This window comes from Megascapheus bottae, chromosome 13 (assembly GCF_031878675.1).
Source record: "Megascapheus bottae isolate mThoBot1 chromosome 13, mThoBot2.hap1, whole genome shotgun sequence".
Taxonomy (NCBI): Eukaryota; Metazoa; Chordata; class Mammalia; order Rodentia; family Geomyidae; genus Megascapheus; species Megascapheus bottae.
Genome location: NC_143521.1, coordinates 35,975,631 through 36,119,809, shown reverse-complemented (window position 1 = coordinate 36,119,809; position 144,179 = coordinate 35,975,631). Strand labels below are relative to the sequence as shown.

The 144,179-nt window shown below is 37.0% G+C and overlaps 1 protein-coding gene and 1 pseudogene across 1 annotated transcript; one reads left to right on the top strand and one right to left on the bottom strand.

Moving 5' to 3' along the window:
* Window positions 1-34,839: 34,839 nt before the first annotated feature.
* Grxcr1 (glutaredoxin and cysteine rich domain containing 1) lies at window positions 34,840-108,139 on the top strand. The gene is made up of 4 exons (XM_090344080.1): window positions 34,840-35,223; window positions 84,254-84,496; window positions 103,342-103,407; window positions 107,960-108,139. Exons 1-4 carry the CDS (start codon window positions 34,840-34,842, stop codon window positions 108,137-108,139), a joined length of 873 nt encoding a protein of 290 aa, XP_090200206.1.
* Window positions 108,140-111,258: 3,119 nt separating this feature from the next.
* Window positions 111,259-111,650, bottom strand: LOC150055816 (lamina-associated polypeptide 2 pseudogene; annotated as a pseudogene).
* Between the last annotated feature and the right edge of the window lie 32,529 nt (window positions 111,651-144,179).

The following is a 144,179-nucleotide window of genomic DNA, read 5'->3' as shown; positions in this document are numbered from 1 at the left end:
GCACTGTCCTGGGTTCGATCCCCAGTGCCTTAAAAAAAAAAAAAGTGCCTCCGCTCCCCATGAAAACAACATAACAAAATAGATTTATTTGGGAAGATATTGGAAAAATTCCCATGTTTAGGCCCTACATCACAGTATTTGTTTCTAATAGCAGGGGCTGTGACCTAGTTATTGGTCTTAAAAAATTCTCTGGATGATTCATCATGCAGGTGATTCTGAGAAACATTAGATTAGTAGGGCAATGTTTTAATCCACTGTGTGGTGTTATATCTGAATACCTGACACTGGGTTTTGAATAAAGAAAGCAGGTTTATTAAGCTCACTATTCTGGTTGCTAGATGGTTCAAACATGGCCCTCTGGCCATGTCATGGCATGACAGATGGCGTAATAGGCAGGCAGGAGTGCACACAAGAGTGGCACAAGATGGTAAGAGGGGAAGCCAGAGACTAGGTTGCTCTTTCATTATAATCCAATCACAGAAACTAGTACTTTCTTTAAAGACCCTAGCATTGTCTGGGCTCACGTTTTTGGAAAATCCGCCCTTGTTAATATTGATGTGCTCGGAGGAGATGAGAAGTAGTAGCAACTTTCCTCCCTTTCCTTTCCTCGAGTATTTAAGGAGCTATTCATATATGGGTCAGAGGCCCTGGGAAATGACACACACTGATCTGTAGGCAGTGAAAGAAGTTTTTAAGATGCTCCCATTACAGCGAAAATCCATCAGGGAGATGTGCAGTCTCTTTTGATTTGAAGTTCCGGATTAATGGGCCTGAAAATTGAATTAGCTCAGTGACTGCTCAAATAGCCATGGTGGAATGAAAACAAGTCAGAATAGTTATAATGTGTGACTAGTTGTTACAGAGGCTTTTTGGCTCAGTGTTTTCAACATTAGAGCAAATTTGAAATGTTAGTACAACATAAGTAAATTGAAGTTGGAGTTTTAGCTCAAATAGGGTACATGGTTTTAATGTGTCAAAATGCCAAAGAATGAACATCTCATCCATAGATACTTTTTTTTCTTCCACTTACATATTCTCTGTCCTTCTTTGATAAAATATTCCTCTAGTTTTTCAAAGCAAAGAGACTGCATGCTAAGGCGTTAACATTCTTTTAAATTCCTTGAGAATTCCAAGTGTATTCTCCCTCAGAAATAAAATAAAATCATCTGATTGAATTGGCTTCCTGACATTGCTATGGCATGAGTTTGTTCTTGACGTGAATGTTCTCTGAAACTGATAAAACTGACATTTCGGGGCTATTCACCTGTATTGGCCTTGAGAGCAGAGATCTAATCTGATATTTATTCCTTCCTTCCTTCCTTCCTTCCTTCCTTCCTTCCTTCCTTCCTTCTTCCCTTCCTTCCTTCCTCCCTCCTTCCTTCCTTTCTTTTTTTTTTGCTTGCTTGCTTTTTTTCTCTCTACATGTACAGTTTCAGTGAGTTCAATGTCAACAAAATCAGCTGCAATCCTGAAGACAAAGAAAACCAGAGATACATTTGCTAAGGAAGAACGAGCCGTTAATTAAACTTGAAAATGTATACTACTCATTTAATTGTATGATTCAAGTTGGGTTGAAATTCTGGAAGGTCTCTAAAAAAGAATTCTAAAGCAAACAAAAAACTAAGACCTATGAGGGGCTGGGAGTTTGGCCTAGTGGTAGAGTGTTTGCCTAGTATGCATGAAGACCCGGGTTCGATTCCTCGGTACCCCACATACATAGCAAAAAGCCGGAAGTGGTGATGAGGCTCAAGTGGTAGAGTGCTAGCCTTGAGAAAGTCCAAGGACAGTGCTCAAGTCCTGAGCTCAAGCCCAGGACTGGCAAAAAACCCCACAAAAAACAAAAAACAAAAAATAAAAAACTAAGACCTACGATTGGAATGGGGGTGAGTTATATGATAGGCATGTGTTTAAGATATTATTAAACTAGTTTTCTAAGTAATTGTCCTGGGGCGACCAGGAGCAGAATTAGGGGATTCCAGTTGCTTCATATCTGGTGTGGCTTGTGTCTTTAATTTTAGGCATTCTGGTAGGTATATAGTAGCATCATGTCCTAGTTTTTGTTTGCATTCCCCAAATGATGGATGGTAGGGAGCATGCTTCGTATGATTATTTGCTTACCATCAATAAATCCTCTCTGGCAAAATGTTTATTAGAATAATTTGTGTTATTTTAAATTGCTTTTTTTCTTAAGTTCTGGTAGGCTTTTATACATATTGGACAAAAGTTATCTTTAGATACAAGATTTTCATTTTTTTCTCTTAGGCTATGGTCTGTTTTCTTTCATCTTTTAAAATGTGCTCTTTGGAAGCAGTATTGTTCATTATGAAGAACTTCCATTGATTTATTCCCCCCCCCTCGTCATGGAAGTTCAACTGTGGGCTGGGCACTGTCCCTGAGCTCTTCAGCTGAAGGCTACCACCCTACCCCTTGAACCACAGGACCACTTCTGGTTTTCTGATGATTAATTGGAGATAAGAATCTCACAGACTTTTTAGTGCCTGGGTTGGCTTTGAGCTGACCCTCAGATCCTCAGATATCAGCCTCCTGAGTAGCTAGGATTACAGGTGTGAGCAACTGTGCCTGGCTTAAAGTTCATATTTTGTGTGTGTGTGTGTGTGTGTGTGTGTGTGTGTGTGTGTGTGTGTGTGTGTGTGTAAGTATTCAGTTGTTCCCATGTGTGCTACCAAGTCTAGACTTTTTGCTATGAATTGTGTTTGGAGCTTTGTGGAAATTCAATTTTCAACACATGGGTTGGTCTATTTTTGAATTCTATTATTTTCTATTGATCAGTTTGTCTACCTTGGAGCTAATGACTTTGACTTTATTACTGTAGTTTTATGATAAATTTTGAACTGAGATAGAATTTGGGTTTGCAGTGTTCTTTTGGTCATTTTAGGCTTTTTGTACTTCTAAGTGATTTTTTTATTTGCTTGTTACACTTGATAACAAAAAAATAGCTGGTAGGATTTTGATTGCAACCATATTACATCCATTTTGGAAGAGCAGCTCCTTAACTAAATGGAGCCTTCCGACCCACAGGCATCTTATACCACTCCTTTGCATTAGGTCTTCAATTCACCTTTATTTGTGCTTGGAAGTCTTTAGGATTAACATGTTTATCTCAAAATAGTTTATAATTTTATAGTATGATAAATTATATATATTACAGATCTGTACTTTATAACTTGCTAGTATATAGAAGTATAATTAATAACTTGAACATAGATCCTTATATTTTCAGTCTTGCGAACTCACTTATCCCTAATAACTGCATAGAATTCCAACACAGATTATCTGAACTCTGCATATAATTTTGTCTGTGGATTGTGGGGACTATAAGGGAAATTTGATATGATCCCCATATAGCCATGTTTGTGAATTGGATCACTGGAGTGATTGAGGTATCATTAGTAAAGATTAGAAGTATAAACTTGAAAGTATGTTTTCCAAAAAAAAATGTGATTAAATTCAATGCTTTCAATTCAGTATGTTAAATTCAGGGTGCCTGTGAGAGTATAATATTGGGAGTCATCACCATAAAGGATGGTCTACTTTGTAGGACTACATAAATGAAAAGAAAATGAAGATAAGAAAGAATAAAACTCCGGGGAGCAGCATGCTTAATTTAAGGTAAACAAAAAGTTGCATTTTTTTATGGACTGAGAGAAGAACCTGAACTGCCTCTTTCTAACACTTTGTTCAGAATTCCCAGTATCCACAGAATCTGAGAAGAGTGTACTGGTTCCCACTGGAGGTCATGCCTCTGTCTCTGGTTTCTACCTGAACACAGGAAAACATTTTTTTTCTTTATCCTGTCATTGCATATCTGAAATTGCAGATCCAAAGGACACTTTCTTTTATCTTTTTTTTTACATACCACCTTTTTTATTGTAATGTCTAGAGGGTTTACAGTTACATTCGCCTGGTACTAGGTGCATTACTTTTCACACATTTTCACTCCTCATGTTTTTGTCCCCACATCCTTCCTTCCAGCCCCCTCCCAATCATCTTCCCCCTTCCCTTTCCTATTTCAAATAAACAAATAAACATATATACAATATACTAGGTAACAAAGTCAGATACTGTAGCAATATGAGATTAACCAAAGGACAACAAAAGAGAAGAGACATAACATACTACATTAAGAACAACAATCATTCAAGATAAGGCTCTTGTTTCCATATCCTAGAGATCCTTTTATTTAGCCTCATCCTATATGGCATTATATATCTAGGTTTTGAGCTATTATAGTCCTCTTCTAGGAGAATCCTAGGTTTGTACTAATTTTGACAAATGAGTGAAACCATTGAGCCTATGTTCCTTTGGGTCTGGCTTACTTCACTTAATATGATTTTTTCCAAGTCTTCCCATTTCCTTACAAATGGGGCAATGCCATTCTTTCTGATGGCAGCATAGAATTCCATTGTGTATAAGTACCATATCTTGTTGATCCAATCATCTACTGAGGGGCATGCAGTCCCACTTATCAAACAGGATTCATCACAGGGAGCCAAAGCTGGTTCAACATAAGCAAATCAATTAATATAATTCAACACATCAACAGGAGTAAGGACAAAAATCACATGGTTGTATCAATAGATGCAGAAAAGGCATTTGACAAGATCCAATACCCCTTTATGTTAAAAACTCAGGAGAAACTAGGAATCCATGGAACATTTCTCAGTATAATAAAGGCTATATCACAAACCCACAGCTAATATTATACTTAATGGTGAAAAGCTAAAGCCATTCCCTCAAAAATCAGGAACGAGACATGGATGCCCACTCCCTCCACTCCTCTTTAACATAGTATTAGAATTCCTAGCCAGTGCAATAAGGCAAGAAGCAAGCATAAAGGGGATCCAAATAGGGAAGGAGGAAGTGAAACTTTCCCTCTTTGTAGATGACATGATCCTATATTTAAAGAATCCTATAGACTCCACTCCCAAGCTTTTTGAGCTGATTCAAAACTTTGGAAGGGTAGCAGGGTATAAAATTAACCCTCAAAAATCAACTGCCTTCCTCTATGCCAACAGTGAGAGGAATGAGGCAACAATCAGGAAAGCAACTCCTTTTGCAATAGCCCCAAAGAAAATAACGTACCTAGGAATTATCTTAACTAAGAATGTAAAGGACTTTTTTGATGAAAACTTTAAAACCCTGAAAAAGGAAATTAAAGCAGAATTGAGGAAATGGAAAAACCTCCTTTGCTCCTGGATTGGAAGAATCAACATCGTGAAAATGACAATCTTGCCAAGGGCTATCTACAAATTCAATGCAATACCCATCAATATCCCAATGTCATTCTTTAAAAAAATAGAAGAGGCAATCCAAAAGTTCATATGGAATAATAAAAGACTCCGTATAGCAAAAACACTTCTTAGCAGAAAGAACAGCGCAGGAGGAATTTCAATACCAAACTTTAGACTCTATTACAGAGCTATAATTCTCAAAACAGCTTGGTACTGGCACAAGAACAGGCCTGAAGACCAATGGAATAGAACTGAGGACCCAGATATTGAACCACAGACCTATGGCCACCTAATCTTTGACAAGGGAGCTAAAAAAATAGAATGGAAGAAAGACAGCCTCTTCAACAAGTGGTGCTGGCAGAACTGGTTAAGCAGCTGCAGAAAACTAAAGTTGCATCCTTCTCTATCACCCTGCACTAGAATTAACTCCAAATCTAACAAAGACCTTGAGGTAAAAGCTGACACACTGAAAACTTTACAAGAAGGAATAGGAGACACACTAGGCCACCTTGGCACAGGTCTAAACTTTCTCAATAAGGACCAAGAAACACAACAAATCAGAGAACGGCTGGATAAGTGGGACTGCATTAAACTGCAGAGCTTCTATTTTTTTTTTTTGGCTACCTGAGGATACTTTCTAAATGATTGTGTGTCCATTAATGCATCATAATTTTAAAAACTGATCATTTTAAGGTTGCTGAAACCATCAATATATATTATAGAAAAGAATATGAAACAATAAAAATTAATTTTTATCTCATCTTATATCCAGATAATGCACAAATTTCCACCATTAGCTAAAAAGAATGTTTGTTACAGTTGATTTATCTAAATTAAAGGTCACATATTGCATTGGGTGATTATGGTCTTGGGTTATTTTAATTGTTTACAATTGGTAGTTCCATCCTCATCAGTTTGGACAGTGGAAAACTCCATGTACCTATCACATCACGGAGGCTGTTCCTACAGTGATGGCTCAGACTGCTGAGCCAATCCCTTCCCCCAGCTCACCCTGACCTGATGCTGACAATGTCCTCTGTCTGGACCCTTTCAATGCTGCACTCCACCTGCTTCAACCTTCAGAGAATACATGTGCCATTTGAATGTCAGATTTGAATGTATTATACTTTTCTGAAAACCAATGACTTTTTGTTTTGTTTTTTTGCCAGTCTTTGGCTTGAGCTCAGGGTCTGAGCACTGTCGTTGGACTTTCTCAAGGCTAGAGCTCTACCACTTGAGCCTCAGCACCACTCCGGCTTTTTTTCTATGTATGTAGTACCGAGGAATCGAACCCGGGTATTCGTGCATGCTAGGCAAGCACTCTACCACTAGGCCAAACTCCCGGCTCCCCAATGACTTTTTAAAAGGTCTGTTTTCCCCAACTCTGATGCAGACTGCACCCCGTATGCATGCTTCTCTTTCCTTTCTCCTAATGAGACCAGCCCGGATATCTGACACTCTTTTGTGGTCTTGGATGATTTTCTAGGCCCTTATCAGGCTTATGTTCATTCTTGTCATTCTAAACAAAAAGCCCATAAAGGTTTTTGCATTGTAATTTGAGAGGGGAGAAAGATAAAATGCCTATGTAAATTGTAAAGGCAGGTGCTGTGAAGACCAGCAGATGTGAAACAGAGCAGAGAATAATGGAGAAGCAGGTGACCAGTATTTATCAGGAGAGAGGACAAAGAAAGCGAATCCTCAACAATAGTTACAGCCTCAGGAGTCCATAGATGCAACACTGTACAGAGCATTGTCATAAACAAAGACAATTTAAAACTTAAAGAGTGTAACTATGACCTCATGAGTATTGGAGATTGGGTGGTATGAAACTTTCAGAAAAGAAAAATGTCTCTGTTGAAAGCCAGTATTAATTTGGGTGATATCCCTAGCTAGCTATTCTAGAACTATTCTAGTTCTTTCATTTTGAATATTTTGAATATTACCCATGGCATATTCTCATGGTGAGGCATGCACATTATGGGTTCAGTCAACTGCCTTTTCAGGACTCTACAAAGATATGAAAATGTGCTAAATAAGCCTTTTATGGTTTTTTTTCTTTTTTTTTAGCGAAAAAAGTTGGAAGTTTGGTACTGGGAGTGTGGCTTAGCAGTGCTCACTTAGCATGCACAAAGCCCTGGTTTGATTCCTTTGTACCATATACAAAGAAAAAGCCTCAAGTGGTACTGTAGCTCAAGTGGTAGAGCTCTAGTCTTGAGAAAGGTCATGGGCAGTGCCCAGGCCCTGAGTTCAAGCCCCTAGACTTTCAAGAAAGAGAGAGAGAGAGAGAGAGAGAGAGAGAGAGAGAGAGAGAGAGAGAGAGAGAGAGAGAGAGAGAGAGAGAGAGAGAGAGAGGAAGGGAAAGAAAATTCAGAAGTTGATTTCAGCCAGAAATGTGGGAGAAAGGAAGATCCTCAGTGCCCATAGCATGGCATCTTTTAGCAAGATTCATCAGACTTGTATCTGAATTCTAATTCTGACTTAATGATATTAAATAACTCAGCACCTCAGTTTTCTTGCACATATAATGAAGCATATAATTGCATTTTAGATTTATTTTAAGTATTAAGATGTAACAAATACTTTCTGTCCTTGGTAAATGTCATTTATCTGTAATTTATTCTTTATGAAATATCCCAAAGGGAGCCTCTCCAATAGAAAGCACACCTGTGATCAGACAGAGTGAATTTCTCTCTCCATGTTACTTTCTAGTATCCAAGTTCTCAATTAAATTTTGTAAGTCAATATTATAAACTAGACTTGTGAAATATTAGGAAAAATAAAGCTTATATATTATGAACAACCTCATTTGGACATTTAAACCAGTAAACATTCAAACAGGTAACAAGGCCATGACAATGGGGCATACTTCTATACATTCCCAGTGTGAAAAGGCAACCTTTTAGTCACATAATGAATGATAGTATAGCTGGTATTATCTGTGAAATAACAACAACATCAAAGCTGGAGGAATATTTCTATTTAGAAAGCTTTTCATTTGACTTACTGTTTTTGTGAAATGAAAGCTAAAAGAAAAGGTTCAAACAAAACAAAACAGTATTTCTTTGGCCAAATAATATTTACCATTCATTTGCTCTAAACTTCAGTTGTAAAAATATATGTTCATTCTATAAGGAGAAGAGCAACCTAGGTGACATGAATTAAATAGTAATGATTCTTGAAACCAAAGTATGTTGGCAAATTTTCTAATCAAGATCTTTTTTGGGGAATAATGAAAAATGACACCCAAATGAGTGGATAAGTGGTAGTTGAATCTGTGTTTATATCTACTCTACCAAAGACATTATCTTTGTTTTGCTTTTACAGATGAGGTCTCCTTATGCAGCTAAAGCTGGCCTTGAACTTTATAGTACATTATGATCTTGCTTGTGATGCTACTGCCTCTTACTTCCCAAATGTTGATATTTACTTCCATATCTGGCTCTAAAAATCATGTTTTTGAGTGAATGGATGAAAGAAAGCAATCACTCATGTAAAGGATTTTTCTACTTACAATTTTTTTAAACTGGGTAATAGGATCTTTTCAATATTTTTGTGAACCATGACTTAGCTACCTCCATAGTCCTTTCTACTGCATTCCTGTCATAGCAAATCCAGTCACAGATGCAAGGCTGAGGCTGTAATTCCCTTGGAGATGAGATTTATGGCAAATGGAAGTATTTGAGGACCCGAAAGTATTAGAAATGGCTTGAGTTAGGATTTAGGCACAATTCAAACATTGGTAAGTTGATATATGGCTCAGGAGAAATGGAAGATAAATTAACTCAATGGTTTTCAGTAAGGAAAGCCCTGTTCCTGGGCAGGCAGGCATTCTGGAAACGGTGGGAATATTCTTTGGCTAAATAATTGGATAAGTGACTGAAGGAGGTGTCTGTCTCTGTTGTCATTCAATGGAGGTGGGTCCAGAGATTGGGTGACTTGCTATATTTAATAATTAGCACACATCTAGCATTCTCTTAGCAAAGGACTACAATAGCTCAAAAGCTATACACAAAATCAAAACAACTCTAAGATTCCACTTCACTCCAGTTAGAATGGCCAGGATCAAAAAAATCTAATAATAACAGATGCTGGAGGAGATTTGGCCAGGAGGGATCACTACTACACTGTTGGTGGGAGTGCAAACTTGTTCAACTACTATGGAAAGCAGTATGGCAGTTCCTCAAAAGACTAAACATAGAGCTCCCCTATGACCCAGCAATTCCACTACTTGGCATTTACCCAATCATCCAGAAACAAGGGCATACTAAATCCACTAGCACAATGATATTCACTGCAGCACTATTTACCATAGCAAAGATAAGGAACCAACCTAGATGTCCCTCAGTTGATGAGTAGAAAGATGTGGTATTTATACACAATGGAATTCTATGCTGCTGTCAGAAAGACTGACATCGCCCCATTTGTAAGGAAATGGAAAGACTTTGAAAAAATCATATTAAGTGAAGTAAGCCAGACTCAAAGAAACATAGGCTCAATGGTTTCCTTCATTTGTCATAATCAGTAGAAACCTTGGGCTCTCCTAGCAGAGATTTACAATAGAACAAAACCTAGATACATAAGGCCAAATAGAATGATGCTAAATGAAAGGACTTCCAGAATATAGAAACAAAAGCCATATAATGAGTGATTGTTGTCCTTAATGTACTATGTTATCTCTCATCTCTTTTTGCTGTCCCTTGGTTATCTCATATTGTTACAGTATTTCACTTTGTTTTAGGATATATTGGATAAATGCATGTTTGGTTATTTGAAATTGGATTGGAAGGGGAGAAAACAAGATGAGGGGTGGGGGTCGGGGGAGGGGAATGGGGACCAGGACATGAGAAAGGGTATCAATGTATGTGAAGTAATGCACCTTCTATCTGGTGTATATAATGTAACCCTTCTATTAATTACAATAAAAATATATGAAAAAAAAGAAGGAAAGAAAGAAAGCTGGAAGGTAGGAGGAAGGAGGGAGGGAGGAAGGAAGGAAGGAAATAGTAATGATTTAAAAATACATTATGGTATACATGTTTGCTTATAGTCATGAAAAATAAGCTGTAACACTGCAGGTAATAAACTAAACTTCCTTTTGTGTTTCCTTCTTCATCTCAAAAAAAAGGTATGCACATATGGTCATATAGGATGATACTAAACAAAATGAACTCCAGGATATGGAAATAAGAGGTTCATCTTTGTGATTGTTGTTCTTAATGTGCTATGTGAAGTTATTTATTTTCTCTTTTTTTCCACCTATGGTTAATCTCATGTGGTTACTGTATCTGACTTTGTTACCTGGTATATTGTATATACACTTATTTGTTTATTTTAAGTAGGGAAGGAAACAGGGAAAACCAAGATGATTCGGAGAGGGTGGGGGAAGGAAAGGGAGACAAAATCATGAGAAGCGGTATCAAGGTTCGAGAAGAAATGCACCCATTACCTGATGAATGTAACTGTAACCTCTCTATGCATTATCCTGATAATAAAATACAATTAAAAAAACCCACATGGATATCCTATATCCCACACAACTTTTTTGGTATCTTCGCCTAGAGGTGATCCCTCTGATACAGAGGCATATTTTTTTCTTCTTTTATTGTAATGTATAGGGGGTCACAGTTACATTTGCCAGACAGAGGGTACATCACTTCTCCCATATTGATACCCCCTCTCATGTTTTTGTCCCCATTTCCTTCCCCCTACCTCCTCCCAATCATCTTGTCCCCCCCTTCCCTTTCCTATTTCAAATAAACAAATAAATGTATATACAATATACCAGGTAACAAAGTCAGATACTGTAACAGTATGAGATTGACCAAAGGGCAGCACAAGAGAAGAAAAAAAACATAGTACATTAAGAACAACAATCACAAATACAAACCTCTCATTTCCATATCCTGGTGGTCCTTTTCATTTAGTCTCATCCTGTATGGCCTTATGTATCTAGGTTTTGAGCTATTGTAGTCCTCTGCTGGAAGAGTCCTAGGTGTGTACTAATTATTACCAATGAGGGAAACCATTGAGCACATAGTATATTTTCTATGAAATAGAAAGACAGGCTAGTTGAGAGAACTGTGCTGGGTTTGATTTTGTTCAGGAATGTATTGAATTAATCATTTCAGAAAAATCCTGTCACTGACGGCCATGTTGGTATGGCAGGACACATCCATGTCAATCTCCATGGGTGAGAATGCATAAACAGGACAGTTTGCTTGTCAGCCCTGACGGGGGGAGTTCTGTGTGCTGATGCATAGGCCACATCATTACATCTGCCGTTGTGAGTCAGCTTCCATTGCTTACATATAAATGGCATAATAGTTAGCTAGAGCTGCCACAACACAATGCTGTGCTGGATGGCATAGACCACTGTCATATATTTTCTCACTGTTTTGGAGGCTGGATGTTCAAGATCAAGGGGCTGGTAGGGTTTGTTTCTCAAAAGGCTTGTCGCTTCAGTTGTGGCCAGCCACTTTCTTACTCTGTTTTCACATGGTTATTGGTGTAACTCTGACAAAAACACTATGCATATTGGATTAGGTCCCATCCTAAAGACTACATTTGTGACTCTTTAAAGGGCCTATCTATAAAGGCAGCAGAATTTTGCTGTACTGAATACAGCACATAATTTATGCTAACGTGTTATTGCTCTTTTATTTTTTCTTCACGGCAGAATTATATTATTATGTTGTGTTTGAGTGTGAAGGTGGGTTGTATAGTTTCAAAATTGCTTTCTTGTCTAGAAATGTTTCTAATCTCTTTTATGTTTTAGAAAGACAATGGAATACATACGTACACCTAATATGATAGGAGTTTTCAGTACCTCATGCTACCATCTTTCTCTGAAAGAACCAAACACATTGATTTTGCTGCAGGAAATATTCACAAGAAGGTGGAATAAATGAAATAAACTTCCGTTATTGGTCTAGGTCAAGAGAATGCTGTCACATTTTGGTATCATAGGTTAAAAAGTTTACAGAACTTTTTGGTCTTAGAATGGTGCAAAAGGAAACTATGGAATAAATGGTTTATCTTGGTGTCATTAAACTACAGTGCCCATTCATTGCATTTCACAATAGTAAAAGGGGAGAAAATATTTGGCATAAAAGGGACTTTTGGCTGTGATCCTTGTTGCCATTGAAGAAAGTCAGACTTTTAAATTTCCATGTTTAGGAAATCACTGACTGAGTTATGACTGAGAGTGTCTGAAATGGTTCTCTGAGTCCATGCATAAAAAATTGAAATATGTAGGCTAGGTTATTCTTTTCCACCTGCTTTTACAACAAGGGATTGCTCCTAGGACCATTGGTACTTTGTGGATATGAGGATGTTAGTTAGTTCTTTAAAATATGAAACATAAAGAGTCAAAAAGGCCAGATGAGCTCCCCAGATTGTTAGAAAGAGATTTTTTTCCTTTTCCACTTCTCACAAAAGCCCAGCTGTGCCACCTTTCAAAACTGGAACATATTCATGCACTCACCAGGTGCCAGGGTATAAAAAAATCAGAAGTGGAGAGAGATGAAATGGGATATTCCACAAACAGAGGATATGGGAATAGGGAAAGAGGTAAGCAAAAAGGTAGAAAGGAAAGAAAAAAATCGCCATATGGAAACACTTGGACAGAGTAAAGGGCAAGCAGGATTTTATCAAGCAGAGTGAATTTATTGGGTACAAAATGATCATTAATCCACCAAATGGCTTTAGTTTGGCTCATTGAGTTTGCTCTTGGTCCATCTTTATAAATTATTTGGCTTACAATTTTGCATTTACAAACATGAAATTCAAAGTCAGTGTGTGATTTGAAATGAACTCCAAAATGTACCAATTCTCAGTTTGATTTTCTTGCCATACCAAGAGACTTGGCTGAAGTGGAGAGTCAGAATAGAAACACGACTAAGATAGGCTAATAAAGAGGCATGTAGGCTACAGCTGTGGTGGTGGCTTAGTGGTAGGGTGCTTGTCTAACATTTATGAAGCCCTGGGGTCAATTCTTCAGCACCACGTAAGCAACAGTAAAAGCTGGAAGTGATGCTGCAGCTCAAGTGGTAGAGTGCTAACCATGAGCATAGAGAAGCTCAGGGACAGTGCTTGGGTCCTGTATTCAAGCCTCACTACCCGCAAAATATAAAACAAAACAAAAAAGATAGATGTGTTCATCATGTAGATAAAGACTAAGGATGAAGAAAAAGTAATCAGTTAATGGCACTTGCAAGTTCTGGTCTCCATGTGCCCTCTACGGTTCTTTAGGAACACAATGTATCAGGAAACAACTTAGAAGGGTTTATTTTGTCTCAATGGTTCAGAGATTTTACTTCATGGCCCAACATCTTCATTATGTTGGGATTGAAGGCTTGTGGCGTGGCATCACTGTTCATAGAATGGCAAGGGAGAAAGAGAGAAAGGAGAGAGAGAGAGAGAGGGAGGGAGGGAGGGAGGGAGGGAGGGAGGGAGGGAGGGAGAGAGAGGGAGAGAGAGAGGGAGAGAGAGAGAGAGAGGGAGAGGGAGGGAGGGAGGGAGAGAGAGGGAGAGAGAGGGAGATATTTGGGGATGGGAGAAGAGATAACATGACTTCGGGGACAAAACATATCTTCATACCCTTCAAAGGCTCTCTCCTATGTTTTCCAACTAGGCCCACCCCCTAATGGCCCATTCCATTATGAACTCTCAATGCCTTAACCCATTGATGAGGTCTGAGTGTTTGTACCCAATTACCACTAGCAGGGAACAGAGACTTTTGGGAGAGGATATGTCAAAACTATAATAGGAGTAGAGACTATGCCTTCTTTCTTTCCCTTCATTCCTGAATCATGAAATAGCCATGGGCACAAAGATAATGGTGCTGGATAAAGCAATAATGCTTCTTGGAGATCACCAGTCATACTCCCTGGGGTCTACTTTCACTAGATACTTAGAAACATTACTCTTGTTCCCATTCCTCTGTGAAACAGGTAGGGTGATCTATGTGGATTTGTTTAAGCTTTATCACTTTGGGTCTGTAGCAATGGCAGATTTTACATGGTGATATACAAGGGCAGAATGGGACACTCTGGGAAAACTTGTCTAAGTGACAGATTTGAATTAAGGCTAGTATTTGAATGCAAAAGCAGGTGACTTCTGGTCTATGGTACTCCTGTTATGTCTCACTTTTGGCTGCTATTAAAGTAGATTAATTGGGTTTAAAGTAGATTAGCTGGAGAGTTTTCAGATTAGTGTACACAGATGCAGAGGTATTTATAGAGCCTATGATATCTTATAATCCTACAAAGCATTGGCCTACTGCTGGACTATTTGGAAAAGAGGATAAGACCCTAACACTGAAGCTCATGAAGACTAAGAAGGCACTATGAAGTCTGTATTGACTAAAGGAAATGTATGAAGGAGTCAACTGCAAGGAATATGGTTGAAAAGATCTGTGAGGCCATCCTTGATGGCCTGGATGTAAATCAGGAGCTGGCTGGGAGCAGGGCATCATTCCTTTTCTGGGTAGCGGGGTTCCTGAAAATCTCTTACGATGTCTAAGACCATCTAGGCCAGGAATCTACATTCTCATTCAATGGAATGGGAATACGTAGAGACCAGGAAGCGAGGGATATTTTTTGTCTTACTATAACTCCCTCAGACTCTTCTCAGTTTTCCTCTGAATGTCATGATCCCCTTTTATCCCCTTTACAGCTTTCTCACTTTCTCTAGGGGTATAGTAGAAAATCACTAAGACAATGGAGTCATTGTCCAAAAAGACTGAAAACAAATAGAGTGACTGTTAGAAATTTCCCCAAGAGACCAGCCAATGGATAAGGACTTAAAATAGGTTCCTTGAAGCAATGGTAGAATCTGTGACCAGTGGTTATGTCAGGTGAAATGCATCCCCTCTGAAGAGGGGCCATGGTAAAGTGATAACAAAGCAAGTTGACATGTTTGCTATTGTTGGTATCAAGCCAGACTGGAAGATTAGAGACTTCTCTTTCTTATGCTTCTCTTCTCTCCTGCTGTGTCTGTGCTCTTCAAAAATCTTCAGAGCATTATCATTATCATGATGAGGTTTCTTTTCCATCACTCAAGTTGTCCCCTGCCACAGGAGCTATAGTAGAAACCTTGACATGCTCCCTTTAGTTATTGGTATCCTGGTCTATCTAATAGGCGTATCCAAGACCTACTTGGTCTTAGGAAATGTAAGGAATGATTACAACATCTAAGATTTCCAAGGAGTTTGTGGGTAAGCATGAAAAGAAATCTTTGAGGATTTGAGAGACAAAATAAACCTTGGGAGAGGCATCATGGAGTTAACATACTGTGACTGTTCTTGTTTTTAGTACTAAAACTCTTGCTTCCAGGAAATCCCTCTATCTAGGGTAAACTGGGATTGTTAGTTACCCTTAAAGTCCTATGAATGCCTTGTTTTGCTCTCTAGAATAATAATAGTTGGGAACTGGGTGGCCTAATTTCTTTCTCATCATCATAGAGTGACTAGTTAATCCACATTATCTCCTAAAGTCTGTATTATCTTAACATTGTGTATTTCTTTGCACTGAATGTTCAATGGCAGATGTGAATTTTCTCCATAATGTATACATAAATATCCCACTGCTATACGCACTTCCCAACTTTCATGTGCCTAAGACCACCCCCCCCCTCACCGGGAATCCTGTTAAAAGTCAGATTCTGTCTCAGTAGGTCTGGGGGTGGGAGAGGTGCTTAAGACTCAAAATGGCCATGATGCTGTTAATCTGGGCATTATGACAAGAAGCATTTAAAATTATTAAACTTGTTGCCTAAATATTTCCTATCTGATTGAAAACTTCTATTGGAGTATTTTTTCAAGGTGTGTCTCTCTCAGATTATGGGCTCAATTTTGGTATATGAAAAGTGGAGGGGAAGGTCTTGGTACCATTTCCCAGAGCAGTAGAAACAAAAGGGGGATTGATATCTTTGTAGGTTTGCTTACAACACAAATATATCTTTCAGGACACCAAATATAAACTGATTTCCAACTGGTTTTAATTTTTCTAGCTTATATTTGCTCTGTGCTACACAGAGAACCAGCTGTGTTTCAGGTAACAGATGGCTGAGTTTGCAAATAATTACTGATGGAATATGAAATCTATTTGACTGCCAACATTATCACCTGATGGAGAATTAAATTTGTATCTCACTAAGAAGCTCTTTTGGGTGATCATTTTGCAAAATCAACTTCTTTAAATCCCATTTTTATCACCTCATGTATAAGACAAAGGATGTAAGAGCTGTTTGGAATTAAATCAGAGAAAATATACAAAATCATACTATAATAACTTGGAAATGAGCTGATCACCATCTGGATAGCTTTGTGAAAAAAAGTATGTCTCAAGTATGGCTTCAACTGTTTCCGGTCATCTTCAAGATTACAGAACTTCCCTTGATGATTTCCAAGAGGAGAAAAAAACCCAATGCAGAAGTAAACTTAAGGCACTAGTCTATTTTCTGAGACCTCTGGTTGGGACTCCTTTTGAGGACAGCTAATGTCTCCTCAGTCTGCAGAATGTTATTAAGGCTTGATTGCAATCTCCTGACATGATAGAAGAGAATTAAAGATCAGGAACTGCCAGCTTGGCAGCTCTGAGGCGCCACTGGAAAGCTCTGAGCAGACTCAAGCATTAGGAGAGAAAAATAATGCTGACAGAAGTTGGGCAAGCAGACAGGACTGCTTAATTCAAAGGGGGTGGGTGTTAATTAATTTATTTTGGGTGAGGGAGATCTGATTTCAAAGCTAGACTACAAGCTGTTGCCAGTGTAGTCAAGGGCAATGTCTTAGCAGCTGCAGGAATATCATTCATTGTCTGGGTGAATAACCTCATATCAAATCCATCTTCCTGTGTCCTGACTAACCATGCCATGTCATTTGGACAGCAGCAGCTCATTTTTCTTACCCTCCCTTGTTACTTTTATTGTACGTGTCTGTCTACTTGTGTGTCTCTGCTCTCAGCATTTTAAAAATCTCTCCTGAAGTCCTGGAACTATCTTTGGCAACTGGCTAGAAGGGTATAATTTTAAATATATGAAGTCTTAGCTTCCTGTACTTTTAGAATAGGCCAAATGTTATCAATAGACAGAAAAGAAGAGCTAGATATTAAAATTCCAGCAAAGAAAATGTCAGGTTGATGGTGTCTTGATTTCCTGACTGGTTTTCTGCTCTTTTCTGCTAGGAATAATTTTCCCTCAATGTAATTGTTTTACATAACAAAGAGCTTGTCTAATGATGTCCTCCCACTTATAGTTTTATGGAGATATTTATTATAGTAATTAATTTTTAATGCAGAAACATGGGTTGCTACATATAAAAGCTACAATTAAAAATGAATGTCACATTTTGAATTACCTTTAAAAGTTTGATGTAATAGAAAAAGTTATCACTGGATTCTTATACAGGAGATCTAATTGAAAGCAAGTTAGTTAAAAATGTAAAGAATCCTGAACATTTTGTTAAAACTCATCAATCTGTACAATACAAAGGGCAAATTGTTATGTTTCAAAAGTACATAGAATGTTGGTAATATGTATAAATAATGTCTGTATATTTGTAGACTGAAAAACCGAAGGAAACACTATGTGAAAATAATTATGTTCATCTAAAAATAAAAACCTCTTGCAAAGGAAAAGCTAGCCATAGCACCTCAATAATGAGTTAATCACATTTATTTTCTGGGTAGAGTGAAGTGAGATCATTTTATTTTTCTGTTCAATAAGTTCTGTTATCAGACTCTCTATGAAGCTTCCTTGCCATTTTTAATCCCCAAACCCACTCCCATTTCCTTCCTCTGGCTCGTATATATATGCATACATATGCGTACATATATAATATGTATATCTATTTTATATTTTAATTTTTATGCATCATATAAATATATAAGTATATAATACATACATATTTTATATTTTTAATTTATGTATTTTTAATTTGTAAAATATGGAGAGCTATTTTGTGCTTTTATTCCATATAAGTCTTGTGTTATTGCTTATAGAAGCTCTTCTAATTCTAAGTTATTTTATCCAATACCAATACTATTATTCAAAATATATCTAGGACATGTATACATAGTTCACAGTTTCCAGTTTCTATATATTATGTGGCAAAGCTGTTTCTCTATTTTTCTATGACCCTCTGAAACTTATTTATTAAAATAGGCATCCTCGTAATGTCCCCTCAGGAATCTGTAAGAAAACTTCTCTGGGTTATATACTCACTGATGACCTTGCTAAGTTATGACACATACAGACTATCTACAAAAAGGTACATGTCTACCAGGATTTTTAGGAGGTTCTATACTTCCTATATAACTTCTAATATTTATGCAGTTAATTAGCTCTCTTTCTAGTTTTTTTCCTCTAGATTTGAAATAGCAATTCTAAAGTTTTTAAAACTTTTGTGGTAAGCATTCCTCCATGTATTAAAATAGCAGTCTAATGTTTATGGTTAAGTATAGTGAATAATTATTCATTAATAGACTGCCATCATTTTCATCATTATTACACTGCTACCCCGGCATAATATTTAGGTAAAATATCTTCTAGATAGAATAGAACATAAGCAAGCCTCAGATGAAGTAGGATAATTATCAAGTTAGCAAATTAAGTGTTCACTGATGTTTGGTTATAGAGAAGCATGTAATTCTCAATTTTTAGTCTTCCTGAGAATAGCCCTTTGATTAGAAAAACCTAACAAAACTCAGAATGAAGAAAGGATTGAATAAATAAAAGGTTAAACCTTAAATAAAGGAGAAATGACTTCTAGCACAGTGACATGATACTCCAACAGCCGTGTTTCTGTGCATGCATTTGTATATGAGATAAATCATGCTTCATGAAGAGGGAGACAAAATGCAAATATCCACATTCATTGACCAGAATAACCTTAGGAAAGAATATTATTTTAAAAATTCTATGCCGGTGCTTGTTTTCAGTCATCTTAGCTACCAAGGAGTTTGGGACTCAGAACTGCAGTTTCGAAGCCAATCTGTGCCAGAGTTTATGAGACTGTTATATTCAACTAATCTCAAAAATGTCAGAAGGGGAACTATGGCTTGACACACACACACATACACACACACACCCCTTGGTTACAGGTTTCCTTAAGAAATTTATATAAATTACAATAATGAGTCAATATTTTTTTTATGGGTCATGAGGCTTGAAGTAGGCCTGGGTGCTGTCCCTGAGCTCTTCAGTTCAAGGCTAACGCCCTACCTTTGAGCCAAGCCCCACTTCCTGTTTTCTATTGGTTGATTGGAGGTAAGAGTTTCAGGTTCTTTTGTGCCTGCGTTGGCTTTGAACCTTGATCCTCAGATCTCAGCCTCCTGAGTAGCTAGGATTACAGGCACGAGCCACCGCGTCCAGTATAACTCAATATTTTTGCTGTTTGATGCATACATTGATTTTTCCCCACTCTCATTTTATCTCACATACAAGTCTTGCAGATATGATTTGCTAAAATTTTACTTTGGAGAATTTAATATTGCTGTATTATGTATCTGGTAAGGATTTATTTCAGTATACAAAAATTAAACACACACATAGAGTAATAAGAGAGTAAAAATCATAGGCTAGAAGAGTGACAGACTCTTTAACAAATGGTGTTAGCAAAACTAGATATCTATATTCAGAAAACTGAAACTAGATTCGAATGTATCACCCTGCACCAGAATCAATTCAAAATGTATCAAAGACCTCAGTGTAAGAGCTGAAACCATTCAACTATTCCCAGGAGGAGGAGGAGAAACATTAGGACTCCTTGGCATAGATAGGAACTTTCTAAATAAAATTCCAGAAGCACGACAAATCAAAGACTTGGTAAATGGGATTGCATCAAACTAAACATGGCCAAGGACATAACTAATAAGCTAAAAAGGCAGAGTTCAGGATAGAAGATTTATTTTTTTTTACCAGCTATGCATCAGACAGGGACTAAACATCCAGAATATATAGAGAGCTTAAAAAATTAAAATCTCAAGGAACCAATAACCCGATTAATAAATGGACTAATGAACTAAGGAGAGATTTCTCAGAAAAGGTAAGGGCCAATAAACACATGAACATCTTTGGTCATAAAGGAAACCAGATCTAAACACATTCAGATTCCATCTCACCCCAGTTAGAATAGCCCATTATCAGGAAAACAAATGGTAATAGATGCTGCTGAGAATTTGGCCAGAAGGGAACCCTAATACACTGTTGGTGGGAATGTAAACTTGTTCGACCACTCTGGGAAGCAGTATGGAGGTTCCTCAAAAAACTAAGTATAGAACTACCCTATCATGTGACTCTGAAATTCCATTCCTGGGCATTTATCCAAAAGGTGATAAGATACAGTAAAGTCACCAGCACAACCATGTTCATTGTAGCACTATTCACATAGCCAAGGTATAGAATCAGCTCAGATATCTCTCAATGGACCAATGGATCAAGAATATGTGGTTTATATAAATGTAAATTTGCTCACTGATTAGAATTATGTTGTAGCATTTTTAAAGAAATGGGAATAAAATTGGAAGTAATTGTATACCATGGAAATTAGGAATGATAGTATACAGTGAATTCAGGCCCTGAGAGACAAAATTATGCATGTTTTCATTATTTGTGGACCCTTGGATAAGTTTATAGACCTTTATAAGTAAACACCTTGGATGGTATGCAAGTGTTTACACAAGTATGAACTAAAATATAATAAATTCAAGGGAGAACTCAAATAGTATAATTCCTTAAAAAGCTAAGGCAAAAGTTCACCAAAATAAACATCAGGAAAATGACACTTGCAAGGGGTGAAGGGGTAAGACTAAGGAGAAAGGAGTAAGCCAAATGAAGAGGAGAAATGATGGAGAATTCAATCAAGAATTCCATTTAAAAAAGTAAGAGAAGAGGTGGGTTGGGAGGGATGAGTGAGAATGTGGAAAGGGTGACATTGACAAGATACAATGCATTCATAAATGGCTTTGTTAAATGGCAAGTCCTCTGTCTACTTACAGATGAAACAAGAATATGCTTTGCAAGAGTCTTGAACCTTTGTCAGTGTTTTTTCAAAGTTATGTATAAGAAGGATTTCAGAAACCCAATGTCATTAGAGGAAAAATGAACTACTGATTATGCTTCTTTTCTGAAATACAATTATTCTTTTGTCTGAAACAGACTTTTATAGAGAGTGGAAACTTCTAAAGGCCAAAATTACTTTCCTTGAAAATATTCTTTTGACACATTGGATATTATTTGCTATGCGTTATGGTTTACATCCAGATAGTGTAATTAAAATTGGTTATGAAGGACAAATCCATTCCTTAATAAGGAAGCTCAAGCAGGCTATATGCTAAAAAAACAAACAACTCAGTCTTTATCTGTGTATTTGCTTGGAACAAAAAAATTATCTTCTATGAAGAAGCATTATTTTTAAAGTATTACCATTTTAAATACAAATGACTGCAAGCTTTTGGTATGTAAAATATTCATGTTCTAATGATTCTGTGTTGGGATTTGAATTGGATGAAGACTTGAAGACTTGAAGAGGAAGAAGTAATGAAGCATTGACCTTGCTCATATTTATATGGACTGGGCTAAAGAGCCATGCTAGATTCAGTCTATGTACTTAAAAAGTGTCTACTGAATAAACTAATGAGCTGAGAAATTATGCAATGTGTTCCTGGCAGGACAAAGGAAAGAAAAAATGGTGATTAAGTTTGACTTTTTTAAAATTGTATTTTATTGACAGGTAATGTATAGAGGGGTTACAGTTACATTCTTCGGGTATTGGGTACATTACTTTTCAAACCTTAATTATTCTTTTCATGTTTTTGTCCCCTTTTCCCTCCCCCTCCTCCTCCTCATCTTGTTTTCCCCTTCTTTTCCATATTTAAATTAAACAAATAAGAAAATGTATATAGAATATACCAGGTATCAAAGTCAGGTACAGTAACCACATGAGATTAACCATAAGGGGAAAAAAAGAGAAAAGAACTAACTTCCCATAGTACATTAAGAAGAACAATCACAAAGATGAACCTCAAGTGTCTATATCCTAGAATTCATTTTGGTTAGTCTCATCTTATATGACCATATGTACATAGCTTTTGAGCTATTCTGATCCTCTATTAGGAGAATCCTAGATGTGCATTAATATTACAAATGAGGGAAACCATGGAGCCTATACTCCTTTGGGTCTGGCTAACTTCACTTAATATGAACTTTTCAAAGTCTTTCCATTTCCTTACAAATGGAGCGATGTCATTATTTCTGATGGCAGCATAGAATTCTATTGTATATAAGTACCACATTTTCTTGATCCATTCATCTACTGAGGGGCATCTGGGTTCGTTCCATATTTTTGCTATGGCAAATAATGCTGCAAAGAACATCATTGTACTAGTAAGTTAAGTATGTCCGTGTTTCTGGACATTTGGGTAAATATCAAGGAGCGGGATTGCTGGATCATAGGGGAGCTCTATGTTTAGTCTTCTGAGGAATCACCATACTGCTTTCCAGAGTGGCTTGACTTTTGAAAAGACAATTGGCATTCAACTTCAATTGAAATATTTCATTACATAAGACATAAAAGAGTACGATAAGCAAATAACAAAGAATAATTTTTACCTTATTGTTTCTCAGCTTTTTAAACTGGAAAATGAGTATATTATTTACCTTCTATTGTTTATAACATATAATTTATCTTCTGCTGCAAAATAAACTACTTGTAGCCTTCTTTAACCTTATCAAAATTATATATAGCTAATTATAGCTGCTAAGTTTTAAAATAGAGTAGATTCCCTATGAGTAAGCCTTCATAAACTTTATGAACATACATGAAGAGCTATGATCAACATTCATTCTGCTTATTACTTCTTTAAATGCAATATGAGATTGTTTCCATAGACAAAGCCATAGTCACTCTCACTGTTCCTCATTCTCCCTTCATGTTAGAATCAGTATATAACTCCATCAATTAGTCTGTTTCCCAATCTGTAAAATGAGTGTTTAATTATCTCTGATTCTCATGAATGTAAGGAAATGGAAAGAATCAATAGGAAATATCCTTTTCCTGTCCCATACATTTATTCCTTCCTATCTTTTGCTGGAGAAAAAAAAACCCTGCTTCCACATAACCTATTCCTTTTAAGCGATAGGATGAGATCAATATTGGTAAGAGGTGGTTTCAGAAATGCTTTACTGTGAAGTGTCTGAAAGACCAAATTTTTTTCCTATGGAGGAAAAAGGGAGACTCAGCAACATAGAATGACAACCAAATGGAGCTGGCCTCTGGAAAGAGTCCAGAGAGGCAGAGAGGAAAGAACGTAGTGGAAGACAGGCATGGCTAGAAGGAAATGCAAGATGCTTTTCTTAAGTTGACTTTATTGGAAAGAAAGGTGAGCCTATGGAGACAGAAAAGAAATGAATGGCCAGTCATTTTCTATCTCAGCATCTTCCTGACAGATCAATAGTACAAATACATTCTTTTTTTCATATATTGTTTATTGTAATTAATAAAAGGGTTACATGGTATTTGCCAGATAGATGGTGCATTAATTCCCATACATTGATACCCTTTCACATGTCTTGGTCCCCATTTCCCTCCCCCCACCCCTACCCCTCATCTTGTTTTCCCCCATTCTCTATCCAATTTCAAATAACCAAATACAAATATATCCGATATATCAGGTAACAAAGTGAGATACTGTAACAATATGAGATAACCAAGGGACAGCAAAAGAGATGAGAGATAACATAATACCTTAAGACCAACAATCATTCATTATATGGCTTTTATTTCTATATCCTAGAGATCCTTTCATTTAGTGTCATGTTATATGGCCTTTTGTATCAAGGTTTTGCTCTATTGCAAATCTCTGCTAGGAAAGCCCAAGGTTTCTACTGATTATGACAAATGAGGGAAACCATTGAGCCTAAGTTCCTTTGAGTCTGGCTTACTTCACTTAATATGATCTTTGCTAAGTCTTTCCATTTCCTAACAAATGGGGCAATGTCATTCTTTCTGACAGAGCATAGAATTCCATTGTGTACAAATACCACATCTTGTTGATCCACTCATCAACTGAGGGACATCTAGGTTGGTTCCATATCTTTGCTATGGTAAATAGTGCTGCAATGAACATTGTTGTGCTGGTGGATTTAGTATGTCCTTGTTTCTGGATGATTGGGTAAATGCCAAGTAGTGGAATTGCTGGGTCATAGGGGAGCTCTATGTTTAGCCTTTTGAGGCACTGCCATACTGCTTTCCATAGTGGTTGAATGAGTTTGCACTCCCACCAATAGTGTAGTAGGGATCCCTCCTGGCCATATCCCCTCCAGCATCTGTTATTATTCATTTTCCTGATCCTGGCCATTCTAACTGGAGTGAGGTGGAATCTTAGAGTTGTTTTGATTTGCATTTCTTTTATGACCAGAGATGTTGAGCATTTCTTCATGTGTCTATAGGCCATTTTTGTTTCTTCTTCAGAGAAGACTCTCTTTAAGTCTTTGGCCCATTTTTTAATGGGATGGTTGTTACTTTGGAGATTAGTTTTGGATTCAATTTTTTGAGCTGTTGATATATTTAGCTGTTGTATGGTTGGTGAAGATCTTCTCCCACTCTGTAGGCTTCCTAATTAGTTTACTAGCTATGTCCTTTGCCATACAAAAGCTCTGCAGTTTAATGCAGTCCTACTTATCCAGCCTTTCTCTGATTTGTTGAAACTTTCTTAATAAGGACCAAGAATCACAACAAATCAGAGAAAGGCTGGATAAGTGGGACATTCTTTTTTTTTTTTTGCCAGTCCTGGGCTTGAGCTCAGGGCTTGAGCACTGTCCTTGGACTTTCTCAAGGCTAGAGCTCTACCATTTGAGCCACAGCACCACTTCTGACTTTTTTCTATGTATGTGGTACCAAGGAATCGAACCCGGGTCTTCGTGCATGCTAGGCAGGCACTTTAACCACTAGGCCAAACTCCCGGCCCGACATTCTTTCTTTTTATGACGCTCTTTCCTGTCAGTTCTTCTGGATTTTGTGTAGTGATAAAGTCTGTGTGTATGTGAATATCGAGTCATATGCTCGTATTTTATTGAATCTCAGATGCCATCAGCTCAGAGATGATGCATCCTTATTCTTCAGTCACTAGGATAGGAAAAATAAAGCCCTGCCTATTTAACTGTGACATATTTTATTGTTCCTTCAAATGTTTATTTTCAACATATAGAAAAAAAGCTCTTTTAGATACATTTCTATATCAATTTTTCATGTATTCAAGCATCATTATAAAGTCTAGTAAATATAAAATAAACTTATTTAATGATCTTATTTGTGTTCACAGTCTTCTAAATAACTTCCGTGCTGGGCACCACTGATACGTGTTTTGTACACGATGAACTCAGGCCTGTCTGCAAGCCAGAACATTGATGAGGCAGTGTGTTGTTGTTGTTGTTGTTGTTTGTTTTCCTTTGTTAAATGTTCTTTCTGGGAAGTCAGTGATACTTCGGCCTGTGAGGTCTGATGCCTTAATGTGGTCCATGACAACTGCTGTGTGAGTGTACTGCTTAGCAGTCCCAACATCTCAAGACCCCTTCTTTATCTGAAAGACTAGTGTATAAATACATGCACTGGAAAGCAGAAGTTACAGGTTTTTAGGGTCTGAAGGAACAAGATGCCAAATTACCTCAATTCTGAGTCTTCAGCCAAGGATGGCAGGACCTCAGGCTTCCCAGCTCCAAAGTCTCAAGAATTATTTCAGGAAAGAAAAATGGGACGAACGTCATAGAAAAACAAAATAATAAAACCATCTTACAACCTCTGAGCCCAGCCCTATGTGGTAAGATTTCTCTTTTGGCTTGGTGGGCTTATCAAGACCCACCAGGACTGAGGTGGCCCAGATAATGCAGCTATTGATATCAGCTGTTTCAAACCTTTGTGAGGGTATAATGCCCAGTGATGTCATTCAGAGTTCTCAGAATCACTAATCCCCAAGTTATCAGAGATGTAGGAGTTTCAGTGTAGAGATAGGAGTAGTCATATTCTCAACTCCTTGCCTCATTTTAGTCTCTGAATTTCAACTCAGCAAAATGTCTCTCAAGAGTTCATGATAGGAATCCCCTGAGCTTTTGGCTGTCACCTCCATAGCCTTAGGGCTTCAAACCATTTCAAGTTACAAGAGGCAGATATCCTAAGCTATCATCTATGTTCCTTTTTAATCCCTTACCTAGACTCTCATGTTTCCTGAGCCTGAAGAACTATACAAAAATGCCTTCCCTTTACTGAAACTTCTTTTAAGCTACAAACAGGAGTGATCTTTGTGTATTATGCTATTTATTTATTTGTTTGTTTATTTGTTCAGTCCTGGGCTTAGACTCAGGGCATGAGCACTGTCCTTGGGTTTTTCTCAAGGCTAGAGCTCTACTACTTGAGCCATAGCACCACTTCTGGATTTTTTTCTATGAATATGGTATGGAGGAATCGAACCTCAGTCTTGGTGCATGCTAGGTAAGCACTCTACTACTATGCCAACCTCCCAGCCCCTATTACAATTTTTGTAGACAGGCAGTACAAACAAAATTACCCAAGGCCTTTTGTGTTAGTATTAGCTTAACAATAATAATTTTTCGCTTACTTTGTATGCATAACTCCTTCTTTTGTAATGAATTTAATTTAAGGAGATAAACTTGATGACAAGTATTTCCTCAAATGTTTGTATTTTCTAATGATGGGTAGTTGACATAATTGATATGTATATATATATATTATTGCTTCTAATATGACTGATAACATGATACTAGACAAAGGATCTATTTGGTAACATACAAGATGAAGAACAAATCATTCAGATCATATTAGAGTTTCAAGTTTATCTATTTTAAGCTTTGGAGATTTTATTAACTTGTTTTGCAAAAGATGCTCTTCAGAAGTCTCCTACTCAGTATAGAATTTTCATTTTGGGGAAGTTGACTGACCCCATTGTTTCTGCGGGTGATGAATACTTCTCAGCCAGAAAGCTCAGAATTTATATTTGCATCATTTCTGTTCAGGGCAATGCTATTCTCACTGGCTTTTTGAGAGTACTTCTTATTGGCCTCTTCTCTGTCCTCTTAAAAAATTATAGTTTATTCATGAACTCAAAACTGTAATCGTATCAGAAAAGGAAAAACATGTCTAGACCTCCAAATGAACACAGGTTTTCTCTGGCTTGCTGGCTTCCTGTGTTGCTTCTCTTTGCCAGTTTTAACCTGAATCTCTGACAGCAGAAACAACAGTCCTTTGTTACCTTGGTAACAGTGATAGGATAATAGAATTAGAATGTTCCAGGGAAGTGTTCTAGCAGCATCTTGCTCATGCAAGAAGGGAAAACAGCACAATGTGAAATACAGTCTGAAAGCCTTCAAAAGTACAATTTAAATTTGTGATACAACTTAAATTTGCGATATTTACTGGTAAAAAATCTGTCAAATTGTTAAATGTTATTTTATTTTAAAGTTCACCACTAATAAGACAAGAAATCTGTGATATGTTGACAATATTTCTAGTGTGTATATTTTCTGGCAGTTTTGTATGTTTCTTGACTTTTTTTTTTTTACTAATTTAAGATATTGCCTAAAACACTTAGAAGTAGGACACTACATGAGAGTATTCTCAGTTTAAATGTTTTCTTTTCTTTTCCTGTGTCTTAAGGTGGTTTTTATACTTTCTACAACTTTCTATAACTTTAGAAAAATAAATCAACCCTGTGACACTATCGCGTTCAATACTGACATTCATTTGAAATATGCCATTGGCTTGGAAAAAGCGGAGATCACATTGTGATGGAGCATACTCCATCTCTTAAAGTTTCTATCACCTTCTAGTAACAGTACTCTGGGAACCAGGCCTATAATACATAGACTTTCAAATCCAAATGATAATTTTTATTTCCACTTTCATCTGCATCCTTCTTCCCTTGTCTGGCTTTATTTTTTTAATTTTTTATTTAATTTTTATTTTTTTTAGAGAAGAAGCACAGGTCTGCATCTCAGGTGACCTTTATACCACAAAGGGGCAGGGGTGGGAAGTCTGGTGTGGACATGTGAGCCAGGGATTCCATCCTGGTGGGCTATGATTTAGAGTAGCTGTCCAAAAGGTAGCTAGGGAGCTTGTAGCTGCACAGACTGAAGGTCCCTTTAAGAGATTTATTATATATATATATATATATATTTGCCAGTCCTGGGGCTTGAACTCAGAGCCTGACCACTGTTCTTCGCTTTTTCTCTACCACTTCTGGCTTTTTTTGTGTATGTGTCTCCCAGGCATTAAACTCAGGGCTTGTTTGTGTTCCCTGACTTTTGCTGAAGGTTAGCAAAGAGTGCTAAACTTGAGCCACAGTTCTATTTCCAGCTTGTTTGGTGCTTAATCAGAGATAAAGATCTCACAGATTTTTCTGTCCTAGCTGGCTTTGAGCTGGGATCCACGTATATCAACCTCTTGAGTACCTTGGATTGCAGGGATAAGCCATCTGCACCTAGTGATAAAATTCCTTGTGGATGTAACACAAAATCTTGAGTATCTCTAGGTTTACCTTGGTGTTTAGTTTATTCATCTTCTCTGAACTTTCTTCTACTCCATGGCAGTTGGGTTGGCATTAGGTGAGGTTCCAACTAGACTCTGAGAAGCAAATTTCCTATATTCATGGCATTATTTAATTCACTGATTATCTCTTTATAAGAAATTAAGGGTATAGGACTTATATACTATATCTTGGAGTAATGATACAGTTATTTAAATGTCTTTTCATCAAGTCATATTTATAAATGTTCTTCAGTGATAATCTGATTGAAGAAGAATATAAAAAAATCTTGCAAAGGGTATTAATGTTGTGAAGTTATGCACCTTCTATCTGGTAAATATAATGTAACCCTTCTATTAATCACAATAAAAATTATAAAAAAAGAAATCTTGCTCACTAAATTTTAACCACATAATATATTAAAAAATCCCAATTTGAGAGCAGATAGCAAAGTTCTTATTTTATGCTAGAAAACTGTGCTTGAGTTTATATCTACTTATGCTGTGAGGACGAGATATTTAAGCCACTTGACTTTTTTGTGTGTTGAACGCAGCCAAGTCAATTCCTTGCTCTTGGCTTTCTTCAAAGTTGTGGATTCTGTATACACAGAGCATTGTTTTCTTTTTTAGTATGCATTGATTCCTAACATAGTGCAGGTGGTGCTTTTAATGAGGCCAATAATATTTAACGACTCAGATCTTTTGCCTACTATACAGACTAGATGCAAATATTCCCAGCCCTCCTAAATGTGAGGTTGATTTTGCTCTGACATTAAAAATCTAACTTAGCTCATTTAAATGCATAATACATATCTCTGAGAACTGTTTACATGCAAAACACTCTAAAAGATACAGTGTGGGGTTCAAAGATAAAAATGAACTGTAAAAATCCATTAGGGAAGATTTTTGTGGAGGGCACTCTTTATTGATTTTGCTTTATCTTTGACTGTGTTAACTTTTAACGAATTCATCTAATTATTTGAAGGAAATGCAGGGTGAATATTGAGTCCACAGTTGAGCAGCCTGAGAAGTCTGAGATGATTTATCCTTGCTCAGGATCCATTGCAACAGTAGAAATAAATCATCATTGAAATCTATGGGTCAGTACAGGGCTTCCTATATAGGAATCACTCAATACCGAGTTACAAATACAGAGTGAAGAGATGCATATACTGCTGTAGGACGTAAGAGATGACAGACTGGTTCAACACTGAGTTCCTAAAATCAGACCAGCAATGTATTACCTTGATTCCCATTTTTTTAATTCCTTACCAGTTAGGCTCACCTATTGCAATCCTCAAACAATACGGATCTTTAGCCCATTTAAGCACCAGACTGGAACTACAGATTTTCACAGTAAATTCTTTCATTCCATCATTCTATTGAATCTCCCAAACACTAGGAACTACTATATGACACTAGAGAAACTGATACTCAGGTGAAGCAATTATTCCAGGGATACTGAGAATGGCAGATCCAATATTCAAATCAAATGGTGGTGGCAGTGGTGGTCTTTTTTGGTCATATAACAGAATCCTTCAAAAATACTTTTTTGAACACACTTAGCTTATTTCCTGATTAGAAATGTCTATATTTGGAATTCGTAGTTGAGCAGTGGATGTAAATATAAACTGATATATGAATTCATGTTGGTTAATATTCAGCATTTCAAGTATAGCTTGTTTTCCTGGTTCTATTGATGGTTAGTAAATCATTTTCTCTCTTTAATCACCAATGTCATTAGAAGATGAAAATTGATCCACCCCTTGCATTCAAACAGAAATCCTGAGAACAACTTACTAGGGGGCATCATGATTGATTGCTTCTTAGTGATAAGTGTTGCTGGAAAAAAGATATTACTTTGTCAACTGGCAGAGCTTCTGCTTCACTTTCAATGATCAATGTCTAGTTTTCAAGAGAAAAGAGAATAGAGAACATGATAGCAGCAAATGGAGTGTTGCATGTATTTGTTGTGATTTGAGGGAGGAAACATGGCTACAATTATTTCTCACAATTCAAAAATGTGGGTCACACAGAACAACACGGGGAGGCAATATTGTGAAACAAGAAAATGTAAAACCTATATTTAGGTGCTATAAATTCTTTAGCAGAAGATATGCTAATAAAAATTTACACCAAGAAGAAATAAACATTCAGGTCTACATCTTGCTGTTAGGTTACTAGTTATACTGTAATTAACGAATATTTTTTAATTTTTAAATTTATGATTAATAGTATTTTTCAGAATTTTCTGAATTGGAGTAATGTACCACCCACCCTCTATACATATAAAATGCATGTATACACATTCATATTTAATTTAAATAATATTACTAGCTGTGTCATTGGGACATTGGTCTTTCAAGTATATTCTGGAAGTTCACAGACTGTAAGCTGTCTTGCTACAACACATAAAAAAATTACAGTACAAGAAAAAAATAATGTGGAGTTGGGCGGAAGATGGTGGCGGTTCAGTTTGAGTCTTTCTGAGCTCTTGCCAAGATACCAGTTTTGGCAGCGTAGGACACAGTACATACCTCAAATCGATCCTAAGTAAGCTTTAGCGATACAGAGACTTCAGTCAAGAGGAAAAAGGCAGAAATCCAGCACAAAGAAGACAGCGGGGACCGGGGCCAGCCGCTTGGAGCGGCCGCGGAGACAAAGCGGCTCTTCTGAATCTGAGCACCAGTGCTTCTTGACGCCTTCACCCGCCAGCTACAGACAGAGCCACACAGAGCCTGCAGGAGCCCAGAGCTGACACCCGGCCGTGCACGGACCTGCCAGCTTCACGGAACAGGAGAGCCCAGCAATTTGTGAGTACCTCCGAGGAGAAGTTTCCACTTCTGCTCATGGATTGGCATTGGGAGGGAGCCCCTCCCCCTCCAGCTGAGAGCAGCACCATCTTGACTACTGGCAACGACCTGGCCAAAGCAATTGGAGCCTGAGAGGTGTTGCTGACAGCGCCATCTTTCTTACTGGCAAAGGATTTCCCAGAGATCCCTTAGCTGGAAATCCGGCCCCAGCAATGCTGAAGTCCATCCCCTGCGCCAGCCACAAGCCTGGTAAACAAAGCTGCCCGCGAATCTTTCAGCTTCCTTTTCCCAAACAATCGGATCCGAAAAACCTCATAGCCAGATCACAAGAGAAAAAGACTTTCTGAACTGTTTGGATCCCGAATTTAGTGGAGACACAAGTTTCCTATCCTGCCCTGACCCCCCTCCCCCCCAAAAAAAATCCTGAACAATACCCTTTTTTTTTTCTTTATTTTTTTTTGTTCTTTTTCTTTGTTTTGGGTTTTTTTTTCTTCCACCCCCTTTTTTATTTGCATTTATAGGTGTTCTAATATTCTCTTTATCATCCTACCTACACTTTTTTTTTCTCTTTTCTCTCCCCCATCCCTCTGTCACTGTGGTCGTTCCTGGAAACATAGTGACAGCTCTGGGTACAGTCTGAATACAAACAATATCTATATTGATACAGTCACCTGCTTTTTAATCTCCTGGTTTCAACCCTAGTATTTCTTAAGTAAGAGCTCACAATAGTGAGGAATCTCCCCCCCCCACCTTTTTCTTTTTCTTTTCTTTTTTTTTGATTTTTTTTTGTTGTTGTTTTTGCTTTTTTGTTTTTGTTTTTTGTTTCTCTTGTTTTTCGTTCTGTATGGGTTTTTTTTGTTTTTTTTTTGTCTTACTTTCCTTTTTTTTCTTTCTTTCTTTTTAAAATTTTTCATCATTGAAATCTCCAATATCTACCTCCCTCTTTTCTCGATATATTATTCTTATTACCCTTCTTACTTTCATAAGTTTTATCTAATACTTTCCAAACTTTGTACTCAAATATGCTACCTGCTTATCAACTTAGGTCAGTTATCCTTATGCTATACCTTTTCTTCATTACTATAATAATCTTACACTCCTACATTATTCTTCTTGTACCTCCCCTGTTCTCTCTCATACTATTTTTCTATCTCTGGTCCTCTGTTCATCTTTCAACCCTACACTTGATGGCTGTTGAGCAATACTGTATATCTAGGTGTTCAATTATACTCTAGGGCCAGAGGGACTTAAATACAACAGAGATTGGATTGAGAGGCTTATTGTTTTGGTCATAAATTGGTTACCAGTGGTTGTATTAGACTGGTCTGTAAGTGCACAAAAAGAAAGAGTGATAATACCAATCAAAAATTGTGAACACCTAGTGTCTGCCAGCTAAAGAGGTCTAGGTTGGTTATATCTGAAAAATTATAATTGGTTTAGTATTAATCTTGATCCCATTTTCAAATGGGCAAAACAAGAAACTCAAGAAAAATGTCAAATCAAGGAATAACATCCCCCACCAAATATAAACAGACAATGGAACAGTCACTGACAAACCTAGAAGAGAGTCTTCCAAGTGCTATACAAATGCCACTGATAAACATCATTAATGAAAAATGTGAAAATATAAAGAAAGAGATAAGGGAGGAAGCCATAGCTAAACAAGAGGAAACCATAAACAAGGTGATATGTGAAAAAGGGGAAGCCATAATAAAGGTTTTTCAAAGAAAAATGGATGAATTCATAGAAACCACAAACCAAAAGGTGACTGAACTCCAGCAAATGTCCAAAGAGAATAAAGCTACTGAGCTAACCACTCAAATTGAAATAAAGGAGCTAATGAAAATATCTGATTATTTTCTCTTATTCATGCTGTAAACATACACTGAGTGCTAGGGCTTATAAATTTCTCTGTGACTCTGAGCAGTATTTTTGTTTTGAGATCCTGCTACAAAAGTAGAGAAAGTAGAGAAACTAGGGAAAGTAGAGAAAGCATGTAGACAGGACATATTTTGTTCATAAATGATACATTACTTTTGCTCATATCCCATTGGCAAAGGTTTCCTCAGGCTTCCTTCTCTCCTTAAATACAAGATGCAAAACCATGTTAATTTTATGATCAGCAGAAGATTATCTACTGTCTATACTAAAAAAAATACACAAAATGATCAATGCCTGTAAGTGAGACTTCTGGTGACTATTAATTTTTCTGAATTGTCTAAAGAGAAATATAAATGAAATTCTTAAATAATACCCTAAATAATAAAACTTAGAGCTCAGTGTGTAGATTTAGCTACTTAGCCTGGCTCTGGACATGTGTGAGAGGCACTGCACAGACCCTTTTCTATGCATGGGTAGCCTGGATGCAATATCTATCAATGGATAGATGTCCGGATCACCTGGATGGCTTTGACTGATCTGGCTGGCATAGAGAAGTTTTCCATTCTCCCCTCCCTGTTGCACATTTCCTGGTCAAAATCCCTACCCCTGTTAAGAGAAGAACACTTGTTTTGAGTTTTTTGCTGTACAAGCAAAATTAAGAGGATAACCAACAAAAGTTGTGTCAGATCACAGTCTTTTTTAAAAAAAGCTTTTCTTTAGCAAAGCTCCATGAACATAAAGGTATAGGTTGGAAATTTAATTTATAAAATGTAGGTGGAGATCAGTCAGCTCTTTGAGATGAATCAAGACTAGGGCTTCATGTGTACATGCACCATGTTTTATTGCCATTTTGAAAGATTACTAGGAGAGAATGAAATAAATTAGTAGTGAGAGAAAGACAATGCCACATTCTAGGCTCCATATTTGAGTATGTATTTCATCTCTGACCTCTGCTTTTGGACACTAAATTATAGACATTCTGAGACCAAGAGCCTTTTCAGTGCTTATGACTGGCTTCAAAATTCAAGGCCTTTCATTTTCTTGTCTTCTATTTATTTTCTGTTTCATGGTATGTCACTTTCTTGTAACTTGTGCTGTTAAAGAGTTTGTCAGGGCCATTTAATATTTAAAGACCAGGATCATATTGCAGGTTTTAGTTTAAAGGTAACCATAGCACACACACATGCATTCATTATTGATAGCAGTGATGCCTTGTAAGTTCTTGGGAATCTTCTTTCCTTTGGATGTGAGTTTCACAGGAGTGCTGCTGTCACTAGAATCTGCTCAGATGCTGTTCTGTGGCAAAGGAATTAATTCCTGAGCCACAGATCCAGAATAATGTGAATTCTGAATGGAGGGCACCATGTTAAAAAGGGAGATGAAGCCAGAAAGTGACAGGGCACGTAAAGTCCGGTTTCGGATTGCATCATCTCACAGTGGGAGAGTTCTAAAGGAGGTTTACGAAGATGGTCAACCATCCGGCTCTCTAGATTCTGAATGTGCCAGTATCTGTGGGATCGATGGACTAAGTGATTCTGACGGACAGCAAAATGGCCACATAGGATCAGAAGGTGATGAATACGAGAATGATCAGGATAACTTGTTGGTGCTAGCCAGGGCTGCTAGTGAGAAGGCTTTTGGTACAAGAAGAGTCAACATTTTAAGCAAAAATGGCACAGTCAGAGGCGTCAAATACAAAGTGAGTGCCGGCCAAGCCCTATTTAATAATTTGACCAAAGTGTTACAGGTAAGTCATGACATGCTCCCACTCCTGAACTTTGTTCCTGACTGACATCTTGAACACCTCTCAGTTTAAAGTGAACCTGCCTTATTCATAACGCATCCATAGTACCTTCCTGTCTGAGACATTGTCTTAACCGCCACCAATTACAACCAGGGTCATTATTCTTGGCAAACTATACTGACCTTCCCAACTGTAGTGGCAATATCAAAGTGGTCTTTTCTTGTGTCATATGCTGACTAAGATGGTATCTATCTCTACTTCTTAGCCAAGAAAGGAGATAGATGTAGTATTCAAAGCATTCCAGCAAGCCTCAGAAGATAGTTTTTTCCAAGTTTATTATTTGTAAGTCACTAGGTTAGTATTTGTTAACACTGAGAGTGTGTAAGACAGAACAGGCTGAGTGCCAGCATTCAGAGGATTGAACTCAATGTGAAAATTAAGGAGTAATGAAGACTCTGTTTTCCTACCAGTTCTGAGGTTTTATCTGGTCTAGCAGGCTTTATCTGAAGGCTCTTGGTCCATTAATTTACCCATTATAATTCTGGAACACAATTTGATTGCTATTTCTCTATAAAAGCACACACTGAGAGCTAATATCATAGTTAATAATTAGCCCTTAAAATATAATAGATTCTGAACATTCATAAAAAGATGTATTCCTCAGATACTGAAATCTTTGGTAATGATCAAATGCTAAGAAAAGTGTTTGAAATTGTCTAGAAACCTTGGTAAAATGTTTTGTTGTTAAAGTTTAAAACAGACACCTTTATTTCAGGAATAGAATTCATAACCACTGTCATTAAGGTAATGAAGTTTTCATTATAATTCCATTTATATTTTTCTTAATATTTTAATAAAATGATCTCTTGTGGTTATTCAAAATTTCCACATTGTCTAAAGAAATGCAGGAGTGGTAGGGAGGAAGGATTCAACAAAAGTGACTGATATATTTAACTCCATAGGAAGTATTTGAAAAAAATAAAATCACAATTATTTAAAGAAATAGAACTTTAAATACAGGACCAATTAATTAGAAACAAATGGTTATTTCCATATGTATATTTTACTTGTGAAAGATATTTTAACTGGGAGTGTAAAGTGGTACAGTGCCCAGACCCTGAGTGCCCCAGGGCTAGGGATGGGAAACCAGACTAAAAAAATCAGAAGCTGATGATGATGTTATACTTGGTTGAGAATAATCTTGAATGAATTTATAGAGATAGGACTATTAGGATAAATATAACCTTAATGGAATGAGTTTCACCCAATATGGAAATTACTATTGTCAAAGTGTAGAGCAAGGTTCTTTGTAACAATTTATTACATAAGCATTGTTTTAGCTTGCCAGTTTTGACCTGTTTAACTTAGCTTGTTATTGTTTGTGATTTAGAGGGTTGTTTCTAAAACTACTGTGCTAGTTTTAGAACTGCGATTTTCATTGTTTTTTCAAATCTCCAAAAGTAAAAACTCAATTACTTATGAATAAATATTTTAAATCCTTAAAACCTCCAGGAGAAAAGAAAACTATTATCTCTATGTCTTTACCGTTATAGTGCTATAAATTCACAACTAAGAATTAAAGGACATTCCAAAGTTAAAGCTGTAATTCTACAATAGATTGCAATATTTACTTATATTTATTTTTTATGCACAATTCTGTCATTTTTATGAGATTAAGTTCCATGAAACTGTCTTTTTCTAACAATTTATCTGCATTCCATTTAACTTTGCCTTAAAAAGGAAATAATGGCTACTGGAAAGATCACTTAAAGGCTTAGATATTTGTTCTTTTTATTCCCCACATCTGTTTTTTTTCCTTTTAGATCACGTGGGCAGAGTAATCAGCAAGCTCTAGGCAGTCACAAATTTTCACCATCATCTTTACTTCTGTCTTCATCAAATAATTGTTCTCTAATCTCTCCATGAGCAAACATACATTCAGCTCTGACACTGGAATCAGGGGAGGGCAGTAGCACTGTACAAAAGGTTTCCATTCACATTCTTGTTTATGTGAAGAAAATCCCTGCAACTTGTGCAGCCAACTTGGGTACACAATCTCTGCAATATTGTGTAGAGACCTGATCTGAATGTCAGTCAGTTGCCGAGGGGTTGGCATGTAGTATGGCAGCCTGCTACTCAGGCATTTGTCTTAGGTGACTGTATAGGTTCCCACAGGTTTCCCATGCAGTATATGAGGAGCCCTAGAGATCCACAGAAGCTACCATTCAATTGTTCTCAGACTTATAACCACATAAGATTGTCCCTTGGTCTTGTATCTTCTGTATCCTTCACAAAGTAAGCAGTAAACTTGGCTCCATGTTACTATACCTTGGCAATTATTCACTGAGAGTAAGAGGTTGGTATCTAGGATACCTGGTTAAGGTATCAGTTTATGACTAAAATTACTATTGTTATCTTTTTATTCCTATTTTTCTTTCTCTAGTCCATAGATAATATTTTTAAATAAGAGGTTGTGATGGCTAGCACAGTTAGGCATTTCTTTCTGTTTTACATGATAAGATCTTAAAGCAGTCAACTTTAGTGAAACTTGCAGGCTTTATGAAATGTAAATAAAATCTTACAAAGTTGGTGTAAATCACCGTTCCTCCTCCCTAATAATCTCCCAGTCTCACAAAATAGGGGCATGTGCCTTGAGAAATTAAAATGATTTTATATAAAGTATTATTGTTTTCAGTAGTCATTATTTAGAAAGCTGTATGTAAATGGGCTACTTGAACTCTTTTTTTTTTAACTTGGTAATTAATTTGCCTTATAGAATCCTGGGTAATTGTGCATGGAGAACATTAACTGAGGTTTAGGGCGGTGATGAACTGGGAAGCATAGTTGATGTTGGAAGCGGGTGGTTTGTTAATGAATCACTCAAGGGTCTCCTAGTTGTTCGGATCCAGAAGGTTAAATTTTCTACCTTCCTGAGAGAGTAAGAATAAAATGCAAAAGAGAGACTAATTTAGAAATCTGAAAATCCAGACTCTAGTTGCCTGGGATATGTGTTCATTAGAAAATATTTTATTCTTATAAACCATAAATGTTGAAAGCAATTGATCTACAGTATAAAAGAGAAACTCATCCAATTCCATAGGGTAAAATCATTTTTTATTATGTTCCTTACATTTTTAATATTTGATGAGGAAGATGTGCATTTATTTATTGTTCTTCTGATTGGTTCAGTTCATCAGGAGAAGCTTTCACAGATGGTCTGAGGTTACCTGAGTGGCCATGTTTCCTATGCATATGCTAACTTACCATTTAGTTGATTTAGAAATAGGTCCAAAAAAATCTTACTCGTACACTCTGATGCAGTTGTTCTGTTTCAGTACTTGAAAATTTGCCCTAAGGATATTTCTACGTAGATAAGTGATTTTACTCCTGATTCTGAAAGGTCTTAGAATGCAAAAAGGTTTTGATTTATTTTTCTCTTTAAAATTAGTTACTGTTACCTCATGGAAAGCTAAGTACAAAATCACAGGGTAGCTCATCACTCTCATTGCCCAATTTGCTTGATTGATTTTGAGATACATGTTGCTTTTAGCCATAACATATTTGTAAAATCTAAAGTGGATCACTGATGTTGATAAGTAATGTTACTTAATGCTTTAAAATTTAGGGTTATGAGATTCATCTTCAGACAGTTATCTTTTCTTGACCTTATTTTCAAACTATGCATGTATAGTTAGAATATTTTAGTATAATATTCATAATTTTAAACTTCCTCTTATGCAAATTTAAAATGGCTATATTAGAGAAAAGCTGACCTAAAGAAGGAAAATAAGTACAAGAAATACTATAGAGACAGATACTTCCTAAGAACTGAAGTTAAACATATAATTCTGTTGGTGTGTGTATGTGCATGTCTTTGGTTAATGCAGTTGTATTTATGAACATTCTATTATTTCAAGACAAAACAACATTACTAATGCATTTGGAGAACAATTCACACTTGGTATATACATTATTATACTTAATTTACTCAAAGTGCCTGTATTTTTTGGTAACTGGGTGGTGGGGAAATAAAGTGTATTGTCCAAAGTTAGTAAATGTTGTTTTAGATTTTTAAAAATATAATTCCAAATGCAAAAATTCTCATTTACTTCTTTTAAATGCTATACTCACACACATAATATGATATTACGTTATGTTGAAGAATGATCTTTTAAAATTTCTACATCTGGTTCACAGATTTTAAAATTTATCACTTTTCTAATAGTGGATCTTAATCTAGAGAGGGTTAAGCCTCTGTAAAGAGGCTAATTTGTTTCTATTCAGTTTCATACATATCAGTAATTGATAGAAACTCTAGGATTTAGTGTAATTCCAAATGATATAGGAAACTGTTGAGAAATAATTGACTTATCCCAAAATAAGGAAAGAATATTAAAGATGGGTTGATACTACTGCTACATTGTTGTATTCTACAGTATGAGTTAAGTCTCCAGTGTCCACTCTCTATAGATTTTCCCTTGCTAACCTTGGTCTCAGCATTAGGCATTGATACTGAGTAAAACCTTAATAAATGTTCTTTCTTTGAGTTAATAAATTTGGTGACATTCTCTTAGGTAGCAATTCTTTCCTGCTTTCCCATCTCTTTTGGATGTAAAGATTTACTATATTGGATAGTGTTAGGATTTACATGGTGAAGTGTTGTTGGTCTGCTGCATTCGTAGCCTTTCTGGTGGGTCATCTCAAATGCACCAATCTTAAGTGTTCAATCTTTCATTTAGTAGTCATTTATTACATATCTACCATGGAACAGACATGATCTTAAGGATTACTGAAGGAACTTATTATGGATAGTTAGATCAAGCAGTTTATTGAAGAATTCAGATAAGAGTTTCATCTTTCATCTCCAGAGAATTCTCACCCTGTTTTCTTATTGCTTCACACCCTCTGCTAACTCATACTTAATTCTGCATTCTTTTCTACTTTTAAATTTTCTCTTGTTAAGCCATCATCTTACTGGGTATTTTTGTTTGTTTGTTTTTCTTTTTTCCTAATTTAATTTTGTCTCAAGCATCAAGAACCAAAAGGTAATCTATAGTTAATGACTTTTATCTTGCAAGTTTCTAGAAGTCAGGAATGGAGTCTGGCCATGAACACTCAAGGTAGCCAAAATCTGTGATTCTTAATGAACATTTCTCTTTATTTGAGAGTTCTCAAGTAAAGAGTAATCTCTTCTATTCATCATAATCTTTGCCTTGACATTTAAGTAGGTGCAGACTTGCTTTTAATTGCCCAAGCTTAATCTTATAACTCTCTGAATTTCTACATGCTGAGCAACCTCTCAACCTCCTCATGATGATTTATAACCTCTTAATACTATAGACTCTTATGGGCAGTCTACCACATAATGGAGGAATTTAGCATCTGCTAATCCCATGCTTTTTAAAAACATACTTTTAATGTAATTCATACATTATTCAATCCACCCATTTAAAGTCAACAATCTAATTGTTTTAGTAGGTCTATAGTCATACAACTGTCATCGTAATGAAGCAAGAAATACTTTCATTATCCGGGAAAGAACCTCCCAAACAATTCACTCATTCTTCATTTCTCTTTCTTTCTCCATCCCTCCTCTCATAAATGTCTCCAACTCTGGACAATCAGGTATTGACTTTCTGTCTCTGCTTATTCATTTATTCTTGTCATTTAAAAATACTTCATTTTGACCAAAATTTCCCTATTCTCTAATCCCACATCTGGTGACTACGCTACTATCTTTTCCTTTCATAAGATCAACTTTCTTAATATTGATGAATACAGCACCTGATTGAGATCACGTGGTACTTGTCCTTCTGTACTTGGCCCAATTTCATTTAATATGATATTCTGCAGTATCATCCACATTGTTGCAAATGACATAATTTCTTTTTAATGCAGAACTGACAATCTATCACAGTTCCTTACCCATGCATCCTGCAGTGAGGAGACTTGATTGCATATCTTTGCTATTATAAATAGCACTAGAGTAAACACAGGAGGGTAGAAATCTCTTTGCCTACTGGAAGCTCCATGTAATTGAGAAGAATGTATATTCTGTAGCTGTTGGATGGAGTGTTAAGCATGTTTCTGTCAGGTTTATTTGGTCTGGAGTATAGTTTAAGTTTGATGCTTCCATGTTAAATTTCTGTGTGGACTGTCTCTCCATTACCTGATATTGAAACCCCCTACTGTAATAATATTGTGGTTTATCTTTTCCTTCAGATCTATTAGTATTGCTTTATATTTTATAGGCAGTCTAATGTCGGATGCATGGATATTTATAATTGTTATCACTTTACTAAATTGACCCTTATTGTATAATGTTCTTCTTTGTCTCTGCTTATAGTTTTTGTCTTAAAGTCAATGTTATCTGATGTAGGTAAGGTTACTCCTGTTATTTTTTAGTCTCTATTTGCATGGAGTATCATTTTCCGTCTGAGTTGACTAAGTGAGTTTGACTCACATTTTTAGTTTATGTATGTTCTTATAAGTAAGGTGATTTTCTTGTATATGTCTTTTTAAAAAAGATATTTAGCCATTTTATGTCTTTTACATGTGAAATTTAATCCATTCATATTCAAGGTAGCTACTGATAAGAATTTATTACTGCTATTTTGTTCAATGTTTTTAGTTGTTTTATAGATTCTTATTGTCTTTCTTTGTGTAATGTTTTTATTCATTACTTTTTCATTTGTAATTTATCTGATTCAGTTTTGCTTTGTGAGTCCTATGAGACTTACAATTTTATAATTATAATATGTTTTAATCCAATAGCAAGTTTACTTTGATCACAACAACTCCATTTACTCCCTCCACATTTAGACCTTTTGATATCATAATTCATAACTTTTATAGTACATATCCCTTAAATTATTATAGTTATTGTTGTCTTCAATAACTTTGCCTTTTACCCTTTATAATATAGTTATCCATAATTCCATGCTACAATGACAATAGAGGATTCAGAGTTTGACTGAATATTCATTTTACCAGTGAGTTTTAATAAGATGTTTTCATTTTATTCATCAGCTTTTGTTTCTTTCAGTTTGAAAAACCTTTAGCATCCCTTTGTAAGACAGGCCTTTTAACAAAAGAACCTTCACAGCGTTTGTTTATATGATAAAGGTCAATTTCCCCTTTATGTCTGACTGACAGTTATTCTAAGAACAGCATTGTTTTATGGCACTTTTTTTTTGCTTTGGTACTTGGAATATGTAATCCCACTTGCTTCTGGTCTAAAAAGTTTGTTCTGGGAGGACTGCTGATGGTTAGTTGTATTGGAACTTCTTTATATGTGATTTGGTTCTTTTCTTTTGCTATTTCCAGGATCTTCTCTTGGTCTTTGATCATTGACAGTTTGATTATAATACACCTTCTGGTAGTCTTATTGGTTTAGATGTGTATTGTATCCTTTGAATTTTCTATACCTGGATATTTATAGCTTCCTTTAGGTTTAGAGAAAAATTATTTCTTACTATTTATTTAAATGATTCTCTACCCTTTTCTTTCTCTATTCCTTCTTGAGTGATAATGACTTGTATATTTGTTCTTTAGTTGCTTTGCCATACATCCCATAACCTTTCTTCATTCCTTTCCATTCTCTTTTCCCTTTGTCTTCTCTGATTGGATAATTCCAAATGTCTGGTTGTGCAACCAGCCGGCCCATCCAGCACCCCAAGCTAGTCTAAATAATAAAAATCCCTCACCACCAATGAACACCTGTTGGAAGAGATCATCATCTCATGAGATATGCAGGCCTCAGCACAAGGACACAAGGATTCTGAAAAATCATGGATCTATGAAATTACCAAAAGCAAGCAATCAGTCCACAGGAATGAATCAAGAAGAAAAGGAGATCTATGAAATGACTGACAAAGAATTCAGAATAATCCTTGTAAAGAAGTTCAGGGAATTACAAGAAAATACAGACAAAAAGTTAAATAAAATTTGGGAAACAATTCATGAACAAAATGAGAGGTTTGAAAGAGAAATAAAGGTTAACCACTTCCAAATAAAAATCCTAGAAATGAAGAACACAATAACTGAACTGAAACATTCCACAACAGGCGTCAACAAAAGACTTGATAAAGCAGAAGAAAGAATCTGTGAGCTTGAAGATGGGACACTGATTACCAAACTCTAAAAGAAGCCATGTAACGATAGGAGAAGACAAATATTATTTTGTTGTTTTTCTCATGTTGGTAGAATTTCTGATAATTTATCTGAAAACTCAGAATTTTTGTATAAAAGAAGTACTATTAATTAAGTCTAAAACTGACAACTACATAAACATTTTAATCATTCCTTGGAAGGGATTTTCAAAATTATGAACTAAATAAACTATTATGCAGAAATGTGTAATTAAGGTAATTTTATTTATGTGTACAAATGTGCTCAAGATTTGATACCAATTTGCTCAAGTTTCTTTCTCTAACAGTTCATTATATCACTAAATTTCTGGCAAATTACGCCTTAAAACTTTTAATCAGGATGGGAACAAACAGATACATGTGTTAAAAAAATTAACCTCCCATGAAGTTAATAAAGCAAGTAATTAGAGTATTTCTTATTTTACTGATTCCTAAATAACAAATTTGTCATGAAAATGTTGAGTTGATACTTTTTCTACCTTTGCTATAATTAGTGGGTTTTAACTGACACTTTTTTCCATATGAAAACTTTATAGAAGCTTGACTAGTTTACAAAGCAGACAGAATGGTGAAAGCTAATGTGCTGATTTGCCAGAAATAAGATAGAAGAGTAACTCTGGAGAGTTATGGTTGCAGGTCATTGGAAAGGAAATGTATATACAGAACATCAAACTAGTATATATTGAATGAAGCTTATGTTAGGAAGAAGGAAGAACTGTAGTATGATGATCTCAGAGAAAGTTGGTGGGAAGAGAGAAATTGGGTAGAAAGACTTCATGGATTAGTGTGGAGACTCAGGATTAGTGTGGAGATACCCAGAATCAGGCTGTGACCAGACCCTGCTACCCTCACCTGCGTATTACCTGCGACATGAAGTCAGATGTACATACCTTCACAGACAACTCATGAGTATCCCCCATTGACAGGTCAGCTTCTAGTGATTATGAGATGTCATGCAGAAGTTATTACCTACTGTATCCTCTTATACTGCTGAATTTATTCCAAATGGTCTCAAGTGAACACACATCTTTCCATTGATCCCAGATTCAAGATTTGCCATTCAATAAAGAAGAGAGTTTTTGGCCTTCAGATCAGTCATGATAATTCTATAAAAATTAAAGTCTGAGTGTCCATTTTTAAAAGGACAAAGCAATGATAACTACTTTCCCCGGATCTTAGTTTCTTATTGCTGCTGAAACCAATTGCTACAAGCCTAGTGGCTTAAACAACAGAGTATAGTTATGGAAGGCTGAAGCCTGAGTATTGGAGTAAGATCATGAGTTTGGCAAGGTGACATTCCCTCTGGAGGCTTAGACAGTTCATTGGGTTTCTAGTTGTCTACATTCATTGGTTTATGGACCTATGACCATTATTTCTATTATTACATCTTGTCTAGCTCCTTCTTTATCTCACATCTGCCTTTGTGAGCCTAGTAGGCTTACTCAGTCTAGAACAATTTTGTTGTTGTTGTTGGTCGTGGGACTAGAACTCTGGGCCCGAGCTCTGTTTCTGATGCCCCCTTCACCACCCTCCCCCGCTCAAAGATAGCTCTCTGTCACTTTGAGCCACAGTGCCACTTCTGATTTTCTGGTTAGTTGGAGATAAGAGTTTCATGGTCTTTCCTGCCTGGGGTGGCTTTGAATTGTGACCTCCTAAGAAGCTAGGATTAGAAGTGTGAGTTACCAGCACCTGACTGTACAAGCTTTTAGGTACTTGGGGTCTTCTAGTTCTTCTTGGTGTCTGAGACCTATGACAACACAATAAAGGACTAGCCCTACTGCAATCCTACCTCAAGTAGTAGAGTGTCAGCTGGGAGACAAGACTGTCCCTGTGTTTTAAGGTCAGTTTGATATAACCTAAACTAAAAGTTCAATTTAGCAAATGTTTGCAATGTTTTATTAACCAACAGAAGTAAAGGGGAAAAAAAACCTTTAGATTTTCTCTCTGAAAAGAATAGGAAACAGGTTTTGGGAGTAGAAGCTAAATTTGTTTACTTTATTCTTTATATATGAAAACTTTCATTTGATAAAGCAGAAGAAAGAATCTGTGAGCTTGAAGATAGGACATTTATTTCAAAACTTTAAAAAAAAAAGAGCTGGGGCTGGGAGTTTGGCCTAGTGGTAGAGTGCTAGCCTTGAGAAAGTCCAAGGACAGTGCTCAGGCCCTGAGCCCAAGCCCAAGACTGGCAAAAAAAAAAAAAAAAAAAAAAGAAGAGCCATGTAACCGTAAGAGAAGACAAACATTATTTTGTTGGTTTTCTCATGTTAGCAGAATTTCTGATAATTTATCTGAATTCAGAATTTTTGTATAAAGGAAGCACAAATAATTCTAAAACTAACAACTATGTAAACATTTTAATTATCTGATCATTATTACTTGGAAGGGATTTACAAAATTATGAACTAAAATATGTAGAAATGTGTAATTAAAATAATTTTATTTATGTGTCTAATGTACTCAAGGTTTGACATCTGGTTTTCTGGTGGTTAGTTGGAACTAAGAGTCTCACAGACTTTCCTGCCCAGGCTGGCTTCCAACCTGCTAGCCTCAGATCTCAGCCTCCTGAGTCACTGTGATTACAGGCATGAGTCAGCCACTGGTGCTCAGCTAATCCAGGATAATTTTATGTTATAATTTATATCTGAATACCCCCCTAAAAGGCGCATGGGTTGAGGGATTGGTCTCCATATGGTACTGTTATTGTCAGGTGGTAAAACTTTATGGCGTAGGGCCTACTAGGAGGAGGCATATGCCTAGGGATATTCCTTTGAAGACTGTATTTCCTTTCCTATCTGTGTTCCCCCTTTACTCTTCTTTTTTCTCCTTCCTGGTAATGATTAAGTGAATTGCTTTGCTCTGCCATATGCTGCCTGAGATGATCTGTTGTCTTATCACAGGCCTGGAACAATGAAGTCAAATAACCATGAACTGAATCCTCTGACACCATGAGCCAGAACATACCTTTCCTTGTTTAAGTTGTTTTTCTCAATAACAGAGAGTTAATAACGATGACAGAGAGTTAATCCAGAAAAAACTGGCTCTTCAGAAGCAGTCTTTGCTGTGAGTCTCCCTGATAATATGATTCAGAAACCTTTTGGACTTAGTTTTGAGGAGCAGACTTGAAAAGCTTCGGAGATGCAGGTTAGGAAAGCTCTAGAATGTTGTAAGTAGAGCTTAAAGGATAATTTTGATGGACGTTAAGGAGATTAGAATGTTTTTTGGAATATGTACAATAAGTACCATGTTTTTAGGCTTTGAGGTTTTAGGTTGGAATAAAGATGCTCTTGGGAAATAAACCAGAGGCAAAATCATGTTACATTGGAAAAAGAATCATCTTTCTTTTGTCCATGTCTTGGAATTTGTATGCAGTAGAATTTAAATATGATGGAGTAGTTTATCTGGCTAAGGAAATCACAAGACATTTGAATAGTACAATTATCATTCCTAGATAATAATCCCTTCAGCCAGCTTTATGGTGAGAATTGGAAACAAATCAAAGTGGAAAGATTTGAAAAATGTGTATTGTTGTGGCCAAGGGAACTATGGTTGCTAAAGAGAAGCATGCCATTAAAAAGAAGCCACGTACTTTGCATGAGGGAAATGTGTCCTGAAGATATCTCGGAAGTTGACCAAAACCAACACAGTACAAGCTCAAGGGTATAACACTACTAACTACTTTGAAAGCCTGTTTTGAGGCGATAACTCTAGTAGGCCCCCATTCACAAAGGCTGACTAGACAGTTTTCTCTCCAGAGTTAGTTCACCGTCCTCTATTACAAGCTGACCAGATTGGCAGCTGACCTGGGTGTAATTCATATGATGGTGATTTTGAAAGTATATAGGATGCATGATGGGGTCAAGTAGCTTTTGCCATATTTCAAAGGAAGTGCATGCCTTCAGCTGAATCTGTTCATTGCCTACATTCCTGGCATCTCTACTATCTGTCTTCCTGAGATCTCACTGTAGCTTCAGCTTCACTCTCACAGCTTTGTGTATAGTCTTTGTAGCTGCTAGCTGCAAAGATTCAGATGCTGCCCTCCACTACCTAGCATGCTAAAGTCTTTTGGAGCTCATATCCCATTACCATGTGCTCTAAATGTTGGAGATGGAGGATTTACGGTTGGCCCTGCTGTATTTTCTCCATTAGAAGCTGATCAGATTGGCAGCTGACCTGGGTGTAAACAGTATGGAAAACAATACCAGGTTAATAAAAGGAAATGCATTTTAAAGGAAATTAAACATCCTGGATGAAGATATAACTGTTCCTTAGTAACTATGTTGGAATCAGCAAAATTAAACTAGTGATTTTAAGGAAAAAGGAGAATGATATGTAAAGAAAACATTTAAATGGTTCAGAGTCGTTTAATTCAGAATGATCCTGGTCTCAGAAGACTTAACAAAATCCCACTTATTAAGGTCTCTAAGAATGACTTATCTATTAGTCTTATCATTCAAAAATCTTTGTTTGGAAGGAAGTCATTTTTTCCTAAAGATGCATGTATCCTTGCTAGTCTTTCATGTACAGTGATATAATACCCCATAAAATTTAGTGTTGTAAACCTAGTTCTTCCTTGTGGTAGTGTTGAGAGAGGTGTTTGCATATAGGAGTGGAATCTTCATGAGTGGATGAATGCCATTCTCATGGGAACAGGTCAGTTATCCCAGAATGGAAGCCTGCTTTTCTCTTGTAAGCACCCGCTTTCTTTCCTCTTCCAATTGTCATTGTGTTCTGAAGCAGCATGAAGTCTGCAGCAGATACAGCCACCTCAACCTAGTCTTCCCAGCCTCCAAAACCATGTGTCTCAATACACTTCTCTCCTATATAATATTTATTTAGTCTTGGTATTCTCTTCAGCAATGAACAATGTAGCAGGATACAGCAATTGGTTGTTGCTCTACAGGTGCCTGAAATAAGAAGTGGCTTTGGAATTTGAAATGATTGCTGGAAAAAGCATGGAATGCTATAAATGGAGCTCTGTTTGCCTTGTTATTCTCTGTGAGCATATATAAATAGTACAAAATGATTATCAAGGCATTTCCATATACATCTAATGTACATTGATTATATTTAGCCCCTTTATTTCTTTTTCTTATTCTTTCAGTCTTTGCAATCTTTTATTAGTCTGCATTCAGTCATGCACATAATACTTCAATCATTGTCTCACTGCCTTTATCTCCCCCCAGATCCCACCAAAAAAATTCTAAGGAATATTCTGGTGAGAACTCTGAAGAGTACAAACGACTATGGGGAGTCAATATTGTTTTAGAGATTACTTAAGTGATCATGATCAGAAAATAGATAGAAATATGGAAAACTTGGCTGGAGGTGTGGTTTGGTGATAAAATGCTTGTCTAGCTTGTGCAAGACATGCAGATTGATCTTCAATGCTAAAAGAAAAAAAAGAAACATAAATGTGGACTGTTCAGGCCATTCCAATATTATCTCAGATGGAAGTGAGTAAGACATACATACATACATACATACATACATACATACATATTGCCAGTTTCAGGGCTTGAGTTCAGGGTCTAAGCACTGTTCTTGGCCTTTCTCAAGGCTAAAGCTCTACCATTTGAGCCACAGCAACATTTTCAGCTTTTTTTCTAAGTGTGTGGTACTGAGGAATCAAACCCAGGTCTTCATGAATGCTAGGCAAGCACTCTACCACTAGAACAAACTCTCAGCCATGAGTAATATATTTTTGAAAATGGGTATAAAATACAGCCTTGCTTCAGAGGACTTCATTAAACTGTGGACCATGCCTGAGTTCTTTATGGAAAACAGAATTTAAGTGATGAAATAGAATATCTGGAAGAGATGTAGCCTCAAAATTCTACAGAGAGCAGTGTGGCTCCTTTTAACTGTCCACAGAAAGAGAGGAATGCAGAGTGACTATTTGAAGAATTTTCATTCATTTATCATGGTACTGGACTTTGAACTTAGGGACTTACTAGGCAGATGCTCGATCTTGTGAGCCATGACTCCATCCCTTTTTGCTTTCGTTAACTTTTGAACAGAGTGGGTATGACTACTTTTTGCCCAGGCCAGCCTGGACTATAATCCTCCTATTTATGCTTCCCATATAACTGGGACAACAGGTGTATGTACTACCAGGCCTACCTTTTCATTGGTTGAGGAGTCTTATGACCTGTTTTCCCAGGCTGGTCTGGAATCTCAGTCTTCCTGATCTCAGTAGCTAGGTTTGCCAGGCATTAGCCACCACATTCAGGTTAAGATATAATGAATAATTCAAAAGGTAGCAGAAAGTAAAAATGTGGAAATGAAAAATAAAACTTAGGAGAATAAAAAGGGTATAACGGAAACAAATAAACCTGTGAAGAGATGAAATAGAAGAGTAAGTGCAATCATAAAGTCTGGGGGACAAGGGCCAAACTCTAAGGCTTTTTATAGGCTGTGTCTCCCAGCACAACCCAATGTTCTTGGAGGGTAGAAAGCTTTTGGAGTCTCCTCTATGGGTTTACATTCTGAATTACCTCAGAGCTTTTCTTTGCATTCAAGCTTTGGTGGTGGTTATATGACACTAATACTGCAGGCATGAACAATGCAAGACTTATGGAGGTGTGGTTCCAGCTATCTAAATTTCAGAGAATGTTGGAAGAACCTGTAGATACAGGGGACAGTTTTCACAAGGGCAAGTCACAAAACAGATCCCACCAGAACAGTGCTGAGTGGAACCCTAGAAGTAGGGTCCCTGTCATTAAGACTCCAGAACTCTACCAGTAGTGCTCAGTGCCTACTTGGGAAAGCAACAGGCACCAGTGCAAAACTCCAGCCCATGAGAGCTGAAGGATGGTCTAAGTTATAAGAAAGAAAGAAAAAAAGAAAGAAAGAAAGAAAGACAGAAAGAAAGAAAGAAAGAAAGAAAGGAAGAAAGAAAGAAAGAAAGAAAGAAAGAAAGAAAGAAAGTCCCTCTACTTCCCAGTTCCCACAAAAACACAGATCTGAGATCCATCACAGAAAGCATTTCAAAGGTTTTGGAAAGGAGAATCTCACAGGTAGAATTGTAGCAAGGATTAATTTTTAGTGTAACAGAATAAAGTAGTGAGTAGTAGGAAAGGGGAGATGTGTCTCTGTTTAATATGTAGGAAATGGAAGTGAAAAAAGACTTCAAATGGTGGTCTGGGGAAATGATCTGGGGAATGACATTTGGAATTTCCATCTAGACACTTGGTCACTGTCACCTACAAGTACCAAATCCTTCTTGCCAAGTTTAAGCACAGAAGCCAGTGGGTGGTTTTAGTTGGGTTTGTTGCCAGAAACAGCTAAGATGGGGCTTGACACCTCAAAAAGACATAAACAAGTTGTCTCAGGTTATCACAGCAACAGTAGGTGTAACTGAAAATCATCAATTTATCAGAGAGGTCCTTCAAAGTATCTAACATGTTAATACAAGGAGAAAGGAGAGTGACGAGAAAAGAGCTAGTTGTTGTGACTTTTAAACTAGTATTTCCTGGTCCTGTTAAAATTTCTGATGTTTTAATTCTATTCAGTTGTTTCCCTATGCCTTGTCTGTGCTGTAAGCCAGCAGAGCCATAGGAGAAAGAGTGCCTCAGTATGTCACACAGAGCAAAAGAATTCCAAGAATGAATGTTGCCCTCTTGGATTTTGGAAGGGACTTGCGTCATGCTACATCCTTATTTATTTATTTTTTTGCCTACTACCACTTTATGGGATCGCAATGCTTGTTCTGTACTTGTCATACCATTGCATTTTGAAAGTAGGTAACTGATTCTGACTTTCCAGATTCACAGTTAGAAGGAATTTTTCCTTGAGTCTCAGATGAGATTTGAACCTTTGAACTGATCCTTGAATGACTGAAGTTGGTGGTGGTTTCTACTGAGATGTATTTTGATCATGGTGCAGCCCTTATGAATGAGTTAATCACTTTCTCAGGGAAGAGATTGCTATTGCAGGAATCTTGCTAGTTCCTTCTCAAATTTACACACATCTCTCCACTACCTTCTTCCATGTTATAAAGCACCATGAAGCATTTTCTAGGTTCAGCTGCCCAATTTTGGATTACCAGCTTCCAGAACCATGAGCCTAAATAAATTTCTTTCCATTATAAGTTACCCAATCTCAGATATTATGTTATATATACAGAATAAGGATGAAGACAATCTTAATGTCTTATGACTGTGGACAATAGCTATGATCTCTGCGAGCACAGAGCTTCTTCTCATGGCAAGAAGATTTCAAAAACATGTGAATCAGTACTCAACTGATGTGGTAGGTAAGTGATGTTTTAAACTCAAGGAGCTTTATTTGAAATCCAAAGGAAGTCACAGATGTCTGAAAGCTGAGGATATACTTTTTTGAGTGCTTGTTAACCCAAGTCTAATAATAAAGGCACATGCATTTTTTCATGTAATAGAAGTATTCAGACATCTCTGATGAGATTGCTACATATAAACTATGCTTCCTTTTCTAATGATAGCCCATCTCTAATTACACAGGAACCTCAATAATGGTCATTTGAGACAGATTTATAGATGTCTTCATTAACTCTAACTTTCAGGGCTCATCTGTAGAATTTTAATTGCAGAAAATTGTGTGGAAATTATACATATTTATATATAACTATATATAATATATATATGGCTTATATATATTATATATAGTTATATATTATATAAACATATATATACACCCTATATAAACATCCTATATAAACATATATATACATCCTATATTATATAAACATATATATACATCCTACCCATACACTATCTTTTCTTTCTTCTAAGTTCAGTCTTTCAAGGTCAGTATTTTTTCTTTTTGCCTTGATTACTCAGTTACAAGTTGGTCTTCTCAGGAAGTATTTTTATGTATCTTGAAGTATTTCTGGAGATAAAATTATACTCTTAAAGAAAGAACTTCATAGATGGAGTGTATGAAGCATGAAATAGATGTGATGTCTGTTATGGAGTTCAGAAAGCTGCCAACAACTACCTGAATGAGTTTTGCTGTGTTCTTCCCCTGACTTTTCTGTTGAAGGTAAAAATGTGATGTGAAACATATGATTGTAGGGAATATCATTAAGGTGATTTTAAAAGTCTTCAAAAGAGGTTACTCTTAGACAAGAAAAACGAAGATGCAAGGGCTAAGTGCCTCTTTGTATTTAAAGAATGTACATATACCTATCAAAATGAATTCCAATATATAAAAACAAGAGATCTTGCTTTTTATTTATTTACTTTTCAGTTTCTGATGATTCTGTCTTCTTTTCCTTATGTGCAGTGTATCCAAGCACATATCTTTGGAAGGATTGGGGGAAGGGAACAGAACTTGAGAGACAAAGGGTGAAAGAGTGCAGCAGTGGAGGTCACTGGACACTGATGAAAGTGAACTCCACAACTCGGTAGGTGGAGCTGGGAGGGAGGGACTGGGAGAGAATAAGGGAACAGAAGACACTGTATGAAAGGAAAAGTACTCATGCTCTGACTCATGTCATTGCAATCCCTCTATTTATCACCTCTATGAAAAACAAGAAAACGAGGTAATAAAATGAGAGAGAGTAACAGTAGGCCAGAATTTCCACCATAGTCATTGCTCAGAGCCCTTTCCATGCTCATTGGTAACAACAGCTTTACTAGCAGCCAGATCATCTAGGGATGGCATGGTTCTGAGCCCTCTGCCAATACATTAACATTTTCCTCTTCGTACTTTTAGATTCTCCAACTTTATTTTCTTTATGTCTCTGACTTTGAGACTTTTTTTTTTGCCAGTCCTGGGCATGAGCTCAGGGCCTCAGCACTGTCCTTGGACTTTCTCAAGGTTAGAGCTCTACCACTTGAGAGACCACTTCTGGCTTTTTTTTTCTATGTATGTGGTACAGAGGAATCAAACCCAGGTCTTCGTTCATGCTAGGCAAGCACTCTACCACTAGGCCAAACTCCCAGACTATGTCTCTGACTTTGAAAACATAGCTCTACCAGTTAGGCCCAGGAAAAAGAAGATTCAAGGCTTTCGGAAGTAAAACCTTACTTCTTTGTAAGAGGGAATAGAAAATACTCCTCTCTAGTAGTGTCTTAAATGATTAATGTGCTCACTTTCCTTCCATTAATGAGTTACAGCTCTGTTCTCAAGAGGGAGATGACTCGATTTCAAATGTAGTCTGTTTTATCCTAGTTGTATATCCTCTAGAAATATACACTTCCGTAAACCCCTCTCTCTTCATTGGTAAAGGAAGGCTAATGCTACTGTTTCCTATCAACTAATCAACCTGTTTGGCATTAAGCATCTGGCCTAATTTCTGGCATATCACATTTGCTTGATAAACACTTAGTATTATACATGCAGTTTGCTGCATGGATTTGGCCATTGACGACTGAGCTGGCATTTATGTGCCTGTGCCAGTCTTTTATTGAGCTTTGGTACATTGTCTACCTTTGAGTAAGTCAGTGAAAGATGTCTAGGAGCCCTACCACAGTCCATTTCTTGCACTGCTCAGATTTCTTTTCTTCCTTCTATTCATTTTATTCCATTTAGGCATCAATCTCTCCCAGTGCAGAAGTTGGTGGGATAAATAAATTATAGCTACACAAGTACCATTCATCTTGAAGAAATGGATATTATTTATTTTATTCTTTTACTATCTATTCTACAGTCTCCTGTTCTGAGCTAGCATTTCTGATCATCTTGGTAGCTTCCATGACTGGTAACATGTCATGTCAATCTCTAATCATTATTTCCTTTTTGGGCAGTGGTGGCTATTTACATTTAAGCCCATATGAGCATTAAATGTTTCTCTGTGCCCCTAATGTGGAACAGAACGTATTCCTTGTGGTATTTTCTGTATGGCAGCTTTTCCTTATATAGTTAGGTAAGTGTCATGATAAGCCGAGGTGACAAGATAGTAGTTTTAATTAGTGAAATTTTTACTGTGCTGCTTGAAAGAGCTCCTTTCCTTGATCAAAGACTTAGACTAAAAATGCCTAATGCTGCAAGGATGTAAAGCATAATTCCTCAGGCAGGCAACTAGGAACATTAGAAACTGGGGCTGTTTCTCTAATTTTCTATTGGCTCATAAATTCTTCCTTCTGGCAGGAACTCCATGTGATGACCACTAGTTTGGGTATAATGAACTCCTGGAGAATGCTGCCCTATTATTCCAGGCACCTCCACAGCATTGCTCTAAAGCTTTCAGGACAGGACTGCATGGCATAGAACACAGTAGATCAGTATTCCTTTCTGATTAATTAGTTAATTAATTTCTGAGAGTTTTGAACCCATGTGACCAGAAGCATAGGCAAGCCTCTCTCAATTTTATGATGAATTGCTACTATGCCTGACTTTGCAAGTGCAATAGTACATCATGAGTATGCACAGTTATTTCTGATGGCATGGTAGATGCTCAGTTATTTATTTTTTTCATCCACGGCTCCAGCCATGTCTGAATCTGCTTTTCAAATGCTGGGCAGTTAGTGCCTTCTTATGGCATTCTTGATTCTTAATTGCTGGTGTGCCATATTTTTATTGAGGCTGGTTGGAGACTGTCTAGTAACCTCTCTACCACAGATGGCCCTGTAACATGAAATCTAATGGGAGATCTGAGATGAACCTCATAGCTTCTTGTTTTTCCACCTGAAATAGTCTTAAAGACCTTTTCAAGGTCTTGTTCTAAACCAGTATCCTTCTAAGCCACTTGAAAAATAGAATCTAAAAATCTAAGAGGTCCACTAGGCTCTGTGCTCTTTTCTTAAACATAGTATGTACAAAATGAAATCAACTGTCCTTGCCTTTTGAGGGGGTAGTTCGAACATACCTCAGATTCTCAAATATGTTGGGAAGAATTACAAGTTTGCTAGGATTTTTTTGTGATACAGAAATTTGATTTTGAGGTACATATTTTGAGAGACTGAATCAAGTCCCTCCCCAAAAACATGCAGCCTCAGATGGACTTAGTTAGGAAACTGACCAAAAGGGTAATAAAGAAAGGGCAGAAAACAATCTCAGCACACCAGATCAATATTAATGGAGAGTGGAAGAAGGTGACTTGAAGGGAGTCAGAAGATACAGGCATGGCCCAATGGCAGGCAAGGTCAAGGGGTCTAAATAAGGTCACAGGGAGCTTGAGAGTTCAGAGTTTCATGTTCACAATACAGATATCAGGAACCTATCACCTAGGGGTGGGAATAGAAAAATGGATATCACATCTAAGAGTTTTTGGAAAGTACCCATCATCCAGTAAGAAGGCACCAGTTAGACCCAGTATCCATATACTAAAACTGGAAGACCAGCATAAGTTCCTGTGGATTATGAGTTACTGGCTCCTCCTTTTTATTCCAATCTCCTGAATAATGAAACTCCCATTCACTGGAAGGATCACTTCTCTGTCTGGAGCAAAGAGAGGTCAGAATGATTTGTACCAACATTCAAATCAGCTGAGCATGGGGCCTCAGCCTGGATATAAACTGAGGCATCTGTGGTTGTAGTGAGTGAAGAAAGAATCTGTCCTTGATACATTGTGTTGAAAAACAATGAAAAACAGATGTATCTTGGGGGAAATAAGAGAAAGGAGAGAATTGGTTGCAAGTTGTTGTGAGTAACCAGGGACTTGACAGAAATATAGTCCTGTCAATTATTAGATCCTGTTTCTGTTGGCTATGGCTGGCAGAGTCACACCTCAGAAATGAACAGCTACAATACAGATTGGATTTCTTCACTTCTAAAAGTAGTTTACTATCAAAATTCTGGAAATGAGGCTACTGAGAAGAATGTGAAGAGTGTGTTGAAACAGGCAAAGGTGAAGAACAGAAAAGCATCTTTTCTCATTTGCATTGATTTTCAAATAACCCTAACCTCCAAACAAACGCCTCACAATAACTTAACCTAATGACACAGCTGGTCCCTAGATGGTTTCCATTTTTTGCCAAAATGCAATCAGAAAATTTCATCTGCTAACTCAATTTTTAGTGTCATTATTGTTATTTTTTTCATTAAAAGAATCCTGTCTGCCTCCTGAGTTTGATTAGTAGCTTGGTAGCTATGTTGCAGCAGAGAGCAAGAAATTCATCCTGATTTTGTCTCCACCCACCAGGCCTCTCCTATGCTCACACAATTGCAAATCTCTCCCTGTTACTTCTTTACTAAAAGGAAACCAAGGGAGTTTTCACAACATTTACATTTAAATAGAATTTCTAAATCCAGGTGTAGTAGCCTGAGATTCTCTCAAAAACAGAACATGAAATAAGGACTTGCCAACAGGTGGGTTATAAGCACAGTAATCCCAGGACAGGGAAGAAGAGACAAAGGAATATGGAAAACAGGAGAGGGAAAAAGGCATCCTGCATGGATAACTGCCATGGGCAGCGGGGGCATTCTGAGGACTGTCTTAAAAGCCACCCAGAATCCTACACAGTAATACCACCTCACTATTGGTTTTCCTGAAGGTTTCCCAAGAGATTAAAGTCCTCCCATAAAAGTTCTCTCATCTATAAAATGGGTGGACTTCTTTCAGGACTTCTCACCAAGGAGATGGGGGAAGTCCAAGGCAGAAAACAAATCATGTGTGGCATGCGTTCTCTATGAGTTTCTGTTTGTACAAAGTGAACTCGTGCATGAAAGAAACTATTCATAGCCAGGTGCTGGTGGTTCATGCCTGTAATTCTGGGTAGTCAAGTGGCCTGACATCTGAAGATTATGTCTCAAAGCCATCCCAGGCAAGAAAGTCCATGAGACTCCTATCTCCAATTAACTACCAGAAAACTAGAAGTGGAGCAGGAGCTCAAAGTGGTAGAATGCTAGTTTTGAACAGAAAAGCTCAGTGCCTAGGTGCTGAATTTAAGCCTCACAACTAACAAAAATAAACTAGTCATTGAAGCTGTGGCTAGAATATGATATGAGGCCTAGGGGGGAATAGGATGGTACAAAAGCAGTGATGGAGACACATGAAATCCTTCTTCCAATCTCTCATTTTCACTCTTTCATTTGCATCCCTGGGTTTGTCCACTTTATAGTATTCATAGATCAATATAGACATGTTTTCTGTCTGTGTTTTTGGGATTGACACTCACTAATGGCTGATGAAAATCTTCGGGAGATTTCCAGAGGAGAAGAAGGAAAAGGAGGGAAGTTTTGTATTTCTAATTTGTGTGTACATTCATCCAACATGGCCTTTTAGGTTCTCCATTCACAGAAAAAAAAGTCAGGAGAAAGACAGAAGCCACATTTTGAGAGTTCAAATAGGGAGTCATTATTGGAAAGCTGGTGAACACAGATGGACTCTTGTCACAAAGACCTGCATCCCCTCCAATACACTAACACTGTTAGAAAATTGGGCCATAAGAAAAGAGAGCAAAGAAAGAGCAGAAAAACAATACCAACAGGGCCGGGAGTTTGGCCTAGTGGTTGAGTGCTTGCCTAGAATGCACAAAGACCCAGGTTTGATTCCTTGGTACCACATACATAGAAAAAAGCCAGAAGTGGTGCTGAGGCTCAAGTGGTAGAGCTCTACCCTTGAGAAAGTCCAAGAACAGTGCTCAGGACTGGCAAAAAACAAAACAAAACAAAAAAACAATACCAACAAACCAGACCAGCTCCAATGGAGAGCTGAGGTGTTTAGAGGCAGAGAGCCAGGAGACATGTGGCATGGCATACCTGCACTTGAGCTAGCAATTCAGGCACACTCATTACCTGGGGTGGGAACTTCCCTGCCTCTACTATGAAGACAACATGGCCCAGTTAAACCCAATTGCCTGTAATCCATGCCATCTTCATGATGGCACCAATTTTATCCAGTATCCTTATTTCAGTTAGTAGTTTTTGGCTCCTCCTCAAGAAGGAGGACTTATGCCTTTTGTTCTATAGTGATATCAGATTGTTTTAGATCAATTACAAGACAAGCAAAGACTCGTTTCCCTCCAGTCCTGCTTGTAACTTCTGTTTGTATTTTGACTTACCTTGTGTAAATGTCATTTCTAGCCAGCTAAGGAGCTTATTTTCCTTGCCCCAAGTATGACCTGATGACTCTTTGCTTAGTTCAGTTTAGACAGTGAGCCTGGCACAAGTTCTTTGTTGTGAGAACTACGTGGCTTTACCTAAACCTACTGTTTTATTTCTGGTCCTTGTGTATAATAAAAATATAACTTAAAAAATTTACTAAGCAAATTGAAGTGGGAGATTCCTTTGTTCTGTGATGAGAATGTTGTACAGTATTTATATTTACCAACTTGGTAAAAGTTCTTAATCCCTCAATATTTTCCCATGATAAATGCTTTTTTCTAGAAAAATTGTAATCCTATTCTCCCACAGAAAAGAAAAATCTACTAATTATCTGGTACTTGGGACACTGGACTGGGGTGCCTCTGGGGCATACCAAAACTTAAGGTTGCTGTTATTCCTTCTTGACTTGACCTCTCTCAGAGAAATGATTTTAAAACAGATAATTCTGCTCCAAGTCAAGTTCCTAATCCTGCATATAACAAATACTTTTTGTCTTTGTGATGATTCATGAAGGTTTACCTTTCTAGCAACTAGATACATTTGGGAATCAGAATGTTACAAACCACTAAATAGGATTTGGAATTGAAAAATAAAAAAAAAATACTCTATCTATTGCAGGAGAGCAGTAAAGAGAAGAAATCAGGAAGTGTCAGAAAGAAGAGCATTGCTGTGGATCCTTTTAGTGGACATAGCTAACTATACTTATGGAGGGAACTGTTACAAATTTTTTATTTTTTCACCTTAGTTCATTTGAAACACATGCTATTTTGTCCTTACTAGTCAGTGCAGGAGGATATATGTGAGTTTTGGGTGATTGTGGCTGTTTCTTGTTGGCCTTATGTTTATTTGGGAGTATGGATGGTGTGATTTAGATTGAGAAAGCTACCATTATCTAAGCACTGAGTAGAACTTTGAAGATCCAAAACCTTTTGGTATCTTTATTACTCAGGTGTTTGTCGATCTTCAGGGGGAGATTTTTGGTAAATCAGAATACATGCTGATGAAAAATATAACAAGAAACTATATTCTCTTTTTGTATAACCTTTTACTCTAGTAGTGTATATTTGATTTAAAGTTGAACAGTAAAAAGGAAGTTAATCTAGGAAAGCATTTGTAATTTGCTTGTATTCAATATAATCAATGGCTACTGATGGTCTTCAATACAACTGGAATTATATACGAATGTAACACATCTGCTATATGCATATCATGTAAACAAATGTCATATGAATATTACATATAACTCAAAGTACAATACTTGGCAACTAACTATGAGAATTAAATCTGATTTTAGTCTTAAAAAAGGAACACATGGGCCAGGAGCGTGGCCTAGTGGTAGAGTGCTGGCCTAGTATGCATAAAGACCCAGGTTTGAAAAAGCCAGATGTGGTGCTGTGGCTCAAGTGGTAGAACACTAGCCTTGAGGAATGCTCAAGGACAGAGCTCAGGCCCTAAGACCAAACCCCAGGACTGGGGAAAAAAAAAGGAACCCATGAGAAACGTGTCCCATTTTCTACAGTGCTGACAGCACCGAACGAGTGCTTAGTGTTTCACTCCAGTGAAACTGTGGCTTTTCATTAATCTCACACTCGCAGCTAACAAATGAAAATTGTTTTGTTGTACTAGGCAGACTGTGCCTGAGGAGTAATTAATCCAAGATGAAGGGTTAGAAAAACTGCCAATGAAAATGCAGCTCAGCAGAGCCCCACCAGAGAGGGCTTTCTCTGCCAGTGACTTGAGGATTATTGCCTTTTTTTTGTAGAGAGAGTGTCACATGGAGATACTGACACTTCCTTTAATTAAACAAATGGGTGAAAAAGTGGCCAGCCAAAATGGAGGTGTTCGGGCTTCCATAGGTAAGACCTTCTTTATTGTGATTTTTCACTATAAAAGAAGCTGCCCTAGTAGAAAGACTGCCTTGATATTTTCAGGTGGAATAAACACATGAACCAGTCTTATAATAAGAAAATAATTAGAATGACAGGAGAGAGGTACATAATGTATTCACATTGATAGTTAGTTTTTCTATATAATGAGATCTATTATGGAACCTAATTGGTGAATAAACATTGCGAGTTTGATTCTATCTTATCTGAGTATAGAGTGTTTTGGTCATTAGCTTTGTATTAGTATAGTATATCATCCAAATGTCTCCTATCTTTCCAGCCCCACTTTCAGCCTCATTTTGATGAAAGGTCCAAACTAGAATCAATCACCGCAATTCTGGTTCTAATCATCCTATTTGATTCTCAGAAGCACTGGAAATTTCCAGGAAGAGAGAAGACTTTACTTTTCAGTTTGTCAGCCAAGGGCCAGCGGCATCAGCATTTGAAAATTTACATAGATCTTTTTCATCATTCAGATGTACTGAATGACAATGTGTTTTAATAAGAGAGACCTTTTCAAAGCAAAGTTTGAGATGCACTACTAATAGAGACAAAAGCTTTCCAGTGGTATCCTAACCTAGGTTGTGCTTCTATAACAAAACACCAGAATCTAAGTTTATAAAGGGCATGCATGTGTTTCTAATGATTTTGGAACCTGAAAGGTCCAAGATGAAGGCCCTGGAAGGTCTGGTGTCTTGTGAGGCTGTTTGCACCTCCAAGTTGGTGCTATGAATGCATCACAGGGAGGAACACTGTTGCTCACATATGAAGCGGAAAATCCACCTTTGTGTTTATTACTGTGGTATGAATTCATTCAGGAGGGAAGTGCCCGAAAGAGCTCATATGCTTTGCTGGTCTCACTTCCTATCACGTGCATTGCTCATTAAATTTCCAGCACTGAAGTCTGTAGGGAACAAACATTCAAGCTTTAACAGTTGGCTTCCTAATATTCTATCACCTACTCTTCTGCTCCAGCTCCATTTTCTGCCTTCCACAGTGGCTGATGTCCATTCGGTATACAGCCACTGCTTTGGCTTAACCCACATGTTTCGCCTGTACATGCCAACATTGACACCCAAGGTGGTTGTTCATACTTAGCAATGAGGGAAGAAATACAACACTAAGGATATTTGTTCCTATCTCTCATTATTTTTAGAGCAAATTCTTGTGGTTTAATCATTTCTTTTTTGATACTTGAGCTCTTTCCCAGCAAGCATCTCAAGTTACTCACTAGAGGATTCTAGTGGTCTTCTGGTCTGTCTGTCTATCTATCTATCTATCTATCTATCTATCTATCTATCTATCTATCTATCTTCTATAACTATCTTCTGCATCTAGCTTCTATATCTGTCTGTCTTCTGTATCTATTTTCTGTAACTAGCCATCCATCTATCCATCCATCCTTCTATCCATCCATCCATCCATCCATCCATCCATCCATCCATCCATCCATCCCTTTCTCTCTCCTTCTCTCTCTCCCCCGCTTCTCTCTCTCTTTACATGGTACAAGGTGTGAATTCAGGGTCATGTATTTATTGGGCAGGTAGTCTTCTACTGAGTCAAACCTCAAGCTCTAATGGCAGCTCTTGGCAGAACTGGTCTCTCATTCCTCATGTGATTCCAGCTGGAGTATGGAAGGGACTAATTCACCTCCCAGTAAGCACTGCCCCTACTCATCTTTGTCATTTCCCTATCTCTAAGTCTGAAGGTCCTCAGTGTTTGTTCTAATATCTACACAGTTGTTTTCTTTGTCCTGACCCATCTATCTCTCCCATCCTTGGTCATCTCCAGGCATGTGAATTTGAGGCTGTGGCCCTGATGTGGCATGTTGAAAGCATCCCATCTGCTTCTTCTTATCCTTTTATAAGTGTGTGTCATAAAACATAACCCTCATCCAGAGTAAATCTGACATGTTGTCTATTGCCCTATTTCTGGCTGAGAGTTTACCACAGGGCAATAGACAACCTGATGGATGACTTCTAGGACTTGCTGCCTTTCTGGGAGTTAGAAATTGGTAAGGTGAAGGGGGAGAAAAGGAGAGGAGCATAAGGCACAGACAGTGAGTTTATGCCAGAGAGCAATTATCTCAACTAAGAATTGTTTTTAATATGCCCAATGATATGCTTTCTCGTTCAGCCTAGGATGGGTTTTGATTTCACACCTTATGGTTAACCTATGTGAGAAGTACTTTGTATTCTTGCACTTAATGAAGACAGGAAGGATGATGTTCAAAGCCAAATATGAAATTATGAATCATGTGTTGGCATAGTGAGTCACTTGGACACAGCAGATAGTGCTGTGATGTATGGTAAACATGCACAGAGAAGGTGTAAACTTGTAGAATGGGCCGATATGGAAGGAGAACCTAGTAAGAGTGTAAGGAGATTCTACTGCTAGCTTGTGCTGCACGGTCGCAGGAATGAGATCTGTAATTGACCTTCAAGTTCAAAAAGCATTTGAGAGCCATGGGATACTCTTGTGTAGTATTGTATAGGCCCTTGGCATCAGTGGGTAGGTAGTTCCCAGATCAACACTGAAGGAAAACCACAAATGCTCAGGATACACAGTTCAGTATGGAATTGTAGGCGCTTGATTCAGTTTTCTCTGGCATATGATGAGCCAAAGAACATCTTTCTTATCCAGTACTAGCTTATCATATTAGATTAGTCACTGCTTGACACTGGCTTATGGGGGGTGGCTTACAGAATAGATCTGTCTGTTTCTAGGCTACTGAGCTTACTCTGGGATAGGATTTCAGCTTCTCCTCCTTCTGAGCCAGACTTGGTGCTCTAGGCTATTTCCTAATTTATTCTGTCAACTAAATGTTTCCCTGTGTTTTAAGCTTTTTTTGTCCTTCTTTTTTGTTTGCAGATTCTCTTCCTCCATTTCTCTCTTCTGAATGTTGTCTCCTCTTTGTTGTACTGACTCTTTTCATTCACAAAGTCAGAGAAAGCTTCTGCTTCACCATCTTGCCTAAGTTCTTAAATCTGCATTCTTATCTTCTTATGTGGGCAGATGGTAAGACTCTGTGTTTAGGTTGAATACCCTTCTAGTTAGGAGCAAGTTTTATGTCTAATTAGATGGACAAGAGAGGGTCAGTGAGGAGTTTGGGAGGGGATGAGTAGAAAGCAGACTATTAGAATTATAGATCAAAACCAGCAAAAAATGCAATTGCTTTTTTTTACTCAAAATAGAAAGAAACTTTAGAATAATTTAATTCTAGAGGCAAATAAAAAGTGAATCATATAAAACTTCTTAGTATCCTGATGAATCAAGAAGTTTATTTTAAGAATAAAGTGCAGCCAACGATGTTCATTGCAGCACTATTTACCATAGCAAAGATATGGAACCAACCCAGATGTCCCTCAGTTAATGATTAGATCAACAAGATGTGGTATTTATACACAATGGAATTCTATGCTACTGTCAGAAAGAACGACATCTCCCCATTTGTAAGGAAATGGAAAGACTTAGAAAAAAAATCATATTAAGTGAAGTAAGCCAGACTCAAAGGAACATAGGCTCAGTGGTTTCCCTCATTTGTCATAATCAGTAGAAACCTTGGGCTCTCCTAACAGAGATTTACAATAGAACAAAACCTAGATACATAAAGCCATATAGTATGACGCTAAATGAAAGGACCTCCAGGATATAGAAACAAAAGCCATATAATGAGTGATTGTTGTCCTTAATGTACTGTTATCTCTCATCTCTTTTGCTGTCCCTTGGTTATCTCTTATTGTTACAGTATTTCACCTTGTTATCTGATATATTATATATATATGTTTATTTGGTTATTTGAAATCAGATAGGAAAGGGGAAAAAACAAGATGAGGGGCGGGGGTAGGGAAAGGGAAATGGGGACCAAGACATGAGAAAGGGTATCAATGTATGTGAAGTAATGCACCTGCTTTCTGATGAATATAAAGTAACCCTTCTATTAATTACAATAAAAATATATGGGAAAAAAGAATAAAGTGCAGCAGGCAGAGTAACTAAATTTCAATAGTCTGCTATTTCTTAAACTATTTGATATCATTTAATTTACTTTATCATTTTCCTTAATGATCATCTCAGAATGATATTCTTGGCTATAACTAACTTTAAAATGAAATGCTAAATCTCTGCATGTGAAAACCATGGAGTGAATTTCCTTTCTCTCGAAGATGAAATGGAATGACTTGCACTTGTGCTTTCTTCCCCTCTTTTCTTTTAAGGGGACTTAATGGGTTGGAACAGAAGAGTGAAATGGAAAGTATTTGCTTAGATAAGGACTGATGGAGGAGCAGGGATTGTGTGGAAAGATAATTTAATTAGTTAATCTCACCAGCCAATTTTACCTGGAAATAGATGGGTATGAACTAATGCAGGGTCTTAGATGAGAGAAGTTCTTATTACTCTGACTCATTGATGACACTATTAAGTATTTCCAAGGGGTGAACTTCTTGGACTGAACATTTCCAAAATGTATTTAAAGAGAAATTTTCCCTGTGACTGTTTCTACCAGAAATTGTTCTCTTGGTGTTGCTCTCCTTGTGAATAGTGAAGACAGTGTTTCCTCATGGCTGTTCTATCTTTTCTTAACTGCCAAATGGAATGCCAGTGTTCTAGTAGAAAATTAAACTTTTTTTTTGCTGTTCCCCTTTATTATGGTATCTTCAAACCCAATTCTAGATGAGTATGGGTAAAACTGTTCTATAAGCCCATGAGAATATGAGCTCCTTAGAAACAAAAATTACTTTTTGGTCTGTTTTATTCACTACTGTGTGTTTACTAGTACCTGGATCAGTTGGTGACATACAATAGATGTACAATACATAGTAAGAATAAATGGACAACAGAACTATTATCATCCAATATATGTTTTCAAGATTCAGATAATGCATGTGAAAGTATCTGATATATCCTTGGCACTTCAAAGAGCAAAGTAATCTTAATTCTTACCTCCAGTTGTATTTCTTTTCTTTAGGTACAACAATATTTAGAGGTTGATCAAATTAGCAAATTTTCTTACATGTGTTATAAGTGATTTGCATTGAATGTAAATGCTAGCAGCTAGCAGTCTCAGGGCCAGGTGTTAAACCCTAGATGATTTTGTATATGATATATATGAAATATACATATGATTATATTTTATATATACATGCAATTATGTATATATGCAAGTATATGTAATATATAATTTCACATTTAAATCAGCCTTCTTGGTTTTTTTTTTTTTTGATAGGTCATGGAGCTTGAACTCAGGACCTAGTTACTGTCCCAGAGCATATTTTGCTCAAGACAAGCACTTTACCACTTTGAGCCACAGCTCTACTTCTGGTTTTCAGGTGGTTAATTGACAATGAGAGTCTGGACTTTCCTGCTTGGACTGGATTCAAAGTTCTCAGCCTCCTGAGTAACTAGGATTACACCGTGAAGCACAAGTACTTAGCTAAACCAGCCTTCTTGAAAGACAAAAGCTTTCCTTTGGTTTTTCTTTTACAAATGAATTTGAGTTCAAACCTTCTTGTCTAACTCTTCTTAGAAAACTATACTGAATACTTGGTGAAGATAGTGTTAGGATAGTTTTCTAGGCTGGGAAAGTTTTCTCCCAACATCAAGAATTTGAAAATCAATTAGTCTTTGAAACATAAATGACAAAGAATATAAATATGAATCTTACTGGAGATATTTCAAGATGCTTTTGCAAACATTAATACTATTATCAAGTATCAGAGAATGTTTTAGAGAACTTGGAAATGGGACTCTGTTTAGATTAATGTATCCAAGGTGACCTTAGATACTTGGTAGACAGAGAGGCAACAGGAAAGTCTCATTCTATTAATTTTTTTTGCCATGTCATCTCTAGGCAAAGCTAAGACTTGAAGATAGCAGCTCAGCTATAGTCAAGATAAGAGGATGTCTGATTTTTTTCCTAATGCTTTTATTGCCTGAATAACAAGTCCATTGAATGAATAATCTATTATAATGTGAGCCAAAACAAGTCTATACTCCTTTTCTCTATTGCTTTTTAGATTGATGCATCATTTCTTTACAAAGCTTTGGAAAATTTTCAGGCAAGTTGCATCATGGTTATGTTTTCCTTTGGATCTTGAATTACCTCCAAAGTTCCCTTTGTTAAGGGCTTGTTTCCCCAGGGTAGCACTATTGGGAGATGATGGAGCTTTTAAGGAGTGGGGCCCAGTGGGAGGTCTTTAAATCATTCCGGACAGACTGTCGAAAGGAATTGTGCGATCCCGCTCCCTTCATTTTCATCTTGGTCATAAAGTGCATGGACTTCCAGCATGTAGTTTTGCTATAATATGTGGCTTCTTTTACTCTTTCTGGTTTTTTTTTTTTTTGCTGGATTTGAACGTGGGGCCCTGTGCTCTCTAGACAGGTGCCCCACTACTTGAGCAGACTAATCCAAGAAGTGAAAGACTGTATGCCTTGGCTACAGTCCTATTTCAATAAGTAAAATGTATCATTCAGCATAGTAATTAAAACTTCGAATTTCATTCAAAGTTAATTTCTTCTGTTCTTCTATTGAAATATTTCAAGTTTGGTAGGCCTACAGTGGGGAATGGTATGAAGGCTTTCTTCTCTTTTTTTCCCCCTCCCTGTTAGTGTCTCTCTTGCTACTTCTTTGCTAGCTTTTACCTAGCTTCTTTAAGATTTTTGGTTGGCAAGAGGAGAAGTATTTCATGGCTGGCAAAATGTAGTCTTATAGCTGGGTACCAATAGCTCAGGCCACTACTCAGAAAGCTGAGATCTAAGGATTATGGTTCAAAGCCAGCCCAGGCAGGAATGTCTATAAGACTCTGATCTTCATTGAGTCTGGCTTACTTCACTTAATGTGATCTTTTCTTAGTCTTTCCATTTCCTAACAAATGGGGCAATGTCATTCTTTCTGACAGCAGCATAGAATTCCATTGTGTATAAATACCACATCTTGTTGATCCACTCATCAACTGAGAGACCCTCATTTGTCATAATCAGTAGAAACCTTGGGCTCTCCTAGCAGAGATTTGCAATAGAGCAAAACCTTTATACAAAAGGCCATATAGTAGGATGCTAAATGATAGGATCTCTAGAATATAGAAACATATAATGAATGATTGTTGTTCTTAAGGTACTATGTTATCTCTCATCTCTTTTGGTTATCTCATATTGTTACAATATCTCACTTTGTTATCTGATATATGGAATGTATTTGTATTTGGTTATTTGAAATTGGATAGGGAACGGGGGAAAACAAGATGAGGGGTGGGGGTGGAGGGGAGGGAAATGGGGACCAAGACATGTGAATGGGTATGAATGTATGGGAATTAATGCACCATCTATCTGGCAAATATCATGTAACCCTTCTATTAATTACAATAAAAATATATGAAAAAAAGACTCTGATCTCCAATAAACTACTAAGGAAAAAAAAAAAAAACCTAAAAATCCCCTCCCCCAAAAAACCCCCCAAAAACCCAAACAAACCAGAAATGTCTCTGTGTGGCTCAAATAGTAGAGGGTTAGTCTTGAGCAAAATGAAGACTAGGGACAATGCCCAAGCCCAGAGTTCAAGCCCCAGGAACCACTACCTTCCCTCTCCACAACACACTCCCTGCAAAAAAAAGTAGTCTTACAATGGTATTTTCTGGGAAATTCACATTTCCAAGGTTTTATTGCTCTTATAGGATACTTTTATGAGTTTATCTGTAATATCTAGTCTGGGACGTTTTAAAAGTATTTTAATTGACAAAAAATCAAATATGTTAATAGTAGGTTATAGCAAGTTATTTTGAAATATATGTGCATTGTGAAATGGCCAAGCAAACCTAACATATATGGCTTTCTTCTTATTACTTTTTGTGTATATTGAAAACATATAAAATCTCTCATCAATTTCCTCCAAAGCAAGACATTTTTATTGACTATAGTTATCAAGTTGTAAAATAGAGCTCTTGAGATTGTTCCTCCTATCAACCAAAATTTGTTTGTCCTTTACCAACATCTCAACTGTAATCCTCTTAGTCCATGGTATACATGAGCACCTGCCAGGCCTGCCAGAGTCTCTCTTTGGCTTCTGCCATCTGACTATTTATGTCCCATCCATAAATATGTTTCTCCTTAGCAGAATCTCTCGAAGCGTTCACACGGTTTCAGGTTGATACCTGCTTTGTGATCCACAATGACACTATATGGAGAAAACATATTAACTTTCAAGAATCAGGATAAGTGCAGTTGTTTGGTCTCCAATGCAATAAATGCCAAATGTTTTTCTGGCAGCTATGACCTATTAAGCCAATCCCTTGCCTATGAATTTTTCCTTAAATTATCAAAGGAATAGGCCAACCAAAACTTGTTCTGAGATTTTCTCTACCAAGACCTTTAAAAAAATTCCCTGTTTTGTCCTTTTCAGCTTGAATGGCTTCATTTAGTTTAGATTGGTCTTTTAGGATAGGCAGTTTAGAAAAGTATTAAAGTAACTTTATTTCTTTGGCATGTACTCTGCTTGGTGCTTGCTTAGAAATGATGTTAATATAGAAGATCTGATTTAACAAATTTGTTTGTAACTTGAGATTCTACATTTTGAATAATCTTCTGCATGATGGTTCTTGTTGCTGGTTCATTCATGCAGGAGAAGCATATTAGTCTAAATGGTTTTTGTAGACCATAAAAATCTAGTTTTTAAGAGTCTCTACTATTTTCTGTTGAGTTATATTGTCCATTTCCTTCTCACATTTGATTTACTCCTGAAAAATCTTGTGTTTGTGGACCCTGATTTAATCTTCTGCTCTAATTGAATAGAGACAGGTGAGCATCAAAAGGATTACACAGAAACTCAAATGTGTGAAAAAACGAGATGAGATCTGAGCTTTCTGCTTCCTAGGCCATACACTATGGTGTCTGCTTCAGTCAGAATTACTTAGATTCTGTTTCTCATTAATGGCAATAGATTGAAGGCTCTAAAATCAAGCAGTCATATTGCTATATGCTTCTGTGTGGAAAAGGTGAAAATTCTCCAGAACATGACTCCCTTCACTATTAGGAAACCCAAAGCCAAACAACAAACACACTGAAAGTGTGTGGCAGTGTTCACACTATCCTTTCCTAGAATGGTCTGATTGATCTATTCGCAAAGTTATCAAGAGATGTTTTTCTTCATGAATCTGGCATGCATCCAAAACCAAGATAGCAAGTTAAACTGTGTTCCTTTCTAAATCTTTCTCGTTTAGTTTACAGCTTTTAATTCACAGCTTGTATTCATGCTGTCCCTTTAAAGAGGGAGTAAAACCAAAAGGTTTTGTGTAGAACTACATCATAATAGGAAACTATTTTGGTTATAGGCATAGTAACAACAATGAAATCATTTCTATAAAATACAGGAAGTAAAATGAGGTAATTAATTTATTACTTTAGGTCTGGTAAACTGGTTGTAACAGGAAGTATATATAACTAGAAAATAGGGGCAGCTTGTGATTTCTTTAAAGTGAGTGTTGTAAAAAATAAATCTGCTTCTTGAACTTTAACTTCAAATTTCCTTCACAAAATGAAAGAAGGAAATAAGACAGTATGTGGACCCGAATGTGACTCACTCTCAGCTCAGTGGGAAGTTTTAATTAGATATTCTCCTTCAGCAAGGAGGAGAAAATGGGAAGTCCCAGTGGCATCCCTTAATAGCCTTAGGAACAGAAGAACTTCCTGTGAAATGTTTGTTTACTCTCCATAGGGCACAGACTGAATATACTGTTTTAAAAATTAGTTTTATGGCAAGAACTTCAGATTTCAGTGTTTTGAAAATACAGTATGTATATGAATCATGAAACTCTTATGCTATTGTCCTGAATCAATAAGGCTTGAATCTCAGACTTGAATCTTAAAACAGCTATTGCAGGGAAGTATGGATCACCTTTTGAGAACCCATCAAAGTAACTTCTTTTACAGGGGAAGATTTACTCTATGTCCCTTCTCTTTCCATTTGCAGCTGGCACTCTCATTTGAGGTCACATCTCCAAAAGTGCTGCCTGCCCGTTCCACCTTGTGGAACATAGAAACTAGCTGTTCTCTGTGAAAAGTGGCCTTTATTAAATACAGAATTTGTTTGTGGGGTTACTGATCTTGCACTTCCATGCCTCAAAAGCAGTAAGGAATAAATTTCTGATACCGGTCTATGGTATTTTGTTACAGAAGTCCAAATGGATGAAAAGAAAATTGCTTACGGCAGAAACATGAGAAACTAAAGCAAAATGAAAGAAACCAAAAAAGAAAGATGTAGAAAGAGATTTGCTTGTGGGCTCATATAAATAAATGGTGAGGATTTTGGCAAGGATAGAGACCTCAAGGAAAGAAGAAATACTGTCAAGACCTTTTTTTTTTCCTGTTTCTTCTTTCTTTCTTCTCTACCTAAGCAAGTAGTAAAAGCATTATTTCTGCCACATTGGTGCTTATACTCTTATAACTTTGGAAACAAAGAGGCTTTCCCTTGCATATGTCTAACTGAACAAGTGGCAATAGCATACAGATTTGGATTGTAAACTGGCTTTTCCATTATGTCTAGAAGGTTTAAAACTAAATGACACATCTTTTGCCTTAGGTTGTAAAGACAGTGCTGGGGGTGCAGAAAATGGTCCAGTCACACCTTACATCTCACTAAGGAGCTGGAGAGAGGCTCCTTAGTTGGGATGTGACTTGGTATGGAATTTTCCACTGACAAAGGAGAGGTTAAATGAACAACTGAGGAAAGTATATTTCAGGCATAACAACTGCATGAGGAAAAATAAGAGGCACTAAGCACATGACCTGCTTTGGAAAAATCACAGCAGTTTTGTGTATCTGGAGAATTTTGTATGAAGAATTTAATAAATATTAGATCATAGAATTGAATAAATATTAGTTGAATAAATAATGAATGTATAGAGGGAAGGGCTAGGAAAAGTAAGGCAAGAGGCACATAGAAGAGAGCTTTCTGAGTATTTCGACTTCTGTCATTAAAGTTATAGGAAGCAAATATATTGTTATGTTTTTCTTCTTTAAAAAGTAAAACTCTTGTAAGAACTCAGGAGAAGTAGGCTAGGTAGAGCCTCTTTTGAAAGGAAGGAGAAATTAAGGGACTTATAATCCAATTAAATTTTGAGAATCTGAGTTAGGGTTATGGAAGCAGGAACTCAGAAATTGAAACATAGATGGAATTTAGAACTGACAGCAGTACTTGATTTAAAGAACGTGAGGGATCATCCTAATTTCTATTGAGTTTAATGTAGAGAGAATATGTTCAAGGAAAAGCATTAAATAGACTGCTGGGCTTTGGGTGTGGATTGTAGAGGACAAGTCTGAGCTGAATAAATACATGGGACATTCATCGCTGTTGAGTTTGGAAGAGGCTACTAGAGAAGGAGGTAGCCAGTTGACCTAGCAGAGAGCAAGTGGGAGCTGGAATGATTAATGGAAAGAGTCACTATTATTCAATGTGAAAAAGGAGCGGCCAGATACATGGGAGAATTCCCATGAAAGGATGGAAAACGTTTCATAATTTTATGACCTTGAAAATGTTGGCAATTTTCCTGAGATTTATTTTTCTGGTCAATGAGAAGAGGAATGGGAATGTCTTCTGCATAGGATAATAAACTCACTACTCATTCACAGATTTACACATGTAGTTTTTTACCTTATGTGGCCCAAAAGCAAATGTAAACAATTGGAGGAAATAAAAAAATTTAAATGACTGCAAATGTAGATCTCAATCTGTCATCATCATTTATAGTTAAATTATTCTATAGTCTGGTGAGTATTTCTCTGTCCTTGATTTGTGATAATAAGACACTCATGAATCAAATGGTTCCCCCAAATAAGGCAAAGTTAATAGGCTTAATTTATGTGAAAAATTTCGGTTTGTAGGAAGGTAGTGTGTTTATTAGCAGAAGTTGGGTGGTATTATGAGAACAAGGCTGAATTCTATGCATCTTGAACCTTAATTGGTTTCCATATGCCCATGGATTCTAAGGATCTGAGGTTTTTTGTTTTTTGTTTTTTTGGCCAGTCCTGAGGCTTGAACTCAGGACCTGGGCACTGTCCTTGGACACTTTTCACTCAAGGCTAATGCTCTGCCACTTGAGCCACAGTGCCACTTGTGGCTTTTTCTGTGTATGTGGTACCAAGGAATTGAACCCAGAGCTTCATGCATTCTAGACAAGCACTCTGCCGCTAGGCTACACTCCCGGCTCCATGTCTGAATCTTTCATCTTTTCTTTTTAAATTCCAGGCTTGGGGCTTGAACTCAGGGTCTAGGCACTGTCCATGAGCTTCTTATGCTCAAGGCTAGAACTCTACCACTTGAGCCACAGTGCCACTTCTAGCTTTTCTGTGTATGTGGTACTGAGGAATAAAGCCCAGGGTTTTATGCATGCTAGGCAAGCACTCTACCACATTTCCAGCCCCTTTTATCATTTTAATGATAATAAATACACTCAGTTTTTTCTTGAATATAAGATTTATACAACTGTATTTTTTTCTTTGTCCAATGTTGATTGGGTTACTAATACATTGTTCATAATAAAACTTTCCCTTATTGAAACTCATGATTTCATTCAAAATTTAGATGCCTTTTCTAATTGCTATATCTCCAAACTCTAATAAAGACCTAACAAACCAGATACATTTGGATGAGGAATATTCCAGAGACAATTATTTTCTTCCTTCTGATAATGACATTGTGATCAATCTTGTTAAGAAATACCTGCATTAATTTCTCACTTTAATCACAATAAAACAAGCATTAAACTTCATTTACAGAATTATATCATCCTTCCCAAATGCTGTATCAGAGGCTTGAAAAGATGTGACTTTTAATGTCTTAAGCATTATTCTGAACATCTGCTTCTGTAGCCCTCACGTATTTCATAATTTACCTAAATTTTAATTAAAACAATGTAATTTGGAGACATTTGAGAAAAGGAAAGGCAACATTTTCTTGCTTTTGAAATCTTCTGGATATTTGTTCTCTTTGAAGCTGAGATGAAAAATTATATAGCTATCTTTGTTGAGCACACAGACAATTTCAGCCTCTGACTCTGTACAGAAATTTCAAACATTTTCTTTTCTGTTCTTCTCCTGTGACACAAAGCACGTCCCTCATTTGGTCATGTTTAGTATCTGACTGTCATAACAACTTCTAAGGCTTCTTTGGCAATTGGGAGGCAAAGAATATTATAAAGTAAGATAGAAAAAAAGGACAAAAGAGGGAGAAGATACATTTGGTTGACAGAGATCAAGCAAATGATCTTATTCTCTTCTTTAATGTATGTGCTCCTTTTTAAAATACATGGTTTATCTTGTGTGATTGTTGTTCTTAATGTACTATGTTATTTCTTTTTTATTTTTTTGCCCTTATCTCATGTTGTCACTGTATCTGACTTTGTTACCTGGTATGTTACATTTGCCTCTATTTGTTTATTTGAAATAGGGAAAGGAAGGGTGGAAGGAGGGAAACAGGGACAAAAGCATGAGAAGGGATATCAATGTACCTACTACCTGACAAATGTAGCTGTAACCCCTCTTTACATTTTCCCGATTTAAAAAAATGTGTTCTATTCCTTAAGTAAAAATGGCAACATAAAGAAAGGTGCTCTTCAAAATTTATAGCTCTGAGTGGAAAAATTGCAAACCAACAATTTAATGTCGCACCTTAAGCTCTTGGAAAAAGAGCAACAAACCAACCCTAATCCCAGTAGAAGGAAGCAAATTATTAAAATCAAAGCAGAACTAAATGAATTAGTGTCCAAAAAAACTATAGAAAGAATCAACAAAACAAGGAGTTGGTTCTTTGAAAAACTTAACAAAATTGACAGACCCTTAGCAAATCTTACCAAAAAAAGAAAAGAGCATACTGAAATAAACAAAATCACAGATGAAAATGGTAATATCACGACAGAAATTACCAAGATCCAGAGTATCATGAGGCAATACTTCTCAAACCTTTATGCCAACAAATTTGAGAATCTAGAAGAAATGGATGAATTTCTACCCAATATTAACATACCTACACTGAACCAAGAAGACTTAATCCAACTAAACAGACCTATTTCAAGCACTGAAATAGAAATGGCAATAACAGAAATTCCATCCAAGAAAGCCCAGGGCCAGATGGATTCACAGCTGAATTCTATAAGGTCTTCAAAGCAGAGCTCACACCAACACTACTCAAGCTCTTCAACAAAATTGAAAATGAAGGCTCTCTACCAAACTCATTCTATGAAGCCAGTATAACCCTCATCCCCAAACCAGACAGAGATTTATCGAGGAAAGAGAACTATAGACCCATTCTTAGATGAACATTGACGCAAAATTTCTCAACAAAATACTGGCCAATCGACTTCAGCAACTCACCAAAAAAAGTATCACTATGAACAAAAAGAATTAATCACAGGGATGCAAAGCTGGTTCAACATACACAAGTCAATAAATATAATTCAACACATCAACAAGAGCAAGGACAAAAAACACGTGATTGTCTCAATAGATGCAGAAAAGGCATTTGACAAGATCCAACACCCCTTTATGCTAAAAGCTCTGGAGAAACTAGGAATCCATGGAACATTCCTCAGCATAATAAAGACTGTGTATAACAAACCCACAGCTAGCATTATACTTAATGGTGAAAAGCTGAAGCCATTCCCTCTAAAATCAGGAATGAGACAAGGATGCCCACTCTCTCCACTCCTCTTTAACATAGTATTAGAATTCCTAGACAGTGCAATAAGGCAAGAAGCAAGCATAAAGGGGATCCAAATAGGGAAAGAGGAAGTGAAACTTTCCTCTTTGCAGATGACGTGATGTATTGAAAGAACCCTAGAGACTCCACTCCCCAGCTGCTTGAGGTGATTCAAAACTTTGGCAAGGTAGCAGGGTATAAAATTAACCCTCAAAAATCAACTGCCTTTCTATATACCAGCAACAAGAGGAACGAGGCAACAATCAGGAAAGCAACTCCTTTTGCAATAGCCTCAAAGAAAATAAAGTACATAGGAATTAACCTAACTAAGAATGTAAAGGACCATTTTGATGAAAACTTTAAAACCCTGAAAAAGAAAATTAAAGCAGAACTAAGAAAATGGAAAAACCTTCCATGCTCCTGGATTGGAAGAATCAATATCGTGAAAATGACAATCTTGCCAAGGGCTATCTACAAATTCAAAGCAATACCCATCAATATCCCAATGTCATTCTTTAAAGAAATAGAAGAGGCAATCCAAAATTTCATATGGAATAATAAAAGACCCCGTATACCAAAAACAGTCTTAGCAGAAAGAAGAGCACAGGAGGAATTTCAATACCAAACTTTAGACTCTACTACAGAGGTATAGTGACCAAAAGAGCTTGGCACTTGCACAAGAACAGGCCTGAAGACCAATGGCATAGAATTAATGACCCAGATATTAACCCATAGGCCTATGGCCACCTACTCTTTGATCAGGGAGCCAAAAAAATAGAATGGAAGAAAGACAGCCTCTTCAACAAATGGTGCTGGCAGAACTGGTTAAGCACCTGCAGAAAACTAAAGTTGGATCCTTCTTTGTCACCCCACACCAGGATTAACTCCAAATGGATCAAAGACCTCAAGGTAAAAGCAAATACACTGTAAACTTTACATGAAATAATAGGAGATACACTAGGTCTCCTTGGCACAGGTCGAAACTTTCTTAATAAGGACCCAGAAACACAACAAATCAGAGAAAATCTGGACAACTGGAACTGCACTAAACTGCAGAGCTTCTGTAAGGCAAAGGACATAGCTAGCAAATTAACTAGAAAGCCTATAGAGTGGGAGAAGATCTTCACTAACCATACAACAGACAAAGGCCTCATATCTAAGATATATCAACAGCTCAAAAAATTGAATCACTCCAAAATTAATCTCCAAAGAAACAACCATCCCATTAAAAGATGGGCCACAGACTTAAAGAGGATCTTCTCTGAAGAAGAAATATGAATTGCCTATAGACACATGACATCTCTGGCCATAAAAGAAATGCAAATCAGAACAACTGTAAGATTCCACCTCACTCCAGTTAGAATGGCCATAATCAAGAAAACTAATAACAACAGATGCTGGAGGGGATGTGGCCAGTACATTCAGAGAAGTCCATGAGTTAAGTCTTGAATCCAAGAAGGAAACAAGAATGAAAGGTTTGCCTGAGGTTGAGGCCAAATTTTTTAACCTCTGAATTTTCCCTGCCTTTGTTGCTTTCTCTTCTCAATCTATTCTTGGAATTCCACAGAGGCTGAGATGACTTCTTTTCATCTGGAACTTATGAAAACATCAAGCTGAAATGAGATGCAAGTATTTTATCCCCTAAAAGAGATTCTCATTATATTCAAATCTACTGAAAGAAATTATATTTAGCTGACTATTCAGGAATTTCCCTTGTTGGAGAAAAGTGGAGACAATTTCTTCTTTTTTTCTGGACATTTGTTCATAATATTTATAGAGGAGGGAGAGTGGAGAAAGAAGGACGGCTTTAGTAAGAAGGTGAAGGAAGTTATAAAAATTATTCCTACAGGGTTATCTACTTATGGTGATAACATTGGACAATATTTTAGGTCTCTTTCTTATGGAATTGTTAACTATTTCACAAAGAAAACAGGATATTGTACACAAATATGCAATTACGGGATGTTCCTTGTTTACTTGCTGTGTTACTATGTTCTGTTTTAGGACCATTGCTTTGGGATTACTCTTGAATACAACGATTTGTGTATTCACCTTGATAGAAGATAAAATCCCGCTAATATAAAATGACAATGAAAAATATTTGCAACTGATTTTATAGAAACCCAAATATTCATCTTGAAAGACAAATTCTCTTGCAGGAACATACTTTCCACGATGTTTTCTGAAGTAAAACTAGGTTCCTCTTTCCCCAGCCATCTGACTTTGAGCAATGACCCTGGTGTGTTGGTAAAGTTGCATAAGTAACCATGTGTTTCAGGTGCATTTTAAATATGTTTACAGATTCCTCATGGGTTAGATGATAACTAATTCTATGTTAGAGAAGAGAAAAGCCAGTGCTAGAAAAGTAAACTGAGATTCTCAAATTCAAATAGCTATTAGAGGTTTCAAGAGAAACATAGCCTGCGTATGTATGTATATATGTACATATGTATGTAAGTATGCATGTATATCTACAGGCATTCATGTATGTATATGTGCATATTAAGTGTCTGAATCTATATCTAATAAGAGATTTATTATATGATACTGACTCACAGGATTATAGAAATGGAAAAGTCCCATTATTTCCTGTTTGCAAGCTGGAGACTCCGAGAAAACCAAGGAATATACTTAAATGCCAGTTAGTTATAGAGGTTATGGGGCTTTAGATGCATATCTAAGACCAAAGACCTGAGGACCAGAAACACTGTGTATCTCAGTTCCAGTAGTCAGGGTGAGAGACAGGATGAATCATCCTCCTTTCTGTTCTATTCAGGCCCTCTAAAGATTGCCTGGTGTCTACTTATGTTGGGGAGCATCATGTACTTTCTAATGCTAAGGGCTGCTACCACTTCCAGAAACATCCTCACAGCAAATCCAGGGCTGATCTAAGTGTCTCTAGATGAGCAAGTGATTCAATTTACTGTTTCACAGAAGCTACTGCCCAGAGAACTGCAGGGTAAGGAGACAGGATGGCCATAGGTAATCCCTTGCTTTCATGTTTTGTCCATTTTTATCCCTTTACAACATATCTGTGTTTGTTGCAGGACTGTCATGAGGTGCCAGACTTCCTAAGATTCACCTTAAAAAGTATTTACTTTTGTTATCTTTAAGTAGTTGTACAAAGGCGTGTCAGTGTGCCATGCTGATATGTGAGTTCAGTACATCTTGATCAATGTCACCTCATCTTCATCCTGCCCAGTCTCTTTCAATCTTGCATACTTCCTCTATTTACCTGGTTTCACTTTCACGTATGTGCCTGAATATTATAACTCTTCTTCATTTATCCTTTCTCTCTCCATTGATTTGTGTCCTCCTTGAACTTCACTGCCCATTCCAACTCTTGGTTCAGCTTCCTGGTATTCATTATGTTAAACTGTCAGTTGTTAGAGTTACATCATTGAAATCCTGCCCTACACAGATGATACTGTAGCTGGTATTTTGTGCATATATGGGTAGACCTCTGTATGGGGGAAGCAGCCTACCTTTCTCACTCTGTAGGTCTCTCTGAGATCCTGCATGCTGCTCCCTCCAGTGGCTTCTCTGTGCTTTCTCCTTGCCTTCTATCTATCAGCAATTCCCATGGTAACCTTCAGGGAGGGAGAAGAGGGACAGTGAGCCACACAGAGTCTATTTTTGGATTTCTGGCCAGATGCTGTGACAAATCTCTTGGGAGAAAGAAAATGAAGCAAATGCTGAAGAGGATTTTTATCCCCCAAAGACTATATCATTTAAAACTGGAAAAGATGTCGACAAATCACCCAGTATACCAACCTTTGACTCTAGGAATATCTAATTGTAAACTATACCCAGAATTTTGTAAGATCTTTTTTTTAAGAGACATTTAATTGAATAACCTCTCCCCATACATTCATTATTAGATTTAAAAAAAAAAACTTGCCCCGTATTCAATTTCAGATCTCAGAACAAGGGGTTGGCCTTGAGACTGAGTGACATTGCTCATTGTTCTACTCAATCTGGGCAAACCATTTGTTTAGACTATGTCTCTAGGCTTTGCAGTGTATAGATTATACAACTATGTATTGTGGTGCTTCTCTCTTTCATCTCTTTTGTGCTCCTTCCGGAGCTAGTGAAACCCCTGGAATCCTCCTTAAAAGCCTATATGAATCTCCCATTAATCTTTTATTAATGGCTCTAGATCTTCAAGGTTCTTATGAAATAGAACAGAATGTCAAGCCTGAATTCCTACATAGAGTAGCTAAGTAGCATTTTATTTATCCTTCTTCGAGTTTCAAGAAATAAACCTTGAAGAATTTCAAACATGCTATTATCTTCCCATTTCAAGATAGTTGTCTTGTATTTAATACTTTTTTCATGCTCTTAAGCTAAGGTAAGGTAATCAATGTCTGTTACCTCCTACCTCCTTATTCTTCCCATTTCAATTCAAATGCCAAAATTTCCTTCTGAACTCCTTCTCTTTCCTCTTCCCCTTCTTCTCCCCCTCCCTCCCCCTTTCCTCCTCCCCCTTCTCCTCCCCCCCCTCCTCCCCTCCCTCCTCCTCCTCCCCTTTCTTCTTCTTCTCTTCTTCTTCTTCTTCTTCTTCTTCTTCTTCTTCTTCTTCTTCTTCTTCTTCTTCTTCTTCTTCTTCTTCTTCTTCTTCTTCGTGGGTCATAGGGCTTGAACTCAGCCTGGGCACAGTCTCTGAGGTGTTCAGCTCAAGGCTACCATTGTATACTTAAGCCAAGCCCTACTTCCCATTTTCTAGAGGTTAATTGGAGATAAGAGTCTCAGATCCTATTGTGCCTGGGCTGGCTTTGAACCTGGATCATCAGATCTCAGCCTCCTGAGTAGTTAGGACTACAGGCATGAGCCACTGTGCTCGACTTTCCTTCACTTATAAGATAAGAGCAGAAGACACTTTACAAAATGACTTCTACAATTTATACATGTCCTTCCTTGTACCTAAAAGCTCATAATTTTATATTTCATGTAATTTACTGTTTTTTCAATATTTTAAGGCACAAGATCCATATCAATAAACAATTTTATTTATTGTTTATTATTATAAATCTACTGTTTAATACCATGTTTGGCCAATACATTATTTTAGATAGACTTGATACCTCAACCCACAAATAAATTATTCTAAGAGGTGAATGAATAGCTAGCAATTATTTTAACAAGACATAAACCCAATTTCTTTGCTCCATTGACTGGGATTCTAGAAGAGTTTCACAAAATATCATGTATATCAAGCCCAACATCCTTCCATGATTAAAAAGAAACAACAACAACCCATCAAACAGGAAAACATTTCTCCATCATAATAAAAGCATTTATAAAAAAACCCATAGCTAATCATAACCCCCCAATATTTCCCCCTGATATTTGGTACATGCCCCCTTCATCCTTTATACTTATTAGAGAACTGAACATCCTTACTAGAGACATAGGTAACAATAAGAGTGAAAACATCTAACTTACAAATAAGAAGTTACAATTATTCTAGAAAAAGACCTTTGTTCTTCCAAGAGCTATGGCATCTATGGTAGCTTTCTTGTGACTTCCCCTGTGATTATGTGTGTGAAGAGTCTTGGGTAACTACAGTGCTGCTTGATTGAAAGCAAGGCGAAGACCTAATCTTTTCATTAATTACTCTGACTTCTACCAGCCTCAGGTTGGCTTTTTATTTGTAAATGTGGTATTTTTCTCGGATTAAGTTAGATAATCCTTTCAAGTTGTCTACTAATGGTTTTCATAGCAGTCTCTCCTACTTAGTCTCCTCAGCAAACCTGCTAGGTAGGTATTTTATTCCATTACAGAGGAGAACACTGACATGTAACGAAAGCTCATTTGCTTTCAAAAGACTCACAGATGGCCCAGGAACAGGGCCTAGATATTCAAAAGCCCATGTTCTTCCTATCTTTGTGTTGATAAGTTCATGCTTTACGTGATGTGTGTTACAGTTTGGGTTTCAAATATAACCCAATGGCTCATGTGTTGTAAGCTTGGTCCCTAGAATGGTGTTTTAGAGACGTGGTAATGCCTTTAAAAGCTGTGCTTATTGGAAGGTCTGTAGGTCATTGACATACCCTCCAAGGGAATTCTTGGACCCTGATTCCCGTCTTTCTTCCCATTTAATTCCTGGCCATGCAGTGAGTGTTTTTGCCCCTCCACAAAGCTCTCATCAGGATGTGCTATAGGACCACAAAGCTAAAGCCACAGAGCCATCAATTGCATGGATTGAAACTTGTAAATTGTGAGGCCAAGCAACCTTTTTCTCTTCAAGTGTCTTATCTCAAGTATTTTTATAGTGAGGAAAAGCTAACCCGTTCCATTTTCAGCCTTCAGAAATATTAGTCTGTATGATCTTTAAAAGAACTTTACAAATCAGGGAATTTCAGATTCTCAGCCTTTGTATAAGGCAATCATATCCAACAACAGTAAGGTCACATGCCTGCAAACCAGCAACTGCCTGAAGCGATGTAACATCTTTCCCTGTTAGAGGCCTCTTGCCCTATCAACTTAATCTATTACTCTTGACATGTCCTCACATTCCTGATAACTACTTGGCCTCACAAGGCCTCTGAGTTTCCAACTTAACTAACTTCTTTTTTTTCCATATGTTTTTTATTGTAATTAATAGAAGGGTTACATTATATTCACCAGATAGAAGATGCATTACTTCACAAACATTGATACCCTTTCTCATGTCTTGGTCCTCATTTCCCTCACCCGACCCCTGCCCCTCATCTTGTTTTCCCCCCTTCCCTATCTTATTTCAAATAACCAAATACGCATATATACAATATATCAGATAACAAGGTGAAATACTATAACAATGTGAGATAACCAAGAGACAGCAAAAGAGATGAGAGATAACATAGTACATTAAGGACAACAATCACTCATTATATGACTTTTGTTTCTATATCCTAGAGGTCCTTTCATTTAGCCTCATACTATATGGCCTTATGTATTTAGGTTTTGTTCTATTATAAATCTCTGCTAGGAGAGCCCAAGGTTTCTACCGATTATGACAAATGAGGGAAACCATTGAGCCTATGTTCCTTTGAGTCTGGCTTACTTTACCTAATATGATTTTTTCTAAGTCTTTCCATTTCCTTAACAATGGGATGATGTCGTTCTTTCTGACAGCAGCATAGAATTCCATTGTGTACAAATACCATATCTTGTTGATCCACTCATCAACTGAGGGGCATCTGGATTGGTTCCATATCTTTGCTATGGTAAATAGTGCTGCAATGAACATCATTGTGCTAGTGGATGTAGTATGTCCTTGTGTCTGGACAATTGGGTCAATGCCAAGTAGTGGAATTGCTGGGTCATAGGGGAGCTCTATGTTTAGTCTTTTGAGGAAATTCCATACTGCTTTCCATAGTGGTTGAATGAGTTTGCACTCTCACCTACAGTGTAGTAGAGATCCCTTCTGGCCACATCTCCCCAAGCATCTGCCAACTTAACTAAGTTCTATGCTATGTTGAGAGCAGAAGAAAATGGTAATACATAGTGCAATGGATTTCAGTATATACTTTCCTGGAATGGACTCAAAGTTTAGACTTCACAGGGTTAATGCAATTTGTTGTGATTTTTTTTTAAACAGTGGCAGCCCTATTCTGTTAGTAGCTTTCCATAACAAAGAAGAAAATTCCTGAGAGAGTTGACATTAAAGGAATAAATATTCATGTAGGCTCTGGTTTCAGAGGTTTCTGTCCATGGTTAATGGGTCCTGTCATTTGGTCCAGTGATAGCATAGCACATCATTGCAATTGAGTGTATGTCAGAGGAAACTGTTCATCTCATGGCAGCCAGGAACCAGAGAGGAAGAGAGAGGAGGGGCAAAAGAAACAATATCCTCTTCTAGGGCACAACCTAAAAGATCTCTCTCCCTCCCACATGTTACCACTACCCGAATTTCTGTCTCTCAGAAGCACCACAGCTTATCAAACATATCTTCAGCAAATGGCTTTTGTGACATATTTGAAAACCAACCCATTACACCATTGGAGATTCATATATCCCTTGCTCTCACAACATACAGTGACATTTTCTTCAGCCTTTTCAAGTCAGCCTGGGAAGAAAAGATGAGAATGAGCTTTCCTGTTCATGTGAGCACTTACTCCCTATGCATCTTTTGTACACACTAGCAGTGTTTAGGCAGGCTTTGAAGGCAAGCTGCCAAAGATGTCATATGTAGCAGGAAGGTAAAAGAAATGATTCTTACCTTGGCCATCTTTACTTTTGGGTTTTGAATGTGGCTTGCCTCTATTCTGATGTGTCTGATTCCTTGTTGTGTTTTAATGTCTGTCTTTGACTCCTGTCTAGTCTGCTGGTTTCTATTAATCCTCTTTTGGACTGGATCCCATTCTGGGCTGTCAATCCCTCTTTCCTTGTGGTATACCTTTTAATGGCATGTCTAAATACTGTAACTCAGTAGAGAAAGGAAACGATAGCTCAGAAGACTAAATTTTGGCTAATGCATATGTAACAGAATTTCCAACTGGTTAATGCTAACTTTAAAAATTATGCCGTATTATCTCATATTCAGTTTCGTACATAGTGGGTTTAAGGGACAGAGACAGCAATCAATCAATGTCTACAAAATGTAAGCAAATTTCACCTATTCATTATTTTATCACATGGCATTTCTTATGTGATCTCACCAATTAAAAATTATTTGACATATGAAAAGAAAGGAAGAAAGGTGAACTATTTCATTTAAATTATATTGATAGTTTTTTTTACCTAAATTAAGGGTGCTCCCACTTAAAAAGACATGTCATTTTTCCCCTCTTCCATTGTGGTGCTTGAACTCAGTGCCTGAGTATTTTCCCTGTATTCAAGGCTAGTCTTCTACTACTTGAACCACAGTGCCATTTCTGGTTTTTGAATGGTCAATTGGATATAAAAGTCTCAGGGGGACTTTTCTGCCCTGGCTACTTCCAATGGCCATCCTCAGATTTCAGCTTCTTGAGTTGTCGGATTATAGGTGTGAGCCCCTAGTGTAATGCATGACATGTCTTTAGGCGGACAAGAATGATCATTGGGCCGGGAGTTTGGCTTAGTGGTAGAGTACTTGCCTAGCATGCACAAAGACCCATGTTCGATTCCTCAGTACCACATACATAGCTGGCAGTGGTGTTGTGGCTCAAGTGGTAGAGCACTAGCCTTGAGAAAGTCCCAAAGGACAGTACCCAGGCCCTGAGTTCAAGGCCCAGGACTGGCAAAAAAAAAAAAAGAAATCATTTATTGCATGCGTTTAATGTACTAAGATACGTCATGAAACCTGTTAATAAAAATCCCTTAAAACAGTAAGGAGTAAGAGTGAAAGCAAATATATTTATATTGCAATGTTTTCCCTTCAGCAACCATCAACTGACCTTGAATTTGACCGCGTGGTGATTTATACCACTTGCCTTCGAGTGGTAAGGACAACCTTTGAACGATGTGAACTGGTTAGAAAGATTTTCCAAAACCACCGAGTGAAATTTGAAGAGAAAAACATAGCTCTGAATGGTGAATATGGAAAAGAGTTAGATGAGCGATGTCGGCGTGTCTCTGAAGCTCCTTCCCTCCCTGTGGTGTTTATTGATGGCCATTATCTGGGGGTAAGTATGTTGCTAAGGAAAATCTTTTTTCTCCCCCAATTAGTGTCAGGCACCTATAAACCTGGTTTGGGATGTAGCTTAGCAGCAGAGCACATGCCTAGCACGTACAAACACCACCTCCTACCCCCCTCCATACACACAAAAGGAGGAAAATCTGTAAAACTATATAGCAAGAAGACTTGCAACATAACTACTAAGACACCTGTTATCTTTTAAAGCTCAGAATCAAGGTGACTGGAGCATTGATTTTCATCCCAAACAATGAACTGCTATGGTACTCATCCCTGCAAAAAAAAAAAAACCAGTGAGATAAAATCAGCATGAAATTGCCTTTTTATCAAAAGACATCCATTTGGAAATTGCTATGTCCTCTTGAGTTTTGCATTGTGAAGACTGGCATGTGGAACTGCTTTTCTGGTGCAAATAAAAAAAGAAAAAAAGGAAGCTTTAAGGTGCACATATATGATATTTCTCAATACCCTACTCTTGAAACACCTTCTCTCCTACCTGATGAACCTAAGGTACCCTGAAAGGAAGGCAATAGAAAATGGAGCCTGAGCCAGAATTTTGTCTACTGATTGTTTAAAATGATGCTTTGTTTATGTGAGACATAAATTCAGTTTTACAGTCAGCAGAGAGAACTCCCAATACAGCAACAAAATGTCTAGTTTGCTTCTCTTTGAATAAGGGCGTTAGCATAATTGACCCCATTGGTCTATGGATACACTTTGGTAAGAAGCCTAAGGAGAGGGCATTTGAAAAGGTGAGAATTAAAGGTCCTGGAATACCAGTCTGCCTGGCTGCCTGCCTACACAATCACTAATTACAACAGAAAGAGACAGTCAAGCTGCAAGAGGCCACTTCGACCTTTGTTTATTTAGTTTTGATCTGTTCCTACCTTTAGCTTTGGGGGTCAGTCAGAAATCCCTATTGGAAGAGGCTCTTATTTGTATCAGGAAATCTATATTGTAGTGTGTTGCCTACAGTCACTGCTGTTAGAGGTAGCCAGTTATCCAAGAGAAAGATAAATGCTAAGAAGACATGATGCCACAGATAGAATGAATGCTGTGTGATCTTGCTTTTAGGCAGAGCTTGGCACAGATTACATTTTTCAAGCAGTGGAATTTGAAGAATTGATCATCTTTCTAGTATGTTTAAATGTATATTCCCAGTTTTTGGAAAGCTACTACATTGCCAGTAGAGTAACAAAAGTAATATTAGTAACATTATACTGCATTCTTAGCTTTATACATGCCCTTCTCATCATATCCTCTATATTGCCTTTGGAAGTAGCTCTTCTCTGGCATCCTGCCGAAGAGGCAAACTCTGAACTTCCCCGTTTCAAATTTCTGTACTCATCCTTATCACATGACAGCCTTGCCTTCCTCCTCTGTAAAATGAGCATAAAAATAGAGCTTAGTTCTATTGGGTTCTCAAGAAAAACTAGTAGCTACTCTTTTTGTATTTAATTGTTGGGGGTAACACATAGAGGGGTTATAGTTACATTTGTCAGGTAGTTGAGTAAATTACTTCTTGAACACTGATAGCCCTTCTCAAGTTTTTGTCCCACTTTCCCTCTCCCATCCCCTCCCAATCATCTTTCTATTTCTGTTTTTCGAAAAGTAAACATTCATTCTGTTAGTCCAAGTAAAGTAGCTGGCTGTTGGGCAGGGCCAGGACTCAGATTTTTCTGATATTCCAAACCCTTACTTCTTGCATTTCACATTCAAGAAAGGGGTTTTCGATATTTGTTGATACAATGTCAGCACCTAGAAAATGAAACGGCACAAAGGAAGTGCTGAAATAAATGTGTGTTAACTATGCTGTATTGCTTCCTCACTTTCCTTCTTTCCCTCATCTTTTTCTATGAAAGAAGGATTTGATAAATTCCATTGCTCCAGGGAATAATAAAAAATTAAAAAAAACATTTTATCTATTTATTTTAAAAATTTTATTGTCAGGATAATGTATAGAGGGGTTACAGTTACATTCGTTACCTTCCCATGTTTTTGTCCCTGTTTCCCTCCCCCACTCCCTCCTAATCATCTTGTTTCCTCCCCTTCCTGTCCCTATTTCAAATAAACTTACATGCATTATACCAGGTAACAAGGTCAAATACAGTACCAACAGGGAGATCATATCTTAATAATAGTATGAACACTCGACTTTAGCTTGGCAAATTGTCTGACAATGTAACCTACTGCATGATCTGAATTCCACGAGACCACACAATTGCTAGCAATGGGAGAATCACTATGCAAGTCTAAAGCTGACCTCACCCATGCCACTGCTTCTGGACACTTCTGCTCCCACCCATAAGCTGAATGATTTATTCTTTTCCTACATCTGGGACAATGCAAATGACACAAATGTGAAAGACAATGCTAACCTTATTATCTGGTATAGTGTACATTCGTTTATTTGTTTATTTGAAATAGGAAAGGGAAGGGAGGAAAACAAGATGAGGTAAGGGAGTGGGCGAAGGGAAATCGGGACAAAAACATGAGAAGAGGTAGCAATGTGTGTGAAGTAATGCGCCCCCTATCTGGCAAATATAACTGTAACCCTTCTATTAATTACATTAAAAAAAGACAATGCAAAATCTCTGTGTCTTTCAGAGAGACTGAAGCAGAGAGCTGTAGACCAAGAGGCTTCATTCCCCATTGCTTTTTCTCCATGATGATTTTATTTATACAGCACAGCTCAGGAGAGGAAGCATTATACCAGTATATCCACTCTGCTTCTGTGGGCTCAAATTAATGCTCCAGACCTGGAGAGAATCCTTTGTACTTACAAAGGGACAATTACTTCCAAACCTGTAATTCAACGTGGCAAAGTTTCCAAAACTTACATAACAAGTTCCCTCCTGCAATTACAATAGACCCTTTGTGGAGTTTTGAAGCCCAGTTGTCAGTGGAATACATGGCTGGCACCCCACAGTCTTCCTCTGTGTGATTCAGGAATCTGAAATGGAAGGATGCCCTCTGCTGGGTTTTGGCATGTGGTGAAACATAATTTTTAGGGAGGAAAATTAAGCTGATGTTGGTAGCTTCCCCAACCATCTGCGGGTGTTTTAGACTGTTCCATTTAGCTTAAAGAACAATAAAGGAGAAATAAGAATACAGACATGTGAATCATCAGTATAGTATGAACACGAAGGCCGGAGGCAGATGTAGGAATAGACAGAGAATGAGGCAATGGATGGAGGCAGATGGTGGGAGGCAGTGACATGGAACAGGGACTGCAGAAGAACATTGTGTGGCTCTGTCCTGTTCTGCCATCATCACCACTTAACCCAAGAGGATAGTGCTGCAGGAACAGAGTCATCTCCCCTCTTACAGTGGGAGAGGATGAGTTTAATGGGAAGAACAAAAGAATTAAGGAGGGCACTGTGTTTCTTTATCTGACTTTTCCCCTAGCCAAACTGAAATCTGAAAATGGAAGCAACAGGAAGTCAAGAGGATGCAATCTCTTAGTACTACCTTGGAAGACTCCATTGAGAGGAAGGGGGCAAATTCATCTTGGAATTGGCATAGGACAATTGTTTTGTTGTTTTGACATCAGAAAAATCTTCCCACAAAAAGAGTATGTCCTAATCTTTTAGACATAAATCATCTTAGTAGGAAATAGCTTTGGAGTATTGATGTTATCTTTTTCTGGATCAATCATAAAATTCTACAATGGAAATCTATAAAGTTCATGTGGAAATTGAACTATAAAACATATAATGGGGGCTGGCAGAGTGGCTCAAGTAGTAGAGCTGCAGCTTAGCAAGTTTGAGGCTCAGAGTTGAACCCCTAGTACTGGTGAAAACAAACATACAAACCATAAAATAAGTGGGGTTTTACTTAACAGAGAGAAGCATAGGTCTCTAATAAAAACTATTAGGCAAGCTTATAGTCAGGTATCATTGCTTGATATACTTAAAAATCTCTCTTATTTTATTTAAGAATGAAGGTTTGAGACATGATGGTAGTTGCCTGCAATTCTAGCTGTGTAGGAAGCATAGATAGATGGATCATGGCTCATCAGGTCCCCACAAAACTTCAAGACCCTCTATGAAACAACAAAAACAGAAAGGTTTGGAGTATATGTCCAGTATCAGGGCACCAGTCTAGCAAGGATGAGGCCCCGAGTTCAAATCAGTGCCAATTATTATTGAGAATAGCTAGTTTACAGCTAGACATGCAGACTCCAGGCCCATTTCTAGGATTCCTTATAACACTTAGCAGAAATGGGCCCCCCCATGGAAACTTCTGCCATAACAAAGAAGCGACCTACTGCAGCTCACTGCCTTTGTTGTATTTGTATCAGCAAAGAGGACCATTTGTTCATTGCTTTTCTTTCTATTTAACTCTAGCTGAAATTATAGTTTTCAGGGCAGGCATTTGGATCATGCTTGCTAAGTAAGTAACAAACTTTACAGAGAAGGAGTTTGGGAAAGGATCTTCATTTTCTTGCTCTCGTGTACAGCAAGACATTCTAGGAGAAAATCATATGAGCCAAATCACAAATTTACCAGGTGTGCTATTTTCACTTATCATTTTTTTAAAACTAAAGAATAATATTTCTCCTTAGTGCAGGCCTGTAATACTAGACCTTAGAAGGCTAAAGCAGGAGGGTAACTTGAGCCCAAGAATTCAGAACCAGCTTTGGCAATATAGTAAGATTATGCCCCAAATAAAATAAGATATAGTAAAATTTTTATTTTGGAATGTTGGTTGAGAGACTTGAACTCAAAGCCTGGAATTGTTTCTGAGTTTTATTTGCTATGCCACTTTGAGCCACACCTCCAACTTTCAATTCAATAAGTTTTGCCAGGTATGTACCCTCATGAATATTCCAATAGAGTCAATATGGCCATGTATCACATACTGATGTTTTGGTCTATGAGAGGAGCAATTACTACAGTGGTCCCTTAAGATTATTGTAAGACAAATGCCTAGCAACATTGTAGCATAAGTGCAAGCTACTCATCTGTTTGTGCTGAGGCCACTGTGAACAAAGTATTTTCCAGTTAAAAATATAGCAGATATAATAATGCATAATACAATAGCTGATGATAACTACTTATGCTACTTGTTTAATATTTACTATAGAATACTTTCTATCATTGTTTTAGAATGTACTTCTTTTATTTACATCTAAAAATAGTGTCAACTGGTGCTAGTGGCTCATGCTTGTAATCCTAGCTACTCAGGAAGTGAAGACCTGAAAATCATGGTTTGATCTGGGTCAGGGGAGTCTATAAGACTCTTACCTCCAATTAATACTCAAAAGCTGGAAATGGTGCTGCGGCTACAAGTGCAAGAGGGCTAGCCTTGAGCCAAAAAGGAGTTTAAGGATAGCTCCCTGAGATCAAACCCCATGATTAAGAAGGAAAAAAAAATGTCAACTGTAAAGCAACTTGAGAATGTTCTTCTGCAAGAGTTCCATCACTACCATACATGATGAAGGTGCCAGGAATCATTGCTCCTGAGCATGTCTTGTGGGACAAGATATGGGGGTGGTAGACAAAGGTCGTAAGTAATAAGTTAACGAAAGTGTTAAAAAGTTGAAAGAAAAGATAACTTGCAAAGAAGCTTATAGAATAAGAATATGCTTTTGTACAACTTCTGAATATATTATGTTTTAGTTATTACAGAAGAGCCAAAAAGGTTTAAACACATTACAGAGTTTATCAAGGAAGGAAGCTACAGTGAGTTAAAATCAACTCATGACTGAAGAAATACTTTCTACTAGTTTGTTATGAATTTGTGTTTTCTAAGTCTGCAGTCATGCCCGGTGATGTCTGTGGCCTTTCCATCCTGTCTCACTCTGCACTTACTTGCTGACACACTCAGAACAATGACTAGTCTTGTACACTCCCGGCATTGTAAATGCTAATGAAATGGGAGATGGTCTTTGAAAATCCAGTGGATGTCAAAGAGTGTAGCAAATCCTTTACAATCCTAGTCACACATGGCCGTCTCGATTCTTTAGCCATTCTAGAGCATCACAAGAAGTATCCTATGACACATGGGGACCACTTACCAAATCTTCACCTTCAACTTGACTCCATAAGTTTGTTTCACTGCCACATTTTGTCCTCAAGCATAATTCTTACAGAAGAAATGAAAGACTGCTGTTAACGCAATTTGTCTCATATTCTTGGGGTGCAGTCAATAGGATGACTTGAAAAAGTCATTCAACAGTGAATCCTAGGAAATGTGTTTTTGCATAATTCAATGATCACTTCTAAAACTTTGAGTCAGTTGAGAGAGAACTTTTAAGGGGGGGAGACATATGTAATTCTTCAGTTATAGACTAAGGTGCAACTTTATCTCCGTAGTTTCATTAGTTTATATTGTCTTTGTCATTTCACATATTTAAAGTCATTGTCATTTTAGTCAGGTACTTGGCCAATCTTAGTTTGTTGTTTTTTTTTTTGCCAGTCCTGTGCTTGAGCTCAGGGCCTGAGCACTGTCCTTGGACTTTCTCAAGGCTACAGCTCTACCACTTGAGCCTCAGCACCACTTCCGGCTTTTTTCTATGTATGTGGTACTGAGGAATCGAACCCGGCTCTTCATGCATGCTAGGCAAGCACTTTAACCACTAGGCCAACTCCCGGCCCCTGCCAATCTTAGTTTTACCTGGTGTAATTCTCTGTGTAGATCAGTAATCAACAGATATCTGATAGGTCCATTATTACTATTAGTGGTAGTAAAAGTAGTAGTGTTCTATTGGTCCCCGTAGTAGTAATATAGGAGTTTTACCTCAGGGCCTCTATCTTGATAGGCTGCTATGAAACAGCTGAGCTACAATTCTTGTGCTGTTTTTCACTGGTTATCTATCTATCTATCTATCTATCTGTTGATTTAATTTATTCATAGTAGAGTTTATAGGGTTTTGTTTTCTACTTGGGCCCTATTCCTGAGCTGCCATTCACCTAATTTTAATCTTCCTCTTGTAATGAGGATCACAGATGTGTGGCACCAATCTGGTGTCTCTCCACAGACATAAATGTGCCAGGGACTTTTCTGCCTGGTCACCTTGATTGAATAGTCTGGGGTAGCAGTTTGTGTGCCAATGCATTCAGCTATGGGTTGAGAAGGGGGCTGACAAACTTTTCTGCTTGGACAAAAGCAGAACTGTGATCCCCTCATTCTCAGACTTTGAAGTAGCTAGGATTATAGATGTGAGCCTCCAGTACCTAGCTGGTAGGTCCATTATTTAGTAATTCACACAACAACATGTGACAATCAGAGTCTTCAACCTGGCCTGTGATGTAGCCATAAATAATTGTATCTACTTCCAATTTGGTCTCAAGTCAAATGAGGATGTTTACCATACCACCTAATTAAGACATGAAGGAGATAATTTATTTATATTTTAATTTAAGTAATATAAGTCATTAACTATTCTCAGTCTGACTGAAGGGAATTTTTTTTGTCCATAATTCTTTTATAGTTTCTTATTTAGACCTAAAGATCTTTCCTTTTATTGTAAGATCTTCCTTTTAAATACTTGAAAATGAATATAAATAGATGAATTCAAATAAAAATAAAGCCAATGAGAGTTAATAGGATTTTAATAGGCATTCATTTTCAGTAAAACTGAAATCAGAGTCTCAATGAGGAAAAGCTTTGTTCTCATGAACATAGAGATGTTGGCCACCAGAGGGCTCTCACAATATTAGAAAACATATTACATACATAAGAAAATAAATATAGAAGAAATCATTCCTGATATAGCCTTCTTTGAAGCCCAATTGAAATGAAAGGTCTTAAATGTATAGATTATGAATAAACTTACAAATCAGGATTTCCTTTTAAGAAGAGAAAGAATTAAGAGGAAGTTTAAAATATTATTTATTATTTGGAGAATCTGATCCTGAACCAAATCATTGTTTTATTAACCATTAATTTACCTTTCAGCTAAAGAAAGGGTATATACATTCTCTCTGAGGATTTCTGGCCCTTATTTCTAAAACATCTAGTTTGTACCATGATGTTGTATATGACAAGTGAGAAAACATTGAACACAGGGTTTTGATAGTAAAGCCTCTGAGCCAAGTTAGAGGCTTCTTTATGCTGAGGCAGGATCAGGGTACAGTGCTGTGTTTTGTTTTCATTTTTAAAATCACTCCTTGGGCTTTTATTTTGAGGGAGCTTAGCTTAAGATGCCTCTCTTTCCAAAGGCAAAAAAAAATTAAGCTAAAGACCTGGCCATATGTTTGGTCCTCATGGTGTTTATTTTTCTGAGTTTGATTCAAAGAATGACTATAATAAATAAAATGGAGACAACCATCTGTCCCGCATCAGGCTCTGAAGTGCTGAGGCCAGGGATTTATTGTGAGTTTCTTGTTTGGGCCAGTATTTGTTGGCTCTAGGGGCTAAGCATGCCATCTCTGACTCACAGTGACCAATAGAGACAATAAACAGGCTGTGGTAAGAGCTTTCCTTCTCAGTGCCCTTGATGAGGAATGTGAGAGGGATTTCAGGCTGTCTTGTGGATGAAAATGGTGTCTTCTACTCTATACTTTCAATTGTTTGACATATGTTTTTCCCTTGGACGATTTATAGTGAACAAAACAGTTAAGTTGAACAGCTTGGGGAAATGCTAAGATTTTTCCAGCACTGTTGTATTATTTGAGTTTCTTCTGCACTTGGGCCCAAGTTGCTGATCTGGAGTGGGGCTGTTGGTCTCTACTCTGGGGGGACAGGTGAGCATGTTTCTCTTTGCATCCCCTTTAGAGACATCCTTTTAGGATTCCTAAGAACCTAGAAGAACCTAGCTGAAAAACCCACGTACTGAAACGTTGAATACCCACAATGCCTTGTTTTAAAGACCCAGTGATTCTGCATCTTCCATCCCCACAACCCCAGAGTTCCTGCCATCTATTCTCCAAATGTACAGAATATGTGTGCAGGATATGAACGCACAATGATATCACCGTAATAGGCGTGGCTTTTTGCGGTAGGTGCTAAATTAACAGTGATTACTGATCTCTACAAAATATCAGTGTCTAAAGATAAAAGTTTCAATTAGGCTCCTTATTTTTTGAATACTTTATATTATCTTTTTGTAGGTGTCCAAAGAAATTGCCACTCAATAAAGCGGTTTATGAATACGGTGCATCTTGAATACAGTTTATGAGTACTCAACGGGCTCCTCAAATGTCTCCCATTTTCTGGAGCTTGAAATGACCTGCCTGAGCTGGCTTCAGGCTTCTGATTTTCCCTCGAGTAATGCTGGAGTGGGTGGGAGAAGGTGAGCTGAAGGCCAGACGGTGTCTGGTGCCTGCCGGGTGTGCTTGCTGAGAATCTGGCCTCCACATTGTCTGTTGTGTTCTGTCCCTGGAGAAAAAATAGGACAAGACCTACATTTTCAGATTTTTACAAGTTGAAATGAGAAATAAATCAATTTCCTTCTGAAAGCACTGATGCAGAATGACACAGAAGCTTTGTCATTTCTCAGGCAAAAGGTACAATAAAACTGAAAATACCGTCTTGTGCTGAAGATTGGCAAGTTCAATTCAGTCTTTCTCTTCGGGGAAGGCAGGACTCAAGCTAAAGGTTATTCATAATAAATAGTGTTTCAAGGTCATTAAAATATGGTTCATACTACAATAAATTACTTGGTTGTAAGTTTACTTGGTTGTAAGTATAGTTTTGCCTTCCTCTTGTGTCAAGCATGTCAGGTTATCATTAGCTCCAGAAGGGTCATATTTTGCAACATGTAGACTTTTTCTTGAAAATACATTCCCCCATACTTTCTCATTTGCCCACGCTTTCTCCTACAGCAATATGTGCTTCCTCTTTTCTCTATGAAGAATTCCATAAGTACTTTAGTCTCCTTTTTCAGTAATATTCTTAATTAGTTGTATGAGTGAGTTTCAATTGAATACACCAGTTTGAGTACATGTAGTTCCAAGACTTTTAAGGCAATACATTATAAGTACTTAACAAGTTACATTTTCTCAATGAAACTGGAAATTCTGATGCCAAGTATCATTTGAGATATATAGCATCACTCTCTATCTTTATATGATGATTTCTAAATGCTTTTGTCCATTGATCAAAGTTTATATGTAGTAACAATTCCTTGAAAACTTTATTAACTTGCCTCTCTCCCTCTCTTCCTCTGTCTGCCTTCCTCTCCTCTTCTTTTCTCCCCTCCCATTTTCATCAGGGCTTGACCTAAGATTTTTCCCCTGCTAGGCAGAAACATTGTAATTTTGCCTTGTCTTGTAATTTTGATTTAACGGTCTCTTTTTTGTAAAGAAAGCCAATCCTCATATTTCAGTAAGGGAGTTTAACCATTTACATTTATTGTCAAATATTGTTCTTCTTTTGTTCTTACTGCCTAATATTCATTTTTATGCTTTGAGATTCTAAAAATCCATTTTCATTATTTATATATTTTATTTGTTTATATTTTATTATTATTTTTAAATCTCTTTCTTTGCAGGTTAAAGGAACAAGTTGTAATTGCAATAAACTATTTCCTTCAATGAGACAGCCAGATGTTGCCTGGAGTATTTATTGCTTACTGTGTGTAATAGCTGGTGTCATTTCTCAGTGTTTTTTTTGTGCCAGAGGCTTCCTCTGTGCAATTGTTCTGCAGCCCATTTCTATCCTTTAAGTTTATGATTCCCTATCTCTCTATATATAATTTATGCACAGAGAGACTTCGATTTTATCTAATTAGGAACAGACACTTTTCACTTTTCTCCAGAATGGTATTACCATTGCTATCCATTTCTAAAGGAACAAATGCAGGTGGAATATGCAGAAGGTATTTTCTACTCCCCCACCCCTACGCATCTCCTGAGAGCAGAGTTGTAGAATATCTAGTCTTTCTTTTGCATCATTTCCCTGAAGCACCTAACATGAGGATGTCACACTTTTCCAGTATTTAGTCACCAAATCAAATTTCTCTCACCTATTTTTGATTTCTTTACAGGGTTGATGGAAAAGTTAAAGTCATGAACTTTTGTCATGATCTTACCTATAAATCTGTATGTCTTGTTCATAGATGTTGCCAGAATGCATCCCTGGATATGGTATTAAAGTGAAGCTTCAGCAAATTCTTTATTCAAAGAGCTATATAATCTAATATGATTGACAATTAGAAGGCAGGAGAATTATGGGTACTCTAAATGTAGCCTAAAGTAATCATCCTACTGAAATGTCAATTCTTCTGCATGTTTAAGGTCACTTCCTTCATGTTAATTAGAGGACCGAGGATGACTTCATGCAATTTGTGCTTCATCTGTTATAAGATGCATAATGCTTCCAGGCAGTTTGTCTACCTTTGAAGATGGGTCATATTTTGTGATCCAGATAAAATTTACATTTCTTTCTCTTGTCATAATTTCCTTAATGAGAACTCTAATAAAAGCATCTGAAATCTGATTTGTTCAAATTATGCTCAACACATTCATAGGGGGCCATGGTGATTCCCACTCTCAAAGTCCTTATTTTCTTTTCTGTACTGAACTTAGAAACCCCTAAATGCTTGGCTTTCTATAGACATATATCTTGCAGAGAAAATGAATTTGCATTTTTCTTAGCCTTGGTATATTTGGAATATTAGGGGAGGTAATTGTGCCTCTCCTAATGTAACATTCACTTGTAATATTATAACTACTTAAAATATAAGTTAGATGGGTTTCTTAAAACCATTTAAAAATATTTTTGTGAAGATGTTAAAATGTTTGTGCTTCCTTCAATTTACTGGTATTTTCTCCTTTTCTTACATTTATATCTTACATTTCCAGCTTGGGGAGAAAAGAAGATAAACGTATTTTTTTTCTATAAAGGCCTCCTTTCCTTGCTTATCAAATACTAAACATATCTCATGACATTTCAGCTTTGAAAAGACAAATGCTGTTTTAATCAATGGTGAGATTTTCCTCCCACCTGTCATCTTTCCTTTGCTTCCTTCACCCTTATTTCTTCTATCCAGCTGGCTTCATCTTTTGCAGGTAAACTGTGAATGAACTGAAAGGGGCATTGGAAACATGTGCTCCTGGCCAGACAGGAGTAATTCCATACTGTAACAACTCAGAAACACTCCATTTATTTTCCTTGTTATCATATATACTTTTTTTTGGATCCCAGGGCATTAATGCTTGATGAATCTCAGCATTGAGTTGAAGAAGAAAGTGGTGGTGGGGTGGGGGCAGGAAATAGAGCAAGAAACTAGACATTTAGCTTTAACCTATTGTATCAACTTCTGAACTAGTAACTCTACTTTTCAATTACTTACTTTACATAGCAATACTTATTAGGTTCCATAGGTATCAGTAATTGTGACGGATGTGTTGGGCTGAGTGGAATACTCCCCATGGTAAGGACAGTAGAAGGGATCAGCTGTGAGCATTTTATGGAGGATTACAAGAAAGGTCAGTAGAATGTCACCAAACTTAAGGAAATCTTGAAAGAGAGGCTCTTTTTCTGTCAAACTAGTACCAACTGTTGATCCGTTTGGATTACATCAAGGATGTGGGGTAATTAGGTCACAAGTCATATGTAAAAGGAAGTAGGGATGAAGAACACAAGTGGGAAAAAGGCAAAGAAGGGCCTAAAGGGAAAGTTCTGAGTCATGCAGGGCTTTTCATTCTGGGAAACTCAGAGGAGTTGATGAATAAAAGGAAGCCAGGAAATAGAGATTCTGTTTAGCTTTCCCACAGAGTGCAGTAATTCTAAGGACATCAGAATTCTAGTGTACATTGGAGAAAGCTGCCAAAACAAATGAAAGATGGCACCTAGCCACTCTCTGCTCCACCGCCTTTAGTGTTGGAGGCGGAATAATGCAAGGTTATTATCTCCCTTGCATGAGATATTCATAGTAAGTAGGACATTTTTTTTACTGCACTGGTTAAATATAATATTTTATTTCAGATATAACTTACTTTTGATCAAAGACTTATAATTAAACTTTGACATAATTTTACTGTATCATGATGACACATTTGAATGTGTTAAAAGTATTTTCCTTATACCCTAGAGGTCCTTTCATTTAGCGTCATACTATATGGCCTTATGTATCAAGGTTTTGCTCAATTGCAAATCTCTGCTAGGAGAGCCCAAGGTTTCTACTGATTATGACAAATGAGGGAAACCATTGAGCCTAAGTTCCTTTGAGTCTGGCTTACTTCACTTAATATGATTTTTTTTAAGTCTTTCCATTTCCTAACAAATGGGGCGATGTCGTTCTTTCAAGACATGTGAAAGGGTATCAATGTATGTGAATTAATGCACCTCCTATCTGGCAAATATCATGTAACCCTTCTATTACTTACAATAAAAAATATGAAAAAAAAGAAAAGATGAGGGGTGGGGGTAGGGGGAGGGAAATGGGGACCAAGACATGAGAAAGGGTATCAATGTTTATGAAGTAATGCACCTTCTATATGGTGAATATAATGTAATCTTTATATTAATTACAATAAAAATATATGAAAAAAAGATCATAAGAAAGAAATTAAAAAAATAAAAGTATTTTCCTTATCTAAGAAATTAATGTGTCCAGTACAGAGGTTTATTTCATTGATAAATTTTTGCTCCCATTGAATTACATTCTAAGGAAAAACACTACAGATGAAAATAGTGACCTACAAATGTATTTTAGCAATGTTAACTACAGTTGTAATTTAGCTGTATTAATTAATACATTTAAGTGTTCATGTTTTAAATAATTTGCAAAGGTATTCTCTATTATAGTTTTAACTATATTTGTGCATGTTTTTCTTCATACATGTAGAAATGATCAATTTAAAAAGTTTCTTGTGTTAATAACTCTTTTGTTTGGAGGGGTAAGAATTAGGGAGCAAGAATAATTTTTCCATTCTTGACTTCACTGGAAGTAGATATTTGCACAATTTTATACCATTATCAGGAGGCAGTAATTTATCTATCTCCCTGCAAAGAATTTCTACCACAGAGTTGGGTTGGGTGGCATTGGGGAAAGCCACATATGGTTCAAAGCCTATTAAGGTAATAAGACATTTCCTTTAAAAGAATATGAACCTGACGAATGTAACTATAATCTCTCTATGCATTACCCTAACAATAAAATACAATAAAATGAAAAAAAGAACATGAAATGCATATATGTATGTATACACATACATGACCTTGGGCCAAATTGAACTGGTAAATTGGACAATTTTGTTTTTGATCATTTTCCCCTCCCAAGGAGAGGAATATTGTGTAACATGTATATATTATCTTTTGTGCAATGAATTAAAGGTAACATAATTTTTCATAAAATTGTATGTACGAATATCTAGCAGCTAAGTCAGGAGAAGATCTAATTTAGTGTGAACATAAAAATTGTGTAAATCAAAATTGTAGCATATAGCTCAGGACTGGTGCCAGAACGAGTCGTATGAAGGAACACCTAAAATGTCACGTGCTTAAGCACTGAGATTTCTTCACTATTGCATATTCTCAATGGTAGTATTTTGTCAATAATAATATTTTTATTATACTTTAGATTACTGTGATTTCAGAAGCATGAAGATGAAAGTATATACATTTCAAGCACATTTTTAAAGATAAAATTGAGGGGGATCGGAATGACATTAGTAGCAAAATTATTAAGGAAGTGAAAGGGGAATTTAATTTGATGAATTAGCTTTACAGTAGTGCCACAAAAAACCCATCTCTAACATAAATAGAGTTACAGTCATGTGTCCTTGTGACATGTAGTTTGGTCTGCTGTGGCTAATGCTGTCTGATTGGAAAAAAAAAACCCAACACATTATGGCAGGATAGAAATAGCTTTGGTTACAAAACAACAGGGAACAAAGCAAAGACATAAATTTACTATACCCAGTGCTGTTTTATGACCCTAATAAGTCATCTTTAAATTTGACCTAAAGTTTCTTTAAGAATAAATCATCTTAGTTTTTCCAGCTAGTGCATTTTGATGCATGGAACTTTTGATTCATACAGTAAAAAAGTCTTGACAAGTCATCTAGCCATTTTAACGGTGTGTTACATCATTCTAGTAAAACAAAAAAGAACTGTCATCAAGTTCCAATTTTGCTTAAAAAAATATAGTCAAATGTTCATTTCATTATGAATGTATGCAGTAAAATCAGAAACCCTGCAAGTTTAGATTTATTCTAGAGTGCAGTCATTCTTAATTATTGTATTTTGAAAGTGTCTGCATTTTACTCTCAAGACTTAGCTACATAAAATATGGCAAGCTAGCAGACTGACTGTATAAAATGTAAGTTCCAACAAATAGTATTAATTTTAAGTAAAAATTAATATTATGATATGGATGATAGGCTTCTCTGCCTCATCTCTCATAATGGTGTTTATAATAGTTTACAATATGTTGAAAACAAAGTACTTCATGTTTTATTCCCTGAATAGTTTACTTTTGTCTTTACCTAAATTCAACCTCTTTATTAGTTTAGACTTTTATTGTGCTATGTCCATACCCATTTCATAATTTATCAATCAAACTTACTTGTAGTCACACACATATATTTCATAATTGGAGTACATATTTGGGTAGATCATGTATAACAATAGAATTTGATTATCTTTTTGCTATTTTATTTCTGTTTCTGTCTCTGCTGCCATTTATTTCTTTCTGTCCCTGTATCTCTGTTTCTCTCAATTTTCTGTGTCTCCCAATCTCTGTCTCTGTCTCTTTCTCTCTCTTGCCAGCTTCAAATATTTGATGAAGGTTGTTATTGATTATGAAAGATTGGCAAATTAGGATTTTACTAAACAGAAACAGTATGTGCTTGGTTACATAGGCACGTACTAAGCCTGACAAAGATTCAAACATTAAAATCTAGGGAAGATGAAAGTAATAATAATAATCAATGGCTGAAATGAATTTGTTTTTAACAACAATTTTTGCATGCTCTGATGCTTTGTCATTTGGGCCTTGCTGATAGAAAGGCTGCTCCTGCCAGAAACAGCTAATTCCCAGAGTGGCAAACAACTTTCTCTGGAGAGAGGCTTTGAAATGCAGAAGAATCAGAGTCCAAACCCAGAGCCTACTTCCTATATGAGATTTACAACATTGAAGCCTCCATCTCCCGGACCTAAATCTCTCCAGGGCTTGCTATCATACATGTAGAGATATTTCCCAAAGTCCACTGAAATTCAAACTAGCCAATCCTACACCTGCTGACCTGCCTTGCCTTCTTCTCATGGAAACCATAACACAAACACTGGCCCATTTTCTACTCCCTCCCTCCTAGCTCTTGCTTGGTTTCCCATTTCCCCAGCCTGATATGGCCTGCTTTCTCTTTGGAACCCTAACTACAAACTTTCTCCACCATGGCAACTGTCTCTTTATCTGTTGCCATCATTATAGCTGAAGAATAAAATCCACATTTTTAAGTAAAAGAGATTAACACTTACTCAAAAGGTGACATTTTTATTAATTTTTTATTAAAGAATTTATTAACATTTATTTTTACATCATGTTTCAAATGTTGTGTTTGACAAACAAGTATTCAAGAAAGGATTCTCTATATACAATCTCCAGCACATAGATTTTAGAACATAATTAAAATTAAGTTGTAGGTTTGTATGTCATAAATACATATCAAGATATATAATATAACATTAAAGGGCATCATGGTAAAAACTTTTCAGAAAAATTTCATTAAATCCTCCTGTCACCAGATGCAAGTGAGGGTTAGTTCCTTTAAAAATAGGAACTCTTTCCATAAAAGAAATGCAAATCAAAACAACATTGAGATGCTACCTCACTCCAGTTAGAATGGCCATGATCAAGAAATCTAATAACATCAGATACTGGAGGAGATGTGGCCAGGAGGGATCACTACTATACCGCTGGTGGGAGTGCAAACTCATTCAACCACTATAGAAAGCAGCATGATGGTTCCTCAAAAGTGGTTATAGGGGAGCTCTATGTTTAGTCTTTTGAGGAACCACCATGCTGCACGAGAACTTTTAACTGACAAGACACTATTCTCCCTGTAAAGGTCATGATGTGTACTGTGAAATATCTGAAAAATGGGAATGATGCAAATCACAATGGTTAAAGAAAGCCTCACAAAAATACAAGGGAATGATGTAGCAGAAATGTACATGATTAGTCAGAGATTATAGAAGTAACATTTGTTTATGATTAATAATAGTATAAGCCAAAGAAAACCTAATAACATTTACATTTAGGTAGCTGTATTTAGATTCCATAATTTTGGCAGTCCTCTGAGAAAGAATCATTTATCCAAAATATTTTGTGGCTTCTGATTTTTTTTTACATGAGGCCAAGTCTAGTTTTGAGAACAATTAATTCTAAAAATGCGAATTTAAATATAATTAAACTTTTTGATCAATTCTCCTGATGAAAATCTTCAGTTGAATTTGTGTGTCACAGATAAGTTTTGAAAGTTGGCTTTGAAAATTAGTAGATGTAGTCTTCTCTGTCATAAGTACAGCTCTATCATGTTGATTTCTTATCTTGTACCTACATTAGGTACAAGAATGTCTTGAATGTCAGAAGGAGTTTTGAATCAATAGAACTTAGGAGCAAATCACTTAGTAGAATCACAATTCAAGGGGGGTGGGGAGAGAAAAAGTGGGAGAAAATGTGGAAGGGGTGACACTGTTCGAAAAGAAATGCACTCATTTTCTAACTTAGGTAACTGTAACCCCTCTGTATATAACTTTCACAATAACATTTAAATTAAGCAAATGGAAAATCTGAGATGACACCAGAGTCCCTCTCCCTTTCCTCCCCTCTCCCTCCCCTTCCTTCTCCCTCCCTTCCCTTCTTCTTCCTCTTCTTTTTCACCTATTTGGTGAATTTTCAATCCACTTTTTTTTCTGTATTACTTGTTTGCATTTGTTTTCCATTCTATCTTGTGGGTTGCCTTTCTGTGAATTACAAAAAAATATATATCATGACTTCTATAAGAATAAGACATTTCTTTAAAAAGTCAATATTTACCACATAGCATAACATTGGAATTTCAAAAATATTTATCATGTACTTTATTTCTGTGATGACATTTCATTCTTCTCTTTTTGCAAATGCAATGTAAATATAGAAGATGGGGGTCTTGGCCTTTCATTAGAAATAATTATCCTATTTTCCTTCTCTCCTTATACATGGGGAACTAGAATGGGGAATGTAAGAAACATTTGTAAAACAAAAAAACTGAGGTCATTCAAAGAAGTACCATGAGTTTTTTTTGGAAAGTACAGTATATACATTTCTCCTTTTCTTACTTTCACTGTAACGTTTCAGACATCAGCTTTGTAGTGGGTCTCTTGCCCAAGTTTAATTTACTTTACTTCTTTTCCAGGTGATCTTAAAATTATTCTTTAATCTCATCCACTTTGGCTCCATTTCTGCTGATTCTAGAGTCTATTGAATCATATGAGATGGTACCTTTTTGCCTAACTCACACTAAATATTCTTTATGGTAATAATAATAATAATAATAGCTGTTCTATAGAAGGATTATGTCTAGGATTGCTGTTGTAGGGCAGAGGCAACTCAGGCTTAAACTTCATGAGAGGCTCAATTTCCTAAATGAAAGAGTTAACTCCTAGACCGACTCTCGGTATGCTGTGTCTTTCCATGGCTGTCACTTCATGTGACAGCTATTTCTTTCCTGAGCTCATTCCTGCTGGCAGGTTTCTCTATGCCTGCCATAAGCCTTTGTAAAGAGGGGTGAAAATGCGACAGTATAGAGAATCTTCCTTTTGGCCTCGGGTTTGTAAATTGTAAATTTACTCAGAAAGGGATGAATTACATCCATTATGTTGTTTGTGAGTTCAGCTGTCCTGCTTAGAAGTATATTTTCTCGAATACTAACACAATGGATTTTCTCTTGTTAATAGGGTGCTGAGAAAATTTTGTCAATGAATGAATCAGGGGAGCTGCAAGATCTCTTAACCAAAATTGAGGTAATCATGCTTTTGGCAACTTGTTTTTAGAAGTCAGGATGTTAAAAAAAACTCCGATTATAATCGGATTTTCCTAATTGAATTTTCTTCTCACATTTTTTTTCTTTTTTTTTATTGTAATTAGTAAAAGGGTTACATGATATTTGCCAGATAGATGGTGCATTAATTCACATACATTGAACCCTTTCACATGTCTTGGTACCCGTTTCCCTCCCCCCCCCACACCTCCCACCCGTCTTGGTTTTCCCCCCTTCCCTATCAAATTTCAAATATCCAAATACAAATAAATTCAATATATCAGATAACAAAGTGAGATACTATACCAATATGAGATAACCAAGGGACAGCAAAGGAGATGAGAGACAACATAGTACATTAAGGACAACAATCATTCATTATATGGCTTTTGTTTCACTATCCTGGAGGTCCTTTCAATTAGCTTCACATTATATGTCCTTATGTATCAAGATTTTGCTCTATTGCAAATCTCTGCTAGTAGAGCCCAAGGTTTCTACTGATTATGACGAATGAGGGAAACCATTGAGCCTAAGTTCCTTTGAGTGTGGCTTACTTCACTTAATATGATTTTTTCTAAGTCTTTCCATTTCCTAACAAATGGGGCGATGTCATTCTTTCTGACAGCAGCATAGAATTCCATTGTGTACAAATACCACAACTTGTTGATCCACTCATCAACTGAGGAACATCTAGGTTGGTTCCATATCTTTGCTATGGTAAATAGTGCTGCAATGAACATTGTTGTGCTAGTGGGTTTAGTATGTCCTTGTTTCTGGGTGGTTGGGTAAATGCCAAGTAGTGGAATTGCTAGGTCATAGGGGAGTTCTATGTTTAGCCTTTTGAGGCACTGCCACACTGCTTTCCATAGTGTTTGCACTCCCACCAACAGTGTAGTAGTGATCCCTCCTGGCCACATCCCCTCCAGCATCTGTTGTCATTCGTTTTCCTGATCCTGGCCATTCTAGCTGGAGTGAGGTGGAATCTTAGAGTTGTTTTGATTTGCATTTCTTTTATGACCAGAGATGAATTGAATTTTCTTCTCACATTTTGATAAGTATATAGCAGACTCAATGAGTTATTTTTAATTGGATATTTCCTGCTATTAGGTTGATCTAACTAGAGTTACATTAAGATTACTTTCTAACAATTTCATACAAATAGTTGAAAATTCTGGTCAGTTTTATTTGAGGCTAATCTCTTTAATAAAAATATTGAAGAGCAGATACATAAGGCCATATAGGATGAGGCTAAATGAAAGGACCTCCAGGATATAGAAACAAAAGCCATATAATGAGTGATTGTTGACCTTAATGTACTATGTTATCTCTCATCTCTTTTGCTGTCCCTTGGTTATCTCATATTGTTACAATATCTTACCTTGTTATCTGATATATTGTACATATGTTTATCTGATTATTTGAAATCAGATAGGGAAGGGAGGAAAACAAGATGAGGGGTGGGTGGGGGAGGGAAATGGGGACCAAAACATGAAAAAGGGTATCAATGTATGTAAAGTAATGCACCTTCTATCTGGTGAATATAATGTAACCCTTGTATTAATTACAATAAAATTATATGAAAAAAACCACAAAAAATATTGAGGTGCCATTCCAAGCCAGGCAGTTGTTTAAAGCACACTTAAAATGTGATGCTGAAGCTGTTTTGTTTTTTCCATGGACTAGTTCAATGCATTTACTGATAGAAGATAAAAACAATCTCTCCAAAAAGCTTGTTTTTATTTTTGCTCTTGTAATTATAGCATCCAAGAAAATACTTATTTTCTACCCAAACCACCATTCACTGAAGGTACAATCTCTAGCTTCAATACTTCAGCTCAACTCCCCATGTGTATACCCAGCCAGGTTGTCACCTAAAATGATTTTTAACTTGGCTTGCAATTATAGCACTGAGATGATTTCTTAATTACTTGAAGTTCAGATTTTCAGTAGTCACAGAAATGAATTTTTTGACTATTATTAAACTCAGTTTTTATTCTCTCCTATGCATCGAAACAGTGTTCAGATTTCATAGCTCTTTTAGTTTCCGTTGTCTACTTTGAGAAAAGCCATCTCTAGAAGCCTAGAACTTGTTTCAACTCAGTGTCTTCTTTATAGGGAACACTGTAAAGTTGGAACTAGTGTTCCAGTATAACAAAATTTCCCTTGAAAAGAACTCACTAGCAATGACTACACCATTTAATTAATTAATTAATTAATTAATCAAATATGGTTATTTTTAAAATAAAAAGTCAATGGTTTATAGGGCTTCTCAAAGCTGACAAACAAGGTAGATATTCAGTATGTGACCTCAAGACCACTCAACCCAACTTCTATGTCACTTGCAACAATTTCTTTTTGTCTTGTGCCATGTTTATAATGCCATGTTTATAATGTTGAGAGGAAAAATGAATGCTGCAGTTACAGCTCAGCAGTAGAGTGCTTATTCATGGCCTGAAGTTAAACAGTACCACAAATTTAAAAACAAACAATAAACTACTATTACAGGGGAAGACTACAGAGTTTACTTAGAAGAAGAGAGCTTTCCAATCTCCAGCTTTCTAATTTGACCTGAATTTCTTTTCCCCATGTGGATGCTTTGTTTTTCCATGTGGAAGTTTCTGTCAGATGAGACTGTGACATGGACATATATAGTATATCTGCCAACCTTTCCACTCCCACACTTATGGAAGAAATATCTAAGTTTCTGTAACACTAATGGTGGTTTCAGAACCTTTCCAGCATTGTACCTTATGTTAATCAGAGTTAACATGGTGACTCATAGGCAAACCAAACTTTCTCTCCCTTTATTGCAGTGGTCAGCACATAGGCCAGAAGAGTACATAGAGGTCTGTTTAAGTCAGATGACTTAGCACAATGGACAATAGCTGGGCTAGTTGGATCGCACTTGTCTTCTTAGCTCCCAGGAAGCTGAGTGCTACAGGATTTCAGTTAGAAGCCATCACAAAACATCACCAATTAACTAGCAAAACACTTAGACTGTCAGAATGACTCAGTTGGTAGAACACCTGGAAAAAGCCAACTAAAGACAGATCTCATCACAGAATTACATCAGTTTTGAAGATTGGGTTCTAGAATGTCCATCAGTCTGTGACTTTTAAATATGAAAGCATATCTTTAATATATTAGTTTTACTGTAGAACATTGATTTGTTGTGGCTTAGGAATGAATTATGAAGTACCTGTAGACTGTTGATGTTAGTGGACATGTAACATTTTTGCCCTTTATAAATGGAGGCCCATTAAGTAAAAGAATTCAGTTTTTTTTGTCAGTCATGGAATTTGAACTCTGGGCCTGGGTGCTCTCCCTGAGTTCTTCAGCTCAACGCCAGTGCTCTATCCCTTGAGCTACAGCACCACTTCCAATTTTCTGGTGGTTAACTGGAGATTAGTCTCACAGACTTTTGTATCTGGCTGGCTTTGAACCTCGATCCTCAGAGCTCAGCCTTCTGAGTAGCTAGGGTTATACGTGTGAGCCACTGCGCCTGGCTTTAATTCATAATTGTAGTGTGATTTTATGTGTGTTTGGAAGAATAATGAAGGAGAATGAGCTCTTTTTTTAGAAGCTTCCTAGGATAACATATATCTCAGCATCCAGTATCTAGATGCACCTGATAGGTACCAATGGATTCCAACAAATAGAGATATATGTGAATGATTTTCAACATTTTGTCCTCTACACATAACTGCCTAGTTATTGTCATCTTACTGTTAGCATTGCTGTATTTGGCTTGTGGTAAAAAGGATGGTAGCTACTGTGAGAAGTTTTATGGTTGTGCACTAATGTCTCAAGGTATCTATGACTGTTTCCTTAGGTGTAAAATGATGATAATGATGCCTGAAAATTATGTCTTTTTTGCAGAAGATGCATATGTAGGTGGGGGAAGATTCTCTATAATGATTCATTTGGAAATACCTAAAAAGAATAAAGCATTTTTGTTCAAACAGACAACATGATAATAGAGTTTAACTTGATAGTGGCCCTCTTTACATTATAACTTAGAGTTTTCTATTTTTCTAAAAATTTTATTTATTTACTTGCCAGGGCCTGAACACTGTCTTTGGTTTTCTTTAATTATTAGATGCGCTCGTCTTTAAACAATGATGTGAAATAGTTAAGAGATGCTACAAGGAAAGTTTCAGTGTTTTCCTTTATGTAACTATCTCCTAAATCATTGGCTTTGCAAAAATATTTTCCTGTAAGGAAGAGTTCTTGAAGACCTGTATCATTTCACCTAAGATTGATTAACCTTTACAAATCAACTCTGTGCTACTGCTAAGGCCATCGATATGTTAATGAAGAAGAATATCCACTAATTTTGTACCCCTTCCTATATCTAATGTATATTATTAGATGTAGATGATTTCAAGTGAATATTATGTCACATTATATGACCATTCTGTGCTATATTATACAATTACATATTGTTTTATACTCTTTCAGAGGACAGAAATATGGGAAGACTGATTAAGTTGATGATGCTAACACAGTTTTCTACCTTTTGTCACCCTACACAGAGAGTGCAACATCCTCATGAGTGTCCGTCCTGTGGGGGCTTTGGATTTCTTCCTTGCTCTATGTGCCATGGGAGCAAGATGTCAGTATTTCGAAACTGCTTTACAGACTCTTTCAAAGCCCTGAAGTGCACAGCCTGCAATGAGAATGGTCTTCAGCGCTGTAAGAACTGCACTGGTTAGTCAGGGGCTCTATCTAGGTAAATTCTCATTGTATTAACTAACACCTGAAATGTGATTTATACTTTTTTTTAAAAAAAAGAAAACAAAGTCATGTTTTTGAATCAATCAATAAAATTTGTATATTATAAAGCCCATGTCTGAATTTTTGTTGAGATCAGGTTGAGATCTATTAATGAATACTCCTACACCAATGGCGATAAGCCAAGTCCTGTGCTTAACACACCATTCCAAGACATCCAGAGACGGCATCTTTCAGTACCATTGGTCTTCCAAAGCAAAGCCAAAATGATATCTAATTGTGTCTTTTGGTCTATTGCAGTGTTGTCCATTGTCTTAGATGAGTTAGTGAAAGTCCCTGGACGCAGAACATGTTTCTAAGCACACATCAGCTACAGGGAAGTTTGCTCAAGATCATGAGAAAGAACATAAGCATGTTTTCAATTGGGTGGTAGGTATTTTAATTTGATGTGTGGGGTTAATTAGAACACATAGAAAAGTATAGTGGTAAATACTCAATAAATTTCATAATTAAAACAAAGACAATGAGTTAGAAATATATCTTTTGATTGATCAGATAAGGAAATGAACTAACATGTGCCAACTATCTTCTTTGTGGTTGTATTTAGAAGGCATTTCATTTATTCTTTATAGTACTCTATAACTTTATACATGAAGAAACTGATTCAGAGTTAATTTTCCAAAGTCTTAACAGTTATATTAATTAGCTTACTTCTTCGGTATCCATGTGAACTGCCTTCATTTCCGGTAGAAAGTGGGCAATTAGTCAAGCAAATGACAAACTAACTCCAAGATACACATCTACATAAGGAAATGAAAAATGTGTCCTGAGTACCTATACTTTCAAAACTTGAGGTGCATCTTCCTGTAATAACATAGATTTCAAAAGGTAAGCAAGGTTACTAGTTGGTAAAGTTGCATGTTATTGGCATATTGATTGGAGGTTTGTCTAGTCTTTCATAAACAAGCATCTCACAGTAAAAAAAACACAATCTGGGCTTTAAAAATGGAGTGAACATTAAATGGATTCTTTTAGAAATAAAGATATGGATATGCATATCATACTCTTATTTTCTTTCAATCTTTTCTCCTGAATTTTTAAAGTTTCCTCATTCACAATTAATTTTTTTTTAGTGGTAATGACTCCTTTATTATTGAATTATACTGAAAGTGTGCATCTACGATTAGTCAGGAAAAAATGTTTTGCATTTACATCAAGAACACATTTACTCTAATGAAATAAAACAAACACCGACAAAAGATCAAGAACATGTTTTAAAAAAGTGACTACATGTTTTACCTGGTCCTACTTTGCTATTTTGGACCATACTTTTCCTATCAGAGAACTGACTTTGCATACATGTTAAGTCTGATTTATTTCGTCACATTTTTAAAAATTAAATGGAGTATTTTTTTTACAATTTCTAATTATAAGCAAAGACTGAAAACAATATCAGAGAAAAAGTTTGAAAACAAAGTAAGAACAGATAGCTTTGATCTCATATTGGAGTAAAACATGGCCCCTTTGTGGCTTATCTTAAAGAGACAGTTACTCAGAGAGGTAGCACTTCAGACTGGGACTGAGTTTTCTGCTGTCTGAAGGACTAGACCCTACAAGTACTCCTAGTCTCAACTGCAAAAGATAAGTGAAACTGCCTAGAAAATATCTAAAAAGCTAAGTATCAGATAACGCTAATTCAAATAAAATTAATATGCTAGTCTGAATATATATTTTCAAGCTCCCTTTTAAAATTTTCCTTTTTTTTTGGATGACATTAAAAAATAGCTTACCTTTTTAGTGTGCTGTATGGTCAATAACTGTAAAGTTTAAAATTTGTATGTTTCCCTTGATTCTACTGAAATTATAATTAAATAAGACTCTTATTTACCTAATCAACATACATGAGGTAAGTTTAAGCTAAAAAAAATTCAACCACAAAGATAACCACTTGAAGATTACATAAAATCAAAATGCCCACAGGACATATTCAAAGTTTACAGCTTTAAGTATTAAGTATTAAGGTAATTATATGTAATTTAAAAGCAAATTTTTGTGCCTTAAAATCAAATTATATTAAAAAAGGGAAAAATAACATGGCAGAATTTGGTTTTGGTAATAGAAGACAATGTAACAATAAATTCAAATGGAACAGGAGAGTAGTGTTTCAAATTCTAACTTCTAAACAAACACACCTACACATAAATTGAATAAAAAGTAAAAAATTGCAATCAGGTTATAGCCAGCTTTCACCCTTCTAAATCATGTACAACCAACTAATAGTTCTCTATATATTGTTGCCTTAAAGATTCTTGTTAAAATCTAACTGTGTTAATGGGTCTTACTAAAGTAGGACTTCCATGATACTAGATATCATTTAGAAAGTAAGATAGGGCTACATCACCACCATTACTATTAAGAAAAGTCACAGAAGAGATTATTGCTGTGCTTTATCAATACCATCAAATTTTGCCGCAGTTATAAAAAGTACAACCAAGTTACCTTTTCTCTTACTGAATTTTATGTTTTACATGTCTGTAATATTTTTATTCAGTAGAGCATTTTAAAATCTTTTCTGTAGCAGTGACAAGAATTTAAAATGTGTAGCTTCACATTGTACTCTCATGTTTGGTGCTCTTGTTTTTCAAATACACAGAGGAATTTATTTTCCCAAATATGAAATAGGATGTCCACATTGAAAAAATAAAGCCTACAAAAAAGTTTCAGAGTGGGGCCGGGAGTTTGGCCTAGTAGTAGAGTGCTTGCCTAGCATGCATGAAGACCCGGGTTCGATTCCTCGGTACCACATACTTAGAAAAAAGCCGGAAGTCGTAGTGAAGCGCAAGTGGTAGAGCTCTATCCTTGAGAAAGTCCAAGGACAGTGCTCAGGCCCTGAGCTCAAGCCCAGGACTGGCAAAAAAAAAAAAACAAAACTTTCAGAGCTAAAGAAGAGTATTCATATGGCACAATGTGATCTCCTACTAGTCCAAAGGATTAAGTTGAAGTCCACTTATATATCTTGTTTACTTTTCAATGGAAAACTAAACTTACTGAGGTGAAATCACATTATTTTTAGTTCTGTCAGTGAACAAGTATACACAAATGTTTTTCTATATAGTTATTAAAAATAGGAGACCAAGTTGAATATGCCAAAATGATACCATTCAATTAGATGTTTTAGACTCATCAAGAAGAAAATTAGAGAAGGGATTTCCTTGGTTGGTTTCCATAACTTGATAGACCAAAAACAAACAAACGAAAACCTGCCACAGTAACAAACAGTAACATTTTTATCCCCATGGGAATGGAGCGTCCCTTTTTTGTCTTTTCTGATTTGACATCTGCCAAGGGAGCATACTTAGGAACACATTTGGATGAGAAAGATTCTTCCATCCTGAAATTGCTGAGTTCTAATGGCCGGCCTGCAGCCCCTTTTATTGGTCTGCGACAACTAGCCCTAATTCCTGTAGATGTAGATGCTTCATAGGGGAACATTTCCTTAAGAATACCCCTTTCTATTCTTCTTTCCTCTGATTTTTTCTCCCACTTATAACGAGTCTGCAAATGCATCGGCTATTCTTGTTTTCAATGGGCCTGAACAGTTTCTTTTTCCTTCTCCCAGGCCCTTCTGTCTGGGCTGGCGGCACTGATGCGCATCCTCAGGTTGGCGCTGGGCGTCCATGGCTCTCCCTGCTGCCTGTCGACAGGCTTTACTGGAGTAATAGGATTTCTTTCGTGGGGGGGGCCGTGAATCACCGGTTTTTATCCTCCCCCACCCCCCACCGCCAATCCACCCAGCGCGATTACAACCTCACAATTAATTTGAGGGCATATTTTTAGTAATCAACGTCATGGGACAATTTCTAAGGCATTAAACATAGTTCTAGCATAAACAGTTTTCTCTTGACTATTTTGTAAATGTTTTGCTAGTCCCGGGGGCTTGTACTCAGGGCCTGAGCACCGTCCTTGGGCTTTCTCAAGGCTAAAGCTCTACCACTGCAGCCACGGCACCACTTCTGGCTTTTTCTACGTATGTGGTACAGAGGAACCGAAACCGGGTCTTCATGCTTGCTAGGCATGCACTCTAGCACTAGGCCAAACTCCTGGCCCTTATTCTTGTCTTTTGTGCTTTTGCCAATCTATGGGATATTTAGTTACAACAAATGATTACATTTAACTAAAATTATGTTACTTAAATGTATAATGCAATTATACATCACCAATGAGTAAATATAAGTGACTCTTCAGATAAGTAATTGTCAGCCAGCAGAAATGTACAGGCAGACAAGAGCGATTTTCTTGGTTATAAGCATTCAGCTATCCAGAAGTATCCAGAAGGAGCACATTATGGAAGGGAAAGTATCATCTGCCAACCCTGAAGAAAGATGAAGTAAAAGATGGCCAACAAAATTTCAACTGTAATGTGTGGGCAGGCATTGTGGGCATTGGGCTCAGGGTGATTCAGTAGCTGGGATAATTCATGTAATACAGGCAATGTTTGACTGGAGAATCAGTTACCTAGGGAAATACACATCTTTTTTTTTCCCCCAAGGGTGAAACAGTTCCTGACTTTCCTACTTAGAATCAACATTTCTGTGTATGCAGCTGTGGGAATCTGTCATGGATGGATCCCTAATTGAGGCCACTCTTCTCTGGGACTCCTTTGACAGGCTATGCTTGGTCATTCAACTCACTGAAAAAAAATCACCTGTAGGGAAATAGCTGATACACAAAGGGCAACTATTCTAGGAGAAGCGTCAGTGCCCATTTTGATAGAAACTTTGCCTTGTGTCTATTTTATACCTGGAAAACGTATTCATTAGTCCTAGATCAGAACACAGTGAGTACACTGGACTATTGCAAATGTGACAGGTGAAAAAATGTGAAATGTGGTGGCCAGGTGACTTTGAAGGAAAATATTGCTTTTGTAGAAGAATGTGAGATGACCTCAAAGCATTGCTTATATGGAGTAAATTAGATCCTACTGTCAGTGCTAATCAATATCTAGTAAAGAATCCATATTGATTCCCTGAAGTGCATATGCCTTCATTAAAATTCTATGTCCTTAAGCTGTTAATATTCCCTCCACTCAGTTTACTAGTGCTTTGTCACTTCTCTCCACACATTGTTAAAAGAATATTGTTGTGAAAGATACCAGTGTGTCCAAAATACAGGTACACTGATCAGTTCACTAGAAAAATGCTTATGTAATTTGCATGATAGGATAATATCAACACACTGCAATGAATGAACAATGTCAAATCTAGTAAATAAGAATGGTCTCTTATATTTCTTTCTCTCATCTTTCTGTTTGCATCTCTCCTTATCTTTCCATATGATAAACTTAGCTGTGTCGTGAAGCCTGAAGATTCTAGAAGCATTGGGACAAAAACTAAAAGATGTTTCTTGGAAGACCACATGGCATGGGAATGCTCTGAAGTTTACAAATTTGGCTTTGACTGTTATATTTCTGTTCTGAGCTTCCTGTCTTCTATAGAGTTCACCTGGACACTGAACTGGCAGGAATGTTTCCTGTCACATTCTGTTTTCTGGCTAGGAAATAGCACCGAAAACTCTATTGTTAGAAAAGAGAAATATAATCTCTCTCTCTCTCTCTCTCTTTCTCTCTCTCTCTCTCTCTCTCTCTCTCTCTCTCTCTTTAACTAGTGGTAGTTCTTTTCCTTACATCTCTTCTCACTGTTTTCTTTTTCTGTTTGCAGATGTAAGGAATGAGATTTTTGAGTTTCTATAAGAGAAGTACAGGGGCTGCATTGCCTAGTGGTAGAGTGCTTGCTAGCATGCATGAAGCTCTGGGTTGGATTCCTCAGTACCACATACATAGAAAAAGCCAGACGTGATACTGTGACTCCAGTGTTAGATCTCTAGCCTTGAGAAAGCCCAAGGATAGTGCTCAGACCCTGAGGTCAAGCCCCAGGACTGGCAAAAAACCAAACCAAAAAAAAAAGTCACAGCATGTTGTAAAACATTTGACACAAATGGTGTCAGGCTGGTTATCAGATGTCTGGTAGGAACACTGAGTGTTACAGGATGCTTAAAGGAACACATCACATGAGTGGAATGCCTTCTAGGACATAGGTGGAAGTGATCTCTTCAATAATAGCTAGATTTTCTATGGGAAGGTAATGGGCATCAAGATATGCGGAACAAGTGGATATCAAAATGCTTTGTTTAGTGGCTGGTAGATACCAGCATTCATTCCTTCATCAAAAATGCAAAAGTTGGGGCCAGGAGTTTGGCCTAGTGGTAGAGTGCTTGCCTAGCATGCACAAAGACCCGGGTTTGATTCCTTAGTACCACATACATAGAAAAGCCAGAAGTGGTGCTGTGACTCAAGTGGTAGAGCTCTAGCCTTGAGGAAAGCCCAAGGACAGTGCTCAGGCCTTGAATTCTGTCCCCAGGACTGACAAAAAATGCCAAAGAGGATGGAGATAGTGGTTCACTGGGATTGGGGCATAGGATCTGGATTCTAATGCTTACATCACTCCTAGTTCATCATCTGGCATCACTAGACAAGGCATATTAGGTAAATGTGCCTTCATTTTCTTATTTGTAATGTGAGGATCTAATTGGATTTCTGAGATGATTGTAAATATGTATATATATGTACGATTACATATGTACATACACATACATGTACACATAATTTAAGTGCGTGTTTCAGCATGTGGCTTATAGAGTTCTGAGATAGTTTGGGACTAGCAGGTGAAAAACTGGGGAGGTACAGAAATTTGTATTCACCATATAAATGGTGATGGTATTGACAGTCAAGTTACTTTTTTCCATGAAGCATGTTTGGAACCAAGAAAACTATTAGATGAAGTAAAGGAGTTGGGAAGGAAGTGATGGTATTTTTCCTGGCCTGAACAAGGTAGAGAATACTGGAAATTTGTGTTCCTTCTTTACCCTATGTGAGATAGCACATCCTTGAAAGTCTGCTTTGTTTTAATGTTAACCCTGTTCTGCAGTCAGAAAATGAGCTTAGAAACCTGTCACTTAAAACTACAGAAGGGCCAAATCAATACGATACAATGACTGTTGGGTGTGAAATTCTCTAGAAAGATTTTCAGCAGAAACCTTTGATAATTATGATTCTCTCATCATCCATATATCAATAATTAGCTGTAAACTCTACTTCATCCCATTGGCCAATTCTAGCCAAGAGCACAACAAAACTGTTACAAATATATCGATGGATAAAATTCATAGTTGAAGCCTCTGGTTTCAAAGTAGGGGGAAAACCCCCCACAGGATTTTAACAGCAGGATTTCCAGGAGCATGCAAATTGGAGCTGGGTGGACCACTGAAGTGTGAATGAAAGACTTTCCTGCCTTTGGCTTTCTCATTGGAAGCTCTTGCTTGGCTGTGCACAAACTCTCCAAATCCATTCACCCAGTATCGAATTTCCTGCAAACACTGCTGCCCCATCGAGCCGCACCCCTAATGCTTTATTCATTTGATTTGATTTATTTATACTGTGTCTATTTCCCTCACTGCTCTGATGTGAATTTAATACAAATTCAATATCCAAAGCAAATCTAGCAGCCCAAACTGGGTTTAACGAAAGCCAAGATTTAAAAGTATGGAAAGATGAGTCCTGTTTATGCTTATGAAACGCTATCAACAGGAAGTTCTGGAGATCCCAGAAGAGTTCTAAAAGTAAAGACTTTGTTTTATTTGTTTTCTCTTTCCTACCCCCAAACCTTTAGAGAACACAATCAAGTTCTCACATTCAGTCACATCCAGTATAGAAGTGTGGAAGAGAAAGGCATCCATTTTGAATGTTTCTACTTCCTAATAACCAGACATTATTATTTAAGACAAGTTTATAACTATTGTCATGCTTCATTCTCTAAAGATTCTGGATATTTGTGGGGGGAAAATGACTAGCTAAAAATGCGGGGGGGGGGTGAAGGACCAGACTTCACATATTAATAGAAGCAAAAGTTGAGGTGAAAGTAAACTACAGATAAGCCTTGAAGATAATGTCAGTGTGGTTAAGAGAACAGAACATGTTCATTACAGCATATGAAAAATAGGCAGATAGTTTAGAGAGACAGTTTAGATACTATTTATATCAGCCATGGATGAATCAAGAACAGAAATCATTCATGTGTCTAGGCCAAAGTGTTTAATATATTAAATAAGAGGCATATACTTCTTAGAAGAGCTGAGGTCACAGTACTTGAAATAGTACTTAGCTTGGAACATCAAACAATGGATCTCAAGACTTCATTAGGAAGCTTCTTACATGCTTAGTCAACTGTTTTGTTTTGTATTTATTTGTAGTGCTGGGGATCAAAGCCAGGGACTTGTGCATATTAGAAAAGTTGGAGATTCTGACCTAACTTGGGATTGCTGAGTCTCATTTGGCTGCAACTACTTTTGGAATAAAGAGGTTACTTCTCTTTTATCCTACAAAAGTTATGCAGAAGTCTCTTCTGGGAAAACTCTAAGATACGGTTGTGTAAGGAAGAGGATTATGGGTCTTTCTTTGTAGCTATAGATCACACCTAAGAAGTGAGTAGCAGTCAGAGTTGAAGTAATCTCTTTAGGCTAGTTACTTGAAGATAGGAACATGGAAGTACATGAGAAAACACTGGCAAAGCAGACATTGGGAGTAGAAAATAGGACATCCAATTCACAAAGTGTGTGATAACATGTTAAGGTGAACATTTAGATTTTTTTTTCATATATATTTTATTGTAATTAATAGAAGGGCTACATGATATTTGCCAGATAGAAGGTGCATTAATTCACATACATTGAAACCCTTTCACATGTCTTGGTCCCCATTTCCTTCCCCTCTCCCCCACCCCTCATCTTGTTTCCCCCCCTTCCCTATCCAATTTCAAATAACCAAATACAAATATATCCCATATATCAGGTAACAAAGTGAGATACTGTAACAATATGAGATAACCAAGGGACAGCAAAAGAGATGAGAGATAACATAGTACCTTAAGAACAATAATAACTCATTATATGGCTTATGTTTCTATATCCTAGAGATCCTTTCATTTACTGTCATACTATATGGCCTTTTGTATCAAGGTTTTGCTCTATTGCAAATCTCTGCTAGGAGAGGCCAAGGTTTCTACTGATTATGACAAATGAGGGAAACCATTGAGCCTAAGTTCCTTTGAGTCTGGCTTACTTCACTTAATATGATTTTTTCTAAGTCTTTCCATTTCCTAACAAATGGGGCAATGTCATTCCTTCTGACAGCAGCATAGAATTCCATTGTGTACAAATACCACATCTTGTTGATCCACTCATCAACTGAGGGATATCTAGGTTGGTTCCATATCTTTGCTATGGTAAATAGTGCTGCAATGAACATTGCTGTGCTAGTGGATTTAGTATGTCCTTGTTTCTGGATGATTGGGTAAATGCCAAGTAGTGGAATTGCTGGGTCATAGGGGAGCTCTATGTTTAGTCTTCTGAGGAACTGCCATACTGCTTTCCATAGTGGTTGAATGAGTTTGCACTCCCACCAACAATGTAGTAGTGATCCATCCTGGCCACATCCCCTCCAGCATCTGTTGTTATTAGTTTTCTTGATCCTGGCCATTCTAACTGGAGTGAGGTGGAATCTTAGAGTTGTTTTGATTTGCATTTCTTTTATGACCAGAGATGGTGAGCATTTCTTCTGTGTCTACAGGCCATTTTTGTTTCTTCTTCAGAGAAGACTCTCTTTAAGTCTTTGGCCCATCTTTTAATGGGATGGTTGTTACTTTGGAGATTAGTTTTGGATTGATTCAATTTTTTGAGCTGTTAATATATTTTAGATATGAGGCCTTTGTCTGTTGTATGGTTGGTGAAGATCTTCTCCCACTCTGTAGGCTTCCTAATTAAATTACTAGCTATGTCCTTTGCCATACAAAAGCTCTGCAGTTTAATGCAGGCCCACTTATCTAGCCTTTCTCTGATTTGTTGTGATTCTTGGTCCTTACTGAGAAAGTTTCAATCTGTACCAAGGAGGCCTAGTGTATTTCCTATTCCTTCTTGTAAAGTTTTCAGTGTGTAGCTTTTGCCTCGAGGTCTTTGATCCACTTGGAGTTAATTCTAGTGCAGGGTGACAAAGAAGGATGCAACTTTAGTTTTCTGCAGGTGCTTAACCAGTTCTGCCAGTACAACTTGTTGGAGAGGCTATCTTTCTTCCATTCTATTTTTTGGCTCCCTTGTCAAAGATTAGGTGGCCATAGGTCTGTGGTTTAGTATCTGGGACCTCAGTTCTATTCCATTGGCTTCAGGTCTGTTCTTGTGCCAGTACCAAGCTGTTTTGATAATTATAGCTCTGTAATAGAGTCTAAAGTTTGGTATTGAAATTCCTCCTGTGCTCTTCTATCTGCTGAGAAGTGTTTTTGTTATACGGGGACTTTTATTATTCCTTATAAACTTTTGGATTGCCTCTTCTATTTCTTTAAAGAATGACATTGGGATATTGATGGGTATTGAGTTGAATTTGTTGAATTTGGCAAGGTTGTCATTTTCACGATATTGATTCTTCCAATCCAGGAGCATAGGAGGTTTTTCCATTTCCTCAGTTCTGCTTTAATTTCCTTTTTCAGGGTTTTAAAGTTTTCATCCAAAAGGTCCTTTACATTCTTAGTTAAGCTAATTCCTAGGTACTTTATTTTCTTTGAGGTTATTGCAGAAGGAGTTGCTTTCCTGATTGTTGCCTCATTCCTCTCACTGTTGGAGTAGAGCAAGGCAGTTGACTTTTGAGGGTTAATTTTATACCCTGCTACCCTTCCAAAGTTTTGAATCAGCTCAAGGAGCTTGGGAGTGGAGTCTATAGGATTCTTTAAATACAGAATCATGTCATCTGCAAAGAGGGAAACTTTTTCTTCCTCTTTCCCTATTTGGATCCCCTTTATGTTTGCTTCTTGCCTTATTGAACTGGCTAGGAATTCTAATGCTATGTTAAAGAGGAGTGGAGAGAGTGGGCATTCTTGTCTCGTTCCTGATTTTAGAGGGAATGGCTTTAGCTTTTTGACATTAAGAATAATACTAGCTGTGGGTTTGTCATACACAGCCTTTATTATATTGAGGAATGTTCCATGGATTCCTAGTTTCTCTACAGCTTTTAACATAAAGGGGTGTTGGATCTTGTCAAATGCCTTTTCTGCATCTATTGAGAAAATCACGTGATTTTTGTCCTTACTCCTGTTGATGTGGTGAATTATATTAATTGATTTGCGTATGTTGAACCAGCTTTGCCTCTCAGTGATGAATCCTGTTTGATCACAGTGTATAATTTTTTTGATGAGTTATTGTTGACTGTTGGCCAGTATTTTGTTGAGAAGTTTTGCATCGATGTTCATCAAAGAAATAGGTCTATAGTTCTCTTTCTTTGATGAATCTCTCTCAGGTTTGGGGATGAGGTGAACATTTAGATCTTACAGACCAGAGAATTCCAGCAGTTTCACTTGTTGTTATTTGCCATTCCTATTGCAAATAAACAAATAAAAATGTATACAATATGCCAGGGAACCAAGTCAGATACAGTGACAATATGAGATTAACCAAAGGGCAAAAAAAAGAAAAGAAATAACATTTTACATTAAGAACAATAATAACACAAGACAAAGCTCTTGTTTCTATATCCTAGAGATCCTTTCATTTAGTCTCATCCTATATGACGTTATGTATCTAGGTTTTGCACTATTGTAATCCTCTGCTAGGAGAGTCCTTGATGTGCACTAATTGTTACAAATGAAGGAACCATTGAGCCTTTGTTCCTTTGGGTCTGGATTACTTCATTTACTATGATTTTTTTCCAAGTCTTTTCATTTCCTTACAAATGGGAGGATGTTGTTCTTCTAATGGCAGCATAGAATTCCATTGTGTGTAAGTAGCACATCTTGATCCAATGATCTACTGAGGGATATCTGGGTTGGTTCCATGTCTTTGCTATGGTAAACAGTGCCAGAATAAAATATTGTAATTGGTGTTGAAAAATGTGTTAGCAATGGCAGATTTTTTAAGTAAGCTTAAATTTGGCAAAAGATCATTCATTTTAATTGGTTTTTGTATAAGGTAAGAGAAAGACACATGAAAGTGGCATGAGAGTGGGACAAGGTTTTACTAAAAATATTAAGAAGCACATTATTGTTAATATTTGTTTCATCAATTTTGTGAGAGCAAAATACAACAATCACTCATGCATTATTTCTAGACATTGCTCTTATATTATTGCAGTAAAGCTAATTTTAGTCACTTAAGCCAAGACACAAAATGTGACCACGATAGCATTCAATAAGAAACACTTATGGCCTAAATAATTCAGGCAGCAGAATAATTTATATTGCTTAGTTTCCTTTAAATAATTTAGAAGTTGTACGTAAGGGCACTGAATAATCCACCCATGAATTGAGGAATAAATTTATACTGTATAAATTTTTTGATATTTAAATCTTAGAGGACTTTTATATTCCAGCATAAGATACCTAAAAAGGAAATTATACTTGAAGGTATAGTCACGTCTAGAAATACCAACTCTTAGCAGATAATTAGTTATCCTTGAAGGAATAATCAGCAAATAATTTTAAGATTATATTCCTACACAAGACTCGGTTGGAGGGAAGTTTTATAGATATTTTTGGCTAAGGTCACATAAATCATTTTTCTTTTTCAGACACCATAGATTTCTTTTCTTATGAAGGACCATTGTTTCTTTGACTTTTGGATATATTGCTCTTAAAAGACAGTTCCATGACTATTACAATGTTTCAAGTTTTAGAAAAATAGAAAACACAGTGCTGAAATAAAGTAGAATTAAAGTAAAACTTTGGTATTAACCTATTCAAATACCTTAATACATTTATAATGAAGTCACAAGTTTCTTTTCTTTGACCAAGCAAATAAAGCATTTGTTTGCACATTTAGGCTAATTGAATTATTTGGCTTTGAAATATACAATGCTCATTAAGCAAAACATAATTAAAATAAATTTAAGCTATGAGGATAAGAAATTCATTATATCAACAAATTTACATAACAAAGTGGCTTGGCTTCCAAATTTTGTTTTGTAATAGAATTTTATTAAATATGTAGCATTAAAATTAAGAGAGATAAGTAAATTAAATAATTATAAGCCATTTCCTTCACTAGCTTATTATGTTCCAGGAAATACATAGGCTATTAATTAGTTTATGACTGTTTATTATTAAAAATGCTCCCATAGGAAGCAGTGGCAACTTAAAAGAAGCAGGTTTGTTTTAAAATATTTTTCTTATTGTTTGATTTTTCCTATTGCTTCTTTTTATTATCAGTAATATTTTATTTTACTTTAAAAATCAGGTTTTACTAGCTATGTCCTTTGCCATACAAAAGCTCTGCAGTTTAATGCAGGCCCACTTATCTAGCCTTTCTCTGATTTGTTGTGATTCTTGGTCCTTATTGAGAAAGTTTCAATCTGTACCAAGGAGGCCTAGTGTGTCTCCTATTCCTTCTTGTAAAGTTTTCAGTGTGTGGCTTTTACCTCGAGGTCTTTGATCCACTTGGAGTTAATTCTAGTGCAGGGTGACAAAGAAGGATACAACTTTAGTTTTCTGCAGGTGCTTAACCAGTTCTGCCAGTACAACTTGTTGAAGAGGCTGTCTTCCTTCCATTCTATTTTTTTGGCTCCCTTGTCAAAGATTAGGTGGCCATAGGTCTGTGGTTTAGTATCTGGGACCTCAGTTCTATTCCATTGGTCTTCAGGCCTGTTCTTGTGCCAGTACCAAGCTGTTTTGATAATTATAGCTCTGTAATAGAGTCTAAAGTTTGGTATTGAAATTCCTCCTGTGCTCTTCTTTCTGCTGAGAAGTGCTTTTGCTATACAGGGACTTTTATTATTCCTTATAAACTTTTGGATTGCCTCTTCTATTTCTTTAAAGAATGACATTGGGATATTGATGGGTATTGAGTTGAATTTGTAGATAGCCCTTGGCAAGGTTGTCATTTTCACGATGTCGATTCTTCCAATCCAGGAGCATAGGAGGTTTTTCCATTTCCTCAGTTCTGCTTTAATTTCCTTTTTCAGGGTTTTAAAGTTTTCATCCAAAAGGTCCTTTACATTCTTAGTTAAGCTAATTCCTAGGTACTTTATTTTCTTTGAGGTTATTGCAGAAGGAGTTGCTTTCCTGATTGTTGCCTCATTCCTCTCACTGTTGGAGTAGAGCAAGGCAGTTGACTTTTGAGGGTTAATTTTATACCCTGCTACCCTTCCAAAGTTTTGAATCAGCTCAAGGAGCTTAGGAGTGGAGTCTATAGGATTCTTTAAATACAGAATCATGTCATCTGCAAAGAGGGAAACTTTTTCTTCCTCTTTCCCTATTTGGATCCCCTTTATGTTTGCTTCTTGCCTTATTGAACTGGCTAGGAATTCTACTACTATGTTAAAGAGGAGTGGAGAGAGTGGGCATTCTTGTCTCGTTCCTGATTTTAGAGGGAATGGCTTTAGCTTTTTGACATTAAGAATAATACTAGCTGTGGGTTTGTCACACACAGCCTTTATTATATTGAGGAATGTTCCATGGATTCCTAGTTTCTCTAGAGCTTTTAACATAAAGGGGTGTTGGATCTTGTCAAATGCCTTTTCTGCATCTATTGAGAAAATCACGTGATTTTTGTCCTTACTCCTGTTGATGTCGTGAATTATATTAATTGATTTGCGTATGTTGAACCGGCTTTGCCTCTCGGTGATGAATCCTGTTTGATCACAGTGTATAATTTTTTTGATGAGTGGTTGTAGACGGTTGGCCAGAAGTCTACAGAATGGGAGAAGATCTTCACCATCCATACAACAGACAAAGGGCTCATATCTAAAATATATCAACAGCTCAAAAAATTGAATCACTCCAAAACTAATCTCCAAAGTAACAACCATCCCATTAAAAGATGGGCCAAAAACTTAAAGAGAGTCTTCTCTGAAAAAAGAAACAAAAATGGCCTATAGATACATGAAGAAATGCTCACCATCTCTGGTCATAAAAGAAATGCAAATCAAAACAACTCTAAGATTCCACCTCACTCCAGTTAGAATGGCCAGGATCAAGAAAACTAATAACAGATGCTATAGGGGATGTGGCCAGGAGGGATCACTACTACACTGTTGGTGGGAGTGCAAACTCATTCAACCACTATGGAAAGCAATATGATAGTTCCTCAAAAGACTAAACATAAAGCTCCCTATGATCCAGCAATTCCACTACTAGACATTTACCCAATTGTCCAGAAATAAGGACATACTAAATCCACCAACACAACAATGTTCATTGCAGCACTATTTACCATAGCAAAGACATGGAACCAACCTAGATGTCCTTCAGTTGATGAATGGATCAACAAGATGCGGTATTTGTACACAATGGAATTCTGTACTGCTGTCAGAAGGAATGACATTGCCCCATTTGTTAGGAAATGCAAAGACTTAGAAAAAAATCATATTAGGTAAAGTAAGCCAGACTCAAAGGAACATAGGCTCAATGGTTTCCTTCATTTGTCATAATCAGTAGAAACCTTGGCCTAGTCTAGCAGAGATTTGCAATAGAGCAAAACCTAGATGCATAAGGCCATACAGTATAACCCTAAATGAAAGGACATCTAGGACATAGAAACATAAGCTATATAATGAGTGATTATTGTTCTTAAGGTACTATATTATCTCTCATCTCTTTTGCTGTCCCTTGGTTATCTCATATTGTTACAGTATCTCACTTTGTTATCTGATATATTGGATATATTTGTATTTGGTTATTTGAAATTGGATAGGGAAGGGGGGAAAACAAGATGAGGAGTGGGGGTGGGGGGGAGGGAAATGGGGACCAAGACATGAGAAAGAGTATCAATGTATGTGAATTAATGCACCTTCTATCTGGGAAATATAATGTAACCCTAGTATTAAGTACAATAAAATATATGAAAAAAATCAGGTTTTCTAGGTTTATGTATCTCTTGCCTGTAATCCTAGCTACTCGGGAAGCCAATATCTGAGGATCGTGGTTCAAAGCCAAATTCTTTTTAATTAATTTTTAATTAATCAGCAAAAAGCTGGAAGTGGAGGTGTGGCTCAAGTTGCAACGTGCTATCCTTGAGCAGAAGAAGAAAGATCAGTCAGGGCCTCAGCCCTGAGAGTTCAAGCACCATCACTGACTTTTACACATGCACACATGCACGCACACACATATATTTTTATACCTATATATAACTATACTGTATATAATTATATAACACCATATACTCTGCTTAATTCTATATACTATACTACATATAATACTATACTATATTATATCTAATACTATACAATATAATAATAACTATTATAATACTATATATAACTGATATATGTATCAGTTTTAGGGAGGTACAATTTACAAAAAGTAAAATTCACATTTTTCTGCTGAATGTATCTCATACTGAGCACAGATCCATTATGGTAGAAAGTTCCCTTGCTGGCCACCCCTTTAATTGCCCTCCACCAGAACTAGGCACACAGCTCTAATTTATTTTCTTATAGATTAATTTTTCTTGGCCTAGTATTTCTTCTCTCTCTCTCTCTCTCTCTCTCTCTCTCTCTCTCTCTCTCTCTCTCTCTCTCTCTCTCTCTCTCTCTGCCAGTCCTGAAGCTAGCACTCAGGGCCTGGGCACCATCCCTGGACATTTTTTGCTCAAGGCTAGTGCTCTGCCACTTGAGTCACAGCACCATTTCTGGCCTTTTCTGTATATGTGTTAAGGACAAATGGAACCCAGGGCTTGTGCATGCTAGACAAGCACTCTACCACTAGGCTACACTTCTGGCCCCTGTCCTACTATTTCTTATCAGCAAAATCACACTGCTCTTGTTTTGTATGTGTGTGGTCTCTTTTACTAAGTATATAATACCTGAGAGACTCATCAACATTGCATGCATGACTTTCTTCCCTTTACTTATCAAAGTGTGTTTGTTATATGAATTCGCCACCATTTGTCCATTCACTTTTTTTTGTTTTTCTTCATATATTTTATTGTAATTAATAGAAGGGTTACATGATATTTGCCAGATAGATGGTGCATTAATTCACATATATTGATACCCTTTCACATGTCTTGGTCCTCAGTTCACTCCCCCCCACCCCCACCCCTCATCTTGTTTTCCCCCCTTCCCTATCCAATTTCAAATAACCAAATACAAATATATCCCATATATCAGGTAACAAAGTGAGATACTGTAACAATATGAGATAACCAAGGGACAGCAAAAGAGATGAGAGATAACATAGTACCTTAAGAACAACAATCATTCATTACATGGCTTATGTTTCTATATCCTAGAGATCCTTTCATTTAGTGTCTTACTATATGGCCTTTTGTATCAAGGTTTTTCTCTATTGCAAATCTCTGCTAGGAGAGGCCAAGTTTTCTACTGATTATGACAAATACAGGAAACCGTTGAACCTAAGTTCCTTTGAGTCTGTCTTACTTCACTTAATATGATTTTTTCTAAGTCTTTCCATTTCCTAACAAATGGGGCAATGTCATTCCTTCTGACAGCAGCATAGAATTCCATTGTGTACAAATACCACATCTTGTTGATCCACTCATCAACTGAGGGACATCTAGGTTGGTTCCATATCTTTGCTATGGTAAATAGTGCTGCAATGAACATTGTTGTGTTGGTGGATTTAGTATGTCCTTATTTCTGGACAATTGGGTAAATGTCTAGTAGTGGAATTGCTGGGTCATGGGGGAGCTCTATGTTTAGTCTTTTGAGGAACTGCCATACTGCTTTCCATAGTGGTTAAACGAGTTTGCACTCCCACCAACAGTGTAGTAGTGATCCCTCCTGGCCACATTCCCTCCAGCATTTGTTGTTATTAGTTTTCTTGATCCTGGCCATTCTAACTGGAGTGAGGTGGAATCTTAGAGTTGTTTTGATTTGCATTTCTTTTATGACCAGAGATGTCGAGCATTTCTTCATGTGAAAGCAGAACTGAGGAAATGGAAAAACCTCCCATGCTCCTGGATTGGAAGAATCAATATCGTGAAAATGACAGTCTTGCCAAGGACTATTTACAAATTCAGTGCAATACCCATCAATATCCCAATGTCATTTTTTAAAGAAATAGAAGAGGCAATTAAAATTTCATATGGAATAATAAATGACCCCGTATAGCAAGAACACTTCTTAGCAGAAAGAAGAGCACAGGAGTAATTTCAATACCAAACTTTAGACTCTATTACTGAGCTATAATTATCAAAACAGCTTGGTACTGGCACAAGAACAGGCCTGAAGACCAATGGAATAGAACTGAAGACCCAGATATTAAACCACATACCTATGGCCACCTAATCTTTGACAAGGGAGCCAAAAAATAGAATGGAAGAAAGATAGCCTCTTCAACAAGTTGTGCTGGCAGAACTGGTTAAGCACATGCAGAAAATTAAAATTAGATCCTTCTTTGTCACCCTGTACTAGAATTAACTCCAAATGCATCAAAGACCTTGAGGTAAAAGCCGACACTCTGAAAACTTTACAAGAAGGTATAGGAGATACACTAGGCCTCCTTGGCACAGGTCAAAACTTTCTTAATAAGGATCAAGAACCACAACAAATAAGACTGGATAAGTGGGCCTGCATTAAACTGCAGAGCTTTTGTATGGCAAAGACCATAGCTAGTAAACTAATTAGGAAGCCTACAGAGTGGGAGAAGATCTTCACCAACCATACAACAGAGAAAGGCCTCATATCTAAAATACATCAACAGCTCAAAAAATTGAATACTCCAAAACTCATCTCCATAGTAACAACCATCCCATTAAAAGATGGGCCAAAGACTTAAAGAGTCTTCTCTGAAGAAGAAACAAAAATGTCCATTCACTTTTTAATGGACAATTCTGTGGTGTTTAGATATTGTTATTTTTTTAAAATGGGGTTGTCCTGCTGCCTTTCAAAATTAAAGCTTCTTTCTTAGTAGGCAAGTTCTCTTTCTGCTTCTCTAGCCTTTTTTTCTTTTGTTACTTATGAGACACAGTCTTGATTTTTGTTCAAGCCAATCTAGACCTCCATAACCTCATTTGTGCTTCCCACTATAGCCGAGATGACAGGTTTGCACCACCATTCTCAGACTTTTCTGTTGAGATGAGGACTCTTTCTTTTTTTTCTTGCCCAAGCCTGTGGGGAACCACAATCGTACTGACCTTATCATTCCAAATAGATGGAAGAATTGGCACAGCTCAGCTAGGATTATAGGCCTGAGCCCATGCGCTGGGTCATTTTTAGGTTTTGGATTTTCTGACATTTTACTTTATTTTTTTCTGTTTAAGTTATTTATATTTATTTCTATACTATCAAATAAAGCAATATTATTTCTTTTTTTAACATTTGACAAAGCAAACAAGAGCTATTTACATAATAGAATTTGTGAACGGCTCAGCTATTCCAAGCTTACATTATTTCTGCACTATCGTTCTGATATATTGAAGCAATTGTATTTGTCCTTTCTGGAAACCCAAAGCAATGTCATCCTGTCTGGTTCGCTGATTTTCTTTTCAGCTTTCTTTCCAATCACCTTGATTCATGTCATCAGATGTCAGCATACTTTGTTCCAGGGGCTGGTTGCTTATGCTTGTAATTGTAGCTAATCCCTAGGCTGAGATCAACCACCCCAAATCTAGAAATGGAGCTGTGGCTCAAGTGGTAGAATACTAACCTTAACAGATAAGATGAGGGTCAGTGTCCAGGCCCTGTGTTCAAAACCCATTACATGCAGAGGGAGGGAGAGAGAGAGAGAGAGAGAGAGAGAGAGAGAGAGAGAGAGAGAGAGAGAGAGAGAGAGAGAGAGAGAGAGAGAGAGAGAGAGAGAGAGAGACAGAGAGACAGACAGAGAGAGAGACAGAGAGAGACAGAGAGAGAGAGAGACAGAGAGAGAGACAGAGAGAGAGAGAGACAGAGAGAGAGAGGGGGGGGGGACAGGGAGGGAGGAGAGAGGGAGGGAGAGAGGGAGAGGGATGGAGAGAGAGAACTGTAAGGATTAAAGTGCTTATATTTCATTGCATCAAGTATGATATTTTACTTTTTAAGAAAAATTTAATTTTGAAATAATTCTGAGCTTGATAAAATTATAAGAATAACCCAAAGTTTAGTGTTCCCTTAATAATTTCCAAATTAGTATTTTATCAACTTCAATATTCTGGTGCATAATTCCTGTAAAGAAGGGTGTGCCTCCACTAAGCCACAGTGTAACCACTAGAATGAGCCTCAATACATCAAGATGCACCACATTTATAGATCCCATTTACATTTCTCTGTTGAAGTGGGCTTAAGATCCTTCAATCACAAATAGTTTATCAGTCTTTCTTTATTCTCTTACAATTTTAAGTCACTCTGTAGAATGTTCCCTGTTGGGATTGTCCTAATGTTTTCTTATGATTATATTGTATTTAATTAAGTAGCAAAGTCTCAATTGTAACAGCTGAACTTCAACTATGGATAGCTCACTATTCAAGTCAGGTTGAAATAAGGCAAATGCCAAACTTCAATCAATGTAATTGGTCTTAACCTTACTCTTCTCCCTACCTCCCCATACTTTCTCTTCTATTTTTTTACTCTATTAATATTGAAGCATGTAGCAATGCCAGATCCACTTTGAACCTAGTTTGATTTCTGGGTTGCCTTAGTTGAGAGCCATCAGTTCTCAGCAATCAGCCATTAATTCTCAACTACTTTCTGTTGAATTTTATATGTCTGGACTTCTATTTTTTTCAGAGAATCACATTAGGCATTTGGGAAAAGGATATCAAAGAAGTGATGCTGTGTTCTTTTCCTTTTATCCTATTAGGTGCTGTGCAATTTTTTTGTCTTATTACTGGTATGTTAACTTGAGCCACTGATTAACATGACATCTGCAATGCTTCTTCACTGTAAAATTACTATGTGTTCCTTTGTGGGTAATAAGTGTTTTGTAAGGGCATATTTCCAGACTATAGAAATTCCCATTATACATCACATTTCAGTTTCATTTTAGCATTTCATTATAGGCCTTAGTTATATTAAAACTACTATGCCAAATTCAGATTTTTCTATTTGGCTTTTCAGCATGACTTGCCAATCATAGTCATAGATTTAGTTTGCGTGTTACTTTAAAATAATAAAATAGTTAATCCATTAGCAATAGCTAGTGCTAAAAAATCAAATCCTATGGTTCCATGTCCGCTTATACCAGAATATTTTCTTTGTTGTTAAAAAATTACCTTTAAGTGGTTGTATAAATGAGTTTTACTTAAATATATCAACTTGCGCATCTTGATTAATGTCACATTTTCCATCTTTTTGTTTGTTTTGGTCATTTGGGGTGCTTGAATTCAGGGCTTGGGTGCTGTCCTCACTTAGAGCCATAGAACAGCCCCTGTTTTGCTGGTTGTTACTTGGAGAAGACTCTCACGTGCCCTTGCTGACTTTGAACCGTGAGCCTCAGATCTCAGTCTCCTGAGTAGCTGGGTTTACATGCATAAGCCACTGGAATTCTCTTCCAGCATTTTTACTTGTAGAGAACATAGAACTATTCTATCCCCACCAGCCAACATCTCCCCATAATATTGGGAGAGGACTAAATGAGATTTCTGTCTTACTATTTAAATCTCTATATGTTTTCCTCCTCAATTTACCTATTCTTCAAGATCTGGGTTACTCTTGTCAACCTATCTCTACACTCTGAAAATTGTTCTTCAGAGTTCATGAAGAGCTGTTATCTATTCTTCTTCACCTACAGATGGGTTGTTTAGCTCTCAAGTGGAAGAAGAAACAAAAGCTCTGAAAAACCATAATGAAGTTAGTTCTAGCTGACTCACTTCAAGGTAATTATTCCAAAGTTCTTAGATTTAAATATTCTTTGTAGGCTCAAGTTTAATTTAGGGGCTTTAGAGAAAGGATAATTACATACTGATTTTGATCTCAAAATGTCACTGAGAATAATTATCTAGAAAAGAAAAGACTATTGTCTTTAAATATTTTGTGCCAGAATAAAAGATAAAAATGGATCTTATTGTTTTAGATGTTGAGTATTATCTGTAAGTGCCACTGACCATTTTATTCACTCTTACTAAATACTGAAATAAAAGTTGAAGATGATTCAGGTTTGAAGAACTGTATGTGAAAATAAACACTATATGTGAAATAAACTTTATAGTAGTTTTGTTGGTATGAGGAGCTATTGATATATTTACCTGATAATAATGTAAATATTAGAAAAAAGATTAACACAGTAGTAATAATATTAATCAAAAATGAAAAAGAAAATGCCTACAATCTTTTGATTTTAATTTGTAGCTTCCTGCTGAATTTTTTAACAGTTAAATAAGATAAGACATAAAAGGTATGTAGGGCTTGTGTCTTGACAGTTCTTGTGGTACTTAGATGGTATGAGTTTTAGGTGCCTTTTCTTTCTCTGCATTACATTTGTGTTGGTTTTCTATGTGTAGAACATCTTTGAGAATTTTCTGTAATGTTTGTTTGGTTGCTACATAATGTTGAAGCTTTTCCCTGGAAGTGGAATGTTTTTATTGTTCCCTCAGTTATGAATGAGAGCTTAGCTGGGTACAGTATTCTTGGTTGGTAGTTATTTGACTTCAGGGCATGACATATATCCTTCCAATCTCTTCTTGCTTGCATGGCCTATGTTGAGAAATCTGCGGTTGCCTTTATAGGTGATTTTTCTCCCTGGCTGCTTTTAGGATCCTTTCTTTGGTCTCTATTGATCCAGTTCAGATTATAATGTGGCAGTGAGATGTTCTTTTCTGGTCAGGTCTGTTTGGGGTTCTAAAAGCTTCTTGTGTCTGGATGGGCCTGCCCGTCTGGATATTTGGGAAGTTCTCTGAGATGATTCCCTGAAGTATATTTCCAATACCATTGACCTCTTTCTCCAGACCCTCCTCAATACCAATTAGCCTTAAATTAGGCTTCCTAATTGTATCTTGGACCTCCTATAGCGTTTTCTCATATTTCCTAGATATGAATTGACTTATTTTCTGTTCTTTCTCTGTAACAACTAAATTATCTTCAGCCCCAGAAATTTTCTCTTCTGCATTGTCTAATCTGCTATCAAAGCTTTCTACTTTATTCTTAATCTCCCTTGCTTCTAATTGCTCATTTTTGATGCCTTGCATCTCTTGTTTCAGATCATTTTGTATTTTGTATTTTGTAGATATTTGTATTTGGTTATTTGAAATTGGGTAGGGAAGGGGGTAAAACAAGATGAGGCTTGGGGTGGGGGGAGGGAAATGGGGACCAAACATGAGAAGGGGTATCAATGTATGTGAATTAATGCACCTTCTATCTGGTGAATATAATGTAATCCTTCTATTAAATACAATAAAAATATATGAAAAAAGGTATGTAGGAAAGTTCTCAGTGCATATAAATACTGTTGTTTTCTTCTTGTTTGCTGATATCATGTCTCCACATGTTGGACCAATGTTAGTTTGAACTACTTCATTCTCATCTACCCACAAAAACCGTGAGTAGGCTTTGAGTTGTCAATAATGAACTGGTTTATGCTCAGTCATGAGCTAGAATTGACTAAAAAGACAACAATCCAGAAACGTGTCTTTTCAAGAAGCAGAGCTCAGTGACAGTGAAAGAGAGACTCACCAGACCCCTTATTCTGCATCATTTCATTTCAAAAGTGTTCCTGCTACTTCCTTGATATTCTTTCTTTCTTTTTTGCCAGGTTTGGGGCTTGAATTCACGGTCTGAGCACTGTCCTTGGGCTTTCTCAAGTCTAGAGCTCTACCACCACTTCAGCATTTTCTGCAGGTATGTGGTACCAAGGAATCAAACGTGGGTCTTCGTGCATGATAGGCAAGCACTCTACCACTAGGCTAACCTCCCTTTGATATTATTTCTAAAATCAGTAATTGTTACTTTGAACATTTTAGTGATAGATGATTCAGAGTAAAACTTTTCTATTTTGGGTCAATGTAGATGCATTTTCTGGCATTCTTGTACCTCCCCCGGAAATCTTGTTTCTCAGCATCTCAGTGTCTCATGGCCTACTGATCCAGTCTGCTGTTCCAGCAGAGGAGAGAGAAAACTCTACTACTGAAATAGGGATGAAGGAATGATAGTAGAAAAGAGATGAAGAATAAACCATTCCCATAGCCCTGGAATTATGGCTCTTAGAACACCTGATATTTACTAACTGATACAAACTACCTAGAAAGAAAATTTGATGTTGAATCTTGGACCACGTGGAATGTTAAGTCCTGTTCTCTCTGTTCTCTATATTGAGCATTTAGTGGAGGCTCGGTTTACATATACATGTTCTGCTTGGTCGTGAGTAAATGTGAGCTATGAGTTTTTGCCATCTGTGGTCAGGTGATTATTTTCAGGGATGAGGTGGCACCTAATGTGAAAGGAGCAGGAAGGAGTCAGTCACTGGAGGTTTCAGGGAATGTGAAGAAGAATTTAAGTGTCTGAAATTTTCTCATTATAGGACTTCGGGCAGGTGACCTATGACTTCCCTATTTTGCTACGTAATGAGGATAGCAAAATTATGTAGCACATACACAATGCAGCTTTATTGAACTCATTATGCATAGAAGAGGATTAAATGATAGAATATTGGGTCCCTTTGTACAGTGACATAAGGTGAGAGGAAGTAATATCATCTTCTGCTTGACTTCTCTTGGGTTTAAAACATGTGTCACCTCCACTATTCCTTATTCATTTGAATTGATTGTGTTTTTAAAAACTTCCTTCTTGAATCCATTCAGGGAAACATTAACCAAATATAAGACAGCCTGGATTTCTACAGAATCCATTAATCATATCACTCTGCTGTCATCCCGCTTGGTCATTTATCATTAGTGTTTGTTTACTGCATGTCAGGTAGTTTTCAATCCCTCTATAGGAGCCACCCTAACACTAATTCATTCTAATTAGTGAGACTCTGCTGCTCTGTGACATAGCAGTAGGAATTTTGCTCAAGAACATTTTTCCCCCTTGGTGTGACAACCTCATTTCTTCTTGTATATTCTGCTGGCTAGATTCACAATGGCTCTGTAGTTTTTACACCATAGTGTGCTCAGTTACTCATTGTACTCTTTTAGGTAAAAGCCACGTTTTATTATTATTATTATTTTATATATAATTTTTTATTTCAATCCATAGAGCGATTATAGTTATATTTGCCAGATAGAGGGCGCATTACTTCTCACACATTGATATATTATTCTTTTTTTATATTTTTTATTGTAATTAATAAAAGGGTTACATGATATTTGCCAGATAGAAGGTGTATATTATTCTTTTAAAAGCAGTCTTCTATTACTTTCTTAGCAATGGAAATTACAGGAGTGCACAAGGATCTCAGAATGGTCATCTGAATTTTCAAGGTGCAAAGTAGCATCTTTGGACTATTATAATTTATTACAGAGATGAATAGTGATGTGTGTAAAAGTGGACTGTATCCACATCTCTCACTGAATCCTCAACTAGCTGTCCAAGGAGGTAGGGATTACATTACATTACTCTACTACTATAATACCTATTTATAAGGCAAGTAATTATTACATGTGAATAAGTAAAGCCAATATATTACCTATGGGTAAGAAAAGTGGGGTTCAGAGAACAAAATTTAGTACAAGAGGTATTTTTGGTTCTCAGAGGTTCTTCCAAAATTCTGTCTGAGTTTGATCAAGCTTATCAATTCTATAGACTTTGTTACAAGACTGTGGTTAGGGTTATGATGAATACTTAGATAAATTTTTGTATCACTGACATCTTTTCAAGATCAACCATTCTATTCCAGAAGTATAGGATGAAAAAATGGAATGCTATTTATTCGCTTTCAATTTGTCTCAGAAACCCTTTAGAAACCCTTGTGTCAAGGCCTTTCATCTCTTTTGTTACATTTTTCTGAAGTGTTGTAGATATTTTAAGGGCATATGTTTAATGATTCTTTTGGACTGTTCCAGTCTATTTTAGTTTACATAGTTGTTATCACCTTTAAGTAGTTGCACAAAGGAATTTCAATTTAACGTAACAATTTCTTAGTACAATGCATCTGATTTATGATTCCTCTTATGTGTAAATTCATCAGTGTATCTTGCTGTTTCAAACTTAATAACCAAAAATATTCTACTTGTTTTTTTTCAGACATTTCATAGGATTTTCTATGTAGAAGTGAGTGACTCTGGAGCATAGGTCTATGTGTTTCTTCCTAATACAGCTGCTGTGTAATTATTTATTTATAGTTGATTCTTGTCAGTCACAGCAATTAATGGCCAAGATTTCACAAACACTGATTTAGCAAATATAGAGCCATTCATTTTTATGGAGGAAACACAATAAGCTCCTGTGAACTTCTGGACATAACTTTTCTATAACCTATCAAGCACACATTCATGTGAGTTTCTGTTTAACCATTCCTTCTTTAACATACATTGTTGACTCACTAGCATTGAATGCACCTGTCACTCATACCTTCAAACAGCTTTCTCTGCAAGGTGTCTAAAGTCTCCTACTCTAAAGCAGCTGAGCACAATTCAACACTATGCTTGGGGATAATGTAGAGCCCGGAAAGCAACAACCACAAGACTGTAGAAAACATGGCCCAAAGCAGATCATGAATATGATACCAGCTCACATTATATGAATGAAAACAAGAAAGCAGAGAGTAGCATCAGCTGGAACCATGCCTCTAAGCCAGTTCAAATTCTTTTTGGCCACTTGGAACATTCTTGTGACCTATTGTAGTTGGTTTTCGATTGTAACTGAGATTCTTTATAACCCTGGTATCTGTCATTCCCTTTTGGAATCCATGAACTGCCTCTTTTCCATGCAAAATGCTGAAGTCACTAATATGAGATTTTCTTGGAGCTAATGTACATGTGCCTTGAGAAACTACCAAGATGTTTTCAACTCAGTTGTGACAATGATAAATTTCATTCAGCAGTGACTGAGGCTCCTCCTTGTTTCTTAGCCCCATTAACACTGGGTAGAATTCATCTTGACTACTGTAGGCATTCTCAGAAGTATGTAGTTGTATCTCTTTGTGGTTTTATTTTGAGTTTCCCTAGTAACTAGTGACACTGAGAATACTTTCATATGTTCTTAAGTGAATTATCAAAACTTTCCAATTTTTATTTTCACTATTTTCTCATTACTGAATTTTGAGCTTTAACAAAGTATATTACACATGAGTCTTTTTTCTCCCTCTCCTCTTTGCCCCCCCCCACACAAACAGAGGTGATAGGATGCCAACAAAGAGAAGGAAGAAAGATCTGAAACCAGATAGATCCAAGATCAGCTCAAGAGAGTATCAGAAAAGTCACATAATTGTGCCATACTGAGAAAGAAATGCAGATGACAGTTTCCCCCCAAAAGAGTCAAAATACCAATTATAATTGGACTTACAGATATAAAAAAGGAAAATGAAGGCTGACAAAACATTGAAATATTTTTTGAAATTACTAGAAGAAATGGAAATCAATCAGAAAATTGACTTCAATATTCAAAAAAAAGAAACGTTAAGACACAGAATAATAACTTTTATTGTCTTACTGGAATGTTTTTTTTTCTGGTACCAAGAGAAATTGGCCTTAGTTGTCTGTGATAACACTGAATATATAATTTGTGAAATATAATCTTCAGCACAGCATATCAGTAATACAAAGTGGACAGGAAAGAACGCAAGTGAAACTTTTCTTATTTTTCATGATTTAGCCACTTGAACTTCCCCTTCTATTTGAAGCCAAAGATATTATAAATGAATGCACTGGGTATAGACAATAACTTGTCCTACTTATGACAAGAAACTGAGCTATGTCCACATTTCATTTAGGGATCTGTGAAGCTAAGGAGAACCTATAGATAAAACACTGCATTATAAAATTGTAAAAGGACTCAGAGAACATAGTATTGGGAGGAAAAAAACCACTGAACTTTCCTACCACTCATTTAAGGAAGTTTTTTTTTCCCTCTTACAGCACCATTCATGAGTGTGACTCAGGTATTGAAGGAGATTTCATTCTTCATTTCTAGGGATCTTCCATGGTCTTCACTCCCTGCCTCTCTCTAGAGCCCTCCCTTACTTGATGCCAGGTTTCCACATGCTAAATAATTGTCCAACACAAATGATGCTAGGATAATTCCCAGTGAAGCTCCATTAAGCATGGAAAGCTGTCAAGTATAAAATCTGCTGTTCTGGGGGGATGACTTGGAGGCCATTTTCCTTTAATTCCTTTATGTGTTGGCAAGCCATCATTCACTTCCATCTCTGTCAACAGCTTCATCAATGTGTGCATTTGGCTTTTCTGAGATGACATGGTAGTTACCAAGTTATTTCTTTGAGAGTCTCATGTGAGAAAACAAAAGCTTTTAGCCAATTCTGCTGTGAAGGGAGACAGGAGAAAACCTGGCTTTTGTTTCACAATAAACGTATTTGCTTCTCAACAAACCTGAGGGATCAACTAGACAGCACAAACAGAGTCATTTTAATCTTCAGAAATGGTAGCAATTCTCCCAAATGCTTTTCTTGGATTGTATTTTGTAAGCATTCAGGAACTGAATTTGGCGATTGAAGTCGAGCAAGATATTCAGAGTTAACAAAGTAATAAAATTATTGAAGTAGAAAATGAAGAATTGGGGGGTAGTCCTGTCATTATCTGTTTATAATCTTTCAAAATAATGGAGAAAATAGTGAAGTTATGTTCTACATGATGTCCACTATAAAACGAAAAACAGGACCGGGAGTGATTAGAACGGTTGCCTAGCATGTACGAAAACCTGGGTTCGATTCCTTAGTACCACATGCATAGAAGTGGTGTTATGGCTCAGATGGTAGAGCACTAGCCAAGGACATTGCTCAGCCCCTGAGGTCAAGCCCCAGGACTGGCAGAAAAACAAAATAAAACAAACCGGAAAGGCATATTCTCTTAGGCTGGGTGCTGGTGGCTCACACCTGGGATCCTCCATATTCCAAACACAGAGACTCAGATGGTCCCTTGAGGCCAGCCTGGATACAAGATTCAAGTGCCTCCATATGATCCATTTGGTAGTATATGCCTTTCATTCCAAGTCTAAGTGGAAAGATCTCAATCTAGGATGGCTTGTACCAAAAAAAAAATTGAAACTCTATTCCAAATATAACCAATGCATCACAACTTTGGAAGCAGGGATCAGAGGATTATGGCTCAAGATCAGCCCGTGTGAACCCAAAACTTCATGAAGCCCTCTCTCAACGAATGGCTGGAGAGAATGCCTGCTGAGTTCTATAGAATTTTCCCTGGTGACATGGAGAAGGACAGCAGGGCAATCACAGTCTAGGCTAGCCTGAGCATTGAGACTCTATCTTGAAATCAGACCGTGCAAAATGGGCTGGAAATGTAGTGCCAGTGACAAGGTGCCTGAATAGCAAGCACAGGCCCTCAGTCAATCCCCATGCTGCAAAACAAAACAAAGAGTGTAAAAGACTAGAGGCATGGATCAAGTGACAGAAATTTAATATTTACATGGAAAAATGTTTTTTCCATATATTTTTATTGTAATTAATAGAAGGGTTACATTATATTCGCCAGATAGAAGGTGCATTACTTTATATACATTGATACCCTTTCTCATGTCTTGGTCCCCATTTCCCTCCCCTCCACCCCCACCCCTCATCTTGTTTTCCCCCTTCCCTATGCAATTTCAAATAAAAAAATCCTATACTAGGTGCCGGGAGTTTGGCCTAGTGGTAGAGTGCTTGCCTAGCATGCGTGAAGACCCAGGTTTAATTCCTTGGTACCACATACATAGAAAAAAAAAGGCGGAAGTGGTGCTGAGCTCTAGTCTTGAGAAAGTCCAAGGACAGTGCTCAGGCCCTGAGATCAAGCCCAGGACTAGCAAAAAATATGCATATATATATGACTATATGTGTAGATATATCCAGATATATGAGCATAGATGCCTAGTTAAGTGTGTTGCATGTGTATTTTGCATATAAAAGACACATACACACATATAGACACACACTGGTATGTTTACCAAGGAAAAACTCAACTTTTGGAATGAATACTAGAGCATTTTAGTACACATGCCAGATTTTATAGTGACTTTTATTAGGACTGGAAATGGTCAAACTGGAATTTAGCAGTTATGCCTCCCCTGCCTAGATGAAACCATCTCAGAGCCTGACACCATGGTACTTGCTGCCAGTTTAAGAGTCTACATTTTTCTCTCCTGTTCTCTCAAGAGTTCTTCTTGGAAGGAGCCCCATGCCTGCAGTAGAGTGCGATGAGGGGGTTTGTGGCATGGTTTGGATATACAGAGAGCAGAGCACAACTGAGGAGCAGATGTGGAGGGGAAGGAATGCCTGTGGAGTGTATATAGAAATTACAGTGAACTTACAAGACTCAAGGGAGAGATGACATATCTAGGACACCAGCAGCTGCCATACCAAATTGTGCACCATAAGGAAACCAGACAGGATATTTCTCTATGGAGAAGGTAATCCTCCCTCCATGTGCCTACTGGAATATCATGCCTCATTCTTTGTTCTGCATGGAGTTGGAAGCCACAGAGCTTAAGGCAGTGACTCCATGCATATATTTTATGAGGGACCCAGAATAAGGCAGCAGAAGCAATTGAGGAGCAAGAATGGAGGTCCTGCCAGAGTGAACAGCTCTGGAGCAGGACATAGGAAGCAAAAGCAATTCCCTGTATCCCTGTGTCAGCCAGTCACTGGCTTTAGATCATCTTGGCTGAAGGAGGGAAAGGAAGAAGACTTGCTTTTCCTGTCGTGATGGCTCCCATTCCTCAAACTTCTCTCATGGAAATGGAGCAGCTATGAGCCATTAGCAGTCAACATTCAGCAAAGGAGGGTAGACGCACGCGTTGGGGTTGCCAGTGAAATCAGCTGGTAATTTTGGCTACAGTGACAGATCTCTGGGAGTTTCTTTTCATTTTACTTCCTCCTGAAAAGCACAAAGTTGTGTCTTGTGGGTCAGGAAGGATTCTAAACCATCGTGTATCTCATCCTTTCATAAGGCTTTGCTTATTTTCATGATCACACAGCACATTTGTCAACACTTCCCTTTAAATGTTTTTTTCTTCCATTTCCATTTTTGATGCCAATTTTATTCTACTTTTCCAGTGTGAAAAATCCTTTCTCCAAAGGAATGGGAGAAGGAAGTAGAGAAAGTAGAAAGAAAGAAGAAAGAAAAAAGAGAGAAAGAAAGAGATAAAGAAAGGAAGAGAGAAAGAAAAGGAAGGAAGAAAAAAAAAACTACACAGACAGGAAAGCAAAATAAGAGATAGGAAATAAGATGTGTTCCGGAGAACATAATGAGCAAATAAAAATTAGAACTAGAACACTTGATGAGAGAAGTAGGGCAGGGATGGGAGAGGGGTAAGATTGATGGAAAGGGTAACTCTGCCCCAGATTCAAGGGGCATGTAAGTGGACAATGAATTATACATATAAATGGACAACCCCTGACAACTCTTTGATTTAAAGTAACTAGTGGGGCAACAGAGTAACTACATGATACTGGGTGGTCCAGGTGTACACTGGAGTAATAGGATGATGCTTACAAGCCATTGTTATGTGAGCTACCATTTACTTTCTGAACACTTAAATTTTAAATAAGAGCAATTATAAAATGTAACCAATACTGATTCTAATACACCAAACAAAAATTTCCTTTTTTGATCAACAAGGTCATTGATCTGATTTATAACAAAAGCATACATTTGAGCTGATTTTAAACCTCAAATCGATCCACTTTTCAGGTTTGTTAGGCATTCCAGCCCAGTGGTTCAGACAGTTGGGGGAGGAATGCAAAGATATTGAACTGCCTCTCAGGATTCAACTTTGAGAATCAATTCCCCAAAGGAAATGATGCAACTAATTTTTGAAATGAAACTTTATGTGATGAAGTCATTCTGTGTAACTTTTCTTCTCTGTAATTTTTGCATGGGTCAAGTTTAAGAAGATGAATGAATTGCTGTCATCTAAGTTGTCATCTCCCACTTCTATACTTCCCCTTTTGCAGTCCACTTATGCTGCACTATAAATGTCTTGGTATAACATTCATAATATGTGTAGTGAATTATTCAGATGAGTCCATTAATAAACCATTCAGACACTAAAGATCTAAACCATCTCCATATAGTGCTGCGCTCTGCAGCTCCAGGTTCTCCATTTTTAAAATTTTCTCATCCTTTCCCATGGAATGCCAATGGAAGCAGTGTGTGTGTGCGTGAGAGAGAGAGAGAGAGAGAGAGAGAGAGAGAGAGAGAGAGAGAGAGAGAGAGAGAGAGAGAGAGAGAGAGGAATTGTAGATTATTCCAATGGGCAAAAAATATCCCTACAATATGTAAAATAGCAAAGCCAATACCACAAAAACAAGGCACCTTACAATTGACTTTTTTCCCCAGAAGACTTAATGTTCTTTCAATCTGAAGAGATGAATACATATATCAGAATAAAATCCAATGTACCTCACTCCAAAACACTAGTTTTTATTGATGCTCCTTCTTGTTTCAAAGCTGAAACCCAGGTTGCTATTTGATGTGGGATTTTGGTGTTCCTGAGGTTTGAGCTCAACATCCTGTGCTTACTAGACCAGCACACTTATGCTGGAGACATGTCTCTCACTCCTTTTTGCTTTAGTTATTTTGTGAATATAATCTCATGTTTTTGTTTGGACCAGCCTTGAAAGGTATTCCTTCTATGGACTCCTATTTTGTAAATTTTATTTCATGGTCAGTGTGATGTATAGATGGGTTACCATTACATTCATCAGGTAGTGAGTAAATTATTTCTTGAACATTACCCCTTCTCATGATTTTCTCCCACTTTCCCCCCTCAACCTCTCCCAAGTTGTAAAGTTCATTTCCAGCATATTGTCTTGTGATTATCATTGTTACATTGGTTCACTCTTTGTCCTTTGTCTCATCATGTTGTTTTCTCCCCATCTCTTTCCTAATTCAAAGAAACAAATAAATGTACATACAATACACCAGGTTCCCAAATCAGATACAGCAACAACAGGGGAGAAACCATAAGGGATATAAAAAAAGAGTAAAAATAACAAAAGAGTAAAGGAATATTACATTAAGAAAAACAATCACAGAGCTAAACCTCTTGTTTCTATATCCTGGAGATCATCTCACTCAGTCTCATCCTATATGGTCATAATGCATGTAGCTTTTGTGTTATTGTGCTCCTCAGCTAGGACTTTCCTAGACATATACTAATTATTACAAATGAGGGAAACCATAGAGCCTATGTTCCTTTGAGTCTGGCTTACTTCACTTAATATGATTTTTCCAAGTCTTTCAATTTCCTTACAAATGGGGCAGCTTAGAATTCCATTGTATAAATACCACATCTTGATCCATTCATCTACTGAGGGGCATCTGGGTTGGTTCCATATCTTAGCTGTGGCAAATAGTGCTGCAGTAAACATGGATGTGCTGGTAGGTTTAATGTAGCCTTGTACCTGGAGCTTTGGGTAAATGCCTAGGTAAATTCTGGGTCATAGAGGAGCTCTATGTTTAGTCTTTTGAGGAATCTATGGGCTCCTGTTTACTTGGGATTATAAATATATATCACTATACCCAGTATTATTTTTGAGACAGGATTTCACTAAATTTTTCTCAAGCTAGGCTCAAATCATGATCCATCAAAGTCTTCAGCTTCACATAGTTGGACCCAGTGTCTTCAACAGTTAAAGGATATTTTACAGTCCATTCCAATAAGACGCCATATGATATTTGAAAGGAGACTATTTGGAATAAGAAATTACATAGACACATAGATTACATAGATAACCTTTATGGGGATTTAACAGACGAGAAAAGTTATGTTTGGAAACTAGTTGAGATTTGAGACTTTCTGGGGGAAATGCTGAGCATCTCAGGGTCATACAAATTTACCTTTAGAAAATAAAAAATGTGTGTATGTATGGCGAATTAGCAGTTTTCAGGCTGGTGTATAGCTGTCTTTTCATACAAAAAATTCCAGATAAGAAAGGACTATCCTCTGGGTCACAGATACCAGTTCTCTTACCACAGCAATCACTAAGACCTTCCTCATTGGTCGCTGGAACCACACTTAGCACTATGATTCTCTTTTTTGACTCATTCATGGAAACAACAGTTTTGGCAATTATAAATGAATACCAACAGTTTAGTAAATATAAACTGTACTGAAGTTTGTTTAGAAATTTTCCCATGTGGTTATAGGGAGTGAAGGACTAGCTACTCCTTCAGGCACTTGTCATCTAGGAAACATGTTAGGACAAGCAATCTTAGAGTTGTACAGAATTCAGCAAAATAATGAATGACCTCTACAGACCAAACACTTGGGTTGCAATTTTGCTAAAGTTTCAGCAGGTGGTGCTCGTGTGTTTCATATAGGCAGAGACCATGGCTGCAAACGTTGAGACTGGATTTAGAAAGATGTACTGCCCACTTCTTTAGGGCTCCAGGGATGAAGAAATGTGCTGCCTAATAAAAGTCCAAGATAGATGGCTCTTTTAGTGTATATATCTGAAGCATATGCATAAGGAGATAATGATTTATATGTGTAATTACAATCACGATCATGAATTATTTCTAAAGAAAACTGCATATTGAACAAAGACTGTGTTTGAAGTTATTCAAAATTAGTTTTACTGAATTTCCCCTTAGTTCATTTCCCTAAATTTCTTGTAAGCTGTATATGAATCTCTTTACCACAGGCTCCATTATTTTGTGTGTGGAAAATGAACAGTGGTAGTGTGCTACAGAGCAACGCTTCTCAAACTTCACTGGGATACGGGAGTCAGTCACCTAAGGATCTTGTGAAATGTCGATTTTCATTAAGCATATCTGGGTGGGTCCTGGAAGTGTTTATTTCTATCATGGTTCTCTATTGATGCCAGTGTTTCATGTCTTCATATCCTACTTCATGTAATAATGCTGTAGAGGAATTCATACCAGACTGCAGCCTTCCTTAACTATGTGACCTTGGTGAGAGGGGAGGGTTTAATTAAATCCCTTTGTTGAATAATAAAGCAAGTAGAAAGGGAGATTCACATCTCTTCTGTTTTCTGTTTATAGTAATCATATAGGGATCCTGTAAAATTCTGATACCTATATTAACATAATATTTGTGTTTAGTAAACTGACTTTAAAGTTTTGACAGTTCACACACACACACACACACAACTATTAACCAGACATAAGTAGCAAGTCTAATTTAAATTTCAGTACATAGATTGACTATCAGATTCAAAGTGATGATTAAAGTCTAGGGAGTAGAATGAGGATATCTAAGTGTGAGAACTGACATCAATTCTAAAACTGGTAGAATTACTTTACAAGAAAGAGGAAGCAATTGGGTGTCAGTTGCTGATGCTTCTAATACTAATTATTCAAAGTCTTAAATCTAAGGGATCATAGTTCCAAGCCAGCCTGAAAACTTTGTGAGACTCTTATCTCCATTTAACCACCAAAAACCTGGATACAGAGCAATAACTCAAATGGAAGAGTGGTAGCCTTCAGTGAGAAAATTAAAGGACAAAGCTCAGGCTTTGGGTTCCAGCCCCATTACCAGCAGAAAATACAACAAAATTTGCAAATATGTTATGTAACATTGGCTAAAAATAATATCCTGAGAGAATGACATCACAAGAAAGAATGAGGAAACACAATCATGAGTCATTTAATTATGTAATTAATCTCAATTGCTATGGCAATAAAGAGACCAGCCAAAGCAGTTTGCTTTGTCCCCGTTCCTGTACACGGGGATAACAAAGATCTTTCTCTTTGCATTAGTTCTTGATATTCCTCTATCTGGTTTCTGGTTTGACCTGAGGAAAAGTTTGCCACCGCATACTGCTTATCCTTATGAGTTACATCAGTCAAGCCACAACTAGCAACAGTCTTATTAGACTGGGCATTTATTGCCTGTGTATTGAATGTCTCAGTGTTTAGTCACTGAGTGGTTTGGGCAAATGGCTTCTCAGATGTGCAGGAAAATTAAAGCAGAATACAAACATTTCCATATAG

Bases quoted from the DNA above. Each gene is read 5' to 3' on its own strand.
- Grxcr1 (XM_090344080.1), top strand. From the start codon at position 34,840: ATGTTAAAAAGGGAGATGAAGCCAGAAAGTGACAGGGCACGTAAAGTC. The intron at 84,497-103,341 runs GTAAGTATGTTG...TCTTGTTAATAG, and splicing joins TTGATGGCCATTATCTGGGG to GGTGCTGAGAAAATTTTGTC. The intron at 103,408-107,959 runs GTAATCATGCTT...CACCCTACACAG, and splicing joins ATCTCTTAACCAAAATTGAG to AGAGTGCAACATCCTCATGA.